At 42.5% G+C, this 144,179-nt stretch overlaps 1 protein-coding gene across 11 annotated transcripts; it reads right to left on the bottom strand.

Moving 5' to 3' along the window:
• Positions 1-45,584: 45,584 nt before the first annotated feature.
• Positions 45,585-143,566, bottom strand: DTX3 (deltex E3 ubiquitin ligase 3). Of its 11 annotated transcripts, XM_077297758.1 has the most exons (7): positions 115,344-115,672; positions 114,289-114,367; positions 113,775-113,874; positions 105,037-105,195; positions 73,058-73,809; positions 64,213-64,430; positions 45,585-53,136 (listed from the first exon to the last, which is right to left on the bottom strand). In XM_077297758.1, exons 5-7 carry the CDS (start codon positions 73,787-73,789, stop codon positions 53,061-53,063), a joined length of 1,026 nt encoding a protein of 341 aa, XP_077153873.1. In that variant the 5' UTR covers positions 73,790-73,809; positions 105,037-105,195; positions 113,775-113,874; positions 114,289-114,367; positions 115,344-115,672; the 3' UTR covers positions 45,585-53,060. The 11 variants fall into 11 exon arrangements, with proteins under 11 accessions (XP_077153873.1, XP_077153878.1, XP_077153876.1 ...); XM_077297763.1 differs by lacking the exons at positions 105,037-105,195; positions 113,775-113,874 and adding an exon at positions 143,500-143,531 and having other exon boundaries at positions 115,344-115,404; XM_077297761.1 differs by lacking the exons at positions 105,037-105,195; positions 114,289-114,367 and adding an exon at positions 143,310-143,489 and having other exon boundaries at positions 115,344-115,404.
• Positions 143,567-144,179: the final 613 nt, after the last annotated feature.

Here is a 144,179-nt window from a genome sequence, read left to right as displayed (position 1 = left end):
ATATATTATTCTAACCCCACCTACACTCCGCCATCTAATACTGTGACGCACAGTGAAATGTTTGCCCCATGACATGTGTTTTGGTCATACATGCTGCCATCATTCCATTAATTATTGTACTATACACTGGACAAGTGTCCCGGGATCACACACTAACTTCTGGAGTAACATGGTATTTGTTCAGCTGGCAACTTGACATGAGTCACCACAAAAGAAGGTAATCTAACATCAATGTTTAATAAGCCACATATCATGTGAGGTCTCTTTGCATTATGATGTTGATGAAGGCACATGAGAATTCACCATTGAAAAAATTCAGAACACATTAATGAAATATTTCCATCTGTAATTTTTGGTCATAAATACGTCATCATTACTTTACAGTGGATGATGTCACAAGACGGCGGAGAAGCAGCCATGACCGATATAGGATGGAAAATATGCAGAAAGGGATAAGTGGTCCTGTGGCAACCAAACAGTGGCCCTAGAACAAATAGAGGAGAAAATCCAGCTTCCAAAAATATCAAAATTTATTGAAGATAAAATCCAGAGTCCAAAAACATGGTTCACAGGAGAAGAAATAGCAGCAAGCTACATGTTTCGAACAATAAGTTCTTTTTCAAAGCTGCTCACCATGCACCAGAGTGAGATTTAAATAGCAGCTGTGAAAATCACAGTGAATCACTCCACCACCTGATGCAGCAGTGATTATATACAATAAAAACGCAAAAATATCACAAAAAAACAAAGAAATATATAATATACATATGTAAAACATATAGTACAACTAGACAATGTGGATCTCTCAGTAATGAAACATAATTTCCTTGCGAGCATTTAAGCCCATGGGATAGCAAGTGTTAAGGTAAAACATCCAATAAGCTTCACGCGTCATTAGACGTCTCTTCAAGTCTCCTCCTCTGGCTGTCATCCCAAGCTTCTCAATGCCGACAACCCGAAGGAATGCAGTATTTCTTTGATGACTGGTAATAAAATGCTTAGAGGCATGAGACACAGAACGATTATTATTAGTAGACACAACAATATCAGTGATATGTTCAGAGATACGCGTCTTTAACATGCGAGTGGTACAACCTATGTAACTTAATTTGCATTTAATGCATGTTATCATATAAACCACATTCTTGCTATTGCAGTTAATAAATTGCTGGATTTTATGTTCTTGTTTATCACTGCTATCAGTAAAAGAATGCGTGACAACGGAATGGGCACATGTGCGACATTTAGAAGCACCACAGTGATAAAAGCCTATATGGTGTAACCATGTATGGGAGACTTTACTGGATTTAAATAGGCTGGGTGAGAGAATGTCAGACAAAGTAGTAGCCTTTTTTGCAATCACCTGACAGCCTGAAGACAGAATTTCGGAAAGAATCTCATCCTCATATAAAATAGGAATGTTTTTCAAGATAAGAGATTTAATATCATTGTATTGAGGACTATATTTAATAGAGCAAAAGGTTTTTTGATTTTGATACAATTTATTCTCCTTATTCTTTGATAACAGCATATCGCTGCGTTTTTTTTGTTGTACTATGTTTTTAGCTCTATCAAGAGACCAATTAGAATAGCCTCTTTTTTCTAATTTTTTACAACACAGATCGGTCTCTTGCTTTAAAATACTAGCATCATTACAATTCCTGGTTATTCTGGTAAGCTCGCCCACTGGTATGGACTTTATTGTATGTCCAGGATGGCTGCTGGACGCATGTAAAATGCTATTACCAGAAAGGGGTTTGTGAAATGTGGAGGTGGTAATAACATGGCCCACAGTACTGCACAGTGTCAAGTCCAAGAAAGAAATCATATGCGGATTATGACTGCATGTGAAGCGAAGATTGAAATCATTAGAATTGAGATGGACAAGAAACTCTGGTATGGCAGACACATCGCCACTCCAGATAAGGAGTAAATCGTCGATGTATCTACCATACCAGAATATGTCCATCACAAATGGGTTACAGTCCGAATAAAAAAACAATTCCTCCCAATATGACATTACCAAATTAGCAACGGATGGTGAGTGTTTACCTCCCATAGAAACTCCTTTGCATTGGAGAAAGAACTGCTGATCAAAGGAGAAATAATTATGAGTCATTAAGAAAAAGATAACCTGTATAACATAATTGCACAAATCAATAGTGTAGTTACTGTACTTATGCAGATGAAATTCAAGTGCTTGAATGACAATATTTTGTGGAATACAGGTGTACAATGAAATGACATCACAACTTATCCATTGAAAACCATCACACCATGCAATATTAGAGAGCTGATGTAAAACATCTCTTGAGTCTCTCAGGAAACCTGGCACTCTCACAACCAATGGCTGTAGAAGAGAGTCCACCCATTGGCTTAGATGTTCCGTTAGAGAACCCATCCCTGATAATATAGGGCGCATTGGTGGAGGTGTAATACCTTTGTGTACTTTGGGTAAGCCATACATTGTAGGTATAGTGGGGCAATCAACCTTGAGATACTCAACATGTGTTCTGGTTAGAACACCCAAAGCTGCACCTTCATCTATCAAGCTGAACAGTTCTTTTTTGTAAGCCGATGTAGGATCTGAAGGCAGTTTTCTATACGTTGTGGTGTCATTCAAAAGATTGTTCATTTGATCCTTATACATCGATGTGTCCATGACAACAATCAGGCCACCTTTGTCTGCCTTTTTTATAATGATCTGGTCCATCTTTTTAATTTCCTGGAGAGCTCTGCGCTGCTTCCAATTTAAATTACCTTTATGTGTTCTGTGCTGGACATGTGTGTCTAAAGATCTCAAATCTCGTTCAATGACAGCTTGAAATCTGTCCATGCAGTCCACTCGTGATTGAATAGGGTAAAATGATGGATTTTTTGTTACAAATTGATCAGCTTGATTTACATCTCGGTTTAAAGATACATTAGACCCATTCAAGTCATTCAGATTTCTCAAAAGACATTGTTCATTAAACGTAAGGTCACAAAATTCATTCCTGACAGCAGAGGTATCCACAATGGCAGTAGATTCCTGTTTGAAAAAATGTCTTTTGACTGTCAAATTGCGAATAAATCTGTTGATATCTATCAGTGTATGAAATAAATCAAACCGTTGATCCGGTGCATATTTAGGTCCCAAGGACAACACTTGCAATTGTTCAACTGAGAGATCACAACTAGAAATATTTAAAATATTAGAAAAATCACCTGAAAAAGATGTTACTTTCTGTTGCGGGTAGCCATGCGAAAGTTTCCTGCGGTGTTTGCGGCCCCCGCGCCTCTTGCGTTTTTTGAGTTGAATCTTCTTGGTCTACGGTAGTAGGTGTTGGTGTTATCCATATTTTGATTGATGTTTTCATCACCACCAGTTTCAATAGACCCATTATCCATAGAATCCATGTCTGAGGAACTGAAAGAAACTCGGCGCTCAGATGTATCAGAGGAATTAGTACGTTTCAGGATTGGGCGAGGGCTTTTATGTGCTTTCTGCCATCTACCCCATTCATATACCTGATTTGTTTGATAATCTCTTAAGTCACGTTGAAATTTGTTTTTCTTGCGACTCATGATTAAATCTTCTGTTTTCGATAGAGATATTTTTATAAAATATCTTATATTTTATAAAAAAAGGTATTACACCTCCACCAATGCGCCCTATATTATCAGGGATGGGTTCTCTAACGGAACATCTAAGCCAATGGGTGGACTCTCTTCTACAGCCATTGGTTGTGAGAGTTCCAGGTTTCCTGAGAGACTCAAGAGATGTTTTACATCAGCTCTCTAATATTGCATGGTGTGATGGTTTTCAATGGATAAGTTGTGATGTCATTTCATTGTACACCTGTATTCCACAAAATATTGTCATTCAAGCACTTGAATTTCATCTGCATAAGTACAGTAACTACACTATTGATTTGTGCAATTATGTTATACAGGTTATCTTTTTCTTAATGACTCATAATTATTTCTCCTTTGATCAGCAGTTCTTTCTCCAATGCAAAGGAGTTTCTATGGGAGGTAAACACTCACCATCCGTTGCTAATTTGGTAATGTCATATTGGGAGGAATTGTTTTTTTATTCGGACTGTAACCCATTTGTGATGGACATATTCTGGTATGGTAGATACATCGACGATTTACTCCTTATCTGGAGTGGCGATGTGTCTGCCATACCAGAGTTTCTTGTCCATCTCAATTCTAATGATTTCAATCTTCGCTTCACATGCAGTCATAATCCGCATATGATTTCTTTCTTGGACTTGACACTGTGCAGTACTGTGGGCCATGTTATTACCACCTCCACATTTCACAAACCCCTTTCTGGTAATAGCATTTTACATGCGTCCAGCAGCCATCCTGGACATACAATAAAGTCCATACCAGTGGGCGAGCTTACCAGAATAACCAGGAATTGTAATGATGCTAGTATTTTAAAGCAAGAGACCGATCTGTGTTGTAAAAAATTAGAAAAAAGAGGCTATTCTAATTGGTCTCTTGATAGAGCTAAAAACATAGTACAACAAAAAAAACGCAGCGATATGCTGTTATCAAAGAATAAGGAGAATAAATTGTATCAAAATCAAAAAACCTTTTGCTCTATTAAATATAGTCCTCAATACAACGATATTAAATCTCTTATCTTGAAAAACATTCCTATTTTATATGAGGATAAGATTCTTTCCGAAATTCTGTCTTCAGGCTGTCAGGTGATTGCAAAAAAGGCTACTACTTTGTCTGACATTCTCTCACCCAGCCTATTTAAATCCAGTAAAGTCTCCCATACATGGTTACACCATATAGGCTTTTATCACTGTGGTGCTTCTAAATGTCGCACATGTGCCCATTCCGTTGTCACGCATTCTTTTACTGATAGCAGTGATAAACAAGAACATAAAATCCAGCAATTTATTAACTGCAATAGCAAGAATGTGGTTTATATGATAACATGCATTAAATGCAAATTAAGTTACATAGGTTGTACCACTCGCATGTTAAAGACGCGTATCTCTGAACATATCACTGATATTGTTGTGTCTACTAATAATAATCGTTCTGTGTCTCATGCCTCTAAGCATTTTATTACCAGTCATCAAAGAAATACTGCATTCCTTCGGGTTGTCGGCATTGAGAAGCTTGGGATGACAGCCAGAGGAGGAGACTTGAAGAGACGTCTAATGACGCGTGAAGCTTATTGGATGTTTTACCTTAACATTTGCTATCCCATGGGCTTAAATGCTCGCAAGGAAATTATGTTTCATTACTGAGAGATCCACATTGTCTAGTTGTACTATATGTTTTACATATGTATATTATATATTTCTTTGTTTTTTTGTGATATTTTTGCGTTTTTATTGTATATAATCACTGCTGCATCAGGTGGTGGAGTGATTCACTGTGATTTTCACAGCTGCTATTTAAACCTCACTCTGGTGCATGGTGAGCAGCTTTGAAAAAGAACTTATTGTTCGAAACATGTAGCTTGCTGCTATTTCTTCTCCTGTGAACCATGTTTTTGGACTCTGGATTTTATCTTCAATAAATTTTGATATTTTTGGAAGCTGGATTTTCTCCTCTATTTGTTCTATTGCTTCACGTGAAGACTGCACGTCATCCGGGCTTCCCCACAACAAATGCCTAGTAGGTGAGCTGGTTTTGTCACATTTTTTTTTTTCTTCTGAAACAGTGGCCCTACCTTTATTATGAGCAGCTAAATTTATTTGCTCCTATAATCAAGATGCGTCTATAAGTGCACTATTATGTATGTTCATTGTCAAAAGGATGCTGTCACATGTGTATTGTACTAAAATTTCTTTGAACATTTAAGGTCCAAAACTGGATGTTGAGGTTGCTGGAGAGCCTGTTGTTGTGAAACCCACCAAACCCTCTGGCCCTGCAGAGGTTGGCAACTCTGATGAGCTGGATCCAGCACCAGTTTGACTGTGCCACTGGAGCTACCAGCAGAATTTTCCTGTGTGCCAAGAAGGAGCCGGAAGCGTAAGAATCTCCACCACCAGCACAGGGGTCAAGATAGATAGCAGGGTGCTGTAGGATCTATCTCACACCATGAATGATGATGAGGAGGAGTCCTTTGCTGCAGCTTGGCATCTTATGTGAGGCAAGTCCCAAAATCTATTCACCTTCGGACCTGGGAGGCTCTCCAAATAGTCTTGAATTCTTTAACTCAAACTCGGGGAGATCTTCAGTGTGTTGTGTGGCAACAAACTGGCTCCAGTGGCCATCAGCATGTAAATCTACCCCATGTGCTTTCCCAACATATACCTGCTGCTTCCCATTATTAAATGGATCATTCGCGCCAACATGGGACTGACCGAGATGGAAATGGGTCACAAGGCAAGCCTCATAGGTATTGTTCACCACCAGATCACACGCCATTTATGCGTGAGTATCATGGCGAGCATCCATATCCTCATTCCCACTCTGGAAAGCCCTATCATGCTGCTCATCCAGTCGAACCCTATATCCCATCCTACAACTCTCTTCCACAGCTACATTGCGGCCACCTTAGCCAAATGTGGAATCCCCCACCCATGCACCTCTGGTTATATCTCTGTTTGTTTTATAATTTGAAAGGTATATTTTGTATGTAACACATTCTTTTTTGCCTTTTCCTTTAATGTAGTAATGATTTTAATTTTCTTGGCCAAGGTTTAACTTTGACCAAGGTTTCAGACCTTAATTAGCCTGTTAGTAATGGATTATTCACTATCATCGTTAGAAGAGGCCAGATGATGCTGCTGCTCAGTCTCCTCTAATCTTGAGCCACAAAACAGCAGCCATGGGTTCTTTTAAGCAGCTGCCTAGCATTGTGAGAATGAAAATGATGGAGGCCCACAAAGCAGGAGAAGGCTGTAAGAAGATAGCAAAACATTTTCAAGTTACTCTTTCCTCAGTTGGAAATGTAATTAAGAAATGGTAGTTAACAGGAACAGTGGAGGTCAATATAAGGTCTGGAAGACCAAGTAAAATTTTGTTGAGAGCTGCTCGTAGGATTGCTAAAGAGGCAAATAAGAACTCCCCATTGACTGCAAAAGACCTTCAGAATGATTTAGCAGAGTCTGGAGTTATGGTACATTGTTCTACTTTTCAGAGACACCTGCAAAAATTTGTCCATCATAGAAGAGTCATCAGAAGAAAACCTCTCCTGCATCCTCATCATAACATTTTGCATCAGAAGTATGCAAAAGAACATCTAAACAAGCCTGATACATTTTGGAAACTAGTCCTGTGGACTGATGAGGTTAAAATAGAATTCTTTGGCCTCAATGATCAAAAGTTTGGACACACCTTCTCATTTAAAGATTTTTCTGTATTTTCATGACTATGAAAATTGTACATTCACACTGAAGGCATTAAAACTATGAATTAACACATGTGGAATTATATACTTAACAAAAAAGTGTGAAACAACTGAAATTATGTCTTATAGTCTAGGTTCTTCAAAGTAGTCAACTTTTGATTTGATGACTGCTTTGCACACTCTTGGCATTCTCTTGATGAGTTTCAAGAGGTAGTCACCGGGAATGGTTTTCACTTCACAAGTGTGCCCTGTCAAGTTTAATAAGTGGGATTTCTTGCCTTATAAATGGTGTTGGGACCATCAGTTGTGTTGTGCAGAAGTCTGGTGGATACACAGCTGATAGTCCTACCGAATAGACTGCTAGAATTTGTATTATGGCAAGAAAAAAGCAGCTAAGTAAAGAAAAACACGTGGCCATCATTACTTTAAGAAATGAAGTTCAGTCATTCCAAAAAATTGGGAAAACTTTGAAAGTGTCCCCAAGTGCAGTGGCAAAAACCATCAAGCGCTACAAAGAAACTGGCTCACATGAGGACCGCCCCAGGAAAGGAAGACCAAGAGTCACTTCTGCTTCTGAGGATAAGTTTATCAGAGTCACCATCCTGTTGTGAATTAGACCTTTTGGCTCCCTCTTGTGGTCACTAGTGATATTACACTTTGATATTCCTTCCCTTGCTTGGTATCCACCTGGCCTCGTTAGTCCAGGGGTGTCGCTATTTGAACTTCCTGGATTTTCAGTCTGGTGCCTGGCATCGTTGTAATCAGATCCTTCTGTTTGCTCCTATCTGCTGGTCCTGGTTCTTTGCAAAATGAAGCTAAGTTCTGCTTTCTTGTTTTTGGTTATTTTCTGTGCTCTTATTTTTGTCCAGCTTGTACTAAATGTGATTCCTTATATTGCTGGAAGCTCTAGGGGGCGGATGTTCTCCCCCCGTGCCGTTAGACGGTTCGGGGGTTCTTGAATATTCCGCGTGGAGTTTTTGTGAGGGTTTTTGCTGACCATATAAGTCATCTTCCTATATTCTGCTATTAGTTAGCGGGCCTCTCTTTGCTAAAACCTAGTTCATTTCTTGCGTTTGTCTTTTCTTCTTACCTCACCGTTTTTATTTGTTGGGGGCTTGTATCCAACTTTTTTGGGTATTTCCTCTGGAGGCAAGAAAGGTCTTTCTTTTCCCTGCTAGGGTTAGTTAGTTCTCCGGCTGGCGCGAGACGTCTAGAATCAACGTAGGTACGTTCCCCGGCTGCTGTTATTTGTGTGCTAGGTTCAGGTATATGGTCAGTCCAGTTACCACTGCCCTATGAGCTGGGTTTTATGTTTGCAGACTTCACTATTGTCTCTGAGACCCCCTGCCATTGGGGTCATAACAGTATGCCAGGCCATAAGTGAATATTTAATGCATTGCAGAAGTGGGATTATAAGAATGGAAATTCTGAGGTTTTTTTTTTTTTCTTCCCTTCTTTCCTCCCCTTTATCTCAGAGTGGCTGGAGCCTTGCTGCAGACATGAATGTCCAGACCTTGATTACTAGTGTGGATCAGCTTGCTGCTCGTGTGCAGAGTATTCAAGATTTTGTTACTAGCAGTCCTATGTCAGAACCTAAAATACCTATTCCGGAATTGTTCTCTGGAGACCGATTTAAATTTAGAAATTTCAGGAATAATTGTAAATTGTTTCTATCTCTGAGACCTCGTTCGTCTGGAGACTCAGCTCAGCAAGTAAAAATTGTTATCTCTTTCTTACGGGGCGACCCTCAGGATTGAGCCTTCTCGTTAGCGCCAGGAGATCCGGCATTGGCAAATATTGATGCGTTTTTTCTGGTGCTCGGATTGCTTTACGAGGAACCCAATCTTGAAGTTCAGGCAGAAAAAGCCTTGCTGGCTATTTCTCAGGGCCAGGATGAAGCTGAAGTGTATTGCCAAAAATTTCGGAAATGGTCCGTGCTTACTCAGTGGAATGAGTGTGCTCTGGCCGCAAATTTCAGAAATGGCCTTTCTGAAGCCATTAAGAATGTGATGGTGGGTTTCTCCGTTCCTACAAGTCTGAATGATTCCATGGCGTTGGCTATTCAAATTGACCGGTGTTTACGGGAGCGCAAAGTCGCTAATCCTCTGGTGGTGTTGTCTGAACAGACACCTGAGTTAATGCAATGTGATAGAGTTCAGACTAGAATTGAACGGAAAAATCATAGACGTCAGAATGGGTTGTGTTTCTACTGTGGTGATTCTACACATGTTATATCAGCATGCTCTAAACGCTTAACAAAGGTGGTTAGTCCGGTCGCCATTGGTAATTTGCAACCTAAATTTATTTTGTCTGTGACTTTAATTTGCTCATTGTCTTCCTATCCTGTTATGGCGTTTGTGGATTCAGGTGCTGCCCTGAGTCTTATGGATCTGTCGTTTGCCAAGCGCTGTGGTTTTGTTCTGGAGCCTTTGGTTAATCCTATTCCTCTGAGAGGTATTGATGCTACGCCATTGGCGGAAAATAAGCCGCAGTTTTGGACACAGGTGACCATGTGCATGTCTCCTGAACATCGAGAGGTGATTCGTTTTCTTGTTTTGCATAAAATGCATGATTTGGTCGTTTTGGGTCTGCCATGGTTACAAACTCACAATCCAGTTTTGGATTGGAAGGCTATGTCTGTGTCAAGTTGGGGCTGTCAGGGAATTCATTGCGATTCCCCGCCGGTGTCTATTGCTTCCTCTACTCCTTCGGATGTTCCTGAGTATTTGTCTGATTATCAGGATGTATTCAGCGAGTCCAGGTCCAGTGCTCTTCCTCCTCATAGGGACTGTGACTGCGCTATAGATTTGATTTCAGGTAGTAAGTTTCCTAAGGGAAGATTATTTAATCTGTCTGTACCTGAGCATACCGCAATGCGTTCGTATATTAAGGAGTCTCTGGAGAAGGGACATATTCGTCCATCCTCTTCCCCTCTTGGTGCGGGATTTTTCTTTGTGGCCAAGAAGGACGGATCTTTGAGACCTTGTATAGACTATCGACTTCTGAATAAAATCACTGTTAAATTTCAGTATCCTTTGCCTCTGTTGTCGGACTTGTTTGCCCGGATTAAGGGTGCCAAGTGGTTCACCAAGATAGACCTTCGTGGTGCGTACAACCTTGTGCGCATTAAGCAGGGAGATGAATGGAAAACTGCATTTAATACGCCCGAAGGTCATTTTGAGTACTTGGTGATGCCTTTTGGGCTCTCTAATGCTCCTTCAGTGTTTCAGTCCTTTATGCATGACATCTTCCGGAAGTATCTGGATAAATTTATGATTGTTTATCTGGATGATATTCTGTTTTTTTCTGATGATTGGGACTCCCATGTAAGGCAGGTCAGGATGGTGTTTCAGGTTTTGAGTGAGAATGCTTTGTTTATTAAGGGCTCAAAGTGTCTCTTTGGTGTGCAGAAGGTTCCCTTTTTGGGTTTTATCTTCTCCCCTTCTGCTGTGGAGATGGACCCAGTCAAGGTCCGAGCTATTCATGATTGGACTCAGCCCACGTCGGTTAAGAGTCTTCAGAAGTTCTTGGGTTTTGCTAACTTCTACCGTCGTTTTATCGCTAATTTTTCTAGCGTTGTTAAACCTTTGACGGATATGACCAAGAAAGGTTCTGATGTTGCTAACTGGGCTCCTGCAGCCGTGGAGGCTTTTCAGGAGCTGAAGCGCCGGTTTACTTCGGCGCCTGTTTTGTGTCAGCCTGATGTCTCGCTTCCCTTTCAGGTTGAAGTGGATGCTTCTGAGATCGGTGCAGGGGCCGTTTTGTCGCAGAGAAGCCCTGGTTGCTCAGTAATGAGACCATGTGCTTTTTTTTCTAGGAAATTTTCGCCTGCTGAGCGGAATTATGATGTTGGCAATTGGGAGTTGTTGGCCATGAAGTGGGCATTTGAGGAGTGGCGTCATTGGCTCGAGGGTGCTAAGCATCGTGTGGTGGTTTTGACCGATCACAAAAATCTGATGTATCTCGAGTCTGCTAAACGCCTGAATCCTAGACAGGCCCGTTGGTCATTATTTTTCTCCCGTTTTGACTTCGTGGTTTCGTACCTGCCTGGTTCAAAGAATGTTAAGGCTGATGCTCTTTCTAGGTGCTTTGTGCCTGACTCTCCTGGAGCCTCAGAGCCAGTTGGTATTCTTAAAGAGGGTGTAATCTTGTCGGCCATTTCTCCGGATTTGCGACGTGTGTTGCAGAGATTTCAGGCTGATAGACCTGACTCTTGTCCACCTGACAGACTGTTTGTTCCTGATAAATGGACCAGTAGAGTCATTTCCGAGGTTCACTCCTCGGTGTTGTCAGGGCATCCGGGTATTTTTGGCACCAGAGATTTGGTGGCTAGGTCCTTTTGGTGGCCTTCCTTGTCACGGGATGTGCGGTCATTTGTGCAGTCCTGTGGGACTTGTGCTCGGGCTAAGCCTTGCTGTTCTCGTGCCAGCGGGTTGCTTTTGCCCTTGCCTGTCCTGAAGAGGCCTTGGACACACATTTCCATGGATTTCATTTCGGATCTTCCAGTGTCTCGGGGCATGTCTGTCATCTGGGTGGTATGTGATCGCTTTTCCAAGATGGTCCATTTGGTGCCCTTGCCTAAGCTGCCTTCCTCTTCTGATCTGGTTCCGTTATTCTTTCAGAATGTGGTTCGTTTTCACGGCATTCCTGAGAATATCGTGTCTGACAGAGGATCCCAGTTTGTTTCCAGGTTCTGGCGATCCTTTTGTGCTAAGATGGGCATTGATTTGTCGTTTTCATCTGCCTTTCATCCTCAGACTAATGGCCAAACTGAGCGAACAAATCAGACTCTAGAGGCTTATTTGAGATGTTTTGTTTCTGCAGATCAGGATGATTGGGTGACCTTCTTGCCGTTGGCTGAGTTTGCCCTTAATAATCGGGCTAGTTCCGCTACCTTGGTTTCGCCATTTTTCTGCAACTCTGGTTTCCATCCTCGTTTTTCCTCGGGACATGTGGAGCCGTCTGACTGTCCTGGGGTGGATTCTGTGGTGGATAGGTTGCAGCGGATTTGGGATCATGTGGTGGACAACTTGAAGTTGTCACAGGAGAAGGCTCAGCGTTTTGCCAACCGCCGCCGCGGTGTGGGTCCCCGACTTCGTGTTGGGGATTTGGTGTGGCTGTCTTCTCGCTTTGTTCCTATGAAGGTCTCCTCTCCTAAATTTAAGCCTCGCTTCATCGGTCCTTATAAGATTTTGGAAATTCTTAATCCAGTGTCCTTTCGCTTGGAACTTCCTGTGTCGTTTGCCATTCACAACGTGTTCCATAGGTCTTTGTTGCGGCGGTACGTTGTGCCTGTGGTTCCTTCTGTTGAGCCTCCTGCTCCGGTGTTGGTTGGGGGCGAGTTGGAGTACGTGGTGGAAAAGATCTTGGATTCTCGTCTCTCCAGGCGGAGGCTTCAGTATCTGGTCAAGTGGAAGGGCTATGGTCAGGAGGATAATTCCTGGGTGGTCGCCTCTGATGTGCATGCGGCCGATTTGGTTCGTGCCTTTCACGCTGCTCATCCTGATCGCCCTGGTGGTCTTGGTGAGGGTTCGGTGACCCCTCCTTAAGGGGGGGTACTGTTGTGAATTAGGCTCCCTCTTGTGGTCACTAGTGATATTACACTTTGATATTCCTTCCCTTGCTTGGTATCCACCTGGCCTCGTTAGTCCAGGGGTGTCGCTATTTGAACTTCCTGGATTTTCAGTCTGGTGCCTGGCATCGTTGTAATCAGATCCTTCTGTTTGCTCCTATCTGCTGGTCCTGGTTCTTTGCAAAATGAAGCTAAGTTCTGCTTTCTTGTTTTTGGTTATTTTCTGTGCTCTTATTTTTGTCCAGCTTGTACTAAATGTGATTCCTTATATTGCTGGAAGCTCCAGGGGGCGGATGTTCTCCCCCCGTGCCGTTAGACGGTTCGGGGGTTCTTGAATATTCCGCGTGGAGTTTTTGTGAGGGTTTTTGCTGACCATATAAGTCATCTTCCTATATTCTGCTATTAGTTAGCGGGCCTCTCTTTGCTAAAACCTAGTTCATTTCTTGCGTTTGTCTTTTCTTCTTACCTCACCGTTTTTATTTGTTGGGGGCTTGTATCCAACTTTTTGGGGTATTTCCTCTGGAGGCAAGAAAGGTCTTTCTTTTCCCTGCTATGGTTAGTTAGTTCTCCGGCTGGCGCGAAACGTCTAGAATCAACGTAGGTACGTTCCCCGGCTGCTGTTATTTGTGTGCTAGGTTCAGGTATATGGTCAGCCCAGTTACCACTGCCCTATGAGCTGGGTTTTATGTTTGCAGACTTCGCTATTGTCTCTGAGACCCCCTGCCATTGGGGTCATAACACCATCCTCAGAAATCGCAGGTTAACAGCAGCTCAGATTAGAGACCAGGTCAATGCCACACAGAGTTCTAGCAGCAGACACATCTCTACAACAACTGTTAAGTGGAGACTTTGTGCAGCAGGCCTTCATGGTAAAATAGCTGCTAGGAAACCACTGCTAAGGACAGGCAACAAGCAGAAGAGACTTCTTTGGGCTAAAGAACACAAGGAATGGACATTAGACCAGTGGAAATCTTTACGGTAGGAACCAGGCATCTAGAGTCCATCCGTTCACCTTTTCTGCGTCGCACAAAAACACGGTGGTTGGAACCAAAGATCTCAAATTTGGACTCATCAGACCAAAGCACAGATTTCCAGCATTAGGAAAGCTCAGAAAGGAAGGAGCACTATATGATTTTTGGAGCACAAATTTGGCTGATATGCCAAAATAGCAGAAACTCCCAAGAGACCCCATTTTGGAAAACAGACCCTACAATAAAATAATCTAGGGTTGAGGTGGTCATTTTCAACCCACAGGTGCTCTACTCAACTTAATAAGTTTGGGTCAGGAAAACAATAAATGATGAGGGTTTTTTTTTTTTTCAGTAAAATGTTGTTTTAGCCCCAATTTTGTCATAGGTAATAGGAAAATTTTGGTCTTCAATTTCTTTGGTCATATGTTATAGGGTATAATTGTGCCTGGTAGAAATTGTGTAAAAAATTGTGGGGACCGTTTTCTCTTATTACCTCTTGTGGAAATAAAAAAAAACTTGATGCTGCTATTACATTTTAGTGGCAAAAATATATATATATTTTATTTGCATGGCCCATTTTTAGTACTAAAATGTTATATTAGCTGCAAATATTGTATTTTCACAAGAGGTAATAGGAGAAAATGGAACATACAGTTGTTACCCACTTTCTACTGAACACAATGATATCCCATATGTCATTGAAAACTATGGTTTTGCAACTCAACTGGGTTCATAAGGAAGGAGCACCATTTCACATTTGGAATGCAGATTTTTCTGGAATAGTTTGTAGGTGCCATTTGTAGAGGTCCTAACATTCAATAACTCCCAAAGTGGCCCAATTTTAGAAACTAGACCTCTCAATTCATCTACAGGTGAACTTACTATTTTGGCAGCAATAGTATTTTCCAGAAAAAAGCATACAGTGGATGTTGCAGAGTGAAAATTGCACATATGCCAGCTTAGGCTACTTTCACACTAGCGTCGGGCTCGGTCCGTCGCAGTGCGTCGGGCCGAGGTCCCTGACGCTAGCGTTGTCTCAGCCGCACAACGGGGGCAGCAGATGCATTTTTCCAGCGCATCCGCTGCCCCATTGTGAGGTGCGGGGAAGTGCGGGGAAGTGCGGGGAGGTGGGGGCGGAGTTCCCGCCGCGCATGCGCGGTCGGAAAAAGCGGACCGTCGTGAGCAAAAAACGTTACATGTAGCGTTTTTTGCTCCCGACGGTCCGCCACTGCACGATGCATCCGTCGCACGACGGGTGCGACGTGTGGCAATCCGTCACAATGCGTCGCTTAATGTTAATCAATGGTGAAAAAACGCATCCTGCAAACACTTTTGGAGGATGCGTTTTTTCGGCAAAACGACGCATTGTGACGGAATGCAGTTAACGCTAGTGTGAAAGTAGCCTTAGTGTCCAACACACTGTGTCCAACTTGTGCTTCTGGAGACACACATTTCATAAATTAAGTGGGCTCTCCCGGCTACAGTAATGCCAAAAATATGGACATTAACTGTAGTTTAGGTGCATTGCGGAACCCAGCATGAATAGGCACATTTGCATTTTGGAGCACAGATTTCAGTGCATTTTATTTTAGAGGAGCTATGTCACATTTCTAGAGACTTTGTCCTACCAGAAAAGTCGAAACCCCCTATTTTACTGTTGATAGATGAATAACCTGAGCGTGGGCTTATTTTTTTCTTGATGAGTTGATGTTTTTATTGGTAGCATTTTAGGGTACATAACTTTTTTTCTCTCTCTTAGTCTGGGGTCACACTGTCGTTGATTCTTTCATGCGAGAGAATCGGGACCAACGATACTAATGACACTCTGCTCAAACTCTGTCAATGTCATCTTAGGGTATGTGCACACGTCCGGATTTCTTGCAGAAATTTCCTGAAGAAAACCGGAAATGTTCTGCAAGAAATCCGCATTTTTTTTTTGCATTTTTTTTCCGTTTTTTTCGCGTTTTTTTTAGCATTTTGCAAGCGTAATTAGCTTGCAGAATGCTAAAGTTTTCCAAGCGATCTGTAGCATCGCTTGGAAAACTGACTGACAAGTTGGTCACACTTGTCAAACATAGTGTTTGACAAGTGTGACCAACTTTTTACTATAGATGCTGCTTATGCAGCATCTATAGTAAAAGATAGAATGTTTAAAAATAATAAAAAAAATAAAAAAAATGGTTATACTCACCCTTTGCAGACAGCCAATCTCCTCAGCGGCGTCCGTTCCTATAGATGCCGGTGTGGTTCAGGACCTTCGATGACGTCGCGGCTTGTGATTGGTCGCGTGAGTCACATGAGCGGTCACGCGACCAATCACAAGACAGCGATGTCATCACAGGTCCTGAACCACAACATCTATAGAAACGGAAGAGAAAGCATGCACCGGAGAGGCGGGAACACTTCGGGGGGCATCAGAGGGTGAGTATAGGACTATTTTTTATTTTAATTCTTTCATTTTTGAACAATTATATGGTGCCCAGTGCGTGGAGGAGAGTCTCCTCTCCTCCACCCTGGGTACCAACCGCATATATTCTGCTTACTTCCCGCATGGTGTGCACAGCCCCGTGCGTGACGTAAGCAGATCAATGGGCTCCTAGGTGTGCGGAATCCCAGCAATTCCGCATTTTTAATGAACATGTTGCTTTTTTTCCGCGATGCGATTTTTTCGCGGAAAAAATTGCAACATTTGCACAAAAAATGCGGAATACCCTGTAAATAATAGGAGGCATATGTAAGCGTTTTTTTTGCGTTTTTATCACGTTTTTATAGCAAAAAAACGAGAAAAAACCACGAAAAATCCTGAACGTGTGCACATGGCCTAAGTGTGATCTGACCTTCTGACATGAGAGAATCGCAGCGCAGCTGCGGAGAAGACAGTGACCTTAAGTTCTCCATCGTCTCCATTCTCTGTGTCCTCGGATGTGGGACTGCTCTTGTATGACATCCGAGTGTAGTCTTGCACCCACTCATAGACTTGTTGTATGGGTACTCGTGATCCAATCATTATATGCACCCACAGCATGCTGACATTGTTTTCTCATGTCGAATCGACATGAGAAAAGAAATTGCTGATCTGCACTACCTCATAGTATAATATTGGGCCGAGTGACATCCGATAAAATATTGTTATATGCCAATGTGAGTGAGCCCTTGAGGGTTGGATAACATTTTCCTGAGCTCAATGTTGAGCACTTATTTTGGTGTTTCTGTCTTAATCGACAAAAAAAATGAGATTGAGACAAAACCCCCAATGAAACGGTCTCGATTTGTGCTAAAACTGTTCTTGTTTGATGCAGCAGGGTATCACCAGGGGCATTTTCAACCGTTGGTGGGTGCTAGTCGCTTAATTCTCAGCTCCATAAAAAAAGCCGGCACAGGCCGCTGTGTTCTTCCAGGCACGGCTCAGAAAAGAACACATATATATCTATTACTAATCACTTCTCCAAAACCCTCCACTTCTACACTGCACCAGATGAAAACAAAGAGTGCAATAGTACCATTGTAGTAACAGTGACTTCCTTTTCTTCCCCCAATATTAACAGTAACTGCAAAAATAAAATATAAAATACATTACAGTAGTGGTGTCTCCCTTTGTGATCCCCTCATAGTAGAAATGCTCCCTGCCCAGTGGCAACAATACAGTAATAAAGTACACCATTTCTTCCCCCAAACAGTAATAGCTTCCACCTATAAGGACTCAATAATTTTGGAACATCTCAAATTGTAGCTCCATAAATTAGTAATTGATAATGTATGAGCAAAATTGGAGTAACAGATTCACCTATTCTGGCACACATACAGTAATATTGTCCCTTAATTGGCACCATATAGTAATAATGTTCCCTAATTGGCTTGTTACAGTAGATTATCCCTCACCTGTTGCCATAAATTAATATTGAATGTTCCTCATTCTGGCCCCCATACAGTAATTATATCAACCATTTGAAATAATGTCCCTCATTCTGTAAAAATGTTCTCTGTCCTATAATAATGTCCCCCATCCTCACCTTTATCCTGCAATAATGAACCTTATCCTAGCCTTTTCCTCTAATAATGACCCCTCAATATTCTGGTCCTCCTCCTGTAATAATATGCCCCATGCTCTAATAATGTTCTCCAACATGTCCCTATCCTATAATAATATCCCTGTCCTGGCCTCCATCCTGTAATATTGTCCCTTGTCCTGTAATAGCATCTTCCGTCTTGACCCCCATCTTGTAATAATGAAGCCAATGCTGTAATAGTGTCCTCCTTCCTGGCTCCCATCCTGTAATGATATTCCTCGTCCTGCCCCCCATCTGGTAATAATGTCCCCCATACTGGCGCCTTCCTGTAATAAAGTCCACCATCCTAGACTCTTTCTGTAATAATGTCTCCCATACCAACTCCTTCCTGTAATAATGTACCCTGTCCTGTAATAATGTTCTCCAATCCTGGCTCTTTCCAGTAACAATGTTCCCCATCCTGTCCCCTACCTGTAATAAAGTGCCCAATCCTGGCCCCTTCCTGCAATAATGTTTCTGACCGTGCTCCCTTTCTTAAATAATGTCACCTATCCAGGTCCCTTCCTGCTGCAATAATGTCACCCATACTGGCAATCTTCTGAAAACATATTAAAAAATAAATCATTTTTCTTATCTGTCTCTGCTTCCACAATGCAGTGTCCTCTTCTACCTCCATAGGTTGTGCAAGAGCATGGTGCATGGCATTGATGTCTTGCGCCACCGGCAACATCATGGCCAATGTCACCTGCCATTCTTTGATAGACCAGTGACCTTCTTAGTCATTGAAATGTAGGGAGCTGAGGTCTATCTGCGCCACAATACAAACAGAACTAGCATCAGCGGGCCCTTTCCTCAATGGACCCAGTTGTTGTTACGTCACGTTCCTGCAAAAATGGCTAAAATTAAAATAACCTTCAAAACAACAGAGGCCGTCACATAAACCACATGCACACATTGCATTTCACCTCGACTTATCTATCTAGTCATCTAACCTCAATGAGGCGTGAAGAAACCTATCTATGCCTCACTGATGACATTTATTCTCACCAGGTTATAAATTGCAAGCTTGTGGGAAATCTTTGTGATATAAGGCAAATATTTAATATACAACTCAAAAACTTGCTTTGCAATGTTGTGTAATATTTATCATACAAAACAATTACGGAACAACTAAATCTACTGATGTAAGTAATTAGATAATTTGAGTATATGTTTTTATAGGGTTTTATTTTTGAACGTTTGCAAACAACGGCCCATCACTGAGCTCAACGGCTGTACACGAGTCAACAGCTCAAGCCACTCAGAGCCGCTAATCTCACCGATTGGCTGCAGCTCTGTCAAGGCAACATCAGCGCTGCAGACAATTACAGACCATGGGCAGTGGTAGAGACTCAGCTCTGGACTCAGGAAGGGTAACTAAAATCAAGTTTAAAAAAAAATAAAAATAATAATTTAAAAAAAAAGGCAGTCAAAAAACAGAGGTTTTTCAAAACTGGGAAACCTATACGATGAGACAGCAATTTAAAGTTTGAGGTATGCAAATAAACCTTTTTCAAAATTGGTCAATCCTGGACCCAAGGACTCAAACAGACAAGCGAACAAATCGGACAGCCCACTGACCCATGTATTCAAGAGAGCTGTTGAGCTGAAAAATTTTTCTTTGTCTGACAGTCCGTGAGAAAAAAAATCGTAGCATGTACTACTTTTTTGTATATATCTGATGAAACTCATCCATCAAATCTGCAAGTGTCCCAATAAGTGGAGAGTGGAAAAAAAAATTTTGATGTATTTCCGCAGCTATGCCAAAGTAACTAGATGTGGAGCATTTTATTATTTTGTTCCAGGAGAAGCGTGTCCTGCCTCTACCTAGAATATACCAGCAGAAATTCAGATTTATCAAAGCATTCACACCAGAATTCTGGCGTAACAGCTTTGGAAGGTTTTAAAATGTAGGCACAAGTTAGAGTTGCATAAAAATTTTGCAACTTTTGGAGTACGGTTTCCCCCAGCTTTGTTGAAATGGGCGAATTCAGGAGGGCAGAAGCACGTTGGGCTCTTGACACCACAGCTCATCTGCTTCATGACCAGCTGTGGCATTCCATACCCCAGAAATTTCACTCTAGTTCCACCCATCAGATGCCTCCAACTCATGAAGAGGATAAGGATTCATGAAGAGAAGATGTGGAGGACACCTTTGCATGTAGCTTTGGGCCATTTCTACATGAGGTCCTCGAAAATTTAGGGCTATGCCTTCATGCAGCAGTTCTCATGTTAGTGGAATCAGTGACACTACCCAACGATCCACAAGATTGTTTTTCAACTTTGGACCATTGCTATTACACAAGATACATTGGTGTGATACCATTTCTGGCCCACCAGTTCTTCACATGTTCTATTATGTGCCAAACCCACCAATGTACTGGATGTGTGAAACCATGATCAAGACCTTCTTAATGTGTCCAGCACTAGGAGCCACTTTTTTCTCAACCAAACCCAGGTTCCTCTTATGCCACCTCTCATCCTCCATGTCTTCTACTTTCCAAACACATCACACCCGTGAAAGATCCAGCTTTCCCAGCAGGCCAAACCCTTCTACACTTTCCCTACCTAGTATACACACAAGGAGTACAATTGGAAGCTTTTAGTGAAAAATTAAAAACATACTTTATTGGCAAAGAATTATAAAAAACATGACTAAATATACAAACATATAAACACAGGCCACTGTCACGTGATGACAGTAGTCATGAACAAACAAAGTGCAAAGAAAAAAGAGACACCGGCCATGAAGGTCCACCACACACAGGGTATAAGCTAGGGGAAAACCCTCAATACATCATACAGGTGCAAGTTGCACATTTATCTGGATACAAGTCCCATACCCTAATGTTATAAGTCCCATGGGGAATGACCCTTATGAAAAAAGTCTATCCATATATGTACCGGCAATGTGCCTGAATGGTACCAAATCAACATATAAGGTCCATTCCGTGGGTATAGCAACTCCCTAGATAGGGCACTAGGACCATACTCAATGCCCCATGTAAAATGTCTAGGTTATAAAAAGATAAATGAATGTAGCATACTGCACCTGAGTGTTGGAGGACCAATTGCACATGCCCCAACCTTTCCCTACCTAGGTATTACAATTATTAGTTCTCTTGAGTGTTTAACCCCTTAGTGACGGAGCCAAATTTTTGAAATCTGACCAGTGTCACTTTATGTGGTAATAACTCTGCAACGCTTCAACAAATCCCAGTGATTTTGAGACTGTTTTTTCGTGGCACATTATACTTTATGTTAATGGTAAATTTAGGTCAATATGTTTTGTGTTTATTTATAAAAAATATCAAAAATTTGAGAAAAAAATAAAAAATTAGCAATTTTCAAAATTTGAATGATTATCCCTTTAATCCAGATGGTCATACCACAACAAACCATTAATAAATAACATTTCCCACATGTCTGCTTTACATCAGCATCATTTGTAAAATGTTATTTTATTTTGTTAGCATTTTAGGAAGTTTAAAAATGTAGCAGCAATTTTTCATTTTTTCAAGGAAATTTACAAAATTTATTTTTTAGGGACTTATCCATGTTTGAAGTGACTTTAGGGGTCTCATATATTGGGAAACCCCCAAACGCGATACTATTTTAAAAACAGCACCCCTGACATATCGAAAACTGCAGTCAGGTAGTTTATTAACCCTTCAGGTGCTTTACAGGAATTAATGCAAAGTGGTATGACAGAAATTAAAATGTGTATTTTTACCACCTGAATGCTTCTAACTTCTGAACAGATTACTACTGCCGTTAGATTCTTAGGACACTATTTGGTTGTGAATTGCCACGGCAAACATCAGGACCACACAATCATGATCTGAGGGCACCAATTGGAATAAAGAGGAAGCCCCCACACTCTGTTAACCATTTATAATGATGTAGTCACTATTTACAGCAGCATCTAAGGGGTTAAACAGATTTGGATGGTGCAAACACTGATCATGGCTGATGCAGAAAGTTGTCAGCTATAGTGTACATCCAACAGATGCTGGATTTTTACCTGTATGGGGAGGCTATTCTCTTATATGTCAGGTCAGTTAAAAGACGTATTGGCTGTCATTAAGGGGTTAATCCCATTTTGTTGTTTGATATTGTAAACTACTAAGTTGTATTAATGATGTGGATGGTGTGTTCAATGTTGTACAAGTATCAACAAAACAAGATGGACCTTTTATTTGGTTAACTAAAAGTTTTGAGGAAGTGGAAAACATAACAGATTGCTACATTTTGTAGTTTTTTAATGTACTGTAACACATTTCCTGCTCAACTGAGCCAACCAAAAATACTCATACCCAAATAACATATGTGAACAGAATAAAAAAAACAAAACATACAATTATGCATACGTGGAAACAGTGACATCCTGCCATGGCACTCTGCTTTCAGGAGTGCAAAATAAAATGCATACTGATTTTGATCCCTCAAACCAGCGCATCACGGTCTAGCTGAGCTATCCTGAAATACTGCGGCTTGTGAAAGTATTAACCCCCTTGGCATTTTTCGTGTTTTGCTACCTCACAACCTGGAATTTTACTGATTGTTTTGAAGGTTTGCATCAGTTCATGTAAAGAACATGCCTACAACTGTGAACATTTGCTTTTCTTTTTATAGTAAAGCAACAACAAATAGGACAAAATTACTGAAACATTCAGTGTTCATGACTATTCACCACCTTAACCCCTTCACCCCAAAGCCTGTTTTCACCTAAGTGACAGGGCCAATTTTTACAATTCTGACCACTGTCACTTTATGAGGTTATAACTCTGAAACGCTTCAACGGATCCTGGTGATTCTGACACTGTTTTCTCATGACATATTGTACTTCATGATAGTGGTAAAACTTCTTCGATATGACTTGCATTTATTTGTGAAAAAAAAAAAAAATTGTCGAAAATTATGAAAATTTAGCAATTTTCAAACTTTTAGTTTTTATGCCCTTAAATTAGAGAGTTATATCACATAATACAGTTAATAAACAACATTTCCCACATGTCGGCTTTACATCAGCACAATTTTGGAAACATAATTTTTTTTTTGTTAGGGAGTTATAAGGGTTAAAAGTTGACCAGCGATTTCTCATTTTTCCAACAAAATTTGCAAAACCATTTTTTTAACGGACCACCTCACACTTGAAGTGACTTTGAGGGGTCTATATGACAGAAAATGCCCAAAAGTGACACCATTCTAAAAACTGCACCCCTCAAGGTACTCAAAACCACATCCAAAAAGTTTATTAACCCCTCAGGTGCTTCACAGGAATTTTTGGAATGTTTAAAAAAAATTGAACATTTAACTTTTTTTTCACAAAATTTTTACTTCAGATCCAATTTGTTTTATTTTACCAAGGGTAACAGGAGAAATTGGACCACAAAAGTTGTTGTACAATTTGTCCTGAGTACACTGATACCCCACATGTTGGGGTAAACCATTGATTGGGCACATGGCAGAGCTCGGAAGGGAAAGAGCGCCATTTGACTTTTCAATGCAAGATTTGCTGGAATTGAGATCGGAACCCATGGCTCGATTGGAGAGCCCCTGACGTGCCTAAACAATGGAAACCCCCACAAGTGACACCATTTTGGAAAGTAGACCCTCTAAGGAACTAATCTAGATGTGTGGTGAGCACTTTTAACCCCCAATTGTTTCACTAAAGCTTAGAATGTAGCGCTGTGAAAATTAAAAAAATCATTTTTTCTTTCCACAAAATGATGTTTCAGCCCGCAATTTTTTTTTCCCAAGGGTAACAAGAGAAATTGGACCACAAAAGTTATTGTCCAATTTGTCCTGAGTATGCTGATATCCCATACATGGGGGGGAACCACTGTTTGGGCGCACGGCAGAGCTCGGAAGGGAAGGAGCGCCGTTTGAAATGCAGACTTAGATGGATTGGTCTGCAGGTGTCATGTTGCATTTGCAGAGCCCCTGATGTACCTAAACAGTAGAAACCCCCCACAAGTGACCCCATATTGGAAACTAGACCCCCCAAGGAACTTATCTAGATGTGTTGTGAGAACTTTGAACCAACAAGTGTTTCACTACAGTTTATAACGCAGAGCCGTGAAAATAAAAAATATTTTTTTTTCCACGAAAATGATATTTTAGCCCCCACGTTTTTATTTTCCTAAAGGTAACAGGAGAAATTGGAATACAAAAGTTGTTATGCAATTTGTCCTGAGTGCGCTGATACCCCATATATGGGGGGGAACCACCGTTTGGGCACACGGCAGAGCTCGGAAGGGAAAGAGCGCCGTTTGAAATGCAGACTTAGCTGGATTGGTCTGCAGGCGTCATGTTGCATTTGCAGAGCCCTTGATGTACCTAAACAGTAGAAACCCCCCAAAAGTGACCCCATATTGGAAACTAGACCCCCCAAGGAACTTATCTAGATGTGTTGTGAGAACTTTGAACCAACAAGTGTTTCACTACAGTTTATAACGCAGAGCCGTGAAAATAAAAAATCTTTTTTTTTCCACGAAAATGATATTTTAGCCCCCACGTTTTTATTTTCCCAAGGGTAACAGGACAAATTGGACCTCAAAAGTTGTTGTCCAACTTGTCTTGAGAACGCTGATATCCCATATGTTGGGGGGGACCACTGTTTGGGCGCACAGGAGAACTCGGAAGGGAAGGAGCACTGTTTTAGTTTTTCAAAGCAGAATTGGCTGGAATTGATATCGGACGCCATGTCGCGTTTGGAGAGCTCCTGATGTGCCTAAACAGTGGAAACCCCCAATTCTAACTGAAATCCTAACCCCAACCTTAACCCCAGCCCTAACCCTAGCCCTAACCCCAACCCTAACCCTAGCCCTAGCTCTAACTCTAGCCCTAACCGTAGCCCTAACCCTAACGGGAAAATGGAAATACATACATTTTTTAAAATTTTATTATTTTTCCCTAACTAAGGGGGTGATGAAGGGGGGTTTGATTTACTTTTATAGCGTTTTTTTGGTGGATTTTTATGGTTGGCAGCCATCACACACTAAAAGACGCTTTTTATTACAAAAAATAGTTTTTGCATTACCACATTTTGAGAGCTATAATTTATCCATATTTTGGCCCACAGAGTCATGTGAGATCTTGTTTTTTGCGGGACGAGTTGACGTTTTTATTGGTACCATTTTCAGGCACATGACATTTTTTGATCGCTTTTTATTCTGATTTTTGGGAGGCGGAATGAACAAAAACCAGCAATTCCTGAAATTCTTTTAGGGGGGGGGGGGGCGTTTATACCGTTCCACGTGTGGTAAAATTGATAAAGCAGCTTTATTCTTCAGGTCAGTACGATTACAGCGATACCTCATACCACACAATAAAAACTATTTTATATAAAAAAATAATTGTTTTTGCATCGCTTTATTCTGAGAGCTATAACTTTTTTATTTTTCTGTTGATGATGCTGTATGGCGGCTTTTTTTTTGCGGGACAAGATGACATTTTCAACGGTACCATGGTTATTTATATCCGTCTTTTTGATCGTGTGTTATTCCACTTTTTGTTCGCCTGTATGATAATAAAGCGTTGTTTTTTGCCTTGTTTTTTATTTTATTTTTTGCGGTGTTCACTGAAGGGGTTAACTAGTGGGATAGTTTTATAGAGCGGGTCGTTACGGACGCGGCGATACCAAATATGTGTACTTTTATTGTTTTTTTTTTTTATTTACAAAAATAAATGGAATTACGGGGAAATTTTTTTTTTTCTTTATTTGGGGATTTTTTTATTTTATTTTTTATACATTGTATTTTTATTTTACTTTTTACCATTGTCCCAGGGTGGGACATCACTGTTTTAGATCAGATCGTTGATCTGACAGTGTGCATAGCACTCTGTCAGATCAACGATGTGACAGGCACGTTCCAGAGGCTTGCCGGTGCCTGCTATTAGGAACTCTCAGCAGGCGCCGGCAAGCCAGGTCAGTAAATGACCCGGAAGGAGTCCCGCGGCCATCTTGGATCCGGGGACTCCTTCCAGGTCACCGGAGCAGCGCGATCTCATCGCGTTGCTCCGGTGGGAGAGCGCAGGGAGCCCCCGTCCCTGCGCGATCCACCTCTATGCCGCTGTCACTATTGACAGCGGCATCAGAGGGGTTAAATGCCCGCGATCGGCGATAGCGCCGATCGTGGGCATTGCTGCAGGGTGTCAGCTGTCATATACAGCTGACACCCGCACCCGATCACCGCGGCGCTCAGCGCGAGACCGCGGTGATCGGTCCACCGTGCTAGTACTGCGGCTGGCACAAATGCAGTGCCGGGAGCGCCGTACTAGTACGGCGGATGGCGCGAAGGGGTTACAGTCAGTGCTTTGTAGAGCCTTTTTTTATGGCAATTACAGCTGCAAGTTGCTTTGGATAAGTCTCTATGAGCTTTCCACATCTTGCAAATGGAATTTTTGCCCATTCCTCAAGGAAAAACTGCTCCAGCTCCTTCAAGTTAGATGGTTTCTTCTGTTGAACAGCAATCTTCAAGTTTGATCACAGATTCTCAATTGGATTAAGGTCTAGGTTTTGAGTAGGCCACTCCAAAACATTTCTACGTTTCCCGTTAATCCACTCAAGTGTTGCTTTAGCAGTATGCTTTGGGTCATTTTCCTGTTGAAAGGTGAACCTCTGTCCCAGTCTCAAATCACTGACACACTGAAACAGGTAGTGTTTAAGAATATACCTGTATTTTGCACCATTCATCTTCCCCTTAATTCAAACCATTTTCTGTCCGTGCTGTAGAAAAACATCCCTACAACATGATGCTGCCACCACGTTTCATTGTGGAGATGGTGTTCTTAGGGTGATGTACTGTGTTGGTTTTGCGCCAAACATAGCATTTACCTTGGTGGCCAAAAAGTTAAATTTTGGTCTCATTTGACCACAGCACCTTCCTCCATACATTTGAGGAGTCTCTCACATGTATTTTGGCAAACCCAAAATGAGCCTTACATTTTTTGTATGTAAAGGCTCTTTTTCTAAATACACTTCCATAAAGTCCACATCTATGAAGTGTACGACTTATTGTGGTTGTAGGAACAGATATTTCAGTCTCTGCTTGGGAACTCTGCAGCTCCTTTAGGGTTACCTTTGGTCTTTGTACTGCCTCTCTGACTAATGCCCTCCTTGCTTGGGCTGAGAGTTTTGGTGGGTGGCCCTCTCTTGGCAAGTTTGTTGTGGTACTGTGTTGTTTCCATTTGATAATAATGGATTCGATGGTGCTCTGGGGATCATCAGAGATTGGGATAATTTGTTTTATAAAAAAAAAACCTAACTCGTGCTTGTGAACAATTTTGTCCCTGACTTGTTTCGAGATCTCCTTGGTATTCATGGTGTTTGGATAGTGGTGTATCTTGCTTAATGGTGTTGCTGCCTCTGTGTCCTTTCAAAAAAGGTGTGTATACACTGACAGACCATGTGACACTTAGATTGTATACAGGTGGACTTCCTGTCACTAAGCATGTGACTAATGAAGGGGCTTCATCACAAAAGGGGTGAATACATATGCACAGGCCAATTTTTAGTTATTTGATCCAATAAATGTAATTTATGCCTATATTTTTCTCACTTCACTAACTTATACTATTTAGTGCTGATGCATCGTACGCAAATCGGATTACAAAAATATGTAAACACAGGTTGCAATGTAACAAAATAGGTAAAAAGACAAAGGGGAGAATACTTTTGCAAACTACGGTGCATACTTAAATGTGGATGACTCAAAAATCTTCATGAGTTTATCCAAGAATGTCTCAATCATCTGGACAGAGCTGTGCAGAATGACATAGACTTGGATAACCGAATTCACTTTAGGCTCGTTAAGCTGATTCATGCAATTTGGCACAGAGAATTCCACAAATGTTCTGGCTCTTGTCAACTTGTAGTTATAAATGCACCTCCAGTTGTCCAGGCTTCTATGACAAAAAGGCCACATAGCATGAGTTGACAAGCAAATGGCCTCATCATCATCAGCCATTGTAACGAATGGGTTTGGTGGCACAAAAATCCTGTAGCTACTCGTCACTTTATTTGCTCTGAGAAACCCCCGAATAATGTGTACTCGTTAAAGCCCAAAAAACAAAGTGGATGGGAACTGGGCTGACATTACAATGCAATGGTCAAACCGAAATGTGTAAAGCCGTGGTCAGCAGGCCTCAATGTAATTAGGTATTTTACAACTACCAGAAAAGCACAATGTTTGACCAAACGCAAACACCACAATGTCAAGTGATGGGTAGCAAGAGAAAGTGGTGCGTTTGCAGTCAAGTGAACGATCAGGTGGGTTTTTATGTTTATGGCCAAAAGTGGGCATATCTACAGTTATATGAAAAAGTTTGGGCACCCCTATTAATCTTAAGCTTAATGTTTTATAAAAATTGTTTTTTTTGCAACAGCTATTTCAGTTTCATATATCTAATAACTGTTGGACACAGTAATGTTTCTGCCTTGAAATGAGGTTTATTGTACTAACAGAAAATGTGCAATCTGCATTCAAACAAAATTTGACAGGTGCATAAGTATGGGCACCCTTATCATTTTCTTGTTTTAAATACTCCTACCTACTTTTTACTGACTTACTAAAGCACTTTTTTTGGTTTTGTAACCTCATTGAGCTTTGAACTTCATAGCCAGGTGTATGCAATCATGAAAAAAGCTACTTAAAGTGGCCACTTGCAAGTTGTTCTCCTGTTTGAATCTCCTCTGAAGAGTGGCATCATGGGCTCCTCAAAAGAACTGTCAAATGATCTGAAAACAAAGATTATTCAACATAGTTGTTCAGGGGAAGGATACAAAAAGCTGTCTCAGAGATTTAACCTGTCAATTTCCACTGTGAGGAACATAGTAAGGAAATGGAAGAACACAGGTACAGTTCTTGTTAAGGCCAGAAGTGGCAGGCCAAGAAAAACATCAGAAAGGCAGAGAAGAATGGTGAGATCAGTCAAGGACAATCCTCAGACCACCTCCAGAGAGCTTCAGCATCAACTTGCTGCAGATGGTGTCACTGTGCATCGGTCAACTATACAACGCACTGTGTTTTTTTGCTGCCATGGATAACGCCTTTTTGTATGACCAAACAACTCAATCTTGGTTTCATCAGTCCACAGGACCTTCTTCCATAAAGAAATTGGCTTCTCCAAATGGGCTTTTGCATACCTCAGCCGACTCTGTTTGTGGCGTGCTTGCAGAAACGGCTTCTTTCGCATCACTCTCCCATACAGCTTCTCCTTGTGCAAAGTGCGTTGTATAGTTGACCGATGCACAGTGACACCATCTGCAGCAAGTTGATGCTGCAGCTCTCTGGAGGTGGTCTGAAGATTGTCCTTGACTGATCTCACCATTCTTCTTCTCTGCCTTTCTGATGTTTTTCTTGGCCTGTCACTTCTGGCCTTAACAAGAACTGTACCTGTGTTCTTCCATTTCCTTACTATGTTCCTCACAGTGGAAATTGACAGGTTAAATCTCTGAGACAGCTTTTTGTATCCTTCCCCTGAACAACTATGTTGAATAATCTTTGTTTTCAGATCATTTGACAGTTGTTTTGAGGAGCCCATGATGCCACTCTTCAGAGGAGATTCAAACAGGAGAACAACTTGCAAGTGGCCACTTTAAGCAGCTTTTCTCATGATTGCATACACCTGGCTATGAAGTTCAAAGCTCAATGAGGTTACAAAACCAAAAAAAGTGCTTTAGTAAGTCAGTAAAAAGTAGGTAGGAGTATTTTAAACAAGAAAATGATAAGGGTGCCCATACTTATGCACCTGTCAAATTTTGTTTGAATGCAGATTGCACATTTTCTGTTAGTACAATAAACCTCATTTCAAGGCAGAAACATTACTGTGTCCAACAGTTATTAGATATATGAAACTGAAATAGCTGTTGCAAAAAAAACAATTTTTATAAAACATTAAGCTTAAGATTAATAGGGGTGCCCAAACTTTTTCATATAACTGTATTTAAATTCAGATCTTAAAAATGGATGTCACATGGTTGATAATTTTCCATATAAAATGGAAATACGGATAAAAAATAAATTAAAATTGGATGAAAATGTCCTAGTTTTTCAGGATGAAACTCATACACTTGTCTGTAGTCAGGATAACAAAGGTTCAATCCACATGGCACAGAGCCTATCAGAATTTTGTGGGCATTTCCTAGAGGAGCTTGTAAAAGGGGGTATATTTGTTAACTAGGTTATATCAAAGTGCAAATGAGGTAATAACAGTTGATTTCTATGCCATAGTAATCAAGTGCCTTTCCCAACCTTTGGTGCCGATTCATCAAAGCAGTTATGTTAGAATTCTGGAGTAAATTGGTTTGAAAAATTGCACTAATTTTGTGCAACGTGAAATTGTGCAAACATTTAGAGACTTTTAAGGTTTTCACACTAGTCTCCCCAACTTCGCGAAAATGGACAAAATGACTAGCTGTGGCATACTTTATACCAGAAATCTTACTCCAGTGACTCACAAACACATATAGAACACTGAGGAAGCTACAGCGAAACGCGCATCGGGTGCTATGTGGCAGAGTGCAATCTATATGTAGCTCAGGTAATTTTACATACTCTTTCTACCTTGCCTGTGAGAGTCTTCTGTGCCTGGTTTGATGACAAACATGATCCATATCAAACAAACAAATAAAGCAGCACTCTGTAAAGCCATAGCATGCAAATGTGAAATATGAAAATTGAATTGCATTACTGCACTAGAAATGAGAAATTGAAAAAGCTTACCGCATAAATTGGCCAATGCCTGTGTACCTGGAAGCCACGTTAAGGCGTTTCTCGTTTCCAGGACCTAAACAATGCCATTCCTCTCTTAGAATAAAGTCTTCATCTGTATGGGAACCTGTGAGTCCTCTTAGACTGAAATCTATATCTCTGTGGAGAGGTAGGGTCTTGTTGGGATGAAGGGGCTCCCAGCCAGAATGAGGTGCCACTAACAGTGGCAAACCACACAGCTGCTATAGGGCCCATGATTCAGGGGGGCCTGGTGCCAGCTCTGGGCTCCTTCCCGTGCCCAGTATTGCACATTCAACTGTATCAACATGCCTCCTCTGCAATGACGTCACTTCATTGTGCCACTGTCACGGGGAGACTAGGTGGGCAAGAGCTAATAACCCGGGCCCCTGCAATTTCCCTCAGACTAGGGAAATCCTGACTGACCCTCTACCTAGAATTTACACTGATGGTGTGCATGTCTAGGCCTTGACCCTCGCCCTGTCTCCTGTTTCAACCCTAGGCTGAAACCACGCCCACCACCCAGTGAAAAGATCATACACCAATACCCACACTTAGAACAGACAAGGATAACGGAAAATATACATAGTTACATAGTTATTGAGGTTGAAGGAAGACTTTAAGTCCATCTAGTTCAACCCATAGCCTAACCTAACATGCCCTAACATGTTGATCCAGAGGAAGGCAAAAAAAAACCATGTAGTAAGAGTAAGCTCCATCATGGGGAAAAAAATTCCTTCCCGACTCCACATACGGCAATCAGACTAGTTCCCTGGATCAACGCCTTATCAAGGAATCTAGTGTATATACCCTGTAATATTATACTTTTCCAGAAAGGCATCCAGTCCCCTCTCAAATTTAATTAATGAATCACTCATTACAACATCATACGGCAGAGAGTTCCATAGTCTAACTGCTCTTACAGTAAAGAATCCGCGTCTGTTATTATGCTTAAACCTTCTTTCCTCCAGACGTAGAGGATGCCCCCTTGTCCCTGTCTCAGGTCTATGATTAAAAAGATCATCAGAAAGGTCTTTGTAGTGTCCCCTCATATATTTATACACTAAAATAAGATCACCCCTTAGTCTTCGTTTTTCCAAACTAAATAGCCCCAAGTATAATAACCTATCTTGGTATTGCAGACCCCCCAGTCCTCTAATAACCTTGGTCGCTCTTCTCTGCACCCGCTCCAGTTCAGCTATGTCTTTCTTATACACCGGAGACCAGAACTGTGCACAGTATTCTAAGTGTGGTCGAACTAGTGATTTGTATAGAGGTAAAATTATGTTCTCCTCATGAGCATCTATGCCTCTTTTAATACATCCCATTATTTTATTTGCCTTTGTAGCAGCTGCCTGACACTGGCCACTGAATATGAGTCTGTCATCCACCCATACACCAGGTCTTTTTCATTGATGGTTTTGCCCAGAGTTTTAGAATTAAGCACATAGTTATACATCTTATTACTTCTACCCAAGTGCATGACCTTACATTTATCCTCATTAAAGCTCATTTGCCATTTATCAGCCCAAGCTTCTAGTTTACATAAATCATCCTGTAATATAAAATTGTCCTCCCCTGTATTGATTACCCTGCAGAGTTTAGTGTCATCTGCAAATATTGAAATTCTACTCTGAATGCCCCCTACAAGGTCATTAATAAATATGTTAAAAAGAAGAGGGCCCAATACTGACCCCTGTGGTACCCCACTGCTAACCGCGACCCAGTCCGAGTGTGCTCCATTAATAACCACCATTTGTCTCCTATCCCTGAGCCAGCTCTCAACCCACTTACACATATTTTCCCCTATCCCCATTACTCTCATTTTATGTAACAACCTTTTGTGTGGTACCGTATCAAAAGCTTTGGAAAAGTCCATATACACTACGTCCACTGGGTTCCCTTGGTCCAGTCCGGAACTTACCTCTTCATAGAAGCTGATCAAATTAGTCTGACATGATCGGTCCCTAGTAAACCCGTGCTGATACTGGGTCATGAGGTTATTCCTCTTCAGATATTCCAGTATAGCATCCCTTAGAATGCCCTCCAGGATTTTACCCACAGTAGAGGTTAAACTTACTGGCCTATAATTACCGAGTTCAGTTTTTGCCCCTTTTTTGAATATTGGCACCACATTTGCTATACGCCAGTCCTGTGGTACAGACCCTGTTATTATGGACTCTTTAAAGATTAAAAATAATGGTCTATCAATGACTGTACTTAGTTCCTGCAGTACTCGGGGGTGTATCCCATCCGGGCCCGGAGATTTGTCAATTTTTGTGATTTTTAGACGCCGCTGTACTTCCTGCTGGGTTAAGCAGGTGACATTTAATGGGGAATTTTTATCACTAGTCATATTGGCTGCCATGGGATTTTCTTTTGTAAATACTGATGAAAAAAAGTCATTTAGCATATTGGCTTTTTCCTCATCCTCATCCACCATTTCACCCAGACTATTTTTAAGGGGGCCAACACTATCATTTTTTAGTTTCTTACTATTTATATAGTTAAAGAATATTTTGGGATTATTTTTACTCTCTCTGGCAATGAGTCTCTCCGTCTCAATCTTTGCTGCCTTGATTTGCTTTTTACAGAATTTATTTAATTTTCTGTATTTATTTATTTAATGCCTCATCACTACCTACTTCCTTTAATTCTCTAAATGCTTTCTTTTTGTCCCTTATTGCGCCCCTAACAGCTCTATTTAGCCATATTGGTTTCCTCCTATTTCTAGTATGTTTATTCCCATACGGTATATACTGTGCACAGGTCCTATCCAGGATGCTAATAAACGTCTCCCATTTTCTTTGTGTATTTTTGTGTCTCAGGATATCGTCCCAGTTAATTGCACCAAGATCCTCTATCATCCGTTGGAAATTTGCCCTCCTGAAGTTTAGTGTCCTTGTCACCCCTCTACTACCCATCTTATTAAAGGTTACCTGAAAACTTATTATTTTGTGATCACTATTCCCCAAGTGACCCCCAACCCTTATATTTGAGATGCGGTCTGGCCTGTTGGTTAATATTAGGTCTAGCAGTGCCCCCCTCCGTGTCGGGTCCTGAACCAGTTGTGAAAGGTAATTGTCTCTCATAGTTGTCAAAAACCGATTACCTTTGCTGGAACTGCAGGTTTCTGTTCCCCAATCTATTTCAGGGTAGTTGAAGTCCCCCATAATAATGACTTCTCCTTGAGTCGCAGCTTCATCTATTTGCTTTACGAGGATATTCTCCATTGCTTCCATTATTTTTGGAGATTTATAACAAACCCCTATCAGTAATTTATTATTTTTTCCCCCTCCCCTTATCTCCACCCACAGGGACTCTACATTTTCATTAAATTCACCTATATTATCACGCAGGATGGGTTTTAAGGAAGATTTTACATATAGACACACCCCTCCCCCTCGCTTATCTGTACGGTCATTTCTGAACAGGCTATAGCCCTGCAAGTTAACAGCCCAGTCATGGCTCTCATCCAGCCACGTCTCAGATATCCCCACCATGTCATAATTATGCTCCAACAACATTAGTTCTAATTCGTCCATTTTGTTGGCGAGGCTTCTGGCATTAGTATACATGCACTTGATGTTACTCTCTGTACCTCTATTCTTTCTTAAATTATTAACTGTTCTTACCCCACCCCCCATGCCACCGCCACCCCCAACTTCCTTATTTGTGCCCAGGTCTCTATCTGCACTATCTTCCCCTCCTATAAAATGAATACCCTCCCCCCCAATCCCTAGTTTAAACACTCCTCCAACCTTCTAACCATTTTCTCCCCCAGCACAGCTGCACCTTCCCCATTGAGGTGCAGCCCGTCCCTAGCGTAGAGCCTGTAGCCAACTGAGAAGTCGGCCCAGTTCTGCAGGAACCCAAACCCCTCCTTCCTACACCAATTCTTGAGCCACTTATTAACCTCCCTAATCTCCCGTTGCCTCTCTGGCGTGGCACGTGGTACCGGCAGTATTTCGGAAAATACCACGTTGGAGGTCCTTGCTTTCAGCTTGCAGCCTAATTCCCTGAAATCATCTTTAAGGACCTTCCACCTACCTCTAACTTTGTCATTTGTGCCAATGTGCACCATGACCGCTGGGTCCTCACCAGCCCCTCCCAGTAATCTGTCCACCCGATCAGCGATGTGTCGGACTCGAGCGCCAGGTAGGCAGCACACCGTTCGACGATCCCTGTCTTTGTGACAGATTGCCCTATCTGTTCCCCTAATAATTGAGTCCCCCACTACCAGCACCTGTCTGGCCTGCCCTGCTCTCCTATTTCCCTCCTTACTGGAGCAGTCACTCCTCCGGCTTTCAGAGGACATGCCTGGCTGCAGCATTGCTACCCCTGTACTGGCACCCCCCTCATCTGCCAACTTAGCAAACTTATTGGGGTGTGCCAGATCAGGACTAGCCTCCTTGGCACTCTTCCCTCTACCCCGCCTTCTGTCTGTCACCCAGCTAACTGCCACACTGTCCTGCAGCTCCATCCTACCATCCCCCTCCTCATCTATCCCATTGAGCGTCTGCTCTGTGAGCAGAAGACTCCTCTCCATATTGTCTATGGATCTCAGTGTTGCCAGCTGCACATTTAGATCCAAAATCTGTGATTCCAAATGCACAACGTGCTCACATCTCGCACAGCAGTATGCACCCTCGACCGGCTGGTCAAGGACTGCACATGTGGCAAGATGTGCGCTGGATGGCATTAACAATTGTGGAGCACATTTCCTAATGGGGATTGCACCACACAGAAACGCTAATTAAAAATAAATACAAAGTATTAATTAAAAACAGACAGCAATTCCTCCCTTGGAAACTCCCTGATTCCAAAGTCACTGAATCACAAGTCACACACTTACCGCCGTTCACACTTACGCTCAGGTCACACTCAGCTCGCTTACACTCGCTGTGCTGAAGATTTAAAGATTTATTTTTTTTTTCTCTCTATCTCCCCTCAACAGCAATCCACCTTGCTGTTCAGATGCACTTCCAAAAAGGACTTGAGCCCCAAACAGCTGCCCCTTATATCCCCTTAATTATGAGCCCCCACCCTAAGTTAACTCCTTATGAATATAGCTACTCCCAATTCAGCAACTCACACCAATTCACACAGGTATTTGTTAAAGGCCTTCCAAATACCTCCTCACTGAATCACAAGTCACACACTTACCGCCGTTCACACTTACGCTCAGGTCACACTCAGCTCGCTCACACTCGCTGTGCTGAAGATTTATAGATTTTTTTTTCTCTCTCTATCTCCCCTCAACAGCAATCCACCTTGCTGTTCAGATGCACTTCCAAAAAGTCACTCAGGAATACACTATAAATGCGCAGGGCAAAATAAATACAAATATAGGAAGGAGTAAATAAGACAAAGGGAAAATACACCACCAGCAATGATACTCCAACTACTAGCTCACCACTCCAGACCGAGATAACAACGCAAAAGACAGAAGCTATAATCGGCGATGCCCAATGTTCAGGAGAACTATTTAAAGGCAATGGGCATTACCCAGCTTCCAATCCGAGCATCAGGTAAATTAACCCCGGACCAGCTAGATAAAATCTAGCCGACGCCAATGAGCACATAGTCGTCAAAAGCGGAATTACCGCTGTCTGTCGAACGACCTGGTCTGAACAGAGTCCGACATGACAGTACCCCGCCTTCTACGAGGGACCCCAGGGCCCTCACGGCTTATAGGACACGGCTTGTCCGGATGGCGACGGTGAAAAAACCTGACCAGCTGATCCGCATGAATGTCCGAGGCTGGTACCCAGGACCTCTCCTCAGGCCCATAACCACGCCAGTGTACCAAGTACTGTAAAGTGCGGTGCACTACACTAGAGTCAACCACCTTGGAGACCTCAAACTCCAAATTACCATCCACCAAGACTGGAGGTGGCATAGGCGCCGCGTCCACAGAACCCACCACCTTCTTTAAAAGAGACCTGTGGAACACGTTATCTATCTTATACACCGTAGGAAGCTCCAATCGGTACGCTACTGGGTTAATGACTGCGGTGACCCTAAATGGACCAATAAACCGTGGACCCAATTTAAGGGATGGTATTTTGAGTCTTATGTTTTTTGTGGATAACCACACCCAGTCATCCACACTCAGGTCCGGACCTGGCACACGCCTACTGTCAGCCACACGTTTGTACCTAGCACCCACACTCAACAGGCGCTGCTTAACTCTCCTCCAGACTGATGACAATTGTGCTCCTAACTGGTCCTCCTCCGGAACGCCGGAAGAGCTCCTCTGACTCAAAGTACAAAATTGAGGATGTAGCCTGTAAACACAAAAAAACGGAGACTCCCCAGACGACTCCTGGCGGTGATTATTGATGACAAACTCAGCCAAAGGAAGAAAGGTAGACCACTCCTCCTGGTTATCAGAGACAAAGCAGCGTAAGTACTGTTCCAAAGTTTGGTTCATACGCTCAGTCTGACCATTTGACTGAGGATGAAACGCCGAAGAATGAGACAACTTGATCCCCAGCCGTGAGCAAAACGCTTTCCAAAATTTTGCCACAAACTGAGTACCCCTATCAGACACGATGTCAGACGGAACCCCATGAAGTCTGACCACCTCCTGCACAAATACCTGAGCCAGAGTCTTAGCATTAGGCAACGAAGGCAAAGACACAAAGTGCGACATTTTTGAAAGCCGATCAACAATCACCAAGATGACCGTGTTCCCAGCTGAGGAGGGCAAATAAGTGATGAAATCCATGGAGATTTCCATCCATGGCTTACTAGGTACCTCAAGAGGAAGTAGTGTGCCAACAGGATGGGAGCAGGGTGTCTTAGCCCTAGCGCACGTGGTACAAGCTGACACGTATGAGACCACGTCCTGTCGGATCTTGGGCCACCAAAACCGACGTGACACCAACTCCAAGGTACCTCTAACCCCTGGGTGGCCAGCCAGGACAGCATCATGATGCTCCGCCAAAACCTTTAAACGGAGATGAAGCGGTACAAAAGATTTGTTGATGGGAAGCTCAGATGGTACCTCCTCCTGAGCCTCGGCAATCTCAGCCTCAACCTCGGTAGTGAGAGCCGAAACCACAACACCCTTTTGGAGGATGGGTACTGGATCCTCCCGAGGTTCCCCCCCCCCCGGAAAACGCCTGGACAGAGCATCTGCCTTAGTGTTTTTAGACCCCGGTCTGTAAGTGACAACAAAATTGAACCGCGTGAAAAACAATGCCCAGCGAGCCTGCCTGGGGAACAGACACTTGGCTGACTCCAAATACAGCAGATTCTTATGATCGGTAATAACAGTAACCTGATGTACCGACCCCTCCAAGAAGTGTCGCCATTCCTCAAAGGCCAACTTGATTGCCAACAACTCCCTGTTGCCGATATCGTAGTTACGTTCGGCGGATGACAGTTTCTTGGAGAAATAGGCGCATGGACGCAAATCACTCAAAGATGAGCCTTGTGATAGTACCGCCCCCACACCAACCTCAGACGCATCGACTTCCACAACAAAAGGTTTTGATACGTCTGGCTGCACAAGAATGGGGGCCGAAACAAAACTGTTCTTAAGAAATTCAAAAGCACGCACAGCAGCCTCAGGCCAAACGGAGAAATTGGTACCCTTTTTAGTCATGTCAGTTAGCGGTTTAGCAATAATGGAAAAATCCTTGATAAATTTCCTATAGTAGTTAGAAAACCCAAGGAACCGCTGAAGTGCTTTCAGGTTATCAGGCCGTTCCCAATGCAGCACCGCTTGCACCTTAGCGGCGTCCATTTTAAAACCAGAAGCAGACTCAATATAACCCAAGAAAGGCAACTCTTGAACAGAAAATACACATTTCTCAAGTTTAGCATACAGCTTATTCTCTCTGAGAAGCTGTAACACCTGCCTGACATGATCTAAATGAGCATCACGGTCGCAAGAATATATGTAAATGTCATCTAGGTACACAATAACGAATTTCCCCAAAACATGCGAGAACACATCATTAATGAAATGTTGGAACACTGCAGGTGCGTTAGTCAACCCAAATGGCATCACCAAATTTTCAAAATGACCCTCAGGGGTATTAAAAGCCGTCTTCCACTCATCACCTTGACGGACTCTTATGAGGTTGTACGCCCCCCCTGAGGTCAAGCTTGGTAAACCACTTAGCACCTGCCACCTGGTTGAACAAATCTGGTATCAGTGGCATAGGGTATGGATCACAAACCGTAATCTGGTTCAATTCCCTGAAATCCAAACACGGGCGTAATCCGCCATCTTTCTTCTTCACGAAGAACCCTGCTGCCACAGGCGAGGATGAAGGCCTGATGTGCCCTTTGCTCAAACTTTCAGCAATGTAATCCTTTAATGCTTGTCTCTCCGGACCGGAGATGTTAAACATCCTTGCTTAAGGCAATTTGGCCCCTGGTTTAAATCTGATAGTACAGTCATAGGGGCGATGTGGCGGCAACTCTGAACAACCCTTCTCAGAGAACACATCCACAAAATCCAGAAGTGACTCCGGAGCGCTTGAAGTCACAGCAGACACACACGTGGCCAGGCAATTCTCCTGGCAGAATTCGCTCCACTGAATTATGTCCTGAGTTTTCCAGTCAATTACCGGGTTGTGCATAGACAACCATGGAAAACCCAAAACCAACTGCGCAGGAAGATTCCTGAGCACCTTACAAGTAACCTGCTCGGAATGTAGAACCCCAATGTGGAGTTTCACCTCAGCCACAAATTCAGTAATCTCCCCCTGTGAGAGAGGAGCAGCATTGATGGTGACCACGCGGATAGGATGAGGCAGTTTTACAATCCTAAAACCTGCTGTGCGCGCAAACTCCTCATCAATGAGATTTGTGGCTGAACCACTATCCACACAGTAATTGGCAGCTCATTGCCAGCGATTATAACCTTAGCAGGGAGCATGCATTGAGAAACCACCATGGAGGATATACATAAGCTCAGATTGGTCTCCTCCACACCCTCTGAGCTTAGAAGTTTTCCGCCGTTGCGTTTTTTAGACAGTAGAGGACAGATGTTAATAAAATGACCAGTCTTACCGCAGTAAAAACAGGCTCCCTGCTTCCTGAGCTCAGGGGCTCAATGCTTCACATGTGACACCCCTGCGATTTGCATAGGCTCCGTGGGCTCACCTACAGCAACCACACGTGAACCTAAACCCTCTCCCATAGGCGGTGTCTCATGCTCCCCCTGACGCAAACGGCGATCAATGCGGACAACCAGACCCATAGCGGAATCTAGAGAAGTAGGAGTCTCGTACATCAGAAGGGCTTTTTTAACCCTTCCAGAAACCCCATGAATAAGCTGACTCCGCAGTGCTGGATCATTCCACTGTGTATCGATCGCCCAGCGACGAAATTCAGAACAGTAATCCTCTGCAACTCGCTCCCCCTGGCGAATAGTGCGTATCTTAGATTCTGCTAGAGCCATTCTGTCTGGCTCATCGTAAATATTTCCAAGAAAGGAAAAAAAACTCTCCAGAGTCAAATGCAGCAGAATTAGATGGCAAAGAAAACACCCATGCTTGGGGATCCCCGCTTAACAATGACAACACCAGGCCCACACGCTGAGCCTCATTACCTGAGATCGGGCGCATACGGAAATATAGTTTGCAAGCTTCACGAAAAGAAACAAATTTACTGCGTTCCCCAGCAAACTTTTCAGGCAAAGGAAACTTAGGCTCAGCAACTCTACCTGTCGCTCCAGCTTGCACATTAGATACTGCTAGTCCCTGTTGCTACACTGCCCCCTCAACTCAGTGACCTGTAGGGACAGCGCCTCCAACTGGCGGGTTATGGAAGTCATTGGATCCATGACAAAACAAAAAAAAGGAAACCCTTTTTTTTTTTTTTTTTTTTAAAGGCCGATTATAATGTCACGGGGAGACTAGGTGGGCAAGAGCTAATAACCCGGGCCCCTGCAATTTCCCTCAGACTAGGGAAATCCTGACTGACCCTCTACCTAGAGTTTACACTGATGGTGTGCATGTCTAGGCCTCGACCCTCGCCCTGTCTCTTGTTTCAACCCTAGGCTGAAACCACCACCCACCACCCAGTGAAAAGATCATACACCAATACCCACACTTAGAACAGACAAGGATAATGGAAAATATACATCACGCCGCAGTCACTCAGGAATACACTATAAATGCGCAGGGCAAAATAAATACAAATATAGGAAGGAGTAAATAAGACAAAGGGAAAATACACCACCAGCAACGATACTCCAACTACTAGCTCACCACTCCAGACCGAGATAACAACGCAAAAGACAGAAGCTATAATCGGCGACGCCCAATGTTCAGGAGAACTATTTAAAGGCAATGGGCATGACCCAGCTTCCAATCCGAGCATCAGGTAAATTAACCCCGGACCAGCTAGATAAAATCTAGCCGACGCCAATGAGCACATAGTGGTCAAAAGCGGAATTACCGCTGTCTGTTGAACGACCTGGTCTGAACAGCGTCCGACATGACAGCCACGCTGTGTTGGACAGTGGAGCTACTTTGGAGACGCGCTGCAGAGACCAGATCAGTGGGGGGACAGGGAGAGGTCAGTATTGCATTTTTTTTCTAAATGAGTAAGTGTGGACATAATACTGGAGGACTATGGGGTGTGCATTATGCTATATGGGAGCTGCATTTTACTATATTTACTATATGGGAGCTGACTTATACTACAGCTCTGGCAAAAATTAAAAGACCACTGGAAAATGTTCAGTTTGTCTGATTTTTCTCTTTATAGGTATATTTTTGAGTAAAATGTAAATTGTTCTTTTATTCTATAAACTTCTGACAACATGTCTCCGAATTTCCAAGCAATAAATTTTGTATTTTTTTTTTTGCATTAAAATGGTCAAAATTTAAAAAACCTAGTGCTTTCAGACCTCAAATAATGCAAAAGGAAACAAGTTCATAATCATTTAGAAACAACAATACTAATGTTTTAACTCGGAAAGAGTTCAAAGATCAATATTTTGTGGAATAACCATGATTTTTAATCACGGCTTTCATGCGTCTTGGCATGCTCTCCACCAGTCTTTCACACTGCTCCTGGCACAAAAATGTAAGCAGTTCTTCTTTGTTTGATGGCTTGTGGCCATCCTTCTTCATCTTGATTACATTCCAGAGGTTTTTAATGGGGTTCAGGTCTGAAGATTGGGCTGCCCATGACAGGGTTTTGATGTGGTGGTCTCTTAATTTTTGCCAGAGCTGTATGAGGGCTGCATTATACTCCATGGTGGCTGTGTAATACTCTATGGGGATGCATTATACTCTATATCAGTTTTTCAATGATGACATACTGACATTATTGTATTATGTGGTATTATTCATGTCTCTTATTTTTGATGAACAATGGTCCAGAAACATGTCCCATTTTGGTTTGATATGTGGACCAAACTTGCTTATTCAATTGAATGGGTTAGTGAGAAAACCGTGGGGATGCCATCCTAGTTGCATCCATTTTTCACTGCCTAATGCTAGAAGCTGGAAGAACCTCCATTCAATTTTATTTTTTTCAGCACATCGATAAAAACAATGTGAAAGATCACTGACGTGTGAATTCGATAAAATAACGTGCAATCAGTCTGAGGCCTCCTTCAGACACTGTATTAAAATTATTGCTGTTTTTCACCTTGTGTTATCCAAAATAAGCCATTGCACTTTTTATTTCACGGTGTCTGTAATGTATTAGTTACATATGGTACATTATCTGTTTATGACAACTAATTGCACATCTCTCTCCACTAACAAAGCAAAGCATTGTGATTCTGAGATTTGGCAGTGGCATTCCATACCATTCCCCATTAAATGTATAAGCGAACTCGGACGATCTCATTGTGTATGCTTGCAAGAAGGTGAGTTGTCAAGATTCTAATGTTTCCTTCAATTGCAGAGCTCAGCATGTGTCCTCAATGGTTAGGAAACAGTCTATTCAATGGTGTATGAACTGAGTTATGTTCTTATGCATGAAATGTTTGTCTCCTATACATTTATTGCCTATTCACAGGACAGATGATAAATGTATGACTGCTGGAGATCTGGCTGCTTAGACCCCCACTAATAATAAGAGGTGGCAGCCTGACATCCCGTGTGCATAAAGCTGTAGTGAGCATGTGCGACCAAGACTTCCATTTACAGTGAATGGAGCAATGGTCGCACATGCTCACTTCCACTCTACTCAGACAGGAGAGCCTTGTTCATGTGATTGGTTGGGCCCAAGTGGTCTGACACTGATCAATCATATATTTTATCACCTGTCCGGTGGATAGGTAATACAGTTGTGGCCAAAAGTATTGACACCCCTGCAATTCTGTCAGATAATACTCAGTTTCTTCCTGAAAATTATTGCAATCACAAATTCTTTGGTATTATTATCTTCATTTAATTTGTCTTAAATGAAAAAACACAAAAGAGAATGAAGCAAAAAGCAAAACATTGATCATTTCACACAAAACTCCAAAAATGGGCCAGACAAAAGTATTGACACCCTCAGCCTAATACTTGGCTGCACAACCTTTAGCCAAAATAACTGCGACCAACCGCTTCCGGTAACCATCAATGAGTTTTTATTACAATGCTCTGCTGGAATTTTAGACTATTCTTCTTTGGCAAAACAATAAGCAGAAGGCTGACAGCACTCACTAACTATTCTTCTTTGGCAAACTGCTCCAGGTCACTGATATTTGAAGGGTGCCTTCTCCAAACTGCCATTTTTAGATCTCTCCACAGGTGTTCTATGGGATTCAGGTCTGGACTCATTGCTGGCCACCTTAGAAGTCTCCAGTGCTTTCTTTCAAACCATTTTCTAGTGCTTTTTAAAGTGTGTTTTGGGTCATTGTCCTGCTGGAAGACCCATGACCTCTGAGGGAGACCCAGCTTTCTCACACTGGGCCCTACATTATGCTGCAAAATTTGTTGGTAGTCTTCAGACTTCATAATGCCATGCACACGGTCAAGCAGTCCAGTGCCAGCAAAGCAACCCCAAAACATCAGGGAACCTCAACCATGCTTGACTGTAGGGACCGTGTTCTTTTCTTTGAATGCCTCTTTTTTTCTCCTGTAAACTCTATGTTGATGCCTTTGCCCACAAAGCTCTACTTTTGTCTCATCTGACCAGAGAACATTCTTCCAAAACGTTTTAGGCTTTTTCAGGTAAGTTTTGGCAAACTCCAGCCTGGCTTTTTTATGTCTCGGGGTAAGAAGTGGGGTCTTCCTGGGTCTCCTACCATACAGTCCCTTTTCATTCAGACGCCGATGGATAGTATGGGTTGACACTGTTGTACCCTCGGACTGCAGGGCAGCTTGAACTTGTTTGGATGTTAGTCGAAGTTCTTTATCCAATATCCGCACAATCTTGCATTGAAATCTCTTGTCAATTTTTCTTTTCCGTCCACATCTAGGGAGGTTAGCCACTGTCAGGACTCTGAACATTTTTTACCTTTTGTGCCTTACTGCCCTTTTCCAAGATGGCATCTTTGGTCTCATGTGCACTGTGTCTTCCTGCTATAAAACTACACCCCAGCCTTCAGTCTGTGCTAGAGTATTCTGCCTTGCATCCAGCTCCTGACCTCTGATTACTCCCTGGCTATATACCTGCTCCTGTGAACCTGTGTGGTGATCCGGCTACTCTGCTCTGAGTTCCCGCTGCATACACCAGTTTCCAGTAATCCTCCTTCATCTGCTGCTCGTGTTTGCTTCAATCTGCATTTGCTGGACATGTAAGCTGTTTCTGCTCTGCAAGAACCTGAGACTATTAACCAGGCCTCCCTGGTTGAGCTAAGATATGATTTGAACTGCCTTATAAGCTTATCTATCTGTGTTTAGACTAAGACAAGGATTTATTCGTGTCAAGTATCCTCAAGAATAATTGTGCTTCGTAGACTTTCTGCGTGATTGCATTTTCCTCTGAAGTTTCCTATAGACTGCTAAGCTGCGTTTTATATTTACACCAAGTGTTGTGGACTTGAGTTCCTCTCTGAACCTGTTTGAATCACCGTGTGATAATATACTTTACCACTTATAAAACTGTGTCCTGTAGTTGTCTTGTTCCACGAAAAGTCTCCTGAGTTATCCCCTATAATTATTACAGCCACAGTGCCATGGGCTTTAAACTTCTTGATGACACTGCGCACGGTAGACACAGGAACATTCAGGTTTTTGGAGATGGACTTGTAGCCTTGAGATTGCTCATGCTTCCTCACAATTTGGTTTCTCAAGTCCTCAGACAGTTCTTTGGTCTTCTTTCTTTTCTCCATGCTCAATGTGGTACACACAGGACAGAGGTTGAGTCAAATTTAATCCATGTCAACTGGCTGCAAGTGTGATTTAGTTATTGCCAACACCTGTTAGGTGCCACAGGTAAGTTACAGGTGCTGTTAATTACACAAATTAGAGAAGCATCACATGATTTTTCGAACAGTGCCAATACTTTTGTCCACCCCGTTTTTTATGTTTGGTGTGGAATTATATCCAATTTGGCTTTAGGACAATTCTTTTTGTGTTTTTGCATTTAAGACAAATTAAATGAAGATAATAATACCAAAAAATTTGAGTTTGCAATCCTTTTCATCAAGAAACTGAGTATTATCTGACAGAATTGCAGGGGTGTCAATACTTTTGGCCACAACTGTATATATTGTTTATGAGATAACCACTTTTAGTATCCAACCCCTACTAACACATACATTGTCAGCTTCAAGGTTTTGAATCTTCATTTTCATACCAGCAACTCAGAGAAATATAACCTATCTGAAAATGACTAAAGATGCAATAACTTTTTTGAAATCTAGAATGACCACATTGAAGTGTAGTCCACGACATAAAACATGATGTTTTTACCAGGAGTACAAGCTCACAAGAAATATATTATTAGAAGTACTGTTCAAAATAATACAGAAAAATGAACATAAATTCTTAAGTGCATTCATGAAGTATGGAGACCAGGTTTTTGAGATATGTCTTTTTTATTACAGCATAAGTGAATACATCAAAACCATACCCACAATGTCCCAGTAAGCGACCCGCAATTATGTACATTATTGTACAGTACAATACAATGCACACAGGTAGGATCTAGATGCAGTTCTCAAAAGCCCTTCTGTATTTCAGTGGAACTCTCCCCTTCCCTGCCAGCCAGGCCAACATCACTCCATCACTTAGTCTGGCATTCAAGGGTTTTAAATACAATATATAAAAAACAACCTAGGAAATATTTTTTTCTACAGATCACATCCTATACATATATATTGCGACATCATTTGTGGCCTTTTAGCAAGGTCCCTTTGACTAGAATGTACCAAGCAGTTTTGTAACTCAAGGAGTATACCCATCATATAAAAAAAATGCAAAGGAACCAGTTTGTGGGTGAAGCTAAAACTAAAGTATATCTCCTAGCATAAACTAAGAATTCTGCTTTAATTTTCAAAATGACTGATCTTCATACCAAGAACCTCCCTGAACTCCTAAAATGCAGAGATCTTGGGGGTTCTACTGGCCTCCTTACTCCACAAGATTCTCGTAGCACCTGGTATAAAGAGCCGCGTGGTCAATTCTATTTAGAAATACTCTGCAGAATCCTGCAATATCTATGATTGGATGTATTTTTCTTATACAGGTGACCAAGTGTCCGTAAGTCCAGGTAAGAAGCAGGAACAAAAGTTTTTGTATTTGCATAAAATGTGACAATTAAGACTTTACAGCAAGTCTATGGATTTCTTGACCTGATAGTTGAACAATGGCAGATTTTGATGTGTGCCGGTAACCAGCCCACTTAATGTTTTCCCAATGTTTTCTATGAAGAACATTTAGTCTGTGCCCAAGAAAAATATGTAGAAAACTGCATATACAAAGCTTTTACTAAGGAATTACAGTTTGACATTCTACGAGTAATAGTACCACACTTATGTAAGGCAGCTCCTCACATAGTCTACACAGTTGGATATACATTACACGTTCCATATTAATGTATTTGTTAAATGCCCACTTTATAATAATAGTAATTTGCCCTGAATGCATTGATCTTGTCTTCATTGATCTTGTATGTAGTACGAAGGAGAATTTTCAGGAAAAAGCCATTAAAACGTAACTTGTCATGTATAGATGGACCACATACCGCAATCAATATTGGTAGTTAGGGTTAGAAATAGGTAATGGCCATGCCTGTGAGATCTATGCCCTTGGATGTCCTTCGGTAAGGTCTTCGGGGATTGCGTCTGTTGTTGGCCACATAAAAAGCTCATTGATAACCAGGAATGCATCTCCCAGAGACCCCAAGGAGAGACGAAGTTTGATGTAGGATACCGCTAAGAAATGTACAATATAGTACCAGAACTAGGACAACAGATTTCTTCGGCTGAATTCTGAGCCATGAGATTTATTACAATAAACACCTTATTCTTCAATATCTGCATAAAGGGATTCTTTGGGACTTTGAACGTGTCAGGATAGGTAATCTAATATTAGATGGGTTACATCTAATGTGTGACACCGGGAATGATGCTGATCGGCAGGTCCCCCTCACTGGTGGCTCTGCCTGGTACTGCAGTTCATCCCAGTGCGTGTCCCAGAGGTCGGACCTCCACTGTTCATTGATTTGTGGCTTAATACTACTTTCCGAATGGTTGACCGTGTAACCTCTAGGCTGTAACTCTAAACATATCATCCTTTTTATTTAGTACATGGAAAAACATTCTAAAAAATAATCACCCATCACGGGAAAATAAAAGTGTATTGAAGAAACCTTGTGTTTTCAGTATGTCCGCTTCCAGCCAGAGAATTGAAGAAAAAAACCCAAAACACATTTAAAAGTTTAAAAGGTTGCCATTTTGTATCCCTGAAGCAAAGGCAATCCCCCATGAGTCCAGAACATCAGCAAATTTCTCTAGTCCCAAAACCCTCTATACACATTAGATAGTTGTCGGCCAACATCTATCTCTGGGTTCATTCTCACATGCGAGAAACTCGGATGAGTCTCGCACGTCAATACCCGGCACTGCACCCAGCACTCAGATCGAAGCGTGCGGCTGCGTAGCAATACATGCAGCCGCACACTCCGCTCCTGAGTGCCGGGTATTGACGTGCGAGACTCATCCGAGTTTCTCGCATGTGAGTATGAGCCTTCCCCCGAATCCTCCATACTCAGGAATACTATGCCACCATCTGCTGGGGGAGTCAGGTTGCCCCCATAAACATTAGACTGTCGTCCGATCCCGTTGATACTGGTGGCTATGACCGGATCAGAGGATTAGCTAGGCCATACACAGTGCAGTTTTTTCCATTCAATGTCCTTTTTTCCCCAACTGAAAGTGTGATCATTGTATTAATCAAGTATTATTCAGAATAATATAAGTTGTTAGCCATCGTTACCAGGGCAAATGTTGTATTACATGGTGCTCACATTACAGTGGCTCATTGCCTTAGCTTATGGCTACAGGTAATAAAACTTCAGTATCGGGCAACCCCTTTAAAGAACTATTTGATTTTTTTTGCTTCCGGTTTTGCACTCTTCAGATTATATTGAATAAAATGCTGTTTATTACGCTGTGTGCTGTGGTATCACACTTCGGTCTGGATTTTGCACTTCTTTACTGGAACCTCAGGCACTTGAAAGACTATATTTTTTCTGTTATCACCTTTCCTGTTGTTAATATGAAATAATACACTGCTTTACCACCTGTCACCTACGTCCAGCTCTATGGAAATTCGAACAAGATCACGTAAGAGAATCAATAGTTCGGAGCTTCCATTAGTCATCTTCTTACTTTGCAGCAATGCTGCCCAACCTGTTTCATCATATTACTGGGAAATTCCAACTGCGGCTGCAAAAAATAGGCACAAAAGCACCTAATAAACCATGCAGACACCCTGGTGACGTGATACAGGATGTTTTTTTCGGAGGATAACTAATATGGTCATAGCCGTAATAAATGAATCTCCCATTTGTTAATGCAGGAGACTAATATAATAAATCATAAATGAAGGAATGAATAAATCAAGACTAGTATAAAATATGAATAAATGTAAAATGCAGAGGGAGTGAAGGGGCTAACACTAGAGGAATCGGCCTGTGATATCCACCCCCCAGTTATTGATATTTTACTGTCTGTTGAATGGTACGTCCTCCAAAATTGTCCCATTTGTTTCATGGGAAATGAACAAACTGCATGTTGGGTCATAAGATAAATGGTGTTTCCATTGTACAAGTTACATTTAGGTAGAAACTGCAGAGATGTCAATAACTATATGGCCACTTTATGTCAATAACTATATGGCCAAGTTCACATGATCGTAAATGCTGTCCATGAAAAAAACACAACCCAATGTTCTTTAATGGGGCAGTGAATATGAGCATTTGTTTTTCATAAAACCTGAGCGTGAAAAAAACCGAAGCATGCACTAGTTTTTTCCATGTGTCAACCATCCAAGTCTACGGAAGCACAAAAAAATAGATTTCCATATGGAGCAACCGTACATGGATAATTTGCAATTCTTTATCATGGGAAATTGTTTTTAGTCTTTTAGTAAAAACAGCACATGAGAAAAAAAATTGTCCCGAGTGTCCCCCAGGGATTTCTATCTACCATCTATGTAACTTATTTCTTAGGCTGGATTCCCACGATTAGTTTTTACTGAGGTTTTTTTACGCTGTGTATTGTTGAAAAAAACGCAAGTAACTTATTTTTCTTAATGGGTGCAAAAAATCTGCAACATCGAAAACGCACCAAAAGCTCATTGTGGGAACTCAATTGTAAAATGCCGCCATCAAGGATCTGTGTTTTCGGATCTCCTGACACAAAGCAAGTGCTAAAGCATCAATGATTTTAACAGCCTAGAACAAGCTCAAAGCCAACATTTTTACCGATAGGGTTGATATATTTCTAAATCACCAAGGATCTGTGCTAACATATCTAAAATTTCTATGTAACTGCACAGAACATATATTAATGACAATTTCCCCTATAAAGTAAAATGATTTACTCAAACACAACATATTGCAGCTTCATTATGTACAGTACAAAGTATCCATGGGCATCAATTATGCAAATGTAAGTAGAGGGGCTTCATTGATTACTATGAGGTCCGTTTGGTTCTAAGCTATGCAAGATTTTATGAAGAAAGCACATGTATTGAGGGCAGGACCTCATGGTCATCAGTGGGACCTCTCGGCTTTCGTTTGCATGATTAAAGGCATTGTCCACTACTCGGACAACGCCTTCTCAATCCCTGTTTCCTCCAAGCAAAATAATAATACCTGCACTCACCTCCGATGCGGGTGCCATTTCAAGGGTGTCGACACTGGCTCTCCCGGTGTTCATGTGACCTTACTTTATCATACGATCCTTGCGGCCAATCATTCTTCCCTTCTTTGGAAAAATCAAATATACGGAGGACGTGAGAGGGCAACCGCAGCCCTCACTTTCTCTGGATGTCAGTTATGTCAGAAGGAGGGGAGGTTGAAGTGGCCACTGATTGGCTGCATGGATCATAAATCTGGATTATACTGGTTATGGGAGGGGTCCAAAACTTTAAGTACCACAAAATTTGTTGCAAGAGGCATCTCCCCCCTTTCCCACTGCTCCTGGCATATAAAGATCTCCACTGCTGTACAGCGCACCATAGGTGTGAACAGTAACATGGTAGCTCTAAATGATTCGTAGCCCAGCAGTATTGCAAATCTAATGATATTACTGGGGCTTTCTTGCCTTTTTGCAGTATAATCTCTGGATCTGAATATAATGAGCTGCAACATATTTAAGAAATGCTGTAGGTTTATATATAGCAAGTATCAGGTATAGTAGTAGCGGGGGAAGACAATGATCTCAAGCTCAAGAACTTCACCAAATCTTGGGCACCTCTCTTATCAAATATGAAAGAACTCATGAAAAAAACTCACATGCTAATCGGTACGTAGCATGCCTTCAAGGGTTTTATCCTGCATAAAACACAGTGTATACAGGCTGACAAGCTTCTACTGTTAGATGTTACAACTTTTTTTTCCTGGAGCCAAAGAAGGAAAAGGAAGGAGATTGCTGCGTAAAGATGCCTCACTCATGTAACCAATACAATATAACAAAAAAACTGAAAAACGTTAGCAGAAAAGCTAAAATGAGATTTAAAACACATTTTAGCTGACAATTTTGACATTATCCAAGGGAAAGATCCTTCTCCAGGTATAGCCACAAGATCGTGTTATCGGTCTGCTGTCCGAGTGCACAAAGGACAGCGCATGGACCAACTGTAGCCTGTGTGCTAGGGCACATGGGCAATTTTCCACATGGACCTCAGGTCCATGCAGAGAAAAAAAACACAGCATGTACAAGTTTAGTCTGACTTAAGGAGCAGCCATCGCCTGTAAATAGATGGCAGCTCCTGCACCTGTCCGCTCTGTCGATGAGCCCGCAGAGCTGTTCATGGAACCAGTCACGTACCAAGCGGAGCTTAGCTAAGTTTGGGCTTAGCCTAAATTTCCATTCTGTGAAATATTTCAACAACAGGGCTTCAAAATAAAGTCAGCCTGTAATACTCTGTTACATAAAAACTTGTAAGTTCAATTTCACACGAGCTTAATGTTGGCCATACAAACTAGATTCACATTTGGTCTACGGTTCTCTTCTCAACCCTGAACTACAGGATGACTACAGTAGGAAAAGGAGAATAGGTAAAGTTGACGTGTGGCTTTAAAACTGGAGAACATTTTAGTACAATGGCTACTTGTCTATGAGAAAATGTATATGGGTAGTAAAAACACTTGTGCCATTTTAAAGGGAACCTGTCAGCAGGTATTTCCCATACAACCTAGAGCCACCACCTTTGGGCCCTTTGTTACAGCATTCAGTCTCCAAGCAAAACAAAAGACCTTTTATACTACTCACCTAAGGGGTGGTCTGGTCCGATGGGAATTGCTGGTCTTGGTCAGGTGCCTCCTATAGTCTTGTGATTACCGTGCTCCTTCTCTGCTTTGTGTGGATGACGCATCCTACATCATCCACACAAAATTCCCATCGCGCTCCTGCGCAGGCGCACTTCTCTCTGCCCTGCTGAGGGAAGCAAAGTACTGTTCTGCGCATGAGCGGGGAAAGACCAAAGAGCGCCCGGGCATGCACACTAGAGTATTTTGCCCTCAGCAGGGCAGAGAGAAGTGTACCTGCACAAGACCGTGATGATGGGGACACTGTGTGGATGAAGTAGGACGCATCTTCCACACAAAGCAGAGAAGGAAGTCAGCGATCACAAGAAGAGAGGAGGTGCCGGACCAAGGCCAGCGACGCTCATCGGAATGGGCCGTCACGTAGGCGAGTATAAAAAAAAGTGTTTTTTGTTTTTGTAGGGCGACTTGGAGACATATATACAGCATATTAAAATGCTATAGCACAGGGCTGAAAGGTGGTGGCCGGAGGTTACATGGGAAAAACCTGATGACAGATTCCCTTTAAATGTTACTGAAAGGAAACTCCAGAAAATCGAAAACCTTAATGATACAGTAACAAGAACTCTCTAGTTTCTTACATTCCTGGGTAACACATTATAAAAACAGGCAAAAAAATACTTTGGTAATTTTTTTTGTCTATTGAGTAACTAAATATTCCCAACATGTTTTTTTGAAAATAGTGACTAGTATCTAGTGTCTGAAATTCCCTTTTGTACACTTTATGGAATGATATCAAGAAATCCCATTCTGTGGAGATATCATATCTGTAATAACACTGAGAAGCAACAGAAAATAAATTGGTATAAGAAAAACCAAGACCATAGGAGGATGAGCTTCGCAGCATCTACCACAATGGGCAAAGGTGTGAAAAATCGTGAGACCAGGATGCACTGCAGCTCTGTGGCTAAAATCTCAAGGCTATGGGATCCAGGATGTGCTGAAACTGTTATGCCGGCCTTTTCTAGGGGCTTTTTTTTTTACTATAAAGCTCAGAATATGATGTAATTCCACAGAAATGGATTATCAGAACTGCAGGAATCGGAATGCACTGTAAGATCACAAACATTTGTCTTCTCATTCTCTGAACAATAGCCGAACACTAGAGCAGAAGAGCGATGACTAACTGGACATCCAACTGACAGACGCACCTCCACCAGTTACTCATCAATGGTTCAGCAAGCGTTCTGTCTGTAAATGTTTCATAGTCACAATCAATTCTCAGTCTATCTTCAGGTTCACCAGCTTGGCGAATCTACAAAGTCAATAACATTGAACGCGACACAACTTTGTCGCGTGCTCTGTACGAGTCTCCATATAAGTTATGGTCTTCTTATTCTGATTCAATATCCAATCAGCAAAAAAGCTAAAGTAGGGGAGGGAAAAGGAAAAAGGAAAGATGCTGAGGTTTCCCCCACTGAAGGTGAGAGTTTGGTCCATATAGTCATGAAAGTCTCCTTTAATTTCATACCAATCTATCACAAGTGTCTTCCTCCTCTAGTCTGCCGTGATGCCTTTGGCCCGCAATTCCTCTTGAACTCTCAGCAAGTAAGTGGGGTCTGGGTACCCGAACCTGAAGGCAATAAAGAATATTTTTTTAGGATTAGATCCAGGTGGATGAACATATTTAGATGAACTTTATATCAAATAAATCTGATTCTTTCTCTGATTGAATATTCATTTTCACAATTCCCAATGCCCTGTTAAAATCTGTATTCAGTGAAGACAGATTGTTACATTACTAGATAGAGGGAGGAGGTAACAGATGGTTTTTATAGGATTCCGTGTAAAAGGGAGTGTCTAGCTCCGCCATCCTCTTCCTCCCTGCCTACTACATACAGCTAAAACCAGAAGTTTCCATACACTGTATAAAAAGACACACATGCATGTTTTACTCAATATCTGACATGAAATCAGCATAAACCTTTCCCGTTTTAGGTCAATTAGGATTGCGAGACAAATTGTAGTTTTGAACGACACCACTGGTTTTACCATATCGTGTACTGGAAAATAGGGGAAAAAAATCAAATTGAGGTGAAAAAGTGAAAATCCACAAATTACACCTGATGACAGATTCCCTTTAAAACTTCTACAAAGAAAAATTTGATTAGTAATCCATAGCAAGCAATCAAATTTTAACTCAATTTTCAGAGGCTCAAAATGAAAATCAGCTAAAAAGAGGCAGAAAATGAAAATCAGCGACCTCAACGGTTATCATGAGCAAATACTTCACTTTATTTCTGCACCATTTTAGAAATAAATGTTATCAGTGTAGTTTATACTTTTATATAAAAGAAATATAAGCTGAGAAACAAATCCTAAACTGTGTAAAATAATACGAAACATTCAGTCTCAACTCCAGAGAAGTACCTGCATTCAGTTGAACTAATAAATACTAGCTGACTTTTCTGCGTTATAGTGTGGGCACCTGGCACCTATACAATGGGCATTCAAGTCATAAAGAACGTCATAGCTGAGGAATTTGTGCTTTTTTTATTAAGGCGGAGATCACATATGCAGTTTTTAGAGTCAAAGTTCAAAGTGGATCCAGCGGGAAAGACAGATGATTCACAAAGGATGAAGCAAAATTGCAACATCAACATTCATAACCAAGAGAACATGCAAGAAATGTACTAACATGAAAAGACATAGTATGTATCCACATTTTATCCATGGGTGGCATGCCAGATGTCTCGTAGTCCACTTGTAGTCCAGTTCCGTAGACATGTGCCAGGAAATCCTCGCAAATGGACTCCGCTGTTTCAGTGATGAATCCTCTCAGGTCATGTGGCTGGAGGGAGTGGGAGGAAGATACACTGACTCCTTGATGTAGCCCCCACAGAAATAAATCGAAGGGTGATGGATCTGACAATCATGGAGGCCAACGTAACAATGGTGAATCATTGTTTGTTTCCAGTGTGGCCTCTAACTTTCCAGTAGAGTTTCATTCACGTATTGGAGAACATCCACATGGAAATATGAAGGTGCTCCATCCTGCCGATAGACTACATTGGTAGAACGTCCTTTAACTGTGGCACAAGCCATTCCTACAACATGTCGGTAAAAATGAAGGGACTTTAGAACCAAATCATTGAATAAAAGACTATGGGTGGGTCCCTCATGTGCCTGATGGAATGGCACATGTTTTTTTCTAAACCCCAAATTCTATGGCTGTTGTGACTGACCTTCCCACTGAGATGAAAGGTTCCCTCATAGCTGAACTTAGCCCAGCAAGTCAGTGCTAAATCCTGTTCACTGCCTCTTATGAAGTCTTTGGGCAGCTCGGACTTTACCATGACAAACACCGTGCAGCTTCGAAATACTGTACTTCACCCAACACAATAACCAACTAAGCCAACTTTACTGTGATTTTCAGTCACTATCTGTTTACCACTGATGTTACTTTAACTATGAGCTGTTACTTTTTCACCATCCTTTTTAATCACTTTGTATAAGGCCTTCCTTTATCCATTATTTTTCAATCAATTTCGAGCTATTGTTCAAAAAATGCATCAAAAAGCTGCCACAAAAACTGCATGTGTGATATCAGCCTTAACATTGAGGTTTTTAATACATTCCTTTTGGCTTTTTATGGTCAAAGTCAGTTTGCAATTCCTATTAGCAGTCAAAATATTCGGCACCTAATGAGTTAACTGCTCTAAGTTAATTTAGGGGCGTGTTCTTCTTTCTCCTAAGTGTTGTAGCCTGTTTATGATTGGTTAGCATCACACAGGGAGAAAAAGTACACGCCCCCAGTGAAAACTATCTGAAAACTCCCACTTGGACTTAACAAAACTTAACTCAATAGGTGTCAAATACTTTGATAGCTTATATCTCAGCAATGGAGAGGCGAAAATAAAAAAAAACAAAAACATTTTATTCCACTCTGCAGCCATTATTGCTTAGTGTGTCTAATTCAATACGAAACATTTGGTGAAAGGTCACCTTTAACTGGTGAAGCATCAAAGTACGAACTGTTGCGTGCACGTCTCACAACAAAATCAGTAAAACTGACTGTACTGCCTTTTCAGGATTGTCTCTGGTCTTCAGCCAACTTCATAGATTTTAGCATGGTCAAGGCAGATTTATTGTTGTTGTTAACCAAACTTATATAAATATATATATATATATATATATATAAATATATATATATATATATATATATATATATATATATATATATATATATATATATAGTGATAATCATTGCATCTTTCTCCTCATTGGTACTTTATCAGTAATGTTCTGGTATCTTTTACCTTTAAGAAGTCGATTCTTCATCAAAGGGACCTTCCAGATATACTTATATCTATATTTCGATCGTTCAATCACTGGAAACAGCTCGCCGGCACAATTTTTCCGCATTTAACTAGAGTATATATGACTTTCACAACCAATTAATGTACCTGTTCCAGTGATGATTTTAATATCACATTAGTAGGACTGAGTAATATTGCATGTAGTTATTTTGCGTTTAATCAATGTAATGAACATAGATTGCCTTGTAGAGATTGGTTTTCCCATAGACATTATTCTTTCTTATTGATCAGTGTTAAAAAGTACTTAATTACATGAACTTAGATTCAACACTGTGATAAATAAAGCAGAAAAAAATCCAAGAAATTGTTTAGTGCCATGGTTTTGGTTTAAGAATTTGCAGAAAAAAAGTAATATGGAAGAGACAATCAGGAAGTGAAATGTAAGTATACGTAAACTCAAAAAACACATATTGTATTTCAGACTAGAAATAGAGAACTTGTCTGTTAAAAGGAATATGTCAGCAGATTTTTCCATGTCTGTCTATGGGAAGTATGAAATAGAAACATTCTTCCTCATTACAAAGAGCTATTGTTGGTAATCATCAAGTAACTAACATTAAAAAGTAGCACATTTTTAACAAAATAGAGCAAAATGTACTGATTTTTGGTGCTACTATTTTTTTTTCCTAGTTCCACCAACTTTCTTAAGTATATGGAGAGTAATGGAAATGGCCATGGCCCAGCACGGACTCACGTTTTCACGACATTTATGCTATAAAAGTGGTGTAAATTATATAATCTGTTAGAAAAAGTGTGTACATTACAGCAGAAATGTACTCCAGTCCTGTGTATGTTATAGTAGATTTGTCAGGCTGTGCTAGCCTATGCCCCCTTTTGTTAAGCTACACACACTTTTCAAAATTTGCTATTTCTCTACCACAGTTTTCTACTGAAATTAATAATTGGAATCTCCCTATAGACACAAGTAAACGTGTCTGCTGGGTAGCTTCTCACTGCCTTCTCCCCACCTGGCACAGCTTGATCCGTTAGATACGATACAGCAGTAATCCTTTTTTTTTTTTTTTTAACTGATCTCTGCTGGATCTGTTTTTGTAACATTGAAGTCTATGGAAAATGGATCAGTTATCCATCTGTTTTGTCCATTTGTAAAAAATCCTGTAAGGAAAAAACGGATCCTTTACAAGTGAAAAGAGAAATGAATGACTAATTAATGGATCCGTTTTCCATAGACTTCAATGTTAGAAACATGGATTCGGCAGAGTTTTTTGAACACAGACTAAAAAAGTTGTGTTTGCACAACTTTTTTGCCTACTGATTGCTGCTGGATCCATTCTAAGGGATGATTATTCGACATGTGAACCTAACCTTAGACAGGTTTAGTCTAGACAGATATAGGAATTGGTCCCTGATCCAGATTTTCACTCTACTGCACAGTTGCTTGCAAAGAGGGCCCACCCGAGTAAGTGTTATCGAAACGCACGTCGGGGCCAGGGAGCACCGGACTAAACCCTTGGCTTATGCCTAAATACCACTAAGAGGTAATGCAATTAATTTATACTGGCCATGTATGTGCTATAACTCTCCTGCGTGCACTGTCACTTTATCTTTTGATCTATATGTTGGCTACTTCTGTGCACTTTTGCACTTTGTTACTGTTTGCTACTGCCTGTATGCTATGCAGGGACATATATTGTGGACAGCCACACATTCCTTGTTTAGAGGTTTTATTCCTTTTACTGGTATTTGTATTTTATTTTTATTGTATGAGATCGCACAAGGCCCTCTTTCTGTCAGGCCTTCATCTATCTTGTGAGGCACAGTTGCTTTTGCTTTTAATTTTTTTGTTATCATTTATATTTTCCCTTAATAAGATTTTTTTTTTTATGCTCTAAGTGTTTATCTTGCTTGCCTTCCTTCAAAAGTGTAAATAGGTATGGTTGGCAACTTTTGATTTGCTACTGTCATAGTAACACTATTAATTTTGATTTAGATCATAAGCTTATGATTTAATATCTGTGGTTAAGGCAGCATAAACTACTTGACAGGTGGCTCACTTTATTAGGCAGCACACCTTCACCTCCCTTATTTTTGGTCAGTTGCCCATTGTCATGATGGTGACCTGCAGAGCTCTGTGTTTCATGTATAGGACTAAATCATTCAAAAAGCACTTTTCCTGATATTATTGGTCATGCTCTATACTTGGTTATCTAATTAATTGTGGTATTCCTTTTTTTAGGACAACTAAAAAAAAAAAATCAAGGATATCTAATATTTTTTCAAACAAATTGGAAAACCCTAACAAATCATGAGTAAATAATGAGTAAAACGTATGAGTACAGTGCAGATTGCACAACCTTCAGGTCCTTCATCTTGCTTCTCCAAAGCCGTGCTTCACTCAACAATTAAGAGAAATATTACAACTTTTATGAAAACCATACATCAAAAAAGGGGCCCAGTGACAGTCTATGAGTGAAGACATCAAGTTCATGCGCACATGAAGAGTGGCACTTGGTTATAAACAGGCAGACAAGGAAGCTGACCCTACTGCTAGCTGAAAAAGGAGCAGAGATGCCAGCGCGTTGGCCACCATATTGGCCAGAAGCTTTCCTTTTAATTGCTAAATCTCATTGCTGTTTGCTTGGTTAGAAGAACACTATAAGCAATCTGCAGACCATACTTACAACTATTTCAGATTTCTACTGCACAGATGGCTAATATGGGTAACGGAGAACTGAAATGTCAGGTCAAGTATATCATTTAGTAATGAGTGCTCAGCTTTCCAGCCAACAAACTGTCATCTGTATACCACATGAACTCTAAAAAAATCTACATATAAAAATTAACTTTTACCCATTATATGGTATATTCGTGTCTCTGCAGCTCAGTCTCCTCTTTGGACATTGTCTTGAATTCCAGATCTCATCTTGCATTTCATTTCTCTACTCTTTCCCATCAATTCAATGATGCATCAGCGCAGCCTCACATGGCAGCTAGGGTTACATTTATCTCCTGCCTCTAGTGGTAACAGTGATACTTCTATATAAATTTTACTAGATAAGCTATTATTACAAATAGTAGATGGAGGCCCGAAGAAATCGCATCTAGAGGGCAGTAATGTCACGATGGGGGCAGGCATATGACGCTTTTGTTGCCTAATGATATCCTGTTATAATCTAATGACTTTTGCATCAGGGGACTCATGTGCTTGACCCCTACGCTTATATGCATTGTTTTTTTCCCAGCGATGCTGTTACTCTTCAAGAGTCTCATTTGCCCATTGTTGTCTTCAACGTTGTGCCTTTGCTGCTTTCCTTTCATTGTCATTGGCATACTTTTTAGGAGGAGCCATGTTGGCGTTGATATTTGCTTTTTAACCCCTTAATGAATTAATTCCCAGGGACGGGATAGTACGTCACAGCGATCGCGGTCGGGTGTCAGCTGACTATCGCAGCTGACATGCGGCACTATGTGCCAGGAGCGGTCACAAACCGCCCCCGGCACATTAACCCCCGGCATACTGCGATCAAACATGATCGCAGCGTTCCGGGGGTATAGGGAAGCATCGCGCAGGGAGGGGGCTCCCTGCGTGCTTCCCTGAGACCCTCGGAACAAGGCGATGTGCTCACCTTGTACCGAGCGTCTCCTCCCTGCAGGCCCCGGATCCAAAATGGCTGCGGGGCTGCATCCGGGTCCTGCAGGGAGGTGGCTTACCAAGCGCCTGCTCAGAGCAGGCGCTCGTAAGCCAGGAGCAGTGCACGTCAGATCGCTGATCTGACATAGTGCATTGCAAAGTGTCAGATCAGCAATCTGACCTTATAACATGATGCCCCCCCCCCCCTTCCCCCCGGGGGCAATGTTAGAAAGTAAAAAAAAAAATATTTAGATGTGTAAAATAAAAAAAATTCCTAAATAAAGAAAAAAATATATATATTGTTCCCGTAAATACATTCCTTTTTCTAAATAAAAAAAACAATGAAAGTACACATATTTAGTATTGCCGCATCCGTAACAACCCGACCTATAAAACTGTCCCACTAGTTAACCCCTTCAGTGAACACCGTAAAAAAAAAACGAGGCAAAAAACGCTTTATTATCATACCGCCGAACAAAAAGTGGAATAGTACACGATCAAAAACACATATAAATAACCATGGTACCCCTGAAAACGTCATCTTGTCCCGCAAAAAACGAGCCGCCATACAGCGTCATCAGTGAAAAAATTAAAAAGTTATAGTCCTCAGAATAAAGCGATGCAAAAATAATTATTTTTTCTGTAAAATAGTTTTTATCGTATAAAAGCGCCAAAACATAAAAAAAATGATATAAGTGAAGTATCGCTGTAATCGTACTGACCCGAAGAATAAATCTGCTTTATCCATTTTACCAAACGCGGAACAGTATAAACGCCCCCCCCCCAAAGAAATTCATGAATAGTTGGTTTTTGGTCATACTGCCTCACAAAAATTGGAATAAAAAGCGATCAAAAAATGTCACGTGCCCGAAAATGTTACCAATAAAAACGTCAACTCGTCCTCAGACCTCACATGACTCTGTGGACCAAAATATGGAAAAATTATAGCCCTCAAAATGTGGTAACGCAAAAAAATATTTTTTGCAATAAAAAGAGTCTTTTAGTGTGTGACGGCTGCCAATCATAAAAATCTGCTAAAAAACCCGCTATAAAAGTAAATCAAACCCCCCTTCATCACCCCCTTAGTTAGGGAAAAATTAAAAAATGAAAAAAATGTATTTATTTCCATTTTCCCATTAGGGTTAGTGTTGGGGCTAGGGTTAGGGTTGGGGCTAGGGTTAGGATTACATTTACGGTTGGGATTAGGGTTAGGGGTGTGTCAGGGTTAGGGGTGTGGTTAGAATTATGGTTGGGATTAGGGTTAGGGGTGTGTTGGAGTTAGGGGTGTGGTTGGGGTTAGGGGTGTGGTTGGGATTAGGGGTGTGGTTGGGATTAGGGGTGTGTTTGGGATTAGGGGTGTGTTTGGGTTAGGGTTTCAGTTAGAATTGGGGGTTTCCAATGTTTAGGCACATCAGGGAAAAATTTTTGTGAAAAAAAAATATTTTTTTTCATGGCTCTGCGTTATAAACTGTAGTGAAACACTTGGGGGTTCAAAGCTCTCACAACACATCTAGATGAGATCCTTAGGGGGTCTACTTTCCAAAATGGTGTCACTTGTGGGGGGGGTTTCAATCTTTAGGCACATCAGGGGCTCTCCAAACTCAACATGGCGTCCCATTTCAATTTCAGCCAATTTTGCATTCTCTTCCGAGCTCTGCCATGCGCCCAAACAGTGGTTTACCCACACATATGGGGTATCAGTGTACTCAGGACAAATTGCACAACAACGTTTGGGGTACAATTTCTTCTGGTACCCTTGGGAAAATAAAAAGTTTTGGGGGGCGAAAAGTTCATTTTTGTGAAAAAATATTATTTTTTATTTTTACGGCTCTACATTATAAACTTCTGTGAAGCACTTGATGGGTCAAAGTGCTCACCACACATCTAGATAAGTTCGTTAGGGGGTCTACTTGCCAAAATGGTGTCACTTGTGGGGAATTTCAATGTTTAGGCACATCAGGGGCTCCCCAACACAACATGGCGTCCCATCTCAATTCCAGTCAATTTTGCATTGAAAAGTCAAACGGCGCTCCTTCCCTTCCGAGCTCTGCCATGTGCCCAAACAGTGGTTTACCCCCACATATGAGGTATCGGGGTACTCAGGACAAATTGTACAACAACTTTTGGGGTTCATTTTTTCCTGTTACCCTTGGTAAAATAAAACAAATTGGAGCTGAAGTAAATTTTTTGTGAAAAAAAAGTAAATGTTCATTTTTGTTCATTTCAAAAATTCCTGTGAAACACCTGAAGGGTTAATAAACTTCGTGAATGTGGTTTTGAGCACTTTGAGGGGTGCAGTTTTTAGAATGGTGTCACATTTGGTTATTTTCTATCATATAGACCCCTCAAAATAACTTCAAATGTGATGTGGTCCCTAAAAAAAAATGGTGTTGTAAAAATGAGAAATTGCTGGTCAACTTTTAACCCTTATAACTCCTTAACAAAAAAAAAATTTGGTTCCAAAATTGTGCTGATGTAAAGTAGACATGTGGGAAATGTTACTTATTAAGTATTTTGTGTGACATATCTCTGTGATTTAAGGGTATAAAAATTCAAATTTGGAAAGTGGCAAAATTTTCAAAATTTTCTTTTTTTCCACAAATAAACGCAGGTAATATCAAAGAAATTTTAGCACTCCTCCCTCGGGGCTTAAGGGGTTAAAGGGCTTTTCCGATGAACAAAAGTTCATTTAAAAAATTGTGTCTGACTGTGTACCAAACATAACACAGCTTCAGGGCAGGGGAGGAAGCAAAAGACAATACTGACATTACAGCAGGAGATCGCAGAGGATACAATTTGTGAGGTAAAATATTTCTTTAAAACAGTCAGTGAAATATTTTACCTCACAAAATGAATCCACTGTGATCCCCTGTTGTAATGTGAGTATTATCTTTTGCTTCTTCCCCTGCCCAGGAGATGTGGTATGCTCCGTACACGGTCAGACAGTCAATTTATAAAATTAACTTTCGTTCGTGGGAAAACCCCCTTTAAAGTGACCGGTTTTCTCTGCCTGTAGACACGTTGCACATATTCCGCCGGGATCAGCCGAATGATTCACTGCACCTGCGCGTAATTTGCGCAGGCACAGTAAGTCAGACCGCGCCATCTTTGTACAGACAGAGAGCAGCGGTCACATTAAAACTGCGCATGCGCTCCTTCTGTACAAAGATGGCGACAGTCAGTGAATCATTCGGCTGATCCCGATGGCGGCGTTTTCACGACAGAGTTCCGCTGGTGGTACAGCGAAAGAGGCTGAGTGAGTGTGTGTGTGTGGTGCGATGGTGTTCACCTGTGGTACCACACAATAGGTTGGTACCAGCAGCAGTGTCCATCACTTGGGTGTCCCAATATGGCAGTCCGTGAACTTTCTCCGCTTGGAATTCTGGGATACGGTGACATCTGGACAGAACAGGAAATGAATACATTACAAGGCAATTATATAAATAGACTAGATGGAGGCCCGATGCTAGCGCATCGGGAGGGTGGTGACGTGCCGATGGGGGCATGATGCAAAGCCTGCCCCAATCGGCAAGTGACATCCTCCCGATGCGATAGCATCGGGCCTCCATCATAGTATACGGTATTTCCTCCTCTCCTCTGACCATCTCCGCCGCTCTCAGCTCCTTGCACCTCCGCACTCAGGAGCCCCGAGATCAGCAGCGCAGAGAGCAGCATCTCCGGAATCCATCTGCCGCGCCTGCTCTCATCCATGTGAGCGGCGATCAGCACTCTGTCCCACCAACATGGCTGCCGCCGCTAGGATTGTCAGCGGGAGGAGTGAGGGGAGCAGAGGGCTGTGGAGAGGAGTGAGGGGAGCGATGGAGAGGAGCGAGGTGAGACGGGGAGCGACGGAGAGGAGCGAGGGGAGACGGGGAGCGACGGAGAGGAGCGAGGGGAGACGGGGAGCGACGGAGAGGAGCGAGGGGAGACGGGGAGTGAGACAGAAGAGAGGGGAGAGGGGGAGCGGCGGACAGAAGAGAGGGGAGACGGGGAGCGACGGACCGACTGGTACCACCAGTGGGTGCCATCACTTGGGTATTCCAATATGGCGGTCAGCGTACTTCCGGAGCGGCGTGGTGGATTGTGGGATTCGAGGACGTCCAGACGGAAGTGGATGACAGACAATTTAACGTATTTATATAAATAGATACTCTCATAGAGGCTGAACAGGCATATTCAGCATGACTTTCTGACAGAAGCTGTGTAATCATCATCAGTAACTGTGCTAGGAGTTTCTATCCCCTTCCTGTGCAGATCTTCTGTTGTATAGCCCATACAATTTCATCATTCAGTAGTTCTGGTGACTAAGATGTTGACTCTCTGAAGATAATATAAAGGCATGTAATTCTAAAAGGGTCACTATAAGATCACATGACCAATTTAGGAAAAGGAATCCATGAATTCTCAAATAAAAAGGAAGAAATTAAATAAGGCACCGCTATCTGAATTATATCTATAATAGGGAACTAATAATACTAAATAAAAAAAAAAAAATCACTGCTACTTTAACTTGTAAAAATCCATGAAAACAGTATCAACAAAGACACTAAAAATACCAGCTTGCACCACAGAGGTGGCTTTAGTATACAGTGAGACATGGCGGTCAACCAAAATGCTGGTACTGATCATTAAAATACAAGCACCTAAAAAAAGACTGCAGCATTAAAATATAAGAAAACCTAAACGTAATCCCAAGTGTATGCCGTAAGGAATAAAATCGATAAATGCTAATACTTACAACTGTGGTCCTCCTGTGCAATTAGTCTTGTGGTGAATGTCATTCCACGTTATGACATTAGGTCTTCCTGTGGTCATTGATGTCCCAATGGTGAAGGTCAAACGTTGGTCAAATGCTTTCTTAAAGAGTGTCAGCACTTTATTCCCTTCTGGACAATCGGGTAAATACGCCACACGAGTTGTTCCTGGATACCTCACTCCAGGATTTGGGTGCTCTGACTGCAGGAACAAAGTATGAGATGAAGTCTACAGTGGTATGAATAGTACAACATATTGGTTACCTTTCCAAAATACCTACTATTGATTATAGACATTTATTTTACTTACTCATATATCACCATCATATTCTGCAGCACTTTACAAACATCGTCAGCACTGTCCTCGATGAGGCTCACAATCTACATTCCCTATCAGTATGTCTTTGGAGTGTGGGAGAAAACCGGAGAACCTGGAGGAAACCCACCCAAACATGGGGAAAACATACATGACACTGCAGAGTTTGATGCAGTTTTTCAGCCTAAGCCATAAGTGCATTCAAAATGAATGTGAAACATAGAAAAGGACTTCTACTTCTCGATCTTGCTCTGTTCACCTCTGGATTTGGCTCAAAAACTGCATAAAAACTTCAGCGAAATTGTAGGTTAGTGTCACACAGCAATACCAGGATTCACAGAGGCTTTACTGTACTAAATTACGGTAGATCACAATTCTTAACACATTTGTTGTACAGCAGCACCAATACTAATTGTCACAATTAATTTATAAGTCAGATTTATATATGACTTAGGTCTTGGTTACGTGTAAGGTTCCGCACATGTGCAGGTTACTTACAGTACCTAAAGACACATGTTGCTCATCAGTTCCTACTACGAATGTCACACTACAAAGACTGGGAATAGGTCTGGCCCCAAGCTTACAACATCCATTAAACTAGAGTTCTAGTCCTCTTCCTCTCTGAAGAGACAATTTGCATATTTCTCAGAGGAGCATTGCGGCTCTAAGTCTCCTCATCTCGACATGCTTAACATGTCACTCTCCACAAGGGGAAACGATACTTCTTGGACCATCCATTAGAGCAATAGAAGTGGACTCAGAAGCCAGACCGTCCCCTGATATAAGCCATAAGGTCACACAAGTATAGAAAATGCTGGATTCAGGCCTGGACTAGATGGAAATGCAACTGGTCAGATGAAGTCCAAAGAAATACATTGGCCTGCAGGATCCTGTGGTTGTGGTGCTCCAAAAAGTCTCCATGTAGTCAAGGACTAAAGTTGCCATACACATAAGATGTCGGCCAAGCAATCGTTCGCTGTCAGCTCTACCTCACGAGTCCTCCATACACAGGAATACTCAACGTGGTAGAACGTTCCTGTGTACTCTATGAGACAGCCAGTGACAGACTTCTGGCATCGGCTTATCTCCCAGAGGGAAACAGGATGGATTCTTCCCTCCCCAACATAACGCGATCTGTCTGTGGAAAGAAGCTACAATAAAATAGGGCAGAGATCAGCAACCTGCTGCTGAAAACCTATAACCTGAAACTGTCATAACAGCCACCTGACAGGCCATGGCAGCCTCAGAGTGGTTGTCCAACTGCTGGGAACGCTGAAGGTTGCTGATCCATGTTATAGGAGATATTTCAAGAGAGAAATTATAGCTCAGATTACTTTAATCTGGCATCTAATAGTCTAGAAATTTTCACCATCCCGAACAAAATAAATAAAATAATTTTTAACATTTGAAGACAAAATATAATACTGCACAAAAGGACTATTTGCTTGCGGCGATGCTCCATAGACGAAGGTTTGCAGAATCCAAGTGTGAGTGAAAAGATGACCACTTTATTGTAAAACACACATATAACGCATTTCAGTTATAATGAATGAGCCTCCCTCAGATTCCTTCATCATTGGTACCTAATTGAAGCTTCGTTTACAAGAGCTGAAATGCGTTGTACATGTGATTTCCAATAAAGTGGTCATTTTTCACTCCCACTTGAATTCTATGACCCTTCTTCTTGAAGCATCGCTGCAAGCAAATAGTTCATTGTTTCCCATAAGAGTATGCTCAGACTGGGGGTCGAGTTGGATGATTTTGCTTGTCAGACTATGATGGCTTGAAGCTCCTGGAACTCACACTTATGTTTTGGTGCTACATAGAGATGAGCGAACCCTCCGAGAGGGGGAATGCGAGAGAGCGTTTTCCAGCTCCAAATTTCGGGTCCCCATTGCTTTCTGGGATTCGGGTCCTGGTTCAAGTTCAGGTACAGTTCAGGAACCCGAACCAAACATTGGACTAAAGTTCTATTGCACCTGACGAACCCAAACTTCCACGGGTCCGCTCATTCCTGGTGCTACACCTGAAGTGAAAGTTGTGCCTACTTACTGCACAACGTTAAAAGGTGAGTGGAGGACCACACTGTCTGTATGAAATTATTTCTGTTCTTTGCAAACTACACTTAGCAGAACCCAAATGGCAGAATTAGCTGAGTAAAGCGGACCAGTTATCTCTCCTGGCATGTCTTCACTAGGGTCTATTCATATTCTCCATGAAATATTAATACTCCTCATTAATTTATCATAGAAATCCATGAATGTTTGTCAACTATCTTTATTGCCTTATTGAAAAAATGAGCAAGTACGGATTGACAAGGCTACAGTTAGGTGGATTCATAACTGGCTCAGTGATTGTACTCAAGGAGTGGTAATAAATGGTTGTACATCCAATTGGAAAAGTGTTTCAAGTGGGGTACCACAAGGCAGTGTTTTATTCACAGTATTGTTCAACATTTTTAGAAAATTATCTAAATAGGGGAACCAAAGGTAAACTACGGTAATCAAATTTGCAGACGATTGAAAGGAGGGATAGCTAACGCTAGAGAAGACAGAGAAAAGATTCAGAAGGATATAGATAAGCTTGAACAATGAGGAGTGAATAATAGAATGGTATTTAACAGGGAGAAATGCAAGATTCTACATCTGGACAAGAAAAAAGACAACTACATCTATAGAATGGGAGGAATAATAGAACTAAACAACAGCACGTGTGAAAGACACTTGGGTATACTAATAGATCACAGACTGCACATGAGTCAACAGTGTGGTGCAGCAGCAAAAAAGGCAAACACAGATCTAGGATGTATTAACAGAAGCTTAGAGTCTATATCACGTGAAGTAATTATCCCCCTCTATTCCTCCTTGGTCAGGCCTCACCTGGAATACTGTGTCCAGTCCTGGGCACCACATTTTATACAAGACATTGAAAAACTGGAGCAAGTTCAGAGAAGAACTACCAGGATGGTAAGTGGACTGCAAACTATGTCCTACAAGGAAAGGTTAAAGGATCTGGGAATGTTTAGCTTGCAAAAAAGTAGGCTAAGAGGAGACTTAATAGCTGTCTACAAATATCTGAAGGGATGTGTAGAGGGATCATCATTATTCTCATTTGCACATGGAAACACGTGAAGCAATAGAATGAAACTGAAAGGGAGAAGATACAGATTAGATATTAGAAAAAACTTTTTGACAGTGAGGGTGATCAATGAGTGGAACAGGTTGCCAGGAGAGGTGGTGAGTTCTCCTTTAATGGAAGTCTTCAGAGACATCTGTATGTGATGGTTCAGTGAATCCTGCATTGAGCAGGGGGTTGGACATGATGACCGTCGAGGTCCCTTTCAACTCAAACATTCTATGATTCTAAATGGGTAATTCTATTCCCCTTCTCAATAGTGTGCATCCCTACATAGTCTACTCTAAGGCTTCATTCAAACATCAGTTTTTCACGTGTGTCACATTCACTATTGTCTATGGTTTTCCTTTAAGGAGACGTGTACATTTATAATCAAAATCATGGATGAAACTCTCCCATTCAATGGGTCAGTGAAAAAAAAAGTGGACAGTACACAGATGCCCACCATGTGCGGTCTGGTTTTTACAGTTTAGGGCTTGTGAACACGTTGCACATTTGGTGTGTTTTTGCCATTCAGATTTGCTAGTAAAACCTGAAACAATCCTAATGCCAGCAACGTGAAAAAGAAACGTGACGTGTCATGTACACGTTGCTTATTTGTGACTTGCAGGTTTGGTGGAGAACATAATCTGCAGCAAGTCAATTCTCGGCACATTTTTGAAACGCTTTTTTCACCACTGACATCACTCAAATCAGTCAAAAACGCATGGCAAAAACGTGCCTTTTCCTGTGGCATTTTTCCTGCCAAGAGCTGCAGAAATTTCTGCATCCATTTACTCATTGTGTGCACATAGCCTCATGTGAGAAAACTGGCTGCCACACTGTTGGTAAAAATGAACTGTGACCAAGCACTGATGAAAATCTCATCCAAAGCACTGATGGATGAAGACATACACTGCGTGCACTCGAGTCACAATAACCATGGAGAGAGGGTATTAAACGCTAATTGTTCACGACCTTGGCCGGAGGGTGAGGGTGAAGTCACTTGTATTTGGACAAGGCATGTGCATCTTCCTTTCCAAGTACTCATCTCACAGTTAACCATTTCAATCCCGAGGGTGCGTCGGCTTCTGTGGTTCTCAGTTGTCACTACAAGATCTCGTGAAGACGACCGAAAAAATCAGACAACTGCTATCAGTCATTTTGACGGACAGCACTCGCCCCATGTTATTCAACGAGTATGTGACTGCACATGTCTAATTTTTTCCTCAGACCACTTGGTCCGAGGAAAAAATCACAGCATGCACAATTTGGCTCCAATAATAATTGGGTCACACTCTGATCAGAGCGTGATTAGCATAATCAGACCGATTTTCTCGGATGACAGAAAAATGGTTGTGTGGCCCCAGCCTTATCAATATGTGAAAGGTTAAAAACTTACTATATTTTGTATTTGCCTATACAGTGGGATACATCTGCCCTTGACAATAAAAGTGACATATACCCAATGTGCCCCTGTATTGCCACTACAGTCTATGGGCAGCTTGACAACGCACCAGAAACAAAAGAACAAGATGTCTCGCACGCAGATATCACACTATGCTGCTGCCATATTGCAGTGTAATGTATGTGAAAGCGGTCACCCTGTGATCTGCAGGCTGTCGTGGCCATGTCAAGCAAGATGCAAAAACAAAAAAGTCAGTTGGATTTTTTGCAAGTTGCTTGTCACAGTAAGTATGGTGCGATGTTGAAGTGTCATAGTTTGTCCTTCAGATAAAACTGTGTTTCAGGATAATCTATCAGACAGTTTATAAAGTTGGGAGGCCCAAACACATCAGATAGTGCTCTGTAGTTGGCAAAATAGAAGACAGAAACCGTAATAAACCACTTCTGTCTTCTCCCTGGGATCTGCTCCTGCTTTATGGGACATGTAAGAGCTTTAACCCAGTGCTGTAAATTTACAATAGTCTGAGCTTAAGGTTAGACTTCCATGTTGAGGTTTTTTGTGCAGTTTTTGAAGTCATAACCAGAAATGGATCATAAATGGAAGACACTTCTGATTTTCAGCTTCAAAAACTGCATCAAAATCCTGAAGACCAAACCCTAGAGGCCAGAAACAAGTCCTGTAAATACAGTGGGTACGGATGGTTTTTCTTTTTTAATAAATTTGCAAAAATTTCTACATTTCGGGGTTTTTTTCAGTCAAGATGGGGTGCAGAGTGTACATTAATGAGAAAACAAAATGAACTTTTCTGAAATTACCAAATGGCTGCAATGAAACAAAGAGTGAAAAATTTAAAAGGGGTCTGAATACTTTCCGTACCCATTATATATGGTGCTTGGTCATTTTCAGATTTTAATAAAATTCAAGCAGCTGTTTGCTATTTTGAAGTGATAGCAACACTTATGATCTTGCTGCCAAGAAAAGGAAGAAACAGGCCAAAATCAGTGGGTGAGTGAGAACATTGATAACATGTTTTTTTATGTACTTTTTTGCATTCGGTAATTGATTGTCCGGCTAATCCTTGGGATAGGTCACTAATATCGGACTGGTGCGGGTTTGATCAGCTGTTAACAGCACTGGTGGTGGCCAGAAGTAAACAATGACCAGTGCAGTACAGCACAGCTCCATACACTGTGTAGTGCTGATAACAGCTGATCGGTGGAGGTGCCAGGTTTCGCGGACCCCTTCTAAATTAAACGCGACAGGCAGTGAACTTTGCTTTTCTCCTTATACGTTCCCATGATGAGCTTTTCTTGAGTTTTTAATGATGCAGATTTTCTGCACCCATTAAGTAAAATAGGTTACTTGTAGTTTTTCTAAAATACACAGCGTAAAAAAACTCATCCTGGGAACCTAGCCTAGCCGTAGGATTTTTTTTTCAACTGTTTGCTACTAGAAAAAAATAAATTGATCACTGAAAATGAAAATAACTTCATACTTTGCAACCAGTCTATTAAACTGAAAGACCAATTGCAATGAGCTCAAGCATCATGGATAGCTAGTGACCAAACCATTACAGAAATGGATTTACCAGCTCCAATTAATACGTAGCGGATAACAGCAACGAAAAGGTCACGTTGTTTTTGGGGTCTTGCATTATGTATCATTTGTTTGCAAACACTCAACCAACTAAGCACTTGACATATCTGGGCAGACACAACTGAGATCAGTCCTGGAAGCAAAGAGCATGTATAAGTCATTACGGAAGCACTCAGCCAGAAGGGCATTTCCACTTTAATCAACTTGATCAAGTGAATTAGTTTCACAGCACGATTATAGACTGCAATATTCATCAAAACACCAGAGCTTTACAATTATACAGAAGAACCCATTGCTTTACAGAAAACTGGTCAGCCGGCCTGGTTCCCCTAAATCGCCACCATGTCTCTACTCCATCCTATTTCTCCATTCTTACAATCCCCTTCTTGTAACTTTACGACATTTATAATCTTTTAAAAACTAGTTTCCTTCTGCGCTTTCGTTTTGTAAATGACTCGAGATGTTCTGCCTCCCTGGGCATACGGAGAGAAGAGTGTCCACAATGGTGAGCCGTCTGCAAACAATGTCCTATGAGGAACGGTTAGAGGATTTGAGATGTTTAGCTTGCAAAAGAGAAGACTTATTCTCATTTGCAGAAGGAAAGACTAGAAGCAATGAGATGAAACTGAATGGGAGGAGACAGATTAGATATTAGAAAAAAATGCTGACAGTGAGGGTGATCAACGAGTGGAACAGGCTGCCACGAGAGGTGGTGAATTCTCCTTCCATGGAAGTCTTCAAACAGAGGCTGGACAGGCATCTGTCTGGGATGATTTATTGAATCCTGTACTGAGCAGAGGGTTGGACACGATGACCCTGGAGGTCCCTTCCAACTCTAACAATCTATGATTCTAGGGCAAAGTCAGTCAATCCAGGCAACTAGCATATGTATATGCAGGCCTAAAGGCTCTCCTCCTGACAGATGTGCATTGACTTTCAGCAATACTTCTGATCAGAGATGCCTGGCAGCAGCTTGCTCCCCTCTCCCAATTGAGAACATATATGCAGACTTTGTTAAACTGAGTGTGCATGTACAGGTCTGGCAAAAATTAAGAAACCACCACATCAAAACCCTGTCATGGGCAGCCCAATCTCCACACCTGAATCCAATTGAAAACCTCTGGAATGTAATCAAGAGGATGATGGATAGTCACAAGCCATCAAACAAAGAAGAACTGCTTACATTTTTCTGCCAGAAGCAGTGTGAAAGACAGGTGGAAAGCATGCCAAGACGCATGAAAGCTGTGAATAAAAATCATGGTTATTCCACAAAATATTGATTTCTGAACTCTTCCTAAGTTAAAACATTAGTATTTTTGTTTCTAAATGATTATGAACTTGTTTTCTTTGCATTATTGGAGGTCTGAAAGCACTGGCTTTTTTGTAATTTGGCCATTTCTCCTTTTCAGAAAAAAAAATACAAAATTTATTGCTTGGAAATTCGGAGACATGTTGTTAGAAGTTCATAGAATAAAAGAACAATTTACATTTTACTCAAAAATCTAATATATAAAGCTGAATGTGTGTGTGTATGTGTGTATGTCCGGGATTGGCATCTGCACCGTCGCAGCTACAGCCACAAAATTTTGCACAGTGACACATCGGGACCCCGAGAGCGTCATAGGCTATATTGTGAGGCAAAATTTTAACCCCGCGCGTTCCAATTCACCAAACAATTTGGCCCTTATCTACATAATGGGGAAAAAGTGAAAGGAAAAGTGTTGGAGGCAATTTGACAGCCAGGAGGAAATGGCATACAGATATATACTATACACAGGGGAGATGATATACACGTATATACTATATACAGGAGGAGATGACATACAGGTATATACAGGAGGAGATGACATACAGCTATATATTATATACAGGAGGAGATGACATACAGGTATATACTGAGGGGAAAATAAGAGGTGTGAGGTGAAAATGAAGAGGTGTGAGTGCAAAAGGAGAGGAGTGAGGGGAAAATAGTGGAGTGATTGGAAAAAGACAGATGTGAGGTCAAAATGACAGGTGTTGGGGGGGAAATGAGAGACGTGAGGGGAGAAAATGAGAGGTGTGAGGGGGAAAATGAGGTGTGTGGGGGAAAATGAGAGGAGTGAGGGGAAAATGAGAGACGTGAGGGGGAAAAAGAGATGCGATGGGGAAAATGAGAGGCGTGATGGGAAAATGAGAGAAGTGAGGTGCTATAACTAACAGTTAGTTACTATGCCTGGGCAACACCGGGCTCTTCAGCTAGTATACCTATAAAGAGAAAAATCAGACAAACTGTGCAGTGGTCTCTTAATTTTTGCCAGAGCGTATATGGGGGGTGTTTGGGAAAAATGGCTGTTATTTTTTTATTTATTTATTTTTTTCATAATATATCTACAAAAATAAGTAAAACTTCTCTTACCCCTTGAATGCCTGGTGGGAAGACATACTGGATGATAATCGTTCCATATTTTTCATAACTAGGAAGCAAAAGACTGGAGTCCTTGGAAACTAACATTCTACCATTCTCAGGTTGGTTGCCCACAAGTTGCCCATAGAAGCGACCACACATTGGGCATGCTTTCTTTACTTGCAGAGCCCTGGTGATGCAATCCTCACAGAATGAATGCTGGCATTTCTCCAGGGTTTTTATGTTTTGGATCTCACCCAGACAAATGGGACACTGGTTCTCTCGGTCATCTTCTGCCTCTTCTCTTCGGTGGTCACGTGAATTCCCATGACTACCACTTGCTCCCCCACTGGAACTTGGTAATCCCCGGCTGCTGGTGCTTTGCTGACCTCTGCTATACACATTGCGGAGATGGAGCTCGCCCCCATGCTCACTGTTCTTATCCGTGTAAGCCATGCAACTTGAAATCTGATGCTGTTTGCAGGATTTCTTTAATTCTTTCTCAGTATCTTTTAGTAAAGATTTTAGAGCCTTTCTGACAAGTGAAATATTATGGGCAGTAACGTGGCTGTCAAAAGACAACCGCAGTACGTAAATCTCAGAAGTTTCACCGTCAATCAGGATGCGAACTCCACTGTCCTCTCTGAGTCGGTTCAGTTTGGATGGAGTCTCTTTGTTGAGGAAATCCCAAACTGGTTTATGAACTGTGACTTTGTTCTTCGCGTTCCCTCCGCAGGCTGCCATTCTGGACAAGACAAAGGAAACTTTAAAAAAAAAAGAAGAACAAGAAATTAGCACAAAGCTGAATAAAACGAACACAAAAGAACCCACAACGCTTACCAGTAATAACATCCTGACTTTACTGGTTTTACATGGGTTCATACTAATCACTGTATTTCACAACAAGAAACCTAGTACTGATACATTACCATGGTTTGTTTTCGTGGATTTAAGACATATTGCCCCATATTACCTCTCTATGTGACTGTAGACCTGTGAATGCTGACACTGCGCACACTACATGCAGTCAGGATTCTCTGGTGCCAGCGCCGAGAGTGGCAAGCATGTGATTTGCATTCACGTGGTCAGATGCCAACTAGGCGGGCACAGCCTCGCTCAAAGCAATTGTATTTAGTCAGCTCAGATACATCTAGTTGGAATGTGGCCAGGAGTATGCAAATCACATACTTAGGGTCAGAAGACTGCTTGCTTCCGATGCCAGAGACTTCTCACAGCACTGAGTACAAAGTGAGGATTCACAGGTCTGCAGTAACAAAGTGACTGCAGACTTGTAGCTTAAGACGGACGAAGTGACTGCAGACTTGTAGCTTAAGACGGACAACCCCCATAATAATACGTATTACAGATTCTCCTCCGACACTTGCAAGTACAGCCGCCCTCAAAGACTGCACAGCTCTCCTGTCCACAAATGACCACTGGTGAAGGAGTGACCAGACCTGTCCATCAACCTCTTTCAATTGGAAAATCGGTTTCCTGCTGTATGCACAATGACTTATAGTTTCCTAAGGTGCCCATAGAAATTAGATGAATGTCAGCTCAACCTAGCAATTGAGGAAGGGGTGGATGACATGACGACCATGTTTGTGGGGGAAGGAAAGATCAGGAATGTTGGCTTTCAATATGTTCGAAACATTGTGCAAGGTAATGGAAGGGTTGGACGTGTTGAATTTCAGTATGCTTGGTCCTTTGTTCTCAGGAGAGATGTCATTGTCAGAGAAGTCTGGCACCAGCACCCGACGCTCTCTCCAAGCGTGCGGGAGTGTGAGGATGTTGTCAGAACCCCGCTATAATCAAGCTGGAATGGTCTCTTCAGATAGTATCGCTCCCATCACAAGCCATCATTGTACAACAGGCCACTCTGCAGGGCTAATGTGGGGGTTCTGACTACACCAAGGAACAGATAATGTAGTCAGAGCTTTCTTTTGTTTCTGATATGAAGAGCAAAGCAGCAATGATAAGTAGATGAAATATAGGAGAAAAAAGCCTCTCACCCTGATCAGTACTCTTACTGAATACTAATGCCGTGGAGAAGGTAAGATAGAGGAAGGTTCGTCAGAATAATGTATACAATCTTCAGCAAGTTACATTCATTAACACATTATAAATGATAATGGCCTTGCTCTGTGTTGATTAAAAAAATGCTGGATCAGAAAAATGTGTAATGCCAGAAGGATAAGAATAATGAACACATAATTCAGTGCCGCTAATGATCTACTAATCAGCTAATACTCTTTACAGGACTTGGCGTTTCTTAGCGGAAATTACACAATTGTATGAAATACCTGACCTGCATTCATGTCTGTCCCCTCGGGGTGAGACCACGCGTTGCAAAACCGGCCACTTCATGTGGGTAGAGTCCTGGTGGCAAATCGCTAGCCTGCTCTCTCCTTTACGCTACTTTCACAAGACCTTATTCTCGATCCCAGTGCCGTCCGTGGAAAAAAGGCACAGAACTCAGACCAATTATATTAAATTGGGCTGATCAGATGAGCATTTACTTCACACGGACCGAATGTCCACGCGGAAAAACTGGCAGCTTCCACTAGTTTTCTGCGTATTCCGTGTGCGACTCATCCATTCACGTTAATGGTAGCGCAAAAAAAAAAAAAGCGGATCCCAAAGGCATCTTTTATGGCATTGCAATTCTTACCATTGGAATCTGTATTTGGTCCTGTACATATTAACTGCTGATGTATAAAAACAGATGCCATACGGATGACAATACAGGTGAAAAAATTTCCATTTTTTTTCTTGATGAAAATTGTACAATTTTTTATACGCTCATGTGAACTTAGCCTTACAAGTAATAATGATGGATGGGTGTCCATTTTCATTCCTTGTTACCACCTATAACTTGTGGGAGAGGGTCATCTACAGAACATAATCTATTTTTTTTGTAAGGATCCGGATGCACTATTTCCTCTATGGCAACGTTCACATCACGCTTTAGCCACAAATTTGTGACTCTGGAAGGGCTTCTGTCTGAATCCCTGAAAAATGACATTCAGGAGTATCTGCGGAGAGGGCCACTGACTTTTCTGGAGCAGACCTAGTCTGTCTGATCTCATTTTTGACAGTGTGCACCATTCTGAGTTGGGCACAAAAGTGCAGTGGACCACCATGTCTTTGTGCCAGTCTCAAAAAGGAGGACCTAGCCCAAAATAAGGACAGCAAGAGCGCAAAGTGACAACCCAGCTTCATTACCCGCTATGGAGTCGTTCTTGATTCCTGATTTTCAGGGCTTCAGAAGAAAGCCACTGCTAATAGGTGAGGTGAACCTTGCCTAACATGTGAACACGTCCCATCATCATCAAAAAAAACTGGATCAGTTTCAAACTGATAAAAAATGACAACATTTAAAACTGATGCGTTTTTTTTCAGCCAGACAAAAAAGTTGTGTCGGCACAACACTGGTTGCTGCTGGATCTGACTGTTATTGCTGTCAATATGCAAGGATCGCTTCTAAATGTGTCAGTTTTTAATCAGTTTATTTGCTTATCGGATCTGATTACTAGACATGTGAACGCGACCTGAGACCTCCTTCAGATGTCAGTTTTTCACGTACGAGAGCTATACATTTTTCACGGACAGAAGCCCTACCTCCCTTATAGTAGATGGGGCTGTTCACATGACTGTATTTTTGCAGACCGAGTGGTCAACACAAAAACACATCTGAAAAAAAAAACAAAAAAAAAAACAGATTAAACTGCTGGTAAAAACTGACACAATCACCAAACTGATGAAAATCTGATCCAAAATACTGAAGAAAATTGGTCAGTTTTTTTTGCGTGCAAGAAAAATCAATGACATCTGAATACGTCCTAAGTAGTGTGATCTGGAAAGGATAGGGAGGATAAAAAAATCCAATACCAGTTCGACTTGTCTACAAAGTTTAGAAGGTTTAAAGTGATTGCCCGCTACGCTATCATTGATGGCCTATCCTTAGTATAGGCCATCAATACCTAAATCGGTGGGGGCATGACACTCTGTATCCGCGCTGATTAGCTGCTACAGGTGGCGACCATAAGTTGTCGGATACTGCCAGGAAAACAGAGGCTCCGTCATTTCTATAGTTATAGTATTTCCAATGACCGTCCTTGGCCACTATTGTTTTGACACAGCTGCTGTTTTCCGGCAGCATTGGAGACCCTCCAGCGGTCACCACTGGTAACAGCTGAAAGGCGGAGGTGCCGGGTGTTACACCCACACTGATTAGATATTGATGGCCTATACTAAGGGATTGGTCATCAATAAAAATGTAGTGGCCAATCCCTTTAACTCTACAATTTCCATAGTGCATAGCTTAGAGGGAAATATAATTGATTACAAGCATGTAAAATTATTATTTTCAACCATTTCCTCCAACTTGGCCTATTTTTACCGGCACTCTGTTCTGCGACATTAACTGAAGGTTTACGCATGCTAATTACACCACATTCCCAGCACTATATTATTTATATAATATTTGCTAGCCCACTGATTAATGCAAATACATTATGTAAATTAGCTCTGAGCACATTTAAAACCCAATAGTATTTATCTTCACAGGAGCCAGGGAAAGGTTCATTAGCAGCAGAAACATTGTGCATGATGGATAGCTACCAGGTCATTGTTCACTCTCCATGCTCACTGCTCTTTTCCTACATCCTTTGTATTAGTTGTCACTTCACATTCTAGAAATGTTAACACTTGACTAAGGCTTCTTTCACACTAGTGTCGGCACGGGGCCGTCGCTATGCATCGGCCCGACGTGCCGAAGCGCATTGTGAAAGTGATGCCCGACGTGGGCAGCAGAATCAGTCTTACGACGCTTCCGCTGCCCCATTGTAAGGTCCAGGGAAGAGGGGGTGGAGTTTCGGCCGCGCATGTGCGGTCGAAAATGGCGGACACGGCGCGCAAAAAAAGTTACATAGAACGGTTTTTTGTGCCGACGGTCTGCCAAAACACGACGCAACCGTCGCACAACGGTTGCAACGTGTGGCCATACGTCGCAATGCGTCGCTAGTTTAAATCTATGGGGAAAAAACGCATCCTGCAGACAACTTTGCAGGATGCGTTTTTTCTCCTAAACTACGCATTGCGACGTACAGCAAACAACGCTAGTGTGAAAGTAGTCTAACACTTGCCAAACACCTCTGTGATAATATAGGAAGTTCAATTGTTAATCAGGTTTATTTGCCAAGAGCAATCACAAATCAACCAGGAAGTTGTCCACATTTGATAAATTCTGTCCCAACCTGAAGAATGTGGCAGAACAGGACGAACATATAATTTGCATCAATGTGTCCCAACTATACTCCAAAAGCAAATGTTGGTGGTAAGAAGGAATTTTTTTTCTTTTTAAGGGCCTTCAGCTCGATCTCGAGCAATGGCAACTTGATGAACGATCTGTAGGAAGATTGATGTTATGTAAGCCTAGATAGCTCCACCAGGGTCTTGTCCGTCATTATCTTGATAGTATCAAGCTACTGGATTGCTGATCTTCGCCTTGTTTCAACTATTCTTCGGGCCATGATGTCTTTCTCCGGTGATTGCTCTCTTCATATGATGTATATAAAGTAGGCAAATCAGAGCTTGGTGATCCGTGTTTCAAGTGACATATCTGGCTTGATTTGTTCCAAAATTGATTTGTCAGTTCGTCGTGGCATCCATGGTATTGATAGCATCCTTCTCCAACATCACATTTCATAGGCATTGATTCTTCTCCTCTCTTGTTTCCTTATAGTCCTGTTTTCACTTCAGTATGTCACCACACAAAAGACCAAACTAGTGTAATGTTCCTCAATTTGAAAACCTTGTCCAATGACTTCATGGTTGATTTGCACCTAGCTATTCACCTATTAACTTCTGCTGTCATTGCTGCATATTGAGTGATCATCGATCCAAAGTGTCCTGATCATACCCGGCAGTAGTCAATATCTTTGTCCTCTTTGTGTTGAGTAGCAGTCCCATGTTCGACCTTTCCATCTTGACACTTTTCTATTCAATCTACACTTGTTACTATCAATGTTGTATTTAAAAAGAGGTTGCCATACTTTAATATTGATGGCCTATCTTTAGGCTAGGTCCTCAATATCTGATAAGTTGGGATGTGACACCCAGCACCCCCGCCGATCAGCTGTTCTTCATATTGGATTGGCGTTGGACAGAACTGACTAGTTATGGAGTTGCACAGCACTGCTTCGTCTACTGTACAGTGGCCGTGGCTGGGTGCTGCACATCTGCCCCCTACGAATTGAAAAAGGACGCATTCTAAGAAAAGGCTATCAATGGTAAAGTAGTGGACAGCATCTTTAAAATTTGTTGATAGTTCGTCCAGCAAGTTTGATTCTTTCTTTTTTGGCTAGTCCAGCCTTCCTGAAAATAGGCACGTTAGATAGACGTGTCTATTCTCCTCTTCCTACTAAAAACTTAAGTATATCTTTTTGAATCAAGAGTGCATCTGTATAGGAGGTTGCAAGTAAAAGCTGTTTTAGGTGTATGGTCACAATGTAGCAAATTAGGGCATCTACAGAAGGTGGTGGTATCTATTGTTTCAGTATGAGGCTGTCACATCTTCACCAGGATCTGCTGAATGCGATGTTTGCCTCTGTCACTATGTGCCGCTGTATTCATTCTACGGGAGGTGTTGGTGATAGAAGAGATGTCGGAACCAGAAGCTCTGGATGGCAAAGGCTCTGTCCAACAACTATGTTTAGGGTGGCTGGGACATGCAGTGTCACCCTGTCTGGCAATATGAGTGTGTGCTGTCCAGCTGGAGTTATCAGTTCCCTAGGGGCTCTGTTGTGAATTCTGCTTTTGAGCTCCCTCCGGTGGTTGTAGGTGGTAATGCAGTTGCCCCTGAGTTGCAGTCCTGGTCAGGTGTATCTGCTGATTGCAGATCTGACTGGGGTATTTAGGCGTGCAGGATTCATTAGTCCTTGCCAGTTGTCAATTGTTGTTGGGAGGTGTAGGACCTCTGCCTGGTTCCTCCTGCCTTTCTGCCAAATCAGCAAAGATAAGTGTCTGGTTCTTTTTCCCTGTGGCACACATGTTGTGTGCTTCACAATTCAGTGCTATTCTTTGTGTTTTCTTGTCCAGCTTAGATTGTGTCAGTATTTTCTCAGTCTTGTTGGATTCTCTGGAGTGGCAGATATACATTCCATGTCTTTAGTTAGATGTGGAACTTTTTGTATTATCTGCTGTGGATATTTTTGGAAGGGTTTTAATACTGACCGCCTAGTTATCTGTCCTATCCTTTCCTATTTAGCTAGAGTGGCCTCTTTTGCTAAATCCTGTTTTCTACCTGCGTGTGTCTATTCTTCTCCTACTCACAGTCATTATTCGTGGGGGGCTGCCTATCCTTTGGGGGTCTGCTCTGAGGCAAGATAGCATTCCCATTTCCATCTATAGGGGTATTTAGTCCTCCGGCTGTGTCGAGGTGTCTAGGGAGTGTTAGGCACACCCAACGGCTACTTCTAGTTGCAGTGTTACTTCAGGATTGCGGTCAGTACAGGTAACACCGACTCCAGAGAAAGTTTCATGCGGCTCCAAGGTCACCAGATCATAACAGTACAACTGGCCTATAATGAGTTAAATGCATCTCAGAAGAAGGGAAGAAAAGTGTTGAGCCATTTTTTTTTCTGCAGTCTGTTTTGTCTTTTTTTCCCTCTTTATTTATGGGTGGCTGAGGAGTCTTGTGCCAGCATGGATGTTCAGGAATTAGCTTCTCGTGTAGACCAGCTTGCTGTTAGGGTACAGGGTATTTCTGATTATATTGTTCAGACTCCAGCTTTAGAACCGAAGATTCCTACTCCTGATTTGTTTTTTGGTGATAGGTCCACATTTTTGGGGTTTAAAAATAATTGTAAATTGTTTTTTGCTCTGAGACCGCGATCCTCCGGTGATTCCATTCAGCAGGTTAAAATTGTCATCTCCCTGCTGCGTGGTGATCCACAGGATTGGGCATTTTCCCTGGAATCTGGGAATCCGGCCTTGCTTAATGTAGATTCCTTTTTTCAGGCTTTAGGTTTATTATATGATGAACCTAATTCTGTGGATCAAGCAGAGAAAACCTTGTTGGCCCTGTCTCAGGGTCAAGAGGCGGCAGAATTGTTTTGTCAGAAATTTAGAAAATGGTCTGTGTTGACTAAATGGAATGATGATGCTTTGGCGGCAATTTTCAGAAAGGGTCTTTCTGAATCCGTTAAAGATGTTATGGTGGGGTTTCCCACGCCTTCCGGTCTGAGTGATTCTATGTCTCTGGCCATTCAGATTGATCGGCGCTTGCGGGAGCGTAGAACTGTGCGCGCTGTGGCGTCGTCCTCAGAGCCAATTCCTGAGCCAATGCAGTGTGATAGGATTTTGTCTAGAACGGAACGACAAGGATTCAGACGTCAGAATGGGTTGTGTTATTATTGTGGCGACGCTTCTCATGTCATTTCAGTCTGCCCTAAGCGGACAAAGAGGATCGCTACCATCAGTACTGTACAACCTAAATTTCTGTTATCGGTGTCCTTGATTTGCTCATTGTCATCATTCACTGTCATGGCGTTTGTGGATTCAGGCGCCGCCTTGAACTTAATGGATTTTGAGTTTGCCAGGCGTTGTGGTTTTCCCTTGCAGCCTTTGCAGAACCCTATTCCTTTAAGGGGGATTGATGCTACACCTTTGGCTAAAAATAAGCCTCAGTTTTGGACACAGGTGACCATGCACATGGCGCCAGCCCATTAGGAAGATTGTCGATTTCTGGTGTTGCATAATTTGCATGATGTTATCGTGCTGGGTTTCCCGTGGTTGCAGGTACATAATCCTGTGTTGGATTGGAAATCTATGTCTGTGACTAGCTGGGGTTGTCAGGGGGTTCATAATGATGTTCCTTAGATGTCAATCTCCTCTTCTTCCTCTTCTGAAATTCCTGAGTTTTTGTCTGATTTTCAGGATGTATTCGATGAGCCCAAGTCCAGTTCCCTTCCACCGCACAGGGACTGTGATTGTGCTATTGACTTGATTCCAGGCAGTAAGTTTCCTAAGGGTCGACTTTTCAACCTGTCTGTGCCTGAACATACCGCCATGCGGAATTATGTTAAGGAGTCTTTGGAGAAAGGGCATATTCGGCCATCTTCTTCACCGTTAGGAGCAGGTTTTTTTTTTGTTGCTAAGAAGGATGGCTCCTTGAGACCTTGTATTGATTATCGCCTCTTGAATAAGATCACGGTCAAGTTTCAATACCCTTTACCTTTGCTTTCCGATTTGTTTGCTAGGATTAAGGGGGCTAGTTGGTTTACTAACATTGACCTTCGGGGGGGCATATAATCTTGTTCGTATTAAACAGGGTGATGAATGGAAAACTGCGTTTAATACGCCCGAAGGCCATTTTGAATACCTTGTGATGCCATTCGGGCTCACTAACGCTCCATCTGTTTTTCAATCCTCCATGCATGATATCTTCCGGACTTATATTGATAAATTCTTGATTGTATATTTGGACGATATTTAGATTTTTTCTGATGATTGGAAGTCTCATGTGGAACAGGTCAGGATGGTATTTCAGATCCTTCGTGACAATGCTTTGTTTGTGAAGGGGTCTAAGTGTCTCTTTGGGGTGCAGAAGGTTTCTTTTTTGGGCTTTATTTTTTCTCCCTCATCTATGGAGATGGATCCGGTTAAGGTTCAGGCCATTCATGATTGGATTCAACCCACACCCGTGAAGAGCCTTCAGAAATTTTTGGGTTTTGCAAATTTTTATCGCCGTTTCATTGCTAACTTCTCCAGCGTGGTTAAACCCTTGACTGATTTGACAAAAAAAGGCGCTGATGTGGCGAATTGGTCCTCTGCGGCTGTCTCTGCCTTTCAGGAGCTTAAATGCCGATTTACTTCTGCTCCGGTGTTGCGCCAACCAGATGTTTCTCTTCCGTTTCAGGTTGAGATTGATGCTTCTGAGATTGGGGCAGGGGCCGTTTTGTCTCAGAGGGATTCTGTTGGTTCTTTGATGAAACCGTGTGCCTTCTTCTCCCGCAAGTTTTCGCCTGCTGAACGCAATTATGATGTCGGCAATCGGGAGTTGTTGGCTATGAAGTGGGCGTTTGAGGAGTGGCGACATTGGCTTGAGGGAGCTAAGCACCGTATTGTGGTCCTGACCGATCATAAGAATTTGATTTACCTCGAGTCTGCCAAACGGCTGAGTCCTAGACAGGCTCGATGGTCCATGTTTTTTTCCCGTTTTGATTTCGTGGTTTCGTATCTTCCGGGTTCTAAGAATATTAAGGCTGATGCCCTTTCTAGGAGTTTTTTGCCTGATTCTCCTGAGGCCCTTGAACCGGTCGGCATTCTGAAAGAAGGGGTGGTCCTTTCTGCCATTTCCCCTGATTTACGGCGGGTTCTTCAGGAATTTCAGGCTGATAGACCTGACCACTGTCCTGTGGGGAAATTGTTTGTTCCTGACAGATGGACTAGTAGAGTGATTTCTGAGGTTCACTGTTCTGTGTTGGCTGGTTATCCTGGTATTTTTGGTACCAGAGATTTGGTTGGTAGGTCCTTTTGGTGGCCTTCGTTGTCACGTGATGTGCGTTCTTTTGTGCAGTCCTGTGGGACTTGTGCGCGGGCCAAGCCTTGTTGTTCCCGTGCTAGTGGGTTACTTTTGCCATTGCCGGTCCCTGAGAGGCCCTGGACGCATATTTCTATGGATTTTATTTCTGATCTTCCGGTTTCCCAGAGGATGTCTGTTATCTGGGTTGTTTGTGACCGGTTTTCTAAGATGGTTCATTTGGTGCCTTTGCCTAAATTGCCTTCCTCTTCAGAGTTGGTTCCGTTGTTTTTTCAGCATGTGGTTCGTTTGCATGGTATTCCGGAGAATATTGTGTCCGACAGAGGTTCCCAGTTTTTTTCTAGGTTTTGGCGGGCCTTTTGTGCTAGGCTGGGAATTGATTTGTCTTTTTCTTCTGCATTCCATCCTCAGACAAATGGCCAGACCGAGCGAACTAATCAGACTTTGGAGACTTATTTGATATGCTTTGTGTCTGCCGATCAGGATGATTGGGTGGCCTTTTTGCCATTGGCCGAGTTTGCCCTTAATAATCGGGCTAGTTCGGCTACTTTGGGTTCGCCTTTTTTTTAGTAATTTTGGTTTTCATCCTCGTTTTTCTTCTGGGCAGGTTGAGCCTTCTGACTGTCCTGGTGTGGATTCTGTGGTTGACAGGTTGCAGCAGATTTGGGCTCATGTGGTGGACAATTTGGTGTTGTCTCAGGAGGAGGCTCAACGTTTTGCTAACCGTCGTCGGTGTGTTGGTTCCCGGCTTCGGGTTGGGGATTTGGTTTGGTTGTCTTCCCGTCATGTTCCTATGAAGGTCTCTTCCCCTAAGTTTAAGCCTCGGTTTATTGGTCCTTATAGGATTTCTGAGATTATTAATCCGGTGTCTTTTCGATTGGCGCTTCCGGCCTCTTTTGCTATCCATAATGTCTTCCATAGATCTTTATTGCGGAAATATGTGGTGCCCGTTGTTCCCTCTGTTGATCCTCCGGCCCCTGTGTTGGTTGATGGGGAGTTGGAGTATGTGGTTGAGAAGATTTTGGATTCTCGTTTTTCGAGGCGGAGGCTTCAGTACCTTGTCAAATGGAAGGGTTATGGCCAGGAGGATAATTCTTGGGTTTTTGCTTCTGATGTCCATGCTGCTGATTTGGTTCATGCTTTTCATCTGGCTCGTCCTGATCGGCCTGGGGGCTCTGGTGAGGGTTCGGTGACCCCTCCTCAAGGGGGGGGTACTGTTGTGAATTCTGCTTTTGGGCTCCCTCCGGTGGTTGTAGGTGGTAATGCAGTTGCCCCTGAGTTGCAGTCCTGGTCAGGTGTATCTGCTGATTGCAGATCTGACTGGGGTATTTAGGCGTGCAGGATTCATTAGTCCTTGCCAGTTGTCAATTGTTGTTGGGAGGTGTAGGACCTGTGCCTGGTTCCTCCTGCCTTTCTGCCAAATCAGCAAAGATAAGTGTCTGGTTCTTTTTCCCTGTGGCACACATGTTGTGTGCTTCACAATTCAGTGCTATTCTTTGTGTTTTCTTGTCCAGCTTAGATTGTGTCAGTATTTTCTCAGTCTTGCTGGATTCTCTGGAGTGGCAGATATACATTCCATGTCTTTAGTTAGATTGTGGAACTTTTTGTATTATCTGCTGTGGATATTTTTGGAAGGGTTTTAATACTGACCGCCTAGTTATCTGTCCTATCCTTTCCTATTTAGCTAGAGTGGCCTCTTTTGCTAAATCCTGTTTTCTACCTGCGTGTGTCTATTCTTCTCCTACTCACAGTCATTATTCGTGGGGGGCTGCCTATCCTTTGGGGGTCTGCTCTGAGGCAAGATAGCATTCCCATTTCCATCTATAGGGGTATTTAGTCCTCCAGCTGTGTCGAGGTGTCTAGGGAGTGTTAGGCACACCCCACGGCTACTTCTAGTTGCGGTGTTAGTTCAGGATTGCGGTCAGTACAGGTACCACCGACTCCAGAGAAAGTTTCATGCGGCTCCAAGGTCACCAGATCATAACAGGGCTACAGCCAACTGGAGAGAACAACGCCCTACTTAAGTTTTCAGCTTACTGGAAGCTGCCAGATATAGCTCTGTGCTTCTCTAGTTTAGTCCTGTCCGTTTAGCTCTTGTGTAGTATCATTGTGTCCTGTTTTGACCTCGTCTTGTTTTACTGACTATTCTTATGTATTCTAATTTGGCAATTTTGGTTCTGACCAAGCCACCTGACCACTCCTGCCAGCCTGCACCTCCGAACAGCAGCTTATTCCGTAGCCCCAGCCCAGGGGTCCCAGCTTAAGTCCAGATCCCTGTACAAGGGTTAAAGGGTGAAGGTCAGGGCAACCCCTGGGATCTGGTAAGCGGAGAGGCTTGCACTAAGCCTGTCAGTGGTAGTTATTTCAGAGGTGATCACTGACAGAGCCACATTGCAGAGCCACCCTGCTTGGTGTAAGAGGTTGTTTAGCGCAGACAACCATTAGATAACCATCTTGTCAATGTCTGCAATCATTACTTAGTATTTGAAACCATCAAACACCCCGATTTGTGAATGTTTGGAGGATATTTGTATTTTAGGTTTATCTCTATTGAACAGAACGGCAAACTGACATCTCAGTAAATACTAAGAAAATCCGATTTTTGACATAAATAATAGTTTGGCGGTAAACAGCACAGAATCACGTTGACTATCCAGCTGGTACTATGTGTCAAGTAATATTACAAGTATTGAGTTTTGGAAAGAACTGTCATGAAAAGGAGTCCTTTGAGGTATCAAGTGAACCATAACATATCTACCATCTATCTGATCAAAGCTGTCATATTTTATAAGACACGGGCAGACTCGTTCGTACAATGTAAATAAATGAAATTGCGTTGTTCCAACCTAGAGCCCCAGCTCCCAGCAGTTCACCATCGGCCTCATGTTTGACATGATAAATAGCCTGCCTTTCAATCAATCACTACAAGTGTCCACACAACATGGCAGAGCTGACATTTCTCATGAGAGCTTAGAGACGGCCCAAAAAATGTTAACCCTGAAAAAGGAGCGAGAATGAAATAATTCACATATGAAGTTGGTGACATCACTCATCATTGTCTACTCTCCATTCCATTGGGATGACTTTGCCTATGTGAGGACTTGATAGACCGAAGCCATACCGATACGGTCTCCAACTAGAAGAATAGCAATAACTTTAATAACTTTCCAGTCCCTAATGGAAAATCTGTTAAGACCCCCATACACTTTAGATAGCCATCATTCGGTCAGGACCTATCTCGCATGACTTTCTGAGCGCTACTGGGTTCTCCATGAGAGAGCCGCTGCCAGACATCTCTAGTGGCAGCTTATCTATTAGAGAACAAAAAGATCAGCAGTCTGAAATCAGACGTCATATGATGTGGAGTGAGAGGCGCAGGTCCCCATACACATCAGACTCTCGGACATACCCATTGATATTGATGGATTCGGCCAATGTTAGTCTACTGTGTATAGGGCCTTCACATGAATCGTATTCTACATGCATCATATCCCTATGTGGCAGATAAACCTTCAGGCCATTCCAAGCACACGCTACCAACCTCTACACCTCAGATGCAGTTGCAATCAAAATCATTAAAATCCTATTGTTAATACGTTTTAATAGCAAAATTTACAGACTTCCTGCTACTTGCAATAAATCAAGGAACTTGGTTTATTGGAGTGGCCATCACAGTTGCCTGACTTGAGCCACATAAAAAATGTCTGATGGTATTTGAGCAAGGCAGTTGCATTAGTGATCTGATGGCCATTGCCCATGAGGACTTTGCCAAGATTCCTCAGGAACGCTGCTAACAGCTGGTGTCTGGCTATAAATCACATTTGGAGCAGGTCATAACAGCCATAGGGGCTCTACTAAGTGCAAAATACAATTGTCATGAAGGTGTCAGATAATTCTGAGATTAGAGTTGGCATTAAAAATGGCATTTTAGCGTTGTATTTGGAGAAAAAACTTAATAGATTTGTTGTGCTACTTAAACTGTTTTTGTCTAATTGGTTTATTGCAAAGCAGAAAGTTTGTAAATTTTGCTAATACAACATAATTGCAATGGGGGTTGAATCATTTTGATTTCAGCTGCACCGAAAATAACTGTGAAGGAGTAAGTTTACTAATTACAGGAGTAGATATCCCATCCCATGGATAAAAAGTTTAGTGATGTCAGGATACTGTAAATGCTGTCCCCGCATCTCTGTGCAGGAATAATAAAGATAGAGATGTCACAACACATAGGCAGTGACCAAAGTGGAGAAATCACACATGAATAATATTATAATGTCATGCCACAATGTAGGAATGATGCACACAGTAACGTCACAGAACTTGGATAATAACCACTATAAACTCATATTCAAGGGAATCTGTCAGTAGGATCGACCCTCCTAAGCCGTCCATATGGGAATGTAGGTCATAGGAAGATGAATAAAATGATACCCTGATATCTATAACTGTAACTGTGGGGAGAATGTCGTCTGGAAGATAACTCTGCCTCCAGATCTTATTTTATTTAGGACCGCCGGACCAAGACCAGAGACACCCATTGGACCGCACCTCACCCCAGGTGAGTATAATAAAAGTTATTTTCCTTCTTTTACAGGTCGGATTGGGGGCGTATATACAGCAGAGCTGTAATTTTTCCATATTTCGGCCCACAGAGTCATGTGATGTCTTGTTTTTTGCGGGACGAGTTGACGTTTTTAATGGTACCATTTTCGGGCACATGACAATTTTTGATCGCTTTCTATTCTGATTTTTGGGAGACAGACTGAACAAAAACCAGCAATTCAGGAATTGCTTTTTGTTTTGTTTTTTTTGTACCGTTCCTCGTGTGGTAAAATTGGTAAGGCAGCTTTATTCTTCGGGTCAGTACGATTACAGTGATACCTCATTTATACAGTTTTTTATGTTTTGGCGCTTTTACACAATAAAAACAATTTTATAGAAAAAAAAATATATTTTTGAATCGCTTTAGGCCGGTTTCACACGTCCTGAGATATCCGTGTCCATGTGTTCATGTGTCACATCCATGTGGCATCCATGTGCTATCCGTGTGTTCCATCCGCGTGGCATCTGTGTGTCCATGTATTGAAACAATTTGTTTCAATTTTAACCCTATGGCTGTGTGCACACGTAGCAGATTTTTCGCATTTTTTTCACGTTTTTTCGCTATAAAATCGCTATAAAACCGCGAAAAAAACGTTCACATTAAGCATCCTATTTAGTAGAATGCAATCTGCATTTTTTGTGCACATGCTGCGTTGTTTTCCTGAGCGGAATCTCATTCCAGAAAAAAACGCAGCATGTTCATTAAATTTGCGGAATCGCGGGGATTCCGCACACCTAGGAATGCATTGATCTGCTTACTTACCGCATGGGGCTATGCCCACCATGCGGGAAGTAAGCGGATCATGTGCAGATGGTACCCAGGGTGGAGGAGAGGAGACTCTCCTCCACGGACTGGGCACCATATAATTGTTAAAAAAAAGAATTAAAATAAAAAATCGTGATATACTCACCTTCGATGGCCCCGGAGTCTTCCCGCCTCTCAGCGGTGCACGCGAAAGCTTCCGTTCCCAGGGATGCTGTGTGAGTGAAGGACCTGCGATGACGTCGCGGTCACATGACTGCGACGTCATCGAAGGTCCTACACACAGCATCTATAGGAACGGAAGCCGCTGAGGAGATCGGCTGTCTGCGGAAGGTGAGAATAACCATTTTTTTAATTTTTTTTAATTATTTTTAACATTCTATCTTTTACTATTGATGCTGCATAGGCAGCATCAATAGTAAAAAGTTGGTCACACTTGTCAAGCACTATGTTTGACAAGTGTGACCAACCTGTCAATCAGTTTTCCAAGCGATGCTACAGATCGCTTGGAAAACGCTAGCATTCTGCAAGCTAATTATGCTTGCAAAATGCTAGTTTTTAGCGGGAATATGCTTGCCAACTCCGCATGAGATATACCCGCGGCAGGAGTTGCAGAATTGCCGTGGAAATTTCCGCGGCAATTCTGCAACGTGTGCACTTAGCCTATGACTTTAAAAACGCACACGGATGGCACACAGACCTATTGACTTGTATGGGTCCGTGTGATCCGTGCAGAAGCACAAAAATGGACATGTCGACGTGTGGAGCACACGGACACACGGTCCGTGAGAAAACACAGATATGTGCACAGACCCATTCATTTGAATGGGTCTATGTGTGTCAGTGTCTCCGGTACGTGTGAAAACTGTCACCACATGTACCAGAGACACTGATGCATGAAAGAGGCCTTATTCTGGGAGCAATAACGTTTTTATTTTTCTGCTAATGGAGCTGTATGGCGGCTTGTTTTTTGTGGGACAAGACATTTTCAGCGGTACCATTTTTATTTACATTCGTCTTTATGATCATGTTTTATTGCACTTTTTGTTTGGCAGTATGATAATAAAGCATTGTTTTTTGCGTTTTTTTTTTTTTACGGTGTTCACTGAAGGGGTTAACTAGTGGGACAGTTTTATAGAGCGGGTCATTACGAATGCGGTGATATCAAATATGTGTACTTTTATTATTCTTTATTTACATAAATGTATTTATTGGAAAATATTTTTTTTCTTTATTTAGGGATTTAAAAAAATATATTATTACACTTTATAATATATATATATATATATATATATATATATATATATATATATATATATATATATTTTTTTTTACTTTTTTACATTGTCCCAGTAAAGGCCCCGTCTCACTAAGCGATTTACCAACGATCACGACCAGCGATACTACCTGGCCGTGATCGTTGGTAAGTCGCTGTGTGGTCGCTGGGGAGCTGTCACACAGACCGCTCTCCCCAGCGACCAACGATCAGGGGAACGACTTCGGCATCGTTGAAACTGTCATCAACGATGCCGAAGTCCCCCTGCAGCACCCGGTAACCAGGGTAAACATCGGGTTACTAAGCGCAGGGCCGCGCTTAGTAACCCGATGTTTACCCTGGTTACCAAAAAAAACAAACACTACATACTCGCCTTTCGGTGTCCAGGTCCCTTGCCGTCTGCTTCCTGCTCTGACTGAGCCGCCGTACAGTGAGAGCAGAGTGCAGCGGTGACGTCACTGCTGTGCTCTCACTTCTCACTGTACGGCCGGGAGTCAGTGAGAGCAGGAAGCGGACGGCAAGGGACCTGACGGACATCAGAAGGCGAGTATGTACTGTTTGTTTTTTTTTACATTTACGCTGGTAACCAGGGTAAACATCGGGTTACTAAGCGCGGCCCTGCGCTTAGTAACCCGATGTTTACCCTGGTTACCAGTGAAGACATCGCTGGATCGGTGTCACACACACCGATTCAGCAATGTCAGCGGGGCCTCAACGACCAAAAAAAGGTCCAGGCCATTCCGACACGACCAGCGATCTCACAGCAGGGGCCTGATCGCTGGTACGTGTCACACATAGCGAGATCGCTATGGAGGTCGCTGTTGCGTCACAAAACTTGTGACTCAGCAGCGATCTCGCTAGCGATCTCGCTATGTGAGACGGGGCCTTAAGGGACACCACTGTATTATATCAGATCGCTGATCTGACACTCTGCATTGCAGAGTATTTGATCAGGATCTGACAGGCAGGGAAGGAGGCATGCCAGCACATGCCCTCAGCAGGCACTCACAAGCCACTTTCCCTGCAGGACCCCGCGGCCATCATGGAGCTGAGGGTCTCCATGGAGAACATCAGACAACATGATCGTGTCGCGTTGCCCTTATGGAAGCGCGCAGGAAGCCCCCTCTATGTCGCTGTCACTATGGACAGCGGCATCAGAAGGGTTAAATGCCCGCGATCGATGCTAGCACTGATCGTGGGCGTTGCTGTGGGGTGTCAGCTGTTACATACAACTGACACCAGCACCCGAACTCCGCAGCGCTCAGTGTAAGTCCGCGCGATTGTGCCGCCATACATATACGGTACTTCGCTTTGCGGGAGCACACCTCCCGCAGAGCAGAATATGTACGACGCATGTCGGGAAGAGGTTAAGGGGTGCCCGATTTTTTTGTCCACATAGTATTATTATAATAGAGACCAAAGCATGTCCCCATGGCAGCCTAAAAGAAAACAACCTCTGATGCTGAATCACAAATGCGACTGCTCACGGACAAGCAGTGAAACGGTAGTAGTCAAGAGGTCTGGGGTCAGATACCAAGAGAGTTCATCATAAACAGAGGGGTAAAACAAAAGGTGTAGTCAGCTCACAGTGGGAGGTCAGAATTCCAGGAAAGTAGCAGATCAAGACAAAGGGGCAAGGCAAATGGATGGTCAAAGGCAATATCCAAGGTCTGGCAGCATAAGATTAGATACAGCACGGGTAAACAAGGCACACACTCACCACCGAGCTAAGGCTACAACTGGCAATCAGAAACTGACAGCCAGCTAAATAGCCAGGTAACCACCCAGAATGGGGGACACTGGAAGAAACCCAGCATGCCCCTGCCCTGACTATCACTCACAATACGTGCAGCTCAGCACGCCCCTTCCCCAGATAGGACGGGCAGAGCTGTCACTCACACGACTGACATCTCAGCTCACTCCTGCCCCAGATTGGATGGCTGAGCTGTCACTCACAACACTGACTGCTCAGAAAGACCCTGAATCTATAGGGCAACTGAGCTGTCACTCACAGCGCCCAGGACACAGTGATTGGTGGAATCGTGACACAACCATTCTTCAACATTTTCTCTAAATCCCTCTAAATGAGTCGCTAATCATCTAATGGGCCATATAGAGAGGGGTTGTCTTGAGGTGACACAACTGATATATTGTTTACTGAGGTACAACTAAGTAGAACCATGCCCACACCACGCATAAATTCTATCCAACTTTTTGTGTTCCATTATATACAACACCAAGAATGCTGTAATCTGCACCTCTGTTTTTCTCTAATCTGGGGAGAGAACATTTCCCATGTAACATGCGAGTTCCTGCTTTATAATAAATTGTGAGCAGCCAAGTTTAGCTGACATTTAGAATGTTCTAATATAACCAAACTGAAGAAATCCAAAATTGAATTAGCTCCACAGATAAATATTTCAGTTTTCACCCTTCGGTTCTCACAGTCCAAAATGAATGGATAAATAAATTACTGGTGTCGAAAAGGAATCCATCCTGCTGTAATCTGGTTTCACTGCCAACATCTTGGGTTATTTTCCATCTACAATTACTTTGAAAAGATTTGGAAAATCTTAATAAACAGAATAAAAAGAAGTAATTTCTGCACATATGAATCAGCACAAAGGATTTCTACTTGTGCAATAAACCTGGGGTATACCGGCCATACATGCGAAGATTTCCTGCTGAGAACACATCAGAAGAAAATAATTATCTGCAAAAAAGTGTTTTATGTTAAAGCAGATCTGTTGGCTTAATATGCTGCTCTATGCGAAGACTATAGAAGCTACTGACCCATACACCGAGCAGCCAAAATGGCACAAAAACGTTCTGCATTAAGCTAAAAGGAGCATTAAACGTATATCAGATAGTTCTAAGTTAGCTTTATTCATGGGGGGAGCGCTCCTGTTCTGCCTGTATTGGGTCCCATTGGTGGTTCCACTCCGACACGATTCGGTAAATACCCTCGTCAGGGCTTGACATTTTTTGTGCATTATTTAATCACTGCCATTTGTATATATATATTGCATTGAGCACTTCCAGCAGTTTCTCTTCTTTTTTTCAGCTACCATGCTAAAGCAGATATCTGGTACATATGCGACTATATGGCCAGTTAATTATTAATTATTACCCTCATACATATGTCCTTTGCAGATCCCCTGTACTTGTTATTTTTTATATTTTGATCTTTGTTTTTATCCATTATGTGTGTGCGTCTGTCTCCCACATTGCCACTGCACATCTACTTGTGTTTTCAATAAAAAAAAATGTGTGTATTATCTTTGCATGACTATGCCAGTTATTGATCACATATCGGAATTTTTCTTTTGGTTCTACCGAACTACTTTTGTGAACCACCTCAAACTATCAGAGCCCCTCCCAAACATGTTTCGCCAAACTACCAGCATCTTCAGGAGTATATGAATAATAGTCATGGCCAAACGTAACCAGACATATTAAATCATATTTACTACCCACTAGCTTCCCACTCATTATAATAGTTTTCTGCTATCTCCCATCAGCTTTAGTCTACCATCATGATTGCAGAAACTATTGTCTGCCGGCAGTAGCTCTGGTAAATACAAGTATGTCCCATGACACTTTGTGTAAGTATCATTTAGAAATGCGTAGACAGATTACATCAGAAGTGAAAGTTTATAGATCATTTAAAAACTAGAGATAGCAGTGGAGAAACCCCAGGTCTATACAGGGAAGGACAGAGGCGATTGGTTGAAAATGGCTTGGCATAATCTACAGGCAGACCCAGACTGGCCAATAGACGAGTAGGTAAATCCACTAGTGGGCCCCCCACACAAGTAAATTAACATTGTTTGGCACAATACACTTGATTCACTATGAACTGTCCTAGCCAGAATCTATTCATTGATTCAACAAATCAGCTGTGCCAAAATGGTGAAGTTGGGGCGGGACAGGGGCATGATGCCATAGCTCATCTAACTCATGACGAACTGTGGCATTCATTATGAGGGACCCGCCACTTGTCAGACGTTCCTACTCCATTGATGAATGACACGGAAGCTTCTGTTTCCAACACCCCCCTTCATCAAGACGGGCAAGAAAATAACCAGTCTTGATAAACAAGGGCGATAGTCTACATTTAATCTAAAAGGTCAGGATGGAATTGTATATCAAATTTGTATTGCGAATGGACAATTGTAACGATTTTTAAAGATTTTGTAGAACCAGGAGACATGAATTTATTTGAACATTGAAGAAGGGTAAAAATGGGATTAAGAATTGAATTATTTCGAGACTTACATACGGTAATAATTATTTCAGTAGTGATGCCAATCTAAGGGCATTTATTGATAGCGTTTCATCTGATTTTTTGTCTGCTCAAACGTTTAGCGTAAATTTGCATGGCACGATCTCTGGTTGTTTAACGAAGGCTGGTCGGCTACGTAGAAGCCAATTGGAGGTTGCTTAATAGACTATTTAGACAGGCCCATCACACCTCTCATGGGCACATATGGATCGATCAGCAATAGATCATTTTCTGAGCACAGACCGTCTTTATTCTCTGAAGCACAGCTCCTGTTTACACCGGACAATGTGCTGTTGAGAACAATGATTTTGATGGGTGATTTGACAGCCAATTTACACTGCTCGATTACCAGGAAACGAGCAATTATAGCCAAGCTTGTTCACAATAATCCTGATAGTGTAACTGTAACCTTAGTCTTGCACCTTGAAGACATTTATATTAGAATGTGCAAGTAAAAATCTATTCTAACCAGTATCATCGACATTGTAATAAGCATGATGGAGAGAAATCATCATTACTGTAGATACGGTGCACAAGGGGCTTTTCTTTTGACCAAGAGGGTTACAAAATCCTTTTATTTCCCTGGAGCCTCAAGTCAAAAGTCAATGTTAAAGTTCTACCATAGTAAATTGTAGAGCTCTGCCATTGGAGCACACTCGGACTGGGTCGCGGTTAGCAGTGGGGTACCACAGGGGTCAGTATTGGGCCCTCTTCTTCTTAACGTATTTATTAATGACCTTATAGGGGGCATACAGAGCCGAATTTCAATATTTGCAGATGACACTAAACTCTGCAGGGTAATCAATACAGAGGAGGACAATTTTATATTACAGGATGATTTATGTAAACTAGAAGCTTGGGCTGATAAATGGCAAATGAGCTTTAATGGGGATAAATGTAACGACATGCACTTGGGTAGAAGTAATAAGATGTACTGTGTACAGTAACTATGTGCGTAATTCTAAAACTCTGGGCAAAACCGTCAATGAAAAAGACCTGGGTGTATGGGTGGATGACAAACTCACATTTAGTGGCCAGTGTCAGGCAGCTGCTACAAAGGCAAATAAAATAATGGGATGCATTAAAAGAGGCATAGATGCTCATGAGGAGAACATAATTTTACCTCTATACAAGTCACTAGTTCGACCACACTTAGAATACTGTGCACAGTTCTGGTCTCCGTTCTGTATAAGAAAGACATGGCTGAACTAGAGCGGGTGCAGAGAAGAGCGACCAAGGTTATTAGAGGACTGGGGGGTCTGCAATACCAAGATAGGTTATTACACTTGGGGCTATTTAGTTTGGAAAAACGAAGGCTAAGGGGTGATCTTATGTTAATGTATAAATATATGAGGGGACAGTACAAAGCCCTTTCTGATGAGCTTTTTAATGATAGACCTGAGACAGGGACAAGGGGGCATCCTCTATGTCTGGAGGAAAGAAGGTTTAAGCATAACAACAGACGCGGATTCTTTACTGTAAGAGCAGTGAGACTATGGAACTCTCTGCCGTATGATGTTGTAGTGAGTGATTCGTTACTTAAATTTAAGAGGGGACTGGATACCTTTCTGGAAAAGTATAATGTTACAGGGTATATACACTAGATTCCTTGGTAGGGCGTTGATCCAGGGAACTAGTCTGACTGCTGTATGTGGAGTTGGGAAGGAATTTTTTTCCCCAATGTGGAGCTTACTCTTTGCCACATGAGGTTTTTTTGCCTTCCTCTGGATCAACGTGTTAGGGCATGTTAGGTTAGGCTATGGGTTGAACTAGATGGACTTAAAGTCTTCCTTCAACCTTAATAACTATGTTACTATTGTGAGAAGGTTGGCGGAAAAAGTAATCAAAAAGTAGTTGAAGATCATGTCTCCTGGCCATTGAAAGAGTTTTCTCATAATCACAACCTACCACCTATATCCAATTATCTGATCGCCTGGGGTCTTATATGGGTGCCGCAATGCCCATGTGTAACCACTGATCCAGATGTGAATGGGACTGACAGGCAGGCGAGTACAGCACATCTGTCAGTCCTACAGACAGTACAGCTATGGCCTTGCGTGGGCGCTACCACTCCATTCATACAGTAATAAGCAGTGATCGCTGAGAATCAGAAACGTGTCTCCTATCCATCGGATAGGTGATGAGCTGTGATTATGGGAAAATGCTTATAAATGGAAATATACTGGCTTTGCTTCTGGGTGGTCCGATGACAAATATATTGGAGACACAGTATTTGCAGGGGCAAGTATATGATTCCTGTACAGCAGAGTTCAAGTTCTGAATCATTATACATATGTGTAACCATGTTATGTTTGGTGCGTACGTGTCGGGCAAATCTCCTGGTGCACACACCACACATATACACCATACAGCTGCATACATACATATATCATGAACTAGTTGTGAAAAAATGTTGTTATTTTTTCAAACTGCCCCTTTATTGGAAAGCATAAATCAGACCTGTCATCAGGTTTCACAATACATCTGTATAAAGTTTTAAATAGATTTCTTAGACCTGATGAGACAGGCGTATTTATTTTGAAAATCCATGTCCAGCTAAACAGAGAAAAAGTTCTCGAGTCTAAGTGAATTCAGTGTCTTTCCCCCTCGACACCTTGAATGATATATGCAGCTTGTACTGAACAGGGTAAGATCTCAGCAGAAGGAGGGACACTGAGGAGCTGTCAATCAGACTAGATGGGTAGAGACTGCGTTAAACCGTCACATGGAATTATAAAGTCATTATACCATGAATTATAATAGTAAGCAAACCAGACTCATCAGGTCTAAGAGACCCATTTAGTAATATACTGTATGTCGTTTGTGAAATTTGTTGGTAGATATGCTTTGACTACATCTTACAATACAGTAGAAATATGCATTTGGCATACCTCGCAGTCACCAGACGTTTATAGAGATGTCTGCTGTATATGTTTGTTGATTCTCCTCTCTGGATGTACACACTAATTGGAAATGATCACTAACAATGATATAAAAGAGTCTATCTGATAGGGACCTTCCACCCAGGCACTGATGAGTGACTCTACATTTGTCATGTATAGTAAGGCTACTTGGGGCTTTCCATTTGCCTCCTGCTGCCTCCTTCCACTGGGATCAGCATTCTCCTGCATCAAAGATGGCCACTACAGTGGTATAGGGAGCAGTACAAAGGCTAAGCCATGCCTCCGCACCACGGGAAAGAACGGGAAGGCTTGGTTCAGGCTTACCATCCTGCTGCCCATGTCACTGCAATGGTCAAATTGCATACAGGAGGACGGGAATGGGGTCTCAGCAGAAGGGGCAGACGGAGGCAAATGGAGGGCGCCAGATAGGACTACTTAGCATGACAAATGTATGGACGTATGCACTCTTCAGTGCCAGGCTGGAGGGTCGCTTTAATTCTATCATTCTTGTGAGTGGACATGGATGAAATATTCAGAGTAGTTTCCAGTCGTAGTATTATGGGCCAAAACAAAACAAAGTATAACATAAAAATATGATATATAACAGATATCAGCCATTATTGTCCTCTTTTATGCTTTAGCTAAAATTGAATTATCACTAATATTTGTCACATAACTTATTTAAAAAAGTGTTCACGGATGATGGACTGTAATGCACTTTAGCAATAAATGTCTTGTAGTGGTAACAGTTAAGAATCACTGCAAATAGAGAATTTATACAACACTTCCTCAAAGGGGGTTGTCATGTAAAAATACAATCTACAAACCACGGGCAGCATGAATCATGGACAGGCTAATCAGAAAAAAACTAGTTTGAAAAGCTGGCCAGGGACTAGTCTACTCTTCTCCAGATGGTCTCTCCCATGGGTGTACATGGCGATGCGGCACTTCCCTTCATAGCGGTTGTCCACTACTTTGACAATGATGGCCTATCCAAAGAGATGGTCATCAATGTCTGACTGGTGGGGGTGCGACACCCTGCACCCCTGCCGATAAGCTGTTCTCGATGCCGGCAGCGGATGCTGCTCCATCTGCTGATAGTGGTCATGGCCGGGTACTGCACCCTCTATGCAAATCAATTGGGGGCGGATATAAAGTACCCAGCCTCGGCCACTAACAGTAGCACCGAGAACAGCTGATCGGCAGAGGTGACGGGTGTCGGACCTCGACTGATCAGACATTAATGACCTATCCTTAGGATAAGCCATCCATTTTAAAGTAGCAGACAATCTCTCTAAGAATTTCTTCTTATCTAATCTATGACAGGGAGCCGCTCTCCTTGTAGAGAACACAAGCCAAGGCTGTCTGCGGTGAATATACCTACACGTATATCCCCAGAACCCTAGAGGGATGTGACATTGAGAAATGTTTCGCTGAAAGATGAGGGTCACGTAGGTTCAGGGTCTCCATGACAACAGTAAAGTAAAATGTTCTGTATGTGAAGGTGTTATAAAGGCATCAGCTGCCGCACAATCACAAGTTCTGAGAGTTTTTCAGAACAGAATATTTCATGACACAGCCCTGGTGTGTTCGGTATTTTAAGTTCTCCATGAAGAGAACGCCACCAGCAGTCAGTATGCCCAGTACGAGTGATAAGAAAACCCATCTGCTGATACTGGGAATTTATAACACGTACATATTTTCAATTCTTTACCGGTCAACAAGTTTTTACCGATGGCGGTAGTGCAATGGCTGTATAGGAACATTCCCCCGATTAAAAGTCATAACTTTTTTTTGTAGCAATCCATTGTGCCAGTCATGATAAAGAAAAGTGGCATTCAAGCGTTGTCCAAATCCATCTGGAAGTGCACTGGGGGTGTCAGTGCACTTGGATTATTTGACACTTCCTCCTTGCTAGATTTCTCATTGCTAGAAAAAAGTATTCGTCCAAAACGAACATCCGATAGGATTTTTTAAATGTGACCATGCAATATGTACATGTTGTCAATGTCACAAATTCTACCCATTTTAGTTCACTAATTACAAACAAGACATATAGAATATGTAATTTCATTAATTGTAATTCATCATATGTAGTTTATTTGATTACGTGTCAGAGTTGTAACATCCATGACGTAGGCTGTACTACTGGCCCATTAAAAAAAAATCAGACCTTCTAGCTTACGTCCAAATCTTGGGCAGCTACCAAGCATTTCTCGATCCATCATGGAGGAGATACTGCCTCCTGTTCTATCATGGGTATATCGCGTGTTAATAAACCACATAGGGGAGGAGACCATTGCAGGAAACTACTCAATCATGAGTCCTGGTGGATCTGTATATTACAAACTAGAACGCCACAAGGAATAAATGTAACAAACGAATCAATATATAATAATGATTGATTCTCTCCCATTTTTCTTAAATGTTCTAGTGTTTTGCCATCTCTGTATAGTGTTTTTATTCCATGATGTATGTTTTAACTTTCTTTGCTCTAATCCTGGACCTCCTCAACACATCCCCACTCTCATTTCTAACCCCCAGCCACAATCCTCTACACGTTTTCCCTACCATGATCCCCCGGTCCCCCTACCTGGAGCACTATGGAACGCACGCGCCGTCTTCAACAAACTGCCATTTATCCATGGCCTCTTCATCACCAACAAACTCTCCTTCCTTGGCATCACTGAAACCTGGCTCATCCCCTCTGACTCGGCCTCTCCAGCTGTGCTTTCCTATACCGGATTCCACCTCTCTCACATCCCTTGCCCCAGCAACAAACGTGGTGGAGTTGGCTTGCTCCAGTCCGATACCTGCTCCTTTACTCCAATTCCGCTACCACCCTCCGCTACTCTTCCCTCGTTTGAGGTGCACTCCGTCCGCATCTATTCCCCCTCCAACCTCCAGCTGGCAGTCATTTACCTCCCCCCAGAACTAGCCATCTCCACCTTTCTCGACCACTTCACCACCTGGCTACTTCACTTCCTCTCCACTGACATCCCCACTATCATCATGGGTGACTTCAACATCCCCACTGACACTTCCACCTCAGATGCCTCTAAACTTTTATCGCTCACTGCCTCCTTCAGCCTCATTCAATGGTCCTCTGCGGCCACTCACAAAGATGGTTACACACTTGACCTTATCTTTACCGGCTTCTGTTCCCTTACTAATCTCACTAACTCACCCCTCCCACTTTCTGACCACAACCTACTGACTTTCTCTTCCCTCTCCTCTCCTAGTGCGCAACCCCCACTCCACAAACTCACTCACCATCGCAGAAATCTCAAACACCTCAATTTACAATATCTTACAGATTCTCCCTCTTACAGACATAGCCTCCCATCATGACACAGATGCTGCTGCCACTTTTTATATCACCACAATAACAGCAACACTTGACTCGGCAGCCCCCCTCACACATAGCAAAACTCGTACAATCAACAAGCAGCCCTGGCTGCCCGGCCTGGCCAAAGAACGGAGATGGGCTTAAAGGGTCGCTGAGCAGAGATGGAAGCGATCCTGCTCTGCCGATCACTTAATTGCATACAAGCAGTCCCTCGCCAGCTTCAAGTCCACACTCACTGCCGCAAAACAAACTTACTTCTCATCTCTCATATCCTCCCTGTCTCACAACCCTAAACAGCTTTTCAACACTTTTAATTCTCTACTCTGTCCCCCAGCACCTCCTCCCTCTCCTCTCATTTCTGAAGACTTTGCCTCTTTTTTTAAACAAAAGATTGATGCGATCAAAGAAAGCTTTGGCCCGCAGCCCCCAATGCCCCTCTTAGCCGCTCAACCCTGTTGCTCTAAAACCAGCTTCTCCACCATGAGAGAAGATCAGCTCTCCACCCTCTTGTCAAGATCACATCTCACCACTTGCACTCTCGACCCGCTCCCGTCCCACCTCATCCTTAACCTCGCCACAGTCTTCATCCCAATCCTAACACACCTCTTCAACCTCTCACTCAACTGGTGTCTTCCCCTCAGCCTTCAAGCATGCCTCAATCACACCCATCCTCAAAAAACCCTCCCTCGACCCAACCTCTGTGTCTAGCTATGGCCCGATATCTCTTCTCCCTTATGCCTCAAAACTACTGGAACAACATGTCCATCTTGAACTCTCCTCCCACCTCTCCTCCTGCTCCCTCTTTGACCGGTTACAATCTGGCTTCCGACCCCATCACTCAACTGAAACTGCCTTAACTAAAGTCACCAATGCCTACTAACTGCCAAGAGCAAGCGACACTACTCTGTCCTCCTTCTCCTGGATCGGTCATCTGCCTTTGACACTGTGGACCACTCCCTCCTGCTACAGATTCTCTCATCTCTTAGCATCACAGACTTGGCTCTATCCTGGATCTCGTCATATCTAGCAGACCAAACATTCAGTGTCTTCCTCTCCCACACCACCTCCTCACCTCGCCCCTTGTCTGTCAGTGTTCCTCAAGGCTCAGTTCTAGGACCCCTACTCTTCTCCATCTACACCTTCAGCCTGGGACAGCTCATAGAATCCCAAGGTTTGTAGTATCATCTCTACGCCAATGACATGCAGATCTACCTATCCGGACATGACCTCACCTCTTTACTCGCCAAAATCCCACAATGTCTGTCTGCTATCTCAGCCTTCTTTTCTGCTCGCTTTCTAAAACTGAACATGGACAAAACAGAATTCATCATCTTTCTCCCATCTCACTCTACCCCTCCACCAGACCTATCCATCAATGTCAATGGCTGCTCCCTTTCCCCAGTCCCACACGCCCGGTGCCTCGGGGTGATCCTCGACTCTGCCCTGTCTTTCAAGCCACATATCCAAGCCCTTGGCTCCTCCTACTGTCTCAAACTGAAAAATATTTCCCGTATCTGCATTCCTAGAACATGAAACCACAAAACCACTAGTGCACGCCCTTATCATCCCCCACCTTGACTACTGCAACCTCCTACTCTCTGGCCTCCCCTCTAGCACTCTGGCACCACTCCAATCCATCCTACACTCTGCTGCCTGACTAATCTACCTGTCTCCCCGCTATTCTCCAGCCTCTCCCCTATGCCAAGCCCTTCACTGGTTTCCTATCGTCCAGAGACTCCAGTTCAAAACCCCTACTATGACATACAAAGCCATCCACACCCTGTCTCCTCCATACATCTGTGACATGGTCTCCCGGTACCTACCTACACGCAACCTTCGATCCTCACAAGATCTCCTTCTCTACTTCCCTCTTAACTCTTCTTCCCACAACCGCATCCAAGACTTCTCCCATGCTTCCCCCATACTCTGAAACTCTCTACCCCAACACATCAGTCTCGCCTACCACAGAAACCTTCAAAAAGAACCTGAAGACTCACCTCTTCCGACAAGCCTACAGCCTGCAGTGATCCTCAACCTACTGAACTACCGCATGACCAGCTCTACCCTCTCCTAGTGTATCCTCACCCATCCCCTGTAGACTGTGAGCCCTCACGGGCAGGGTCCTTCTGTACCTGTTAGTGCCTTCTTTTTGCTCATGTTTATTGTATTTGTCTATACTTGCCCCCTTTTCACATCTAAAGCGCCATGGAATAAATGGCGATATAAAAAATTTATAATAATAAAAATAAATAAAAATTGGACACACCGAGACCATGTGTTTCAAACAGGATATGAAATAAAACAATGCTTGATCAACGATTTTATACATACAAAGATTAAAGACCTGTCGGTCTGAAACGTGTTTATCAATCCGTTTCCCCCAAAGGGGTTGTGACGTCTCTGATATATTGTTTTTACATGGATTTAATAAAGTGAATGATTTTATGGAGTTTCTGGATGCTAGATTTACTCTACTATATGGCAAAAAAGGTTATCCATTTTATTAGGGGACGGGCACGTATACAGTCATATCACCACTTTTATATGACAGGTACCTTATATGATAAATGGGATGGAATATACAGCAAAAACAAGTTATGTCATACACTAAACTATTATTTAGGACAATCATTAGTCTTAATAACTGTTTTAAAGATAAACTAGAAAATCTACTTATATATATATTATATATATATATATATATATATATATATATATATATATATATATATATATATCTATCTATCTATATATATATATATATATATATATATATATATATATACACACACACACACTCACTGGCCACTTTATTAGGTACACCTGTCCAACTTCTTGTTAACACTTAATTTCTAATCAGCCAATCACATGGCGGCAACTCAGTGCATTTAGGCATGTAGACATGGTCAAGACAATCTCCTGCAGTTCAAACCGAGCATCAGTATGGGGAAGAAAGGTGATTTGAGTGCCTTTGAACGTGGCATGGTTGTTGGTGCCAGAAGGGCTGGTCTGAGTATTTCAGAAACTGCTGATCTACTGGGATTTTCACGCACAACCATCTCTAGGGTTTACAGAGAATGGTCCGAAAAAGAAAAAAAATCCAGTGTGCGGCAGTTCTGTGGGCGGAAATGCCTTGTTGATGCCAGAGGTCAGAGGAGAATGGGCAGACTGGTTCGAGCTGATAGAAAGGCAACAGTGACTCAAATCGCCACCCGTTACAATCAAGGTAGGCCTAAGAGCATCTCTGAACGCACAGTGCGTCGAACTTTGAGGCAGATGGGCTACAGCAGCAGAAGACCACACCGGGTACCACTCCTTTCAGCTAAGAACAGGAAACTGAGGCTACAATTTGTACAAGCTCATCGAAATTGGACAGTAGAAGATTGGAAAAACGTTGCTTGGTCTGATGAGTCTCGATTTCTGCTGCGACATTCGGATGGTAGGGTCAGAATTTGGCGTAAACAACATGAAAGCATGGATCCATCCTGCCTTGTATGGAGCATCTTTGGGATGTGCAGCCGACAAATCTGCGGCAACTGTGTGATGCCATCATGTCAATATGGACCAAAATCTATGAGGAATGCTTCCAGCACCTTGTTGAATCTATGCCACGAAGAATTGAGGCAGTTCTGAAGGCAAAAGGGGGTCCAACCCGTTACTAGCATGGTGTACCTAATAAAGTGGCCGGTGAGTGTATATATATATAGACTGCATATATCTTTTCACGAATATTTGAGCCCATAGATCCATTATATGTCCATTTTGCAAGCCAGTGAGAAAATCTCACTGTACGGATGTCATATGGATGTCACACAGATGCTTTCATGCGAGAAAATCGCATCCTCGCACTGCACACAGATGACATATGGATCACTATTCAGGGAACATTTCTGCAATTCTCGTACGTGTAAAATGGACCGATTTTTATATGTTGTGTGTGACTCCAGCCTAAAGGAGATCCCCCAACATTAAACATAATGGTATTTTACTTACTGATCAGAAGGGGTCTGATTGTCAGGACCTTGCAAAAGAACAGGGGCAGCAGCATTTTTTTCACCTCCACAGCAGCACTGCCATCAATCTGCAGTGTAGGGAAGTGCAACACAGCCCTATGTATGTGAACGGAGCAGCTCCCTATACAGCAGTGCCACTTTGACAGTAAAAATGATGAAGGAGAATTGACCCCATAACTAAGCGTATTTACAACATTGTATAATAATTGGGAATATCCCTTTAAAAAAAAAAAAATATCTGCAGATTATTTTACCTTTTTATTCCTCTACGGTTGGATTTTTTTTTCCAATTTTTGCAAGGTTGTTTCCACCAATCTCTCCCATCGGGAAACAATGTACAGTCTGAGTTACGTCAATGCTGCCGTTTTTTACTTGGAACCAGAGGTGACTCCAGGTCACCAATAAGCTGCAACCTTAGAAGGAAGATAGACTTATCAATGACTGTCCAATAATGCAGAAAATCTGATGGTTCAGAACCTGTCCGGTCCCTTTTAGGCTGCTTTCATTTATATCTTCAGTTCAGCTTTGTATTAGTATGCTTTGGGGTAGTGTGGTGCCACATGCAGGTCATTTTTCCTTACTGCAGATTTATGAAAATTAATGTTTAAAGTGTATTCTGTGATCTTTTCGTGGATGTGTGGTTTGTTAGGCTATATTCTTGCTGAAGGGGGCAAGTTTACCTTTCAAACGGTGTATCATTTGTGTGTGTAGGTGCAGTATGAACGGAGATACAAAGGAATCACCGAAAAAGAGTGTTTTGAAATAATATGCAAATTGCCTTTTCTGAGAAAAAGAGGACTTAACTCTACAGCGCCACCTGTTGGAAGTAGCGATCCTACAAGTCACAATCAACCCTTTAACGAGTCGTGCAATATGACTTAGGATAAAAGCCAAATCAGTATCTCAATTCGCAGACACGGTGTTTCGGGCTGTTGGCCCTCGTCAGTGCGAAGAATTAAAGGAAGATTTTGTCTTGTCCTTCCGTTCTCCCTGCTCTCTTGTGGTGAAGGATCACCAGCGGGTTTTGTGTCCCTTTCTATCTAGATATGCAAAGAACCAACCATTTATATCCTTCTATAAGGTCCACTCTTAATAAACTATCATTTAGTGTATTGGGCAGAAATATCCACCACTCAATGGAGATTTGTTAGCGGTGGAGCACCATACAGGTGTGGCGGCCTCTCCCCAGCATAGGACATTCATCAGGACTAGGTCTCCAACATTTGTCTAATATCTTTGATCAAATGATCCACACACAGGCAATTATGGAGCCTTTCTGTATATGCAGGAAAAAGAGGCCCAATGACATCCACCATATTCTAGGTTACATCTGAGGGTATTTAGTCCACAAACATACACAGATATATCGGACTCACTGTTTTTAATAAATTTTAATGCAATGTAAAATCTCAATTTTGGTCTTTTAACTAGAAATCATCTTTCCCCATGTATGATAAAGCAAACTTCTAAGCTCCTGCATGGGACAACTGCTCGACCTAATGCGTGCCTGGAAATTTAGGTCTACCACTGCCATTCAGTCAAACAGACCGCAGCAGATATGAAAGAAAATCGATGATTTTACATATTTGCACATGATATCCATTGGTACATGAGATCAGTGGATAAGCTTGTTATCAGATACACCACTAAAAGAGGGTGTCAGCAGGTCAAAAGTGGGCAGTATTTGCTCATATTTTATTCCCGCTACCCACGAGTATTTCCATTTTTTGGAAATCCCCTATACGGTACCAGAGATATGGGCCATTTTATTAGTGCCATTTTTTGGTCCTTGCAAAAGGGGTGTCAGGGCAGCCTAAAATCACGCTCTCCAGAGAATCCTGTGAGCATCGCCCCCCTTGGCAAAAAAACATAAAAATTTACTCTAAAAAAAGGCGGGTATCTCTGGAATAGTATTGCAGATTTACAAAAAAAAATAAAACAAAAAGCAAAATATTCAGGGGAGCAGAGGGAAAAAAATAAGCAAAAACTGGCAAATTGTGACCTGGTGATAGGACCTTTTTAAAGGTAAAGCAGACCCCTCATTCATTGGCTTACGCTATCCTCTCTATGGAGAGTATGTGATAGAGGCAATGACGAAAGCGATGGTGTCAGGTAATTCATGCTGCCCAAACCACGGGCAGTGTGAATTAGAAACCAGTTGCGCTACTGAAACATTGCAGCGTTTCAATGACAACATACTTTGAAAAGCCGACCATGTGGCTTAGATCACTAGTCTCAGGCAGATAGGTGCACACGACCGTTTTCTCTCCATCCAAGAAAAACAGTACAATTATTCTGATCAGAATTTGATCGCAGTGGCATCAGCTTTCCTCGGAGGTGGAGAGAAAAAAAAATTATTGACCCACTCCATTCAGTCAGTCACTGAAAATCAGATGTCATCTGAGTGCGGTACGGTGTTTTCCATGGACCCCAAGACTTGTATTGCCGATTTCAAGCTGACACTAGTATCAAAATTGGACATGTGCACAGCCCCGTAGAATATCATGGGCAAGAGTGCCATCTGCGAAAACCATGGATAACACCCATCCAATATAATCGGCTGTGTGCACAAGCCCACAGGAAAAAAGAGGGACCTGTCAGTCATGGGGATCGGCGCCATAGAGGATCTGCCGCAGACTGGGCATCTAAGACACATAGTCCCCAGCAGACTTTTCAAAGTTTGTTTTCTCTGAAATGTCTGAGCTGCAATAACTGAGCCGATGTCTCATTCATTCCGTCACATCTCCTCCAGTCCCTTTCCCCGGCTGTCACCTCTCACATAACAAAAATATTCAACCTTTCCCTCACTTCCGGTATTTTTCCCTCCTCATTTAAGCATGCCATCATACATCCATTACTTAAAAAACCCTCCCTCGACCAAAACTGTGCCGCTAATTATAGACCTGTCTCTAATCTTCCCTTCATCTCTAAACTCCTGGAACGCCTGGTCCACTCCCATCTTACCCGCTATCTCTCAGATAACTCTCTTCTCGACCCTCTTCAATCTGGCTTCCGCTCTTTACACTCTACTGAAACTGCCCTCACTAAAGTCTCTAATGACCTACTAACAGCTAAATCTAATGGTCACTACTCCATGCTAATTCTCTTGGATCTCTCCGCAGCATTCGACACTGTGGATCATCAGCTCCTCCTCACTATGCTCCGCTCCATTGGCATCAAGGACACCGTTCTCTCTTGGTTCTCCTCCTATCTCTCTGACCGATCCTTCACTGTATGTTTTGCTGGTTCCTCCTCCTCTCACCTTCCCCTTACTGTTGGGGTTCCTCAAGGATCAGTCCTAGGCCCCCTCCTCTTCTCTTTGTATACTGCCCCTATTGGACAAACAATCAGTAGATTTGGGTTCCAGTACCATCTCTATGCTGATGACACCCAATTATACACTTCTTCTCCTGCTTTCACTCCGACCTTCTTAGAAAACACCAGTGATTGTCTTACCGCTGTCTCTAACATCATGTCCTCCCTCTATCTGAAACTGAACCTGGAAAAAACTGAACTCCTCGTGTTCTCTCCCTCTACTAACCTACCTTTGCCTGACATTGCCATCTCCGTGTGCGGTTCCACCATTACTCCAAAGCAACATGCCCGCTGCCTTGGGGTCATCCTTGATTCCGAGCTTTCATTCACCCCCCACATCCGATCACTGGCTCGCTCTTCTTATCTGCATCTCAAAAACATTTCTAGAATTCGCCCTTTTCTTACTTTCGACTCTGCAAAAACTCTTACTGTTTCTCTTATTCATTCCCGTCTGGACTATTGTAACTCTCTACTAATCAGCCTCCCTCTTACCAAACTCTCCCCGCTCCAATCTGTCCTGAATGCTGCTGCCGCCAGGATCATATTCCTCACCAACCGTTACACCGATGCCTCTACCTTGTGCCAGTCATTACACTGGCTACCCATCCACTCCAGAATCCAGTACAAAACTACTACCCTCATCCACAAAGCACTCCATGGCTCAGCACCACCCTACATCTCCTCTCTGGTCTCAGTCTACCACCCTACCCGTGCCCTCCGCTCCGCTAATGACCTCAGGTTAGCATCCTCAATAATCAGAACCTCCCATTCCCGTCTCCAAGACTTTACACGTGCTGCGCCGATTCTTTGGAATGCACTACCTAGCTTAATACGATTAATCCCCAATCCCCACAGTTTTAAGCGTGCCCTAAAAACGCATTTGTTCAGACTGGCCTACCGCCTCAACGCATTAACCTAACTATCCCTGTGTGGCCTATTAAAAATAGAAAAAAAACAAAACACATAATCAGGTTCCTCTCATCATGTTCTCATACACTTTATGCAGTTAATAGCCCTCTGTGTCTGTACTGTTACATACTTAGGCTGTTAACTGGTTCATGCAGCTTTACATGAACACCCGAGCCTTACAGTATGGCTGGTCCGAATAACTAAAGCAATTGTTACCATCCACCTCTCGTGTCTCCCCTTTTCCTCATAGGTTGTAAGCTTGCGAGCAGGGCCCTCATTCCTCCTGGTATCTATTTTGAACTGTGATTTCTGTTATGCTGTAATGTCTATTGTCTGTACAAGTCCCCTCTATAAGTTGTAAAGCGCTGCGGAATATGTTGGCGCTATATAAATAAAAATTATTATTATTATTATTATTTGGCGGTGTGAATCAGGTTGACAGGTTCCCTTTAAATAATATTAAAGTGCAAAATGAAAGAGAAACTTATAATTAGTGTGCTAATGTTGTTTTTCTTGTGATTAGCATCCTTCTGTGCACACATGCTCATAGAGACAGCTGTCAATCACAGCTATCCATCAGGGTGGGAGAGTCTGGACACAGGTCTCCATGCACACTGATAAGCACAGCATGAACGAGTAATTAAAATGCTAATTCCACATTTCCCCTGCAAGGATTTCTCCAAAACTATTTATGACAGTCAGCGTACAAACCCCCTGATACGTCTGTACTGAGTGATGCAATGCTTTGTGCTACACGGCATCCCGGATTCTTTAGGGCGATTTACACCGGCAGATTATCATGAATGAGCGTTTCTAGGAAGGTTCGTTTCCCGATAATCACTCAGACTATAAAACACCCGAAGAATGGATCCTGTAGTCCTATAGGTAATGAATGGGGCGGACAAGGAGCATGCCAACCCCTCTGCTCCATTCCAGAATAGGTTCTGCGCAGCCCCATTCTCAAGGTCACGGAGCCCCATTCTCAGGATCACTGGGGGTCCTAGGAGTCAGACCCTAAGCATTCAGCAAAGCAACGGGGAGTGCTCTATTGCCTAGGAAAGCCTTCATTACAACCAGATGCGGTCTGTCATATAGATTATGTTAAATAAAAAGTTGGGATATGCCAAACTGGAGGTAAAGTTAGTGAAGCAAAGGGTTAAACCCTTTAATGATCAGTGCCTTAATGACTAGTCAATTTTTTTGTAGTTTTTTTCCTTTCCACTTTTTCAGCAGCCATGACTTTTTTTTTATTTTTTTCACTGACATTTCTGCTCTAGGCTTTATTTTCTGTCTGAAAAATTCATTTTTTAGCTGCTTTGGGGTAAATCCAGAAGGGTCAGATACTGAGGTCAATACAATAACAAGTTCAACTTGGTAGTAAAGCAATATTGTGTAATTTACATACCGGTACATCTTTCTTTGCAACTAAACGATTGAAAAAAGTGATTTTTGGTTTGTATTTTTCCTGTTCATCTTTCACACCAAGCAAGTTGTTGAATGAAGGGTCCAGATTATTAATGTTGCGTAGATATCTAATGTGTGTTGGATTTTGGTTTTTCCTTATATGTGTGTAATAAACTGTATTTTATATGAAAAAAATATATATTTTTTTTATTTTTTGTGGTCTTGGGACACAATTTGTACGCATATTTATTTATGTAACTTTTTTGTTACACTTTTTTTTTTACTTTATTGATTTTTTTTCCACTGAAACTAGGGCATCCAAAGAAGCGCCAGATACAAGGGAGAGCAGCAAACGATGGTAACATGAGTCACTGGCAGATCTCATGTGGGAACCCTGCAGCTCCACAATGCTGGCAGACACATGTCGATCCTGGGATTACCAGGTCTTAGATTTCTGTACCCAGGTATTATTTTAATCAGCATAGCTGCGCCGACCTGACAGTGTCTGTACCATCCTGCTGACAGGTTCCCTTTAAACCTGAATTTATATATTTAACATTTTTATTAAAATTACTTTTTCAATTTTTTCTGCCACTTTTTATATAAAAAAAACTGTATAAAAAACTGAATCCACCATTCACTATAGGTGATATCACAACACACCTTCTCCCGTCCCTGCGCATTGACCTCTGCACAAATCACAAAGCTTCCCCCCAGACTTTCCCATAAAAGACATTAACATCTTCAGTATCATGTGTCCTATGGCTCACGTGGCTACTCTAAAGCAAAACTATACAGAATAAAGATGACCATCCCCAATAATCACATACAAACCCCCCAAAAATCTATGAGAAATAAAAAAGATTTGACAAAATATGCATTACTAAACAATAATATAAGTAAAACATTCCCTTTAAAAGATTTGTCCAATAACCACCACTTTTTTATGTTTATGACTCCTCAAATAGGCCTTTTTGACCCCCACTGATGCGGAGAAAGCTGTGCTTAATTCAGAATCATTAACACTATACACAAGTGTAAGAAGTATAGGATATTTAGTTCCTTCCTAAGGGCGGACACTTGTGGTGGGTCACCATGGCTGATATACATATATTGTTATTACAATTACTGTTGAAAGTCTGTACAGTAAATATAAGGTGGATATATTTCTGTGGCAGTCAACATTTTCATGTCTAGTAATTCACAAATAAGTTATAAAATAAAGCTGCTTTCACACCGGATAAAACATTTCCTTGCAAAACATGCCAAACTAGTTTGATAAAACAAAGAAACCAATAGTGAAACAATGTCATCAAGCCAAGCAGGTGAAGAATTAATGGCAGAATGAAGGGTTTATTATACTGCTTGACCAAGATAAATAGCTACCTCACTGCCAATAGCACAGGGTACATAGGTACAAGGTAAACAGGTACAGGGTAAACAGGTACAGGGTAATCAGGTACAGGGTAATCAGGTACAGGGTAATCAGGTACAGGGTAATCAGGTACAGGGTAATCAGGTACAGGGTAAACAGGTACAGGGTAAACAGGTACAGGGTAATCAGGTACAGAGTAAAACGGTACAGGGTAATCAGGTACAGGGTAATCAGGTACAGGGTAATCAGGTACTGGGTAAACAGGCACAGGGTAATCAGGTACAGGGTAATCAGGTGCAGGGTAATCAGGTGCAGGGTAATCAGGTGCAGGGTAAACAGGTACAGGGTAATCAGGTACAGGGTAATCAGGTACAGGGTAATCAGGTACAGGGTAAACAGGTACAGGGTAAACAGGTACAGGGTAAACAGGTACAGGGTAATCAGGTACAGGGTGATCAGGTACAGGGTAACCAGTTACAGGGTAATCAGGTACAGGGTAATCAGGTAAAGAGTAATCAGGTACAGATAATCAGGTACAGGGTAATCAGGTAAAGGGTAATCAGGTACAGGGTAATCCGGTACAGGGTAATCCGGTACAGGGTAATCCGGTACAGGGTAATCCGGTACAGGGTAAACAGGTACAGGGTAATCAGGTACAGGGTAAACAGGTACAGGGTAAACAGGTACAGGGTAAACAGTGGACACCGAGCTGATAAGAATTATGTTATTACGGCTGGCTGGTCATATCAGTGAAAGAAGGGTGGAAGCAAATACATTGTCAGCCACTAAAATACACTAAAGGGAACATGTCATATCAAAAACCGCCATTAACCTGCAGATATGGGGTTTACTCTGCAGGTTAAAAGTGGTCTAAAGCTGTGTGGCCGCCGCACTAAAAGCCGCCAGCTTTCAGTCATAGAGGCGTGGCTTCAATTACCGCTGAGTACATACTTAGCGGTAGCTGTAACCACACCCCAACACTGACTGACAGCCAGCTAAGAAGCGTATCAGTGTACTGTACCTGTGGTATGTACTAAGCGGTGACTGGAGCCACGCTTCTATGACTGGGTAATGGTGGAGGATGACGGGAGAAATTTTCCCCTGGTATCCGGGCTTTTAGTGTGGAGGCTGCACATCTTTAGATCGCTGTTCACCTGTAGATTAACTCCATATCTGCAGGACAATAGCATTTTGGGATATGACAGGTTTTCTTAAAAGACCTGAAGTGCGGCACACAAGAATAGCCCTGATTAGGATCCTATTGGTAGATTTAGCATCTACAATACCAAAATATTGGAGACCGATTTTGATGCTTCACTTTTCACAGTGGTAATTTGATTAACTAAACTTTTTATGAATAATGATAAGATAAATTGCAAAAAAATTGCAAGATTATTCCTTGCAATAAAAATTAACCTAACCACAAAAAACCAATTTCCACAGAATTTATTTTGGCCCTACCATAAAATGACCTGCTTACATAACTTCAGTTATCTTCTCATTAGATCAGAAGAAAGTGTTAACAAGGACAAGGCAACTGATATCACTCTGCCATGCTAAGTGAAATATGAGAGCAGACTGTTTGCTTTAACCCCTTCGCACGCCCTGCCGTACATGTAGGCTATGGCCAGGGTGCGCGTGTATTGAGCGGGTGCTCAAAAGCAGACCCACTTCATACAGGGCAGATGCCGACTCTAATACACAGCCGGCATCTGCCCGTAATAGTAATAACTGGCACTAGACACAATCGCTGCTGTTCACACTCCAAAATCTAGTGGAAAGTACTTCCTAGAAGAGTGGAGGTCGAGAAAGGTGCAAGCAAGGTCCCAAATGTCATATTAATATTCATAGTTTTGGAGTTACATGTCCTACACGCTCATGTGAGGTCGGTAGTCACATATCTTTGGCCATAAAATCTATAAATGTAACATAACAGTAAACAAATAACTATAATATTATTGATAATACATAACATTTATGGACTTTTACCTTTCCAAACTCGCCTCCAGCAAAGTCATATTGACATGCAGCTCAACGTCCTTCCTTCCAATGAGCGTGTGACAAGACAAAGGCTCATTTCCTCTAAAACCTGCAATTTTACAGCTTTGTAAACAAGCATTAATCCATTTCCTTCAGATCAAGCAATCCCTGCACTGTAATTAACTACGTCAAAAGGAGAACTCAAGTTTTAATACTCCGTTAAGTCAGCAACGTAAATGCTTCTATCAACCATACAATGACATTCAGCTGTAGTAATGTAATTTATTGAAGAAAAAAAAATGTAGCGTCCACATGACATATATTATTCTGCAATTGTAAGATTTCACTAGTCATTAACACATTGGTCCGGACACATATGGGGAAGAGACGTCTTGCAAGTGCATATATCATTGCGTGCAGACATATTGGTCTATTTCCAATGTCCATGGGGTCACATGAGAAACGTACATCAAGCGTACAACCCTACTCCATACACAGCCGGACCTTAGGGACAGACACTCACCCTCAGACTCTCCCACTGAGAAATCAGGCCCAACTTTCAGAATTAATCGAATTCAGGAGACCAAAATGAAGGGCACTATCTGCAGATGGAGAACAAAGACTTAACTTCTATGGTAGCGTACAATGCAGCTCCACAGCCGCCCGGTAGCATTAGAAGGTAAGAGCACGGACACGAGGCTGCGGGTGATTACTCATCCCCGTAATGACAACCCCAAGGAACGTCTACATGTACAATGCACTTCCTCTAACCTATCATCCCTACGATCATTGCGGACACCCTGTGACAAGTACATAAGCCAGACTTATATATATGGGATATCAGTATACAGTACATGGGTAAAAATACATTTTTTACTCTTCCTCATTCGCTGGATTTAAGTGTCGAGTTTTTTTAAAAAGACCTATCGGTGTCATACTGTATTTGGAAAATGGACTGCACACGGATGTCACCCGCACGATATTTTAGCGAAGCCCTTGTCTCAAATGGACGAGTTTGATCCATAAACTGGGTAGAAATCGGATATGTCTCCATTTTTTTGAGGGTCACAGAAAAAAAACAGGAAAATGAATGAGCCCATTAACTATAATGGGCAAATATTCTGCACTCACAAAAATATGGATAGATCGCGTTCACAAAACCCGGACGTGTAAATGGCTTCCTACTCTACGTTAGCTCCTCAATGGAAATAACACTGAAAAACACAGGTCCCTTCCCACGGTGGCTATATACATGGCCAGCACTGTTCAGCACCCACTCATCTGATAAAATATGTCTGACTCGCCCACAAGAATCTCCGGCAGAGAGTAGAAAATGTCAGTGTTAACGGCAGCGTCACCTCTAACGCTTTCATCTCGGAAATGTGAAGGATGCCCAGAACCTGGATGAATATTAAGAGCAGCCATAATAAAAATGCATTTGCTTGTACGACTATAAGCAGCAGCTGCGCCCGTCGCCTTCACTCCGCAGCCTTCTGGAGGAAACCTCAGCCTTAATGTAGTTATCCTCCTCCAGCCTTCCACTCAATTGTCTCACGTAATGAAATGAGGGCTTCTTACCTGGAGACCCCATGGGCTGATTCCACAGCGAGAATTCCCCACAGCTCCTATTTTAAGTGATCTGGAAAATAGAAAGGCAGAGAAAAGGGAAGAGTTAGGGTGAAAAGAAGGCAGCGGATCCATCCGTGTCATGCACTCTCTTCTTGCACTTTCACAATACACAGGCTGACAGGGGCGGAGGCATCGAGGCTCACACCAAAACAAGGGCCTGCTCTCTGCTAAAGTGAAACTGATGTGGGAGAAAAGGGCGATCCAGAGTCCCCCACAGCAGCCTGTGACGCACACAATGCACAGGACAGGGCACTGCCAGCCATAGGACACAATGTCTTTGTTACCTAGGCCCTGCATTACTGGACTGACTGGCTTTTCCTGTCATGTGCTCGGGGTTCTCTGGCCTGCCCACAAACATCTCTCCTGCCTCCTTCCAGCAGACATCATCTTTGCTAGAAAGCAGATACTTCACAGCGCACTAGTCCATGGTCTCCCCACAGCAAATAAGCCCTGCACTGTAGTGAATGCGAATAATCCTATTCATACAGCAACGTGTGATATGTCATGGCTCCAATGACAATGATTCAATGTTTGGGTTGGCCCCATTGACTTTAAAGCTGACCTCCACTATGGCACTGGAAGTGACAATATATTTCTCATGAATAATTGCCCTACCTGCACTGGCGGACACAGCCAGAAGGGCAAGAACAATATATGGGCCCTATGTAGCCTAATAGCTCCTCATAATGCACAATTCCACCTTGCCTCTTGGGCCCCTGTGCGGCTACACAGGTTGCACCAATGATATGTCCATCCCGGCCTCTCTGGGGCCATTTTTGCCTCTTGCTGCCTCCACTGCTGAGATTGGAGGTCTAGTACATCTCAGAGGGCCATCACAATGTTAAATCTGAACCACGTGCCCACAGCACAGGAAAGACAGGGAAGGCATAGTTCAGACATACCATGGGCTCTCCATGCCACTGCCGCGCCAACTGGGACACGGGAAAATTTTAATGCCAACTGGGACACGGGAAAACCGGAAAGCTGGTCTCACTGGAGGAGGCAGCAAGAGGCAGAGGGCACCAGGAAGGGTGACTACAAAAGACAAACATATAGTCACTTTTCAGTCCCAAGGTGAGTGGTTTTGGTATAATCGTTAATTTGCCTTTTTAACTAGTCATGAATAACTATGGTTTCTATTTCTGAAACAATGGTAAAACCCTCAACTCCATCATTGATCTTATCTCAGAGCACTCAAGTAGATTTTTTTTCTAGGTTAGATGTCTCCCCCACCATTCTCCAATGCCTTTAATGCGATCTGCCAGGTTTCTGTATTCACCATTTCCCACCTGAATAACATTTGGAAACCCATTTCACTGAGGGATACAATCAATTACGAGTATTTGTAGGATCTTTAGGACAGCTGCTCCCTCACACTCAACAAGACACGTGTGAGTCGGCAATTATCCAGACATCTCCATATCTGATGCTCTACAGCTCTATGGACCATTATAACTCTTTACACTGACCAACACATGGGCTCCGATTCATCATTTGTGATGGGTTTTTAAATCACTTTTCCTGTACGGACTTGTGGTATTCGTTGTATGAATGAATATCATACACATGAATGAATATTATACATGGTTCATAGATTTTGAGCAAAGTCAAATATGGTTTTTATTTGGAAAGATGACTATGGTTCAAATGAAAAACAGGCAAAAATCACAAAAAACTAGACAAAAAACAAGTGCAAACACAATAATGAATTGGATCCATGGTCTAGAAAAGCCTGTCTCATCTTACAAAGGGCACCAACAATCAAGTCCTATTCTAGTCCCCCTCCTACATTACATATAGGATGCGGCTCTCTTTACAAAAACTGCAATGTATCAGGGGGTAAAGGAATTAAAATGTTTAGATACTTGAACTAAAGCCAATCCAAACGTGGAGCGGAACTGCCGGAAAAGGCAGTCGGTCTGGTTTTTTATCTGTGAGCCTGTCACTGCTGTCTATAGTCTTCATATGGAACGTTCTACCAGTATGACGTGGGCACAATTACTGATGGCAAGTGTGAATGGTGCTAAAGCCAAAACTTGCAGGCTCCAAACCACTGTCCAGGAGGTGTAGAAGGATGCTGTAATCCACCACTCCCAGTCATGTGCCGTCCACGTCATGTGCGCCTACAATGGAGACCTCTTGATCAGGTTTTGACTTTCCTGAAAATCAAATAGTGCTGATTTCCAACACAGGCATTTTCTACTAATACTGAACACAAGGTCCCGAAAAATGTTTCCTACCATAATTTCCCAATTTCACGCTTCTAGTGTTTCGACAAGAAAGGAGTGACAGTTTGGAAAGTTGATTCTTTGCTAATTCAGAGCAAACTCTGAACAAAACCTAGAGGGCTCTCATGGGGATCAGATCTGACATACACTTTTTGTTAGTCTACGTTCAAGTTCTTTTCCATAAATTCTGACAATCTATTATAGCCAAAATAACACAGAACAGAATTCTTATTCCCTGTAATTGTTATCTTACCTACTAACATAAATTTGTAGGCATTTTTTAAAAACATTATAGGTTGACAAAGTTGCATGAAGTCGGCCATAACTACCTAATGGCATTTTCACAATGGACCAGGTATCGGCTTTCTGAGAATATATTGCTAATGGGTATAATAAGACTTTTTATTCTATAATTTGTTTTATTTCATGTATAATTTAAATTTGTGAATCATGACAGAGTCTAGGCAATCAGCCATGACGGCATAGCAGTGACAATGAGCATATTCGCATCCCGAGCACGGTATGGTGGTTCAGTAGCTGGCACTGTTGTCTTGTAGCACTTGGGTCCATTCAGCCGATGCTTAGATGCAGTGGTCAGATCTCAATAATGCTAGAAAAAGATGAAAGTAAGACCGTTGGGGAACCTGGGCCATGTAAGGCCTTATTCACATGGTTTTTTTTAACCTAATAAATTAGACCTACACTACCTATGCCCATGCTGCTTGTGGCTTTTAAAATTGGTTTCTTTTACTAGACTGTGCTTATATACTGTATGTTCTAGCAATTGCAGGCTTTAAATTGGAGAAACCCCACTAGGTAAACATTTTAGTGGGTTCTTAATCCTATTTGTGGGACTCAAGTTCCATCGGACTCCGTTACAGCACATAGAAGATATGGGACTGAATATGGCCATCTGTAAGTTATGGACACTGCCAGCCTACTGACTCCCTAGACCTCCAAAGAAAAAGCCACATGTAACAATAATTATATACCGTAATATTATAATTTTATAAAATATATACCGTAATACAATTATAATATTAGGGACCTATACAGAGAACACCTTTGTGAGAGTCAGCTGGGCCTTCATGAGTTCCATTTTAGTATGAATCAGATTTCCACCTGGTTTTATCGGTGCCACCATCTTTTCCCTACACTCACTCCCTACAGCCACTCATGTGTGCCCCCTTTCCAATACCTTTTTTTTACTTGGTGATTTAAACATTTATACAAAAAGCCATTGGACCGGACTGCAATGAATAGCATACAGTCGGAGAATTATATAAGATATTTTCTTTGTTCTGCAGAGAAGCGGGGGGCTTCTACACATGTTGCTGGACTGTTGTGGAGGACTTCAAGGAAGTATTAATAGTTTATTTGGAGAAAATCTAGTTACAGGTTCCTTTTAAGACAGGCTCTCCATTCAAGTGGCCACCATATCCATTGAATACCTTGGAATCTCACTCCACAGAGACCCAGCTCAGCTATTTTCTCTGAACTATTCCCCCACTTCTGAACCAGTGTAGGTCTTCATTGAATGATTTCCAACTCCTGTTCTTATCATGGATGGGAAGGAAAAATTAGTTGACAACATATATCCTGCTCAAAGTCTTATACTGTACAAACATCCCTATCTACATTCACCTGTCTGGCCTAAACAGGATTAATCAGCTGTTCCTTCTGGGTGGGACACCATCCTCACCTACCATAAAACATCTCAAGGAGGGCCGAGTCTACCTGACCCACTAGCATAATACCTTGCATACCACTTAAGCACATGGGTGGTCCTGAACAGACAACAGGATTAACCATCATATGATAGATATTGAAGGACACTTTTAAGGCCCCTCTCTTACACATCTCCTATGGGGTCTCATTCTACAACATACAATGTCTATGCCGCCGCTTCTCCAATAAATTCTCTTCAACACCTGACCTCTCTTGGTTAGACAATACCAGATCCCTCTTGGCTGGACACACTGCAGAGGTTCCCATCTATGGCCACCAAACTTCTCTCTAATATCTATTCTGACCTCGCCAAACCAAGATTAATCATTGCCTGGGAGAGGGAAGGGGTTCTTTACTGAAGAAGAGCAGACAGCTATCCTACACGTTTGCATGGTTTCATTAGATGTTTCAAAATTCAAGAGAATTCCTAGAAGACCCCTACCAAATGGTATAGGAGTCCTAATCTCATTCATAGAAGGGGACTAATACTAAATAGCTAATACTGCCGATGTGGAGAATCCACCGGTATTATTTCCCATATCTGGTGGGACTGCCCCATCATTAAAACACCACTCCAGCATTTTTTTTTATTTCCCGCTGAAGTGATATCACTAATGTAAGTTTTCTTCCCCAAGTAATGTACTCACTAGCCACTGTCTTCATCCGCCAGAACGAGGCATTCATAGATTCACATTTGAAGCTTGTGACTAATGATGAGCGAACGTGCTTGGATAAGGTGTTATCTCAGCATGCTCTGGTGCTAAAAATATGTTTGAGTCCCCGCACCTGCATGTCTCGTGGCTGCTCGACAGCCACAACACATGCAGGGATTCCCTGTTTGTTAGGCAATCCTTGCATGTATTGCAGCTATTGAACAGCCGCGAGACATGCAGGTGCGGGGACTTGAACATATTATTGGAGCACGCCGAAGACACTCGGTTACCATACAAGCATGCTCCGATAAAACCTATCCGAGCACGTACACTCATCACTACTTGTGATCATTACCGCTGAATTTCAGTAATTCAGGAGGTGTGGCCACAAGATGGTGGAGAGGGACCGAAGCGGTGCAAGAAAAGGCATGAGACCATGGCTGGTAAGTACAGTGGGTACGGAAAGTATTCAGACCCCTTTAAATGTTTCACTCTTTGTTTCATTGCAGGCATTTGGTAAATTCAAAAAAAGTTCATTTCTTTTCTCGTTCATTTACACTCTGCACCCCATCTTGACTGAAAAAAAACCAGAAATGTAGAAATTTTTGCAAATTTTAAAAAAAGAGAAACTGAAATATCACATGGTCATTAGCATTCAGCCCCTTTGCTCAGACACTCATATTTAAGTCACATGCTGTCTATTTCCTTGTGATCCTCCATGAGATGGTTCTACTCCTTCATTGGAGTCCAGCTATGTTTCATTAAACTGATAGGACTTGATTTGGAAATGCACACACCTGTCTGTATAAGACCTCACAGCTCACAGTGCATGTCAGACCAAATGAGAATCATGAGGTCAAAGGATCTGGCCAAGGAGCTCAGAGACAGAATTGTGGCAAGGCACAGATCTGACCAAGGTTACAACAGAATTTCTGCAGTACTCAAGGTTCCTAAGAGCACACTGGCCTCCATAATCCTTAAATGGAAGAAGTTTGGGCCCACCGGAAGTCTTCATATACCTGGCAGTCCAGCCAAACTGAGCAATCGTGGGAGAAGAGCCTTGGTGAGAGGTAAAGAAGAACCCCAAGACCACTGTGGCTGAGCTCCAGAGATGCAGTAGGGAGATGGGAGAAAGTTCTACGAAGTCAACAATCACTGCAACCCTCCACCAGTCGGGCCTTTATGGCAGAGTGGCTCGATGTAAGCCTCTCCTCAGTGCAAGACATATGAAAGTCTGCATAGTTTGCTAAAAAAACACATGAATGACTCCCAGACTATGGGAAATAAGATTCTCTGCTCTCATGAAACGAACATAGATCTTTTTGGTGATAATTCTAAGCGGTATGTGTGGAGAAAACCAGGCACTGTTCATCACCTGCCCAATACAATCCCAACAGTGAAACATGGTGGTGGCAGCTTCATGCTATGGGGGTGTTTTTCAGCTGCTGGGACAGGATGACTGGTTGTCATTGAAGAAAACATGAATGCGGCCAAGTACAGAGATGTCCTGGATGAAAACCTCTTCCAGAGTGCTCTGAACCTCAGACTTGGCCGAAGGTTCACCTTCTAACAAGACATTGACCCTAAGCACACAGCTAAAATAACAAAGGAGTGGCTTCAGAACAACTCTGTGACCATTCTTGACTGGTCCAGCCAGAGCCCTGACCTAAACCCAATTGAGCATCTCTGGAGAGACCTGAAAATGGCTGTCCACCAACGCTCACCCTCCAACCTGACGGAACTGGAGAGGATCTGCAAGGAAGAATGGCAGAGGATCCCCAAATCCAGGTGTGAAAAACTTGTTGCATCGTTCCCAAGAAGGCTCATGGCTGTACTAGCTCAAAAGGTGCTTCTCCTCAATACTGAGAAAAGGGTCTGAAAACTTATGACCATGCGATATTTTAGGTTTGCAAAAATTTCTACTTTTCAGTTTTTTTTCAAGTCAAGATGGGGTGGAGAGTGTACATTAATGAGGAAAAATGAACTTTTTTAAATTTACCAAATGGCTGCAATGAAATAAAGAGTGAAAAATTTAAAGGGAACCTGTCACCCCGTTTTTTCTGTATGAGATAAAAATACTGTTAAATAGGGCCTGAGCTGTGCATTACAAAAGTGTATTTTGTGGACCCCGATTCCCCACCTATGCTGCCGAAATACGTTACCAAAGTAGACGTTTTCGCCTGTCAATCAGGCTGGTCTGGTCAGATGGGCGTGGTGTCTTCCCCCCAGATCTTGCTTAGTTTTCCGTTGGTGGCGTAGTGGCGTGCGCATGCCCAAGTCCAGAATCCACTGCACAGGGGAGGGAAAAGAGCGCGATCTGCGCTATTCCCCTGGTGATCGTGGGGGCGGCCATCTTCCTGTGGCCGCGCGTGCGCAGCTCGAGCGCTCTGCTGCCCGGGGCCTCAGGAAAATGGTTGCGGGATGCCGCGCGTGCGCAGATGGAGATCGCGACGGCCATTTTCCTGAAGCAGAGTTCACATCTCGGCTTCAGGAAAATGGCCGCCGCGATCTCCATCTGCGCACGCGCGGCATCCCGCGGCCATTTTCCTGAAGCCCCAAGCAGCAGAGCGCTCGATCTGCGCACGCGCAGCCACAGGAATATGGCCGCCCCCACCGATCACCAGGGGAATAGCGCAGATCGCGCTCTTTTCCCTCCCCTGTGCAGTGGATTCTGGACTTGGGCATGCGCAAACCACTACGCCACCAACGGAAAACTAAGCAAGATCTGGGGGAAGACACCACGCCCATCTGACCAGACCAGCCTGATTGACAGGCGAAAATGGCTACTTTGGTAACGTATTTCGGCAGCATAGGTGGGGAATCGGGGTCCACAAAATACACTATTGTAATGCACAGCTCAGGCCCTATTTAACAGTATTTTTATCTCATACGGAAAAAACGGGGTGACAGGTTCCCTTTAAAGGGGTCTGAATACTTTCAGTACCCACTGAAAGTTACTAGGGTCAGGGAACTTACATTAGTGGCACCACTCCAACGCTGAAATAGAAAAAATGTCATTTTGGGCCTCAGTTAACTCTCACATCAGAGAAATCAGTGGGAAATTTCAGGACTTCTCTGCTCCATCAGTACATCATACATATGATTATAAAAGCTAAACTCCTCACCCCAGTAACATGGAGCTAAACTTCCGCCTCTATAAAAGAATGGAGTGACGAAATTAACAATACTTGCAAAATGGAGGAGCTGTCTAGTTGAGAAGCTAAAATTTTTTCTACTTTTGCAAGGAACTCATCCCTTTGGCGCTCCAATAGGGGATCACTATGGAACAGACTCCCCCACCCTCACTCACTCCAGCATCCCCCGATACCATCGACACCTCACACACTTGACTTTTTATTCTCAAACTTTGATGAAATGATAACATTCTCATTAGGTTTCAAATTATGCAGCTCATCCGCCTCCTATTCCCCCATCCCACTCTCTAATGGGAATTAAAGGGAATGTGCAATCGGAAAATGACCTATCGTTTAAATCAGGTTTTAAATGTTTTTTTCTTTATTAATTATGTATAAATTTATTTTAAATTATGCGATTTGGCTTTTTTTTTCTCCATGTCATAATAATAATAATTTGTATTTCTATAGCGCCAATATAACACTTAATATTTTATATAATAATCTTAAATAAAAATCAGAAAACTTGCAATTTTTTTAGATTTTAACTTCCTGTAGTTTTATGAAATAACAGGGGCACATAGAGACATTGGTCAGATCTACGCCCTGTCTTTTGTACCAGAGTCTATTGTGGGAAGGGGGTCTGGGTCAGCGGTGACATCGCCTATTGTGATTGGTGGTTAACAGCCTTGTATAGAGGTGTTACCTGTCACTGTAATCCTGCCTCTGATGATAAGGAAGCTGTTGAAAACTCTTCGTGAATAGACAGGAATGATAACACTAAAAAAGCCCCAGTGGCCACTGTGAGAATTGGAAAACCCCTTTATAATTACATCACACAATTTACAGGCTAGGCTGGACAAGCAACATTTTGTTAGAGCTCTAAAAGCAGTATGTGTCCTTATCTACATGTATTTTTTCAGTATGAGCATCATGTGCAGAAATCCCCACACTTACACGCCTTTGCTGCTATCAATGAGGTTATAAATGGCCATTTATCAAATGTGTCCCAGGAATTGTTTTTCAACATGACAAGGCCAGGCCGCTGTCACATACGTGTCTGAACATAGTGCTGAAACGCCTGCCCTGGCCACTAGGCGGCACCGCACTAAAACAACTGTCACTGTTGGGCATTGGGCAGTGTGTAACATACACTGTGTTCCAAATTATTATGCACAAAGAGTTTAGGAGTGATAGGGTTAGAATTTTTTTGTTTGTCATTTAAACTCATTGATGGTGATGTGTGTCAGGGCTCTTTATATCACTGAAAGCAATTGCAGATACCTGTGCAAATTAGTTGGCAGGTGTGTCCAAATAAAGGCAAGACTACTTATGAAGGCTGTTCCACATTATTAAGCAGCCTACATTTTTTGCCAAAATGGGAAAGAAAAAGGATGTGTCGGCTGCTGAGAAGCAACAAATTGTGGAGTATTTAGGTCAAGGCATGAGTACAATCAACATTGCTAAGACACTTCATCGTGATCATCGCACAATCAAGAAGTATGTAGCTGATTCCCAGCACACACGTGTGCGTGCTGATAAGGAAAAATTGAGGACTCTTTCCAACAGGCAATTGCGTAAGGTTAAAAGAGCAGCTGCAAAAATGCCTTGTCATAGCAGCAGACACGTTTTTGAAGCTGCTGGTGCCTCCAACGTCCCCAGAACAACAAGATGCAGGGTCCTTCAGAGGTTTGCAGCTGTGCGTAAGCCATCCTGTTGACCACCTCTATCCACTGCACACAAGCAGAAACAGCTCCAGTGGGCCAAAGGATACATGAAGACTGACTTCCAAACTGTTTTGTTCACCGATGAGTGCCGTGCAACGCTCGATGGTCCAGATGGATGGAGTAGAGGATGGCCGGTTGATGGACACCCCATGAAAACACGGCTAAGGCGCCAACAAGGAGGAGGTGGAGTAATGTTTTGAGCTGGAATCATGGGGAGAGAGATTATCGGCCCCTTTATGATCCCTGAAGGGGTAAAGATGAACTCCATAATCTATGTGGAGTTTCTAAAACAACACTTCCTGCCATGGTTCAAGAGGAAGAACCGTGCTTTCCGCAGCAAGATCATTTTCATGCTGCAAAAAACACATCTGCATCTCTGGCTGCTATGGGTATAAAAGAGGACAAACTTATGGTGTGGCCACCATCTTCCCCTGGCCTCAACCCCATTGAGAACCTCTGGAGCATCATCAAGAGGAGTGTCTATGATGGCGGCAGGCAGTTCACATCTAAGCAACAGCTCTGGGAGGGTATTCTGTCCACATGCAAAACATTTGAAGCAGAAACCATCCAAAAACTGACAAATTCAATGGACGAGAGAGTTCAGAAGCTTCTTTCGAACAAGGGGTCCTAGGTGCAAATGTAACATCACCTAGAATAAAGTTTTCACTTGAAAACTGTTTGATTTCATTTTTAATAAGCTGATAATGCTTATAACTTCACAATTGACCATTTTTTTGTTCAAAATAAAATAAAAAAGGTTGAAAACTCTGCTGTGCATAATAATTTGGAACATGCATTTTGAGTGTTTATTTTTTTTTTTTAAAAGATACTGTTTTCATAGGCAGTTTGTTCCAAAACATTGCAATTATACTAGAATAGTAGATGACTGGAAAATAACAATGACTGCAATTCAGATAGGTAATTTAGAGAAAATATGAGGAAATATTATTGGCATAATAATTTGGAACACAGTGTAGTAACATAGTTTTTAAGGTTGAAGGAAGACTTTAAGTCCATCTAGTTCATCCCATAGCCTAACCTAACATGCCCTAACATGCCCTAACATGTTGATCCAGAGGAAAGCAAAAAAAAACCCATGTGGCAAAGAGTAAGCTCCACATTGGGGAAAAAAATTCCTTCCCGACTCCACATACAGCAATCAGACTAGTTCCCTGGATCAACGCCCTATCAAGGAATCTAATATATACAACCTGTAACATTATAATTTTCAAGAAAGGCATCCAGTCCCCTCTTAAATTTAATTAATGAATCACTCATTACATCATCATACGGCAGAGAGTTCCATAGTCTCACTGCTCTTACAGTAAAGAATCCGCGTCTGTTATTATGCTTAAACCTTCTTTCCTCCAGACGTAGAGGATGCCCCCTTGTCCCTGTCTCAGGTCTATGATTAAAAAGCTCATCAGAAAGGTCTTTGTACTGTCACCTCATATATTTATACATTAACATAAGATCACCCCTTAGTCTTCGTTTTTCCAAACTAAATAGCCCCAAGTGTAATAACCTATCTTGGTATTGCAGACCCCCCAGTCCTCTAATAACCTTGGTCGCTCTTCTCTGCACCCGCTCCAGTTCAGCTATGTCTTTCTTATACACCGGAGACCAGAACTGTGCACAGTATTCTAAGTGTGGTCGCACTAGTGACTTGTATAGAGGTAAAATTATGTTCTCCTCATGAGCATCTATGCCTCTTTTAATACATCCCATTATTTTATTTGCCTTTGTAGCAGCTGCCTGATACTGGCCACTGAATGTGAGTTTGTCATCCACCCATACACCCAGGTCTTTTTCATTGACGGTTTTGCCCAGAGTTTTAGAATTAAGCACATAGTTATACATCTTATTACTTCTACCCAAGTGCATGACCTTACATTTATCCCCATTAAAGCTCATTTGCCATTTATCAGCCCAAGCTTCTAGTTTACATAAATCATCCTGTAATATAAAATTGTCCTCCTCTGTATTGATTACCCTGCAGAGTTTAGTGTCATCTGCAAATATTGAAATTCTACTCTGTATGCCCCCTACGAGGTCATTAATAAATGTTAAAAAGAAGAGGGCCCAATACTGACCCCTGTGGTACCCCACCGCTAACCGCGACCCAGTCCGAGTGTGCTCCATTAATAACCACCCTTTGTTTCCTATCCCTGAGCCAGCTCTCAATCCACTTACACATATTTTCCCCTATCCCCATTATTCTCATTTTATGTATCAACCTTTTGTGTGGCACCGTATCAAAAGCTTTTGAAAAGTCCATATACACTACATCTACTGGGTTCCCTTGGTCCAGTCCGGAACTTACCTCTTCATAGAAATTGATTAGATTAGTCTGACATGAACGGTCCCTAGTAAACCCATGCTGATACTGGGTCATGAGGTTATTCCTCTTCAGATACTCCAGTATAGCATCCCTTAGAATGCCCTCCAGGATTTTACCCACAGTAGAGGTTAAGCTTACTGGCCTATAATTTCCGAGTTCAGTTTTTGTCCCCTTTTTGAATATTGGCACCACATTTGCTATACGCCAGTCCTGTGGTACAGACCCTGTTATTATGGACTCTTTAAAGATTAAAAATAATGGTCTATCAATGACTGTACTTAATTCCTGCAGTACTCGGGGGTGTATCCCATCCGGGCCCGGAGATTTATCAATTTTAGTTATTTTTAGACGCCGCTGTACTTCCTGCTGGGTTAAGCAGGTGACATTTAACGGGGAATTTTTGTTATCATTGATCATATTGTCTGCCATGGGATTTTCTTGTGTAAATACTGATGAAAAAAAGTCATTTAGCATATTGGCTTTTTCCTCATCCTCATCCACCATTTCCCCCAGACTATTTTTAAGGGGGCCAACACTATCATTTTTTAGTTTCTTACTATTTATGTAGTTAAAGAATATTTTGGGATTATTTTTACTCTCTCTGGCAATGAGTCTCTCTGTCTCAATCTTTGCTGCCTTGATTTGCTTTTTACAGAATTTATTTAATTTTCTGTATTTATTTAATGCCTCCTCACTACCTACTTTCTTTAATTCTCTTAAAGCTTTCTTTTTGTCCCTTATTGCGCCCCTTACAGCTCTATTTAGCCATATTGGTTTCCTCCTATTTCTAGTATGTTTATTCCCATACGGTATATACTGTGCACAGGTCCTATCCAGGATGCTAATAAACGTCTCCCATTTTCTTTGTGTATTTTTGTGTATCAGGATATCGTCCCAGTTAATTGCACCAAGATCCTCTCTCATCCGTTGGAAATTTGCCCTCCTGAAGTTTAGTGTCCTTGTCACCCCTCTACTACGCATCTTATTAAAGGATACACGAAAGCTTATTATTTTGTGATCACTATTCCCCTAGTGACCCCCAACCCTTATATTTGCTATGCGGTCTGGCCTGTTGGTTAATATTAGGTCTAGCAGTGCCCCCCTCCTTGTTGGGTCCTGAACCAGTTGTGAAAGGTAATTGTCTCTCATAGTTGTCAAGAAACGATTACCTTTGCTGGAACTGCAGATTTCCGTTCCCCAATCTATTTCAGGGTAGTTGAAGTGTGGGTGCTCAGGTTTCAGATAGACTAGTTCCCCTTTGCTATACTCTTGTGTTTTGCTGCAGTTAGCTGGTAGGTAATTAGCTCTCTGCTGGAAGCATCGGTGGCTCCTTTCTATACAGACCCCAGCAGACTGACTCTAGTTGCCAGGTATTAGCGTGTTTAGCTAGTAATATTGTCTCTGACTTGGCTCCTTTTTTTTTTTTTTTTTATTTACCACATTCTGACTTCGGTTTGTATTTTGACTATCCTGGACTTGTCTCCTAATTTTATCCTTTACGTGACTTCTCGGCTTTGACCCTACTTGGCGACCCTTCCTGCCTCATGCTCACTCGTCCAGACGGCAGCCTTTCTGTGGAAGCAATCCAGTGTAAGACCAGATCCCTGTACAGGAGTTAAAGGGTGTTTCTCTGGAATCCACCAGTCGGAGTGGCTTGTGCCAAGTCTGTCCGAGATAGCCTGTTTGAGCCTATGATCTTTGACAGACGTAACAGCCACATGTTATTTATGCTACTGTGAGCAGCCTGCTTGGCCTAAAAGTGCTATCATGGCCTGCAGCTTCTCCGGACTTGTCTCCCATCAAGCACCTCTGGGACGTCTCTACTCAGCACTTGCAACGGGTGCTCTTGATGATTTGTAAGCCCAAATGCATTCACTGTGACACAACATCCCTCAGACAACCATTAACAACTTCACTGATAGCAGCCAAGGCTGTAAGTGCCTGTATTTCTGCATGTGGTGCTCATACTTGATATTGAATAAAACAAGATGATTTGAAAATATTTTTTCAGCATTTACACACCTGTCTATTGATCCTGTGATATCCATAATTTCATGACTTTTTTCATTTATTGGGATTGCAATTTCAATTTTGAGGGGGTGTAAAAACAGTAACGAGAGAATGCTAGGCGCCAGAGAAAATGACATACAGAACATTCTGATAATTAAGCAAAATAATCTGGAATCTCACAAACTAGGATCAGAAGAAGGAGCAGAAGAACCAGTGAATAATCCACAATATGTAATATTCTGGTTAAGCCGAATCTACACCAAATATGTTCCTACTGTAAATTACTGAAGATGAAATACGTATGAAGTGATTTATGCTACATGTCGCATATGAATATGTGCCGTACGCCCGGTAATACTGGACACACGTGCACTATTATCCCCCATGACGTCACCACTCTCCCCCACCATCATCTGACAGCCGGCGGACCACGCCACTGTACACACACTGCAGCAGCAGACACAGCACAGAGGCCTATCTGCCCTCAGACACTTTTCATGGTAATCTTAACCCTTTCATCTCCCCATACTGTTCATTTTCTTTCCTCAGCAGAAATAATGAGAAGTTCTCATCAGTCCATGCTCCTATCTGTGCCTCTCAGCCTCAGCAGACATTCATGTAGATGATGAGCGTTAACCCACTAGTCACCACTGAGGTGAACAATTCACTGTACCGTATGCAAAGTATCAAGTTACAGTCATCAAGTTCATGATTAATATGGTGGTAATATCCTGCTCACAAGGAACACAAAGAAAGACGCCCAGCTCCCCTACACATGGCATTCATTAATAATGCTCTACAGGACGCATTCACACTGGCAGAGAGGGCTACACACAGGGCTCGGGTACAGGTTACCCAGCAGTCTGCCAACTGACATAGTATGGGCCTGTATGTGACATATATGTGTGCTGTACAGTATATATAGCCCTGTATGTGACATATATGTGTGCTGTACAGTATATATAGCCCTGTGTGTGACATATATGTGTGCTGTACAGTATATATAGCCCTGTGTGTGATGTATATGAGTGCTGTACAGTATATATAGCCCTGTGTGTGACATATGTGTGCTGTACAGTATATATAGCCCTGTGTGTGACATATATGTGTGCTGTACAGTATATATAGCCCTGTGTGTGATGTATATGAGTGCTGTACAGTATATATAGGTCTGTATGTGATGCATATATGTGTGCTGTACAGTATATATAGCCCTGGATGTGACATATATGTGTGCTGTACAGTATATATAGGTCTGTATGTGACGCATATATGTGTGCTGTACAGTATACATAGCCCTGTGTGTGATGTATATGAGTGCTGTACAGTATATATAGGTCTGTATGTGACATATATGTGTGCTGTACAGTATATATAGCCCTGGATGTGACGCATGTGTGCTGTACAGTATATATAGTCCTGTATGTGACATATATGTGTGCTGTACAGTATATATAGCCCTGTATGTGACATATATGTGTGCTGTACAGTATATATAGCCCTGGATGTGACGCATATATGTGTGCTGTACAGTATATATAGCCCTGTGTGTGATGTATATGTGTGCTGTACAGTATATATAGCCCTGTATGTGACGCATATATGTGTGCTGTACAGTATACATAGCCCTGTATGTGACGCATATATGTGTGCTGTACAGTATACATAGCCCTGTATGTGACATATATGTGTGCTGTACAGTATATATAGCCCTGTATGTGACATATATGTGTGCTGTACAGTATATATAGCCCTGGATGTGACGCATATATGTGTGCTGTACAGTATATATAGCCCTGTGTGTGATGTATATGAGTGCTGTACAGTATATATAGGTCTGTATGTGACATATATGTGTGCTGTACAGTATATATAGCCCTGTATGTGACGCATATATGTGTGCTGTACAGTATATATAGCCCTGTGTGTGATGTATATGAGTGCTGTACAGTATATATAGTCCTGTATGTGACATATATGTGTGCTGTACAGTATATATAGTCCTGTATGTGACATATGTGTGCTGTACAGTATATATAGTCCTGTATGTGACATGTGTGCTGTACAGTATATATAGGTCTGTATGTGACATATGTGTGCTGTACAGTATATATAGCCCTGTATGTGACGCATATATGTGTGCTGTACAGTATATATAGCCCTGTATGTGAGGCATATATGTGTGCTGTACAGTATATATAGGTCTGTATGTGACGCATATATGTGTGCTGTACAGTATATATAGCCCTGTGTGTGATGTATATGTGTGCTGTACAGTATATATAGCCCTGTATGTGACGCATATATGTGTGCTGTACAGTATACATAGCCCTGTATGTGACGCATATATGTGTGCTGTACAGTATATATAGCCCTGTATGTGACATATATGTGTGCTGTACAGTATATATAGGTCTGTATGTGACGTATATATGTGTGCTGTACAGTATATATAGCCCTGTATGTGACGCATATATGTGTGCTGTACAGTATATATAGCCCTGTGTGTGATGTATATGTGTGCTGTACAGTATATATAGCCCTGTATGTGACGCATATATGTGTGCTGTACAGTATACATAGCCCTGTATGTGACGCATATATGTGTGCTGTACAGTATATATAGCCCTGTATGTGACATATATGTGCTGTACAGTATATATAGCCCTGTATGTGACATATATGTGTGCTGTACAGTATATATAGCCCTGGATGTGACGCATATATGTGTGCTGTAGAGTATATATAGCCCTGTGTGTGATGTATATGAGTGCTGTACAGTATATATAGGTCTGTATGTGACATATATGTGTGCTGTACAGTATATATAGCCCTGTATGTGACGCATATATGTGTGCTGTACAGTATATATAGCCCTGTGTGTGATGTATATGAGTGCTGTACAGTATATATAGGTCTGTATGTGACATATATGTGTGCTGTACAGTATATATAGCCCTGGATGTGACGCATATGTGTGCTGTACAGTATATATAGTCCTGTATGTGACATATATGTGTGCTGTACAGTATATATAGCCCTGTATGTGACATATATGTGTGCTGTACAGTATATATAGCCCTGTATGTGACATATATGTGTGCTGTACAGTATATATAGCCCTGGATGTGACGCATATATGTGTGCTGTACAGTATATATAGCCCTGTGTGTGATGTATATGTGTGCTGTACAGTATATATAGCCCTGTATGTGACGCATATATGTGTGCTGTACAGTATACATAGCCCTGTATGTGACGCATATATGTGTGCTGTACAGTATACATAGCCCTGTATGTGACATATATGTGTGCTGTACAGTATATATAGCCCTGTATGTGACATATATGTGTGCTGTACAGTATATATAGCCCTGGATGTGACGCATATATGTGTGCTGTACAGTATATATAGCCCTGTGTGTGATGTATATGAGTGCTGTACAGTATATATAGCCCTGTATGTGACGCATATATGTGTGCTGTACAGTATATATAGCCCTGTATGTGACATATATGTGTGCTGTACAGTATATATAGCCCTGTATGTGACGCATATATGTGTGCTGTACAGTATATATAGCCCTGTGTGTGATGTATATGTGTGCTGTACAGTATATATAGCCCTGTATGTGACGCATATGTGTGCTGTACAGTATACATAGCCCTGTATGTGACGCATATATGTGTGCTGTACAGTATATATAGCCCTGTATGTGACATATATGTGCTGTACAGTATATATAGCCCTGTGTGTGACGCATATATGTGTGCTGTACAGTATATATAGGTCTGTATGACGTATATATGTGTGCTGTACAGTATATATAGCCCTGTATGTGACGCATATATGTGTGCTGTACAGTATATATAGCCCTGTGTGTGATGTATATGAGTGCTGTACAGTATATATAGCCCTGTATGTGACATATATGTGTGCTGTACAGTATATATAGTCCTGTATGTGACATATGTGTGCTGTACAGTATATATAGGTCTGTATGTGACATATATGTGTGCTGTACAGTATATATAGCCCTGTATGTGACGCATATATGTGTGCTGTACAGTATACATAGCCATGTATGTGACGCATATGTGTGCTGTACAGTATACATAGCCCTGTATGTGAGGCATATATGTGTGCTGTACAGTATATATAGGTCTGTATGTGACGCATATATGTGTGCTGTACAGTATATATAGCCCTGTATGTGAGGCATATATGTGTGCTGTACAGTATATATAGTCCTGTATGTGACATGTTTGCTGTACAGTATATATAGGTCTGTATGTGACATATGTGTGCTGTACAGTATATATAGCCCTGTATGTGACGCATATATGTGTGCTGTACAGTATACATAGCCCTGTATGAGGCATATATGTGTGCTGTACAGTATATATAGGTCTGTATGTGACGCATGTGTGCTGTACAGTATATATAGCACTGTATGTGAGGCATATATGTGTGCTGTACAGTATATATAGCCCTGTATGTGACGCATATATGTGTGCTGTACAGTATACATAGCCCTGTATGTGAGGCATATATGTGTGCTGTACAGTATATATAGGTCTGTATGTGACGCATGTGTGCTGTACAGTATATATAGCACTGTATGTGAGGCATATATGTGTGCTGTACAGTATATATAGTCCTGTATGTGACATGTGTGCTGTACAGTATATATAGGTCTGTATGTGACGCATATGAGTGCTGTACAGTATACATAGCCCTGTATGTGACGCATATATGTGTGCTGTACAGTATACATAGCCCTGTATGTGACGCATATATGTGTGCTGTACAGTATATATGTCTGTATGTGACGTATATATGTGTGCTGTACAGTATATATAGTCCTGTATGTGATGTATATGAGTGCTGTACAGTATATATAGTCCTGTATGTGACGCATATATGTGTGCTGTACGGTATATATAGGTCAGTATGTGACATATATATGTGTGCTGTACAGTATATATAGTCCGGTATGTGACGTATATATGTGTGCTGTTTATATAGTCCTGTATGTGATGTATATGAGTGCTGTATACAGTGGGGGGGGAAGTATTTAGTCAGCTACTAATTGTGCAAGTTCTCCCACTTAAAAAGATGAGAGAGGCCTGTAACTGACATCATAGGTAGACCACAACTATGAGAGTCAAAATGAGAAAACAAATCCAGAAAATCACCTTGTTTGATTTGGCAAGATTTATTTTGCAAATTATGGTGGAAAATAAATATTTGGTCATTAACAAAAGTTCATCTCAATATTTTGTCATATATCCTTTGTTGACTTACAGAAAACGTTTGACCTCTTTCATTGCCTTCACAAGGTTGGCACACACTGTTGGTGGTATGTTGGCCCATTCCTCCATGCAGTCGCTGGGCAACTCAGACTTTCAACTCCCTCCAAAGGTTTTCTATGGGGTTGAGATCTGGAGACTGGCTCCACTCCAGGACCTTCATATGCTTCTTAACCCCTTCATGACCCAGCCTATTTTGGCCTTAATGACCTTGCCGTTTTTTGCAATTCTGACCAGTGTCCCTTTATGAGGTAGTAACTCAGGAACGCTTCAACGGATCCTAGCGATTCTGAGATTGTTTTTTCGTGACATATTGGGCTTCATGTTAGAGGTAAATTTAGGTCGATAATTTCTGAGTTATTATTTATTTGTGAAAAAAACGGAAATTTGGCGAAAATTTTGAAAATTTCGCAATTTTCACATTTTGAATTTTTATTCTGTTAAACCAGAGAGTTATGTGACACAAAATAGTTAATAAATAACATTTCCCACATGTCTACTTTACATCAGCACAATTTTGGAAACAAATTTTTTTTTTGTTAGGAAGTTATAAGGGTTAAAATTTGACCAGTGATTTCTCATTTTTACAACAAAATTTACAAAACCATTTTTTTTAGGGACCACCTCACATTTGAAGTCATTTTGAGGGTTCTATATGGCTGAAAATACCCAAAAGTGACACCATTCTAAAAACTGCACCCCTCAAGGTGCTCAAAATTACATTCAAGAAGTTTATTAACCCTTCAGGTGTTTCACAGCAGCAGAAGCAACATGGAAGTAAAAAATGAACATTTAACTTTTTAGTCACAAAAATTATCTTTTAGCAACAATTTTTTTATTTTCCCAAGGGTAAAAGGAGAAACTGGACCACGAACGTTGTTGTCCAATTTGTCCTGAGTACGCTGATACCTCATATGTGGGGGTAAACCACTGTTTGGGCGCACGGCAGGGCTCGGAAGGGAAGGAGCGCCATTTGACTTTTTGAATGAAAAATTGGCTCCAATCTTTAGCGGACACCATGTCGCGTTTGGAGAGACCCCGTGTGCCTAAACATTGGAGCTCCCCCACAAGTGACCCCATTTTGGAAACTAGACCCCCCCAAGGATCTTATCTAGAAGCATAGTGAGCACTTTAAACCCCCAGGTGCTTCACAAATTCATCCGTAAAAATGAAAAAGTACTTTTTTTTTCACAAAAAAATTATTTTAGCCTCAATTTTTTCATTTTCACATGGGCAACAGGATAAAATGGATCCTAAAATTTGTTGGGCAATTTCTCCTGAGTACGCCGATACCTCATATGTGGGGGTAAACCACTGTTTGGGTGCACGGCAAGGCTCGGAAGGGGAGGCGCGCTATTTGACTTTTTGAATGGAAAATTAGCTCCAATCGTTAGCGGACACCATGTCGCGTTTGGAGAGCCCCTGTGTGCCTAAACACTGGAGCTCCCCTACAAGTGACCCCATTTTGGAAACTAGACCCCCCAAGGAACTTATCTAGATGCATAGTGAGCACTTAAAACCCCCAGGTGCTTTACAGAAGTTTATAACGCAGAGCCGTGAAAATAAAAAAATAATTTTTCTTTCCTCAAAAATGATTTTTGGCCCGGAATTTTTTTTTTCCCAAGGGTAATAGGAGAAATTGGACCCCAAATGTTGTTGTCCAGTTTGTCCTGAGTACGATGATACCCCATATGTGGGGGTAAACCACTGTTTGGGCGCACGGCAGGGCTCGGAAGGGAAGGCACGCCATTTGGCTTTTTGAATGGAAAATTAGCTCCAATCATTAGCGGACACCATGTCGCGTTTGGAGAGCCCCTGTGTGCCTAAACATTGGAGCTCCCCCACAAGTGACCCCATTTTGGAAACTAGACCTCCCAAGGAACTAATCTAGATGTGTGGTGAGCACTTTGAACCCCCAAGTGCTTCACAGAAGTTTATAACGCAGAGCCATGAAAATAAAAAATAATTTTTCTTTTCTCAAAAATGATTTTTTAGCCCACAATTTTTTATTTTCCCAAGGGTAACAGGAGAAATTGGACCCCAAAAGTTGTTGTCCAGTTTCTCCTGAGTACGCTGATACCCCATATGTGGGGGTAAACCACTGTTTTGGCACACGTCGGGGTTCGGAAGGGAAGTAGTGACGTTTTGAAATGCAGACTTTGATGGAATGGTCTGCGGCCGTCACGTTGCATTTGCAGAGCCCCTGATGTGCCTAAACAGTAGAAACACCCCACAAGTGACCCCATTTTGGAAACTAGACCCCCAAGGGAACTTATCTAGTTGTGTGGTGAGCACTTTGAACCCCCAAGTGCTTCACAGAAGTTTATAACGCAGAGCCGTGAAAATAATAAATGTGTTTCCTTTCCTCAAAAATATTTTTTTAGCCCAGAATTTTTTAATTTTCCCATGGGTAACAGGAGAAATTTGACACCAAAAGTTGTTGACCAGTTTCTCCTGAGTATGCTGATACCCCATATGTGGGGTTAAACCACTGTTTGGGCACATGCCGGGGCTCGGACGGGAAGTAGTGACGTTTTGGAATGCAGACTTTGATGGAATGGTCTGCGGGCATCATGTTACGTTTGCAGAGCCCCTGATGTGCCTAAACAGTAGAAACACCCCACAAGTGACCCCATTTTGGAAACTAGACCCCCCAAGGAACTTATCTAGATGTGTGGTGAGCACGTTCAACCCCCAAGTGCTTCACAGAAGTTTACAACGCAGAGCCGTGAAAATAAAAAATTATTTTTCTTTCCTCAAAAAAGATGTTTTAGCAAGCAATTTTTTATTTTCACAAGAATAACAGGAGAAATTGGACCTCAATATTTGTTGCCCAGTTTGTCCTGAGTATGCTGATACCCCATATGTGGGGGGGAACCACTGTTTTGGCACACGTCAGGGCTCGGAAGGGAAGTAGTGACATTTGAAATGCAGACTTTGATGGAATGGTCTGCGGGCGTCACGTTGCATTTGCAGAGCCCCTGATGTGCCTAAACAGTAGAAACTCCCCACAAGTGACCCCATTTTGGAAACTAGACCCCCCAAGGAACTTATCTAGATGTGTGGTGAGCACGTTCAACCCCCAAGTGCTTCACAGAAGTTTATAACGCAGAGCCGTGAAAATAAAAAATAATTGTTCTTTCCTCAAAAATTATGTTTTAGCAAGTAATTTTTTATTTTTGCAAGGGTAACAGGGGAAATTGGACCCCAACAGTTGTTCCCCAGTTTGTCCTGAGTACGCTGGTACCCCATATGTGGGGGTAAACCACTGTTTGGGCGCACGTCGGGGCTTGGAAGGGAGGGAGCACCATTTGACTTTTTGAACGCAAGATTGGCTGGAATCAATGGTGGTGCCATGTTGCGTTTGGAGACCCCTGATGTGCCCAAACAGTGGAAACCCCTCAATTCTAACTTCAACACTAACCCCAACACACCCCTAACCCTAATCCCAACTGTAGCCATAACCCTAACCCCAACACACCCCTAACCACAACCCTAACCCCAACACACCCGTAACCCTAATCCCAAACCTAACCCTAATCCTAAACCTAATCCCAACCCTAACCCTAATCCCAACCCTAACCACAACTGTAACCCCAACACACTCCTAACCCTATCCGTAACCCTAACCACAAGCCTAATCTTAACCCTATTTCCAACCCTAGCCCTAATTCCAACCCTAACTCTAATTCCAACCCTAACCCTAAGGCTATGTGCCCACGGTGCGGATTCGTGTGAGATTTTTCCGCACGATTTTTGAAAAATCTGCAGGTAAAAGGCACTGCGTTTTACCTGCGGATTTACAGCGGATTTCCAGTGTTTTTTTGTGGATTCCTATTGAGGAACAGGTGTAAAACGCTGCGGAATCCGCACAAAGAATTGACATGCTGCGGAAAATACAACGCAGAGTTTCCGCACGGAATTTTCCGCACCATGGGCACAGCGGATTTGGTTTTCCATAGGTGTACATGGTACTGTAAACCTGATGGAAAACTGCTACGAATTCGCAGCGGCCAATCCGCTGCGGATCCGCGGCCAATCCGCTGCGGATCCGTTGCCAATCCGCTGCGGATCCGCGGCCAATCCGCTGCGGATCCGCAGCCAAATCCGCACTGTGTGCCCATGCCCTAACCCTAACCGTACCCCTAACCCTACCCCTAGTGGAAAAAGAAAAAAAAAATATATATATTTTTTTTTATTATTATTGTCCCTACCTATGGGGGTAATAAAGGGGGGGGGGATCATTTACTATTTTTTTTATTTTGATCACTGTGATAGGTTATATCTCAGTGATCAAAATATACCTGGAACGAATCTGCCGGCCGGCAGATTCGGCGGGCGCACTGCGCATGCGCCCGCCATTTTGGAAGATGGCGGCGCCCATGGAGAAGACGGATGGACACCGGGAGCCTCGGTAAGTATAAGGGGGTGGAGATTGGGGCACGGGGGGGGGGGGGGGGGGGGGGTGGCGTCGGAGCACGGGGGGGTGGCATAGGAGCACGGGGGGAGCGGACAGGAGGACGGGGGAGCGGAGCACAAGACGGAGGGGCGCGGACCACAGATCGGTGGCTTGGGGGGGGCGATCGGTGGGGTGGGGGGGGTCACATCAGTGTTTCCAGCCATGGCCGATGATATTGCAGCATTGGCCATGGCTGGATTGTAATATTTCACCAGTTTTTTAGGTGAAATATTACAAATCGCTGATTGGCAGTTTCACTTTCAACAGCCAATCAGAGCGATCGTAGCCACGGGGGGGGTGAAGCCACCCCCCCCTGGGCTGAAGTACCACTCCCCCTGTCCCTGCAGATCGGGTGAAATTGGAGTTAACCCTTTCACCCGCTCTGCAGGGATGCGATCATTCCATGACGCCACATAGGCGTCATGGGTCGGATTGGCACAGGTTTTCATGACGCCTACGTGTCGTCATGGGTCGGGAAGGGGTTAAGAAGCCACTCCTTCATTGCCCTGGCGGTGTGCTTGGGATCATTATCATGCTGAAAGACCCATCCACGTTTCATCTTCAATGCCCTTGCCGATGGAAAGAGGTTCGCACTCAAAATCTCACGATACATGGCAGCATTCATTGTTTCATGTACACGTATCAGTCGTCCTGGTCCCTTTGCAGAGAAACAGCCCCAAAGCATGATGTTGCCACCCCCATGCTTCACAGTAGGTATGGTGTTCTTTGGAGGCAAATCAGCATTCTGTCTCCTCTAAACATGTTAACTTTTGTTTCTACCAAACAGTTCTACTTGGGTTTCATCAGACCATATGACATTCTGCCAATACTCTTCTGGATAATCCAAATGCTCTCTAGCAGACTTCAGACGGGCCCGGACATGTACTGGCTTAAGCAGGGTGACACGTCTGGCACTACGGGATCTGAGTCCCTGGCGGCGTAGTGTGTTACTGATGGTAGCCTTTGGTACGGTGGCCCCAACTCTATGCAGTTCATTCACTAGGTCCCCCCGTGTGGATCTGGGATTTTTGCTCACCGTTCTTGTGATCATTTTGACCCCATGGGGTGAGATCTTGCGAGGAGACCCAGATGGAGGGAGATTATCAGTGGTCTTGTATGTCTTCCATTTTCTTACTATTGCACCCACAGCTGATTTAATCACACCAAGCTGCTTGCCTATTGCAGATTCAGTCTTCCCAGCCTGGTGCAGGGCTACAATTTTGCTTCTGGTGTCGACAGCTCTTTGGTCTTCACCATAGTGGAGTTTGGAGTGTGACTGTCTGGGGTTGTGAACAGGGGTCTGATACTGATAAGTTCAAACAGGTGCCATTACTACTGGTAATGAGTGGAGGACAGAGGAGCCTCTTAAAGAAGAAGTTACAGGTCTGTGAGAGCCAGAAATCTTGCATGCTTTTAGGTGACCAAATACTTATTTTCCACCATAATTTGCAAAATAAATCTTGCCAAATCAGGCAAGGTGATTTTCTGGATTTGTTTTCTCATTTTGACTCTCATACTGTAGTTGTGGTCTACCTATGATGTCAATTACAGGCCTCTCTCATCTTTTTATGTGAGAGAACTTGCACAATTGGTGGCTGACTAAATACTTTTTTCCCCACTGTATATATAGTCCTGTATGTGATGTATATATGTGTGCTGTATATAGTCCTGTATGTGACGTATATATGTGGGCTGCATATATAGTTCTGTATGTGACGTATATGTGTGCTGCATATATAGTCCTGTATGTGACGTATACAAGTGTGCTGTATATATATAATCCTGTATGTGACGTATATATGTGTGCTGTATATATATAATCCTGTATGTGACGTATATATGTGTGCTGTATATAGTCCTGTATATGAAGTATATATATGTGTGCTGTATATATAGTCCTGCATGTGACGTGTGTGTATATATATGTATGTGCTGTATATAAAGTCCTGCATGTGACGTATATATGTGTGCTGCATATATAGTTCTGTATGTGACGTATATGTGTGCTGCATATATAGTCCTGTATGTGACGTATAGAAGTGTGCTGTATATATATAATCCTGTATGTGACGTATATATGTGTGCTGTATATAGTCCTGTATATGAAGTATATATATGTGTGCTGTATATATAGTCCTGCATGTGACGTGTGTGTATATATATGTATGTGCTGTATATAAAGTCCTGTATGTGACGTATACATATATGTGTGCTGTATATATAGTCCTGTATGTGACGTGTGTATGTATATATATATATGTGTGTGTGTGTGTGCTGTATATATATAGTCCTGTATGTGACGTATATGTGTGCTGTATATATAGTCCTGCATGTGACGGACATATGTGTGCTGTGTATATATAATCCTGTATGTGACGTATATAGATATATGTGCTGTGTATATAGTCATGTGTGACGTATATATGTGTGCTGTATATATAGTCCTGTATGTGATGGATATGTGTGCTGTATATATATAGTCCTGTATGTGACGTACATACCGTATCTGTGCTGTGTATAACCCTGTATGTGGCGTATATATATAGCCCCTTATGTAATGTATGTGGAGGGCATACACCCCATGACAGCCGGACTGGCCATCGGGCACTTCTGGCAAATGCCAGAAGGGCCGGTGCCAGTAGTGGGCCGCTGCACGCCGACTCACCCCACCAGCGCCGCCGCCGCATTCAATGCAATGATGGAGGAGAGAGCGTCTGCTGACGCCCCCTCTCCCATCATTCCCCGCTCTGCCTCTGACACCACAGGTGTGCGCGCACTCACTGTGTGCCAGGCAGTGCAGCAGCAGCCGCTGAGACAGGAGCAGGAAGCAACGCGGGCACAAGGAGAGGTGAGGAGTGTTTTTTTTTTAACTGGACTGTGGGGCCATTCTCAGGGGGGGGGGGGGGGGGAGATGTGGGCTGTGCTGTATACTACTATGTGGGCTGTGCTGTATACTATGTGGGCTGTGCTGTATACTACTATGAGGGCTGTGCTGCATACTGCTAAGTGGGCTTTGCTGTATACTACGTGGGCTGTGCTGTATACTACTAAGGGGGCTGTGCTGTATACTACTATGTGGGCTGTGCTATATACTACTATGTGGGCTGTGCTATATACTACTACATGGGCTGTGCTATATACTACTATGTGGGCTGTGCTGTATACTGCTACATGGGCTGTGCTGTATACTACTACGTCGGCTGTGCTGTATACTGCTATGAGGGCTGTGCTGTATACTGCTATGAGGGCTGTGCTGTATACTGCTACGTGGGCTGTGCTGTATACTGCTACGTGGGCTGTGCTGTATACTGCTACGAGGGCTGAGCTGTATACTACTACGAGGGCTGTGCTGTATACTACTGTGTGGGCTGTGCTGTATACTACTATGTGGGCTGTTTTATCTGCTATGCGGGATGTGCTATATACTATGCGGACTTTGCTACATACTATGGGAGATATATTATATTCTATGGGGGAGGCCGTGTTATATACTATGTGGCTGTGTTATATACTATTGTGGGGGTATAATATACTCTATGGGGGAGGCTGTGTTATATACTATGGGGGGCTACATTATATATTATGGGGAGGTGGGCTGTATTATATTCTATGGGGGCCGTATTAGATTTTATGAGGGATGATTGCATCATACTCTTTGATGGGGCTGCATTATATTCTCATTTAGCGGCATGAGATTAGTGCTTGTAAATACAACCGAAATGCTTCTGTGTGATGTGCAATATGTTAGCATTTGGGGCCCCATTTTAAACTTTGCCTAGGGCCCCACTTTGCCTAAAACCAGCCCTGCCTACAAGTGTACAAAGATATTATACAGTCACCATGTGACAAGTGGGCCTGTGTGACTTCAAATGCCAGGGCTGAATTTTAGTCCCAGTCCGGCCCTGCCCCATGACACAGCTGTGGCCTCGGATACTGTGACAGAAGCGTCTACACATGGTGAATGTTACAATGTCCGGGTCACTGATCCATAACCGGTCCTTCAGCAGCCAGCTGCCCGGCGCCATCCCTGCCTCTGCCCGGCGCCATCCCAGCCTCTGCCCGGCGCCATCCCTGCCTCTGCCCGGCGCCATCCCTGCCTCTGCCCGGCGCCATCCCTGCCTCTGGCCGGCGCCATCCCTGCCTCTGGCCGGCGCCATCCCTGCCTCTGCCCGGCGCCATCCCTGCCTCTGCCCGGCGCCTCCCTGCCTCCGGCCATCCTTCCTCCCCAGCCTCAGTACACGGCTGACTCCATACTGCCCGGTGCCCGGATGTGCGATCGCTCATCTTTCATGCTAATAGAAGCTATGTAATAGAATACGCACCGGTGCCAGGATGATGAGTGCCCACTGCCCAGGCCGGGCGCCTCCAGCGTCCTCCTCCTCACAGCTGTGCCCGGCCCCCGCTAACACACGCCTCTCCCATACCAGGCGCCCGTCCTGCCCGCGGCCTGCATGCTGCCCTCTGCTCTAGCCTGCCTGTGTCAGGGGCTCACACCGCGGTGAGACAACATACCTCCCATCACAGCAGCCATCGTACAGCAGGTCACATGGGTGTTGCGTTGCAGCAATGGTCATAGCCATAGCAACAGCGACGAGCCAGGAATATGCAGAAATCCCTGCACTGGTGGGAGGAGGACGTGACATTACCGCTCCTACCTCAGTGTGGGATCACAGGGCCTCACCTCACACACGTCCTCCCAGTGCCATGGCATTCACCTGCCCAGGGTCATGGGATATAACAGTGCCAACATCTACGCCCAGTGTCATGGCACTCACCTGCCCAGGGTCATGGGATATAACAGTGCCACCATCAACCACCAGTGTCATGGCACTCACCTGCCCAGGGTCCTGTAATATAACAGTGCCACCATCTACCACCAGTGTCATGGCACTCACCTGCCCGGAGTCCTGTAATATAACAGTGCCACCATCAACCACCAGTGTCATGGCACTCACCTGCCCGGAGTCCTGTAATATAACAGTGCCACCATCTACGCCCAGTGTCATGGCACTCACCTGCCCAGGGTCATGGGATGTAACAGTGCCCACCATCTGCCACCAGTGTCATGGCATTCACCTGCCCAGGGTCCTGTAATATAACAGTGCCACCATCTACCACCAGTGTCATGGCACTCACCTGCCCAACGTCCTGTAATATAACAGTGCCACCATCTACCACCAGTGTCATGGCAT

Source organism: Ranitomeya variabilis, chromosome 3 (assembly GCF_051348905.1).
Source record: "Ranitomeya variabilis isolate aRanVar5 chromosome 3, aRanVar5.hap1, whole genome shotgun sequence".
NCBI classification, from domain to species: domain Eukaryota; kingdom Metazoa; phylum Chordata; class Amphibia; order Anura; family Dendrobatidae; genus Ranitomeya; species Ranitomeya variabilis.
Note: the sequence above shows the minus strand (reverse complement) of the source record. Positions and strands in the feature narration are given on the sequence as shown.

Coding starts and splice junctions, on each gene's coding strand:
- DTX3 (XM_077297754.1), bottom strand. Junction 64,431..73,057: donor TCCCACCAGGCATTCAAGGG/GTAAGAGAAGTT, acceptor TTGTTCCTGCAG/TCAGAGCACCCAAATCCTGG. Junction 53,137..64,212: donor TGCACAGGAGGACCACAGTT/GTAAGTATTAGC, acceptor TATTGCCTTCAG/GTTCGGGTACCCAGACCCCA.